This window comes from Salminus brasiliensis, chromosome 1 (genome assembly GCF_030463535.1).
Source record: "Salminus brasiliensis chromosome 1, fSalBra1.hap2, whole genome shotgun sequence".
Classification (NCBI taxonomy): Eukaryota; Metazoa; Chordata; class Actinopteri; order Characiformes; family Bryconidae; genus Salminus; species Salminus brasiliensis.
This window is the reverse complement of record NC_132878.1, coordinates 20,656,014-20,800,192: the sequence shown is the minus strand read 5'-3', so window position 1 is coordinate 20,800,192 and position 144,179 is coordinate 20,656,014. Positions and strand designations below refer to the sequence as shown.

The 144,179-nt window shown below is 40.2% G+C and overlaps 3 protein-coding genes across 6 annotated transcripts; 2 read left to right on the top strand and 1 right to left on the bottom strand.

The window, feature by feature from the left end:
* Window positions 1-49,971: 49,971 nt before the first annotated feature.
* lhx1b (LIM homeobox 1b) lies at window positions 49,972-59,039 on the top strand. Of its 2 annotated transcripts, none has more exons than XM_072693586.1 (5): window positions 49,972-50,528; window positions 54,477-54,703; window positions 56,311-56,585; window positions 57,989-58,154; window positions 58,538-59,039. In XM_072693586.1, exons 1-5 carry the CDS (start codon window positions 50,359-50,361, stop codon window positions 58,909-58,911), a joined length of 1,212 nt encoding a protein of 403 aa, XP_072549687.1. In that variant the 5' UTR covers window positions 49,972-50,358; the 3' UTR covers window positions 58,912-59,039. The 2 variants fall into 2 exon arrangements, with proteins under 2 accessions (XP_072549687.1, XP_072549681.1); XM_072693580.1 differs by having other exon boundaries at window positions 56,308-56,585.
* Window positions 59,040-61,799: 2,760 nt separating this feature from the next.
* Window positions 61,800-78,947, top strand: aatf (apoptosis antagonizing transcription factor). Its single transcript, XM_072674355.1, has 12 exons — window positions 61,800-61,897; window positions 62,897-63,067; window positions 63,159-63,593; window positions 64,059-64,196; window positions 65,735-65,849; window positions 67,031-67,259; window positions 67,619-67,783; window positions 68,281-68,364; window positions 69,491-69,558; window positions 69,640-69,720; window positions 70,029-70,100; window positions 78,670-78,947. The coding sequence occupies exons 1-12, from the start codon at window positions 61,813-61,815 to the stop codon at window positions 78,713-78,715; spliced, it is 1,689 nt and encodes a 562-aa protein (XP_072530456.1). The 5' UTR covers window positions 61,800-61,812; the 3' UTR covers window positions 78,716-78,947.
* An 851-nt stretch (window positions 78,948-79,798) lies between these two features.
* Window positions 79,799-127,071, bottom strand: acaca (acetyl-CoA carboxylase alpha). Of its 3 annotated transcripts, XM_072674345.1 has the most exons (55): window positions 126,865-127,071; window positions 124,115-124,364; window positions 119,779-119,911; window positions 119,464-119,602; window positions 118,487-118,596; window positions 118,267-118,348; window positions 118,072-118,170; window positions 117,620-117,726; window positions 117,395-117,505; window positions 117,012-117,221; window positions 116,511-116,681; window positions 115,576-115,737; window positions 115,183-115,346; window positions 114,481-114,631; window positions 114,085-114,188; window positions 113,615-113,842; window positions 113,286-113,436; window positions 113,061-113,195; window positions 112,763-112,909; window positions 112,438-112,626; window positions 111,888-111,988; window positions 111,707-111,795; window positions 111,409-111,533; window positions 111,110-111,223; window positions 110,440-110,553; window positions 109,970-110,059; window positions 108,994-109,112; window positions 106,486-106,509; window positions 105,450-105,575; window positions 104,699-104,842; window positions 104,167-104,269; window positions 103,177-103,284; window positions 102,745-102,801; window positions 102,471-102,515; window positions 102,263-102,304; window positions 100,630-100,845; window positions 100,165-100,320; window positions 99,645-99,869; window positions 97,825-97,980; window positions 96,288-96,434; window positions 95,712-95,981; window positions 95,438-95,535; window positions 95,144-95,264; window positions 93,913-94,023; window positions 92,078-92,221; window positions 91,597-91,717; window positions 90,649-90,745; window positions 89,726-89,822; window positions 89,317-89,452; window positions 88,684-88,861; window positions 88,140-88,252; window positions 86,556-86,710; window positions 85,000-85,170; window positions 83,704-83,840; window positions 79,799-82,197 (listed from the first exon to the last, which is right to left on the bottom strand). In XM_072674345.1, the coding sequence occupies exons 2-55, from the start codon at window positions 124,333-124,335 to the stop codon at window positions 82,071-82,073; spliced, it is 7,191 nt and encodes a 2,396-aa protein (XP_072530446.1). In that variant the 5' UTR covers window positions 124,336-124,364; window positions 126,865-127,071; the 3' UTR covers window positions 79,799-82,070. The 3 variants fall into 3 exon arrangements, with proteins under 3 accessions (XP_072530446.1, XP_072530444.1, XP_072530445.1); XM_072674343.1 differs by lacking the exon at window positions 105,450-105,575; XM_072674344.1 differs by lacking the exon at window positions 105,450-105,575 and having other exon boundaries at window positions 99,666-99,869.
* Between the last annotated feature and the right edge of the window lie 17,108 nt (window positions 127,072-144,179).

Genomic DNA, 144,179 nt, shown 5'->3' with positions numbered 1-144,179 from the left:
GTATTGTTCTTACCTTTTTTAAGGCTGGTCAGTGAAACTCTCAACCTCACCATGTTTTTTCCTCTGTTCTGGGTGTCTGTGCATGAAGGAAACAGCTGGTTGCCATAGTGACTCTGCAGCTGTTTACGGTTTGACTATCAGCACTGTTTTCAGATTGTTATAGCAACTTCACAAGCCTGACTTTTCTATTGCTTGGCATTGTGGACTTTTGGGATGGTGTTGCTTTCCTTCCTTATTGATTTATTTATTTTTTAAAGTTTCATTTCACCCCAAACCACCCATAGTACCTTACCAGTTCCCAACTGTAAATGTTTGGTTAGTAGAACGTTGTGTAAATGTTCTGAACATTACGATTTAGTTCTTAGAATGATGAACTGTTCCTGAAATGGTTTTTTTTTCCTTTAAATGTTTTTAGAACTTTTAGAAATAAACATTAAAGTTTAAATGACACAAAGCATAGACATAGTATTATACTAATTTGTAGGTATGTAAGAGTTTAAGTGTTGTGTAAATAAATAGAGGTTCCTGACATTGGCATTAAAATGTAAAGTGGCATATGTAGCAGATTACAAATCTGGGTCTGATTAGAGCAAATATAAACAGTAGTAAATAAACTAAATATAAATAAATGTTTAAATGTGTAAATTCAGTGTGAAATATGTTTAAATAAATGCTCCATTTATTAAACTAGGAAAACATTTTATGCAACATTTATTGAATAATATTTATCAGTGTGGTCAGTTTTATTAAAAAGTTTTGTTGTATTGTATTTTTAGTGTATTTTTTGTTTTGGGAAGGTTACTTTAGATGTTTCCAGAATGTCAGTTTTTGTCTGGGAATGTTGTATAAGAAACTTTGATGCCAACCATTATTACGTCACACATTTTCAGAACATCTAACTCAGAGTGTCTCTCTCTAAATGCCTTGTTGTCCACCATTTTTGTGGTGCTGTTTTTATTTTTGACTTTTTTCCCTGCATTGTATGTGTGCAGAGAACTGTGGGTAACCGAAGCTGCTGCATCCGCCAAATTGCTCCGAACATAGGCTGCATTTCTGGGTGTCCTTTACTTTGGTACTGCCTTCTAAGATGTAACAGCTAAGAAATGCAGCCTAGGCTTTGAGACGCAGCTAGCGTTTTATCCCAGACTGCTTTTTGAATGAGGCACAATAGGATAAGGAAAAAATCTGACTAATAAATGACTGCTGTAAGCAGAACCCAGCTAATCAACTGCAGTTCTTTATTAGTGTGGGGGCATACAACCCGAGATTAAAACCAGTTCCACTGCACTGAGAAACAGTCCTGCTTGTTAGACCAGATCAATTTCAAGAACAAGAGCGCTTGCTTGGACCACCTCATTAGACTGACAAGCAACATCTAATCACAGATTAGCACTACGTCAGCTAATCATTTTTTAAAAACGAGATGCTGTGATTGTTTTTCAGTGCATCTGGTTGAGACATACATTTACATTTAGCTTCATAAGCAGTTGTTTGTTTCCATTAAACTGATAAAAGCAGTGCACGGAAGTCTGGATCACAGAGCCATTTACATTACACCGTCTGTGTACTTTTCTGACTGAAACTTATTAAAATACAGCAAAAACTTCACAACAGTGCAGACCTCCAACCACACAACATTGGATCTGCAGCTATGTTAGCACCTATTAGCAAGTTACTAACTTAACCTCCTGAGACCTGGGCTTTTGCTTGGTGGGCATTTTTAATTTCTCAGATTTGGGATTAGCAGGACCTAACAAGTATAAAAACTAAACTTAGTCTTTGTACAGGAAGTCTCAGGAGGCCAAAGGGTCAAAGTTGTAAAAAAAAGTATCATGGTGCAGAGAAGCAGAAAATTAATGTCTCCATATGAGGCTGCAGAATCTCAAGAGGTAAAGATTTATTTTTGAGACCAAGAACTCTACTTTTTTACTACATTCTTAAAAAAGTGTTTTGGTTTTTTTTTGGTGAAGGTAATGGTTCTATATAAGATTATAAGAACTCAAAGTGTTTGAATGATTACATGTTTCTTGCCTGGTTAAATTAATCTTCAAATACAAGGAAAACCTTGTTCATTGTTTCAATGTTCTGATCGTAAAGAATCAATCTTACAGAAACAGTTACAAAAACAGCATGTTTCATTCCTAAGGGTCATGTAAAAATGAATAATCCATGTTTTTAGTAAACAAACCCACACAAACATAATAAGAGGACTTCACTTAGAAAGAAAAAGAGCAATGTAAGATATGAACCCTGAAGTTATAAATGTTTTTTTTTTTTGTTGGTATTTTAATAATGCTTGGATTTTGGTTCCAGTCTTTAAACCCTATGGGGTGATTTTAATACAGGCACAGAATATCTAGGCAATCTAGGCAACGTCAAAGTCATTAAGCACACTTTATTACTGTTCCGTTCAGCAAATGTGGAAGTTCTGTTGTGGTTTTGAATAATAACTAAAGGCCATCATTCATATTTCTAGTGTAAAGTACAGTAGTAACTCAACTCAGCCGTAACCCAGAGTTGTGGAGATGGACATGAGCGACAAGCTGCCATGCTGCCCTTTCTTTGTCCGCATCTGATGGTTTTGTTGCATAATAGATGACCTTGTAAGGTAACATTGTTCTCCATGCATGCTGATATCAGCAGAGCATCCCGAAGCAGCGGTGTTGGACACGCGCCTGATAAAGCAGTGACACCCGAAGGCTCGGACAATAGCATTTATATGCATCGTCCCACTTGGCATTTAAAGAGCACAGGCTCTTTGGTGTTGACATGTGCATTGTGGCATTAGGCTAGAAAGCTAGTACCCGAGAGGGGAGATTGATGCACAATGGGACAATGGAATTATATTGTGTTTAGGCTAAATCAAAGCCGCCACTTTGTTGTGCTATCTGCATTAGAGGGTTAAAGGAACACTATGGAGCTTTTCACCTTCACTTCTGTCTGCCTGATTTGTTGGTTTCCATGGACAAAGTGAAAACTAAAGGTCCCATTTCCAGCACCCATGTGCTATCAATAACAGAAAACTGATGATGGTAAAAATGGGCAAGCTGGTCTCAAATGTTCCTGATTCTTTTGGAACTCTTGTTTATGAGGTTATGAATCAGTTTGAAGCAAATATTCTCTTTGTCATCATGTATTAGATTCAGCTTAGTCTGATCACAATTAATCAGTCCGATCACACCTTCTGCACACAATCATACTGCTTCTAATTCAATCTAATACTGAAATCAACACCTAAAAAACAGATATTTTGCACATAACAATTTGTGGAAGTATAAGTGGGAAACAATCACTCTTTTGACATCAACTTTATCACATTTTCACTGCTAAAAATCGGTTCCCATGATGTGAATAGAAAATGATTAAAAGAATAGATATTGTATGTATTTAGAAATCCTCTCAACAAACACCTGCCACCACCTACCTAATTTACATCACCTGCCTAATAATGTGTAGGTCCCCCTGGCCCTGCTAAAATAACAACTTATCCAGAACGCAACGGCATGGGTCGTCTTTAACATTTCTAAGTTCAGCCATGTCACTCCACTGCTGCGTTCTCTTCACTGGCTTCCTGTAGCTGCTTCCTGCATCAGATTCAAAACCTACAAAGGCAAGATCGGACCAACCCCTCCATACTTGATGGCAATGGTCAACAACCGATCTGCACCTAGAGCCCTTCCAGCTTAAAATCCACGGAAGACAAGCGTCTAGGCTGTTTTCTGTCCTGGGGCCGAAGTGGTGGAACGAACTTCCTCTGGTGTCCGAACGGCAGAGTCGCTCGCTGTCTTCAAACGCAGACTGAAGAACCACCTCTTCTGAGAATACTTGGGCGAATAGTAGAGTACTATGGTCACCTTATTGACTTGTGTTTAGTAGTGTCTAAACTTAAAGGTATCTTTGAATTTTTAGCCTATTCACACTGGCTGAGGTTATTTTTGAGTAAATAGCAAAGCACTTTTGTAAGTCGCCGTGGATAAGAGCATCTGCTAAACGCCTTAACTGTAAATGTAATGTAAATGTTGAGGCTTGGACTCTATAAGGTTTATCGGTTGTCCTTTATTGGACCAATTTTGGTAGGTACCAACCACTGCATACCCCACAAGACCTGCCTGATGTTCAGATCGTTCAGATTCTTATTTTCCCTGCCTACCTTCAAGAACTGACTATTCATTTGCTGCCTAATATATCTTACCCCTTAACAGATGACAGCTTATACACACGGTCATGTGTTATTCACTTTACCTCTTAGTGGTTTAAATTTTATGTGTCTGGTAGATGTTTCTAATAAAGTGGCCAGATGCTTATAAAACACTCATAATGCCAACACACAAGTATAACATGATAAATCTATATGAAAACTTGTGCTATTGAATGGAAATATGGTAAGACTAAGCACTTGGTAACACGGTGGTCAGCTAAAATGAAGTCAGAATGTCTCATGGTGTAGCACTTAGGCTTTGCCCTCCACATTTCCAGCTTTGCTCGTTCTCACAGCCAGAAGCTTGTGTGCTGGCAAGGTTTCTATTAACACTATGGCCACAGGCTCTAACGAGCCAACACCAGGTGCTAATTTCCACCCTGCTCTGATGAGGCTGCCCTAATAGAACTCCAGAGGAGCCCATTAGGGCTGAGGGCCAGCTTCCACAAGCTGGGAAAGGAGCACTTTTCTTCCCAATCCCAGAGATGCATTTTAAACCTTGTTTGTGATCTGTGGTGCTGCACTGCTTGTTTGTGCTGGAAATGGTTGTAAATTAATAATTTGTCCAGAAATAAAGTTTACTAATTTTTCTTACTCAGTTTTTCACAGAATGTACACTATATGGACAAAAGTACTGAGACACCTGCTCATGTATTGTTTCTTCCAAAATCAAGAGTATTAAAAAAACCTTATCCTGCTTTTGTTGGAGTAACTGTATCTACTGTCCAGGGAATGCTTTCGACCAAATTTTTAATACATTGCTGTGAGGATTTGATTGCATTTGATTGCGAGGTCAGGATGTTGGATGATCACCACCTCATCTCATCCCCGACTCCCCAACTCATCCCAAAAGTACTGAATGGAGCACCATCCATCATTCCAGAAAGCACAGTTCCACTCCTCCACATCTCAGTGCTGAGGGGCTTTATACCCCTCTAGCCCACGCCTGTGTCATCTGTGTCAACAATGGGTGCGACCTAGTCGCTCAATCCATTCATTAGAAGGGGTGTCCACAAACATTTGGAACGAGTCTTGTCTAGTAATGAGCCTAATATAGTGATGCAAACATATGTGCCATTATTAGCATTGTGCAAACTGCTTGCACACATTATCACATGCTTACTTCAACCCATGTTAAATTGTTAAAAGATTAATGTCATGAAAAACTGATTTTTAATACACATACAGTCTTTGGCCAAATGACGTGTGTGTGTGTGTATGTGTGTGTTTTAATGGGCAGTAGTAAACTCAGCCTATGCATTATTGTAATGTTATTGTATAATTATTGTATACAATGGTTTGCCATTTGCATCCAGGATTATTAAGCGTTTCCCCTGCCTTGTGGAATTCAAGATTTGAAGCTTTCATTTTCATGTGTAGACTGTTGTGTAGGGAGTCAGGGAATTTATTATGCTTGACAATTTGATTTAGTGAACATTCCCTAAGTACAGTGTTCTCCAGGCCTAATTTGCTAAGCATGGCCTGAGACCTTGTTAAAAAATCAGAACCACTGCAAAGCCTGGGGTATCTCAAGCTTTTACACAGGCCACACTGAATATTTTAATTGTATTTTTTTTATATTGTAGCAGAGTGCAAAGAGATTGTCATGGGCAAAGTGCACAATTTGACTGGTGTCTGCACCGTAACACGGCATAACAGCGGTGCCCCACGGGCCATTAATGCCAGAGAGGAACGATGACTCCAGCCAGAGGTACAGAGCAATCGACGTGCCACTGTCGACCAGTTAACCTCTATACTGAGCACCTTCCATCACCTAATACAGTCCATGCCACAAAGTCTCTCTAGTGTCGCCCAAGCCAAGGGTGGTTATTCACACTATTAGGCAAGTGGTCATAAAATTCACATATAACAGTGTATATATACAGTGGCATGTATTGGACACCAACCAAAGTTTTTACTCCAGAAATGTATTGACCTGGTTGTGTAACAGTCAGATATGAATAAAGAAAACATGAGTTGCATATATATCTACAGAGGAGCTTCTATGAACTGAAAGCATCAATATTTCACGTGGTAGCACTGATTGGCCTCTCGACATCAAGGGTTTTGGCCTTCAGTCATAGAGACCTACCACCTTGATCAGCTTTGTTTTCTTTCCTCTTCCACACAACAAAAATGGGCTCGGTAATTCGACGATGTTGAGCCAGTAACACCAATGCAGAGGAAAAAAAAAGAGTCTATGGAGCCAGAAACAAAAGGCCGCTGCTCGACACGATCGCATCCGTGATCTTTCCTCACCCTACTTCTGTGTCATCGGAAAGATTACACCTCATACCCCTGGGCGCAAAGTCATTTTCTCTGCTTTTTGTGTCTTAATGAAAGAAAGAAAGAGCTCTCGTGGCATTTACGTCTCTTTTCACTCGTCCTCATGATCCCATTTGCATGTGGCTGAGGAAGGTCGGCCCAGAATGGCGCGAGCCGGTCTCGGAAGAGACTGTTGCCATGGCAACGTCGGTCCCGGCCGAGATCCCCCCCCCCAAGTCCCCAGGAGGGTGTCAGGAGCTCCCTCCCCCGGGGTCCTCCCCCCACCAACCCTGGCCTGTGAATCAGGATTAACCTGCTACACCCAGCCACAAAGCTAACAATGCTAACACATGTTCCTCCTATCCGCTCATGGCCCATTCAAACCTGCTTTTACTCGCCTTTCTAATAAGGATTAGCCATAATGAGCCATAAGGAGTTAAGCCCAAATGAAGACCTCCTTAAGCGGGCGCCCGTTACATTTTGGGCCTATCGAAGCCCCCCAACCCTTGTTTTTTTGCCTCCCCTGTGTGTTTGAACACAAGGTGTAATCCTCTTCAGAATCAAAGGTGGGCTGGCCGTATGAATACAAATCCAGCACTAGCATTGTGGGACTAGCATTGTGGAGGGCACTCTCAGCCATCTGCTGGCCTGCTTTTTCACCTGCCTCCATGTCTCTCCCTCTCACTCTCTCTTTCCACCCCACCCTTACACTATTGCTTTTCTCTTTCCATCATCCTTGTCCCCTCTCTTGTCTTTCACTTTTTTTACAAAAAAGTGCAATCCTCTTAATCCTCAGAGCTCGTGTTTTTAAAAATGATTTGATATATCTTATTTGAGCTTTAGCATGTTGTCACTATCATATCCTAACCTTTTTTTAACAGTTCTAATTCTAGACACCATTCGAAAATGCCAGGGGCCTTCTATATGGTGTGAGCATATACTGCTGCCCTTTACACTGCAGTCTTAAAAATAAAGGTGCTTCAAAAGGCTCTTTGAGTGATGCCATAAAAAAGAAACACTTTAGGGTTTATAAAGAACCATGTTTGTAACTGAGATGTGTACGTGAAGAACTTTTACATCAAGTGAAGGCTTTTAAAGTTTTTAAAAGGTTCTTCACAATCACAAATGTGGTTCCTTATCGAGAAGTATTCCACATTAACTAGTAGAATCTCATCTAGTTAATAGACATTAAAGGGCAATTTGCTACCTTCTCATATAGCATGATATTGTAAACAACATGAGACAGAAAACAACATAATACCACTACGACGACACGGCTGCACAGTCTCTCCAACTTTAATTACTGAATGCCTAATCTTTAAAAGCACTCAAACATTTGGGATCAGGGCCAAAAGGGGCAGTTGTTTTCAAATCAGGAGTGACAGACCAGCCCGCCTTAAACTGTTCAGTCTGAAACTGTTCTGTTTGAAACCTTCACAGGCCCAAATGCAGAGATACACTGATTCTTCCAAAAATGAAAATAAATAAAAATATAGGGCGAAAAGCTGACAGCAGATCCAGCCAATTAAGGGGTTTCCCTCCACTGGTTTAATGGGAATTCTGAAAATGTGCTGTGAAAAACCTAGATAGCAAGAATCTCCAAATATCTCCAGACTTATTGATACAGGATAAAAGCAAAGAAGTGATGACGTATCTGGAATGAAAATTCACATATTTGGCACTACATCCTTATGGACTGTGTGCCTCAGAGCACGGTTGGCAAGTTTGAACTTGACCAGTTTGGTAAAGGTGCCAGACTTATTTCTATTTCTTTATGTAGAGAGAAATATTCGTAAATTCATGGCAATATAATTCGCAGGAATTCTGTGGGCGACATTGAAGTGTGGCACTGGCTTTAGCGCTCACTGAATGGGAAAATAAATAAGTTCATAAATGTGCCTTAATCAGAATATAATAAATAATAATCTTTATTATATATAAAAAGGAAAACACTTGGTAGGAAGATTATATGGCTTGAGAGGTATTATTTTGGTAGAGAAGGACAGATATGTAGCCTGGAGTCATGGCTTGGTTCTTTAGAAACAGTACAAACCTCAACTATGAACTATGAACTATGGTGTGGCATAGTGGGTCACAACACCCTCTATCACATGGGGCTCAATTCATGGTTCGATTCACTGTCTGGGCAAGCACACCCCAAAGTCCGTGGGCAAGGATCCTAACACTACATTTCCCTACTTGTGTAACATGATTCAAAGAGTAAAGCACTCTGGATAACGTCATACATGTTAGAGCAGTTACTGTCATGCTTTCCAGGAAAACCGCATGTTTCAGACTACCTCTGCTTGCATTGTCTAGTTTTATTCTTCTCTCTGATTCGTTGATCCTCCAGCATTGCTCTATAGATCACATTTCTTTCTCACTTAAACTAGAGGGCCCCTCTCCTCCAATACGCCAATCTACCTCCCTCTCACTGATGTGGTCTGGCAGTTGATGTCCCAAGTGGCCGCCTTCAAGCTGACCTCTATCGCGCTCTCTTTTTAATATCAGCGTTCTTCACGGCCCCCGTCTCCCTCCTCTCCAATTACCTGGTACTTCAGAAGTCATTTAGGCTGCAGCCTGAGATGATTGGAACACTTGTGGCGCCATTACCCTGCTCTTCCCTCTGCTTCTGCCCTCCTCTTATGACCCTGATAGGAAAATGAGATGGAGTCAGACTGCTGGTGTTGTGTCGTGCTTATAGGCATTCAATAGAACACTGATTAGGGTCTGTGCTTAAAGTGTTGTAGACCCATTACATGGCCCTGAATTGACCTTAATTTGTAGGTAGACAGCAAATGTGTAGTTATCAATAACACTTAAAATGATAAGGAATATAAGGAAACTAGACTGTGGTGCATCTGATGGGCCGCGGGTTTTGCATTTATGCTTGGCATTGGTGATGCCCAACTACGTGCCAGGGCCAGGATCTAAAATGGGCACAAAAGGGGGTGCAGTATCTTTAGGAGTGGAACCACAAATTATACTAATGCAGTGGACAAAGTTGAAATTGACTGTATGAAGATGTTACTGTATAAACAGTAAACGGTTGCAAAGCACTAAATAATGCCATTCACTGTGAATCATCCTAGTTTTACAATTGTGTGCATATTTTAAAATCAATCTACATCATGTCAATTATGACAAATAACCTAAATGTATTACAAATATACTTATTTGTTGTTTTAGGCCTCAAACCATGAAAGAGTTGATCTTCATAATTAGAAAAAAGTGATACCACAGCCATACTCCATACTTGGTCTGGAGTCCCAGTGAGCGTAATTGGCCTTTCACTCTCTAGGTGGCCCTCCCCCTCCCCCATTCACTAGCCGGCACGGGGGGCTGTTAGCTGATGTAACTGGCAATAGGTGTTGTCCTCCAATGACATTGTTTAGCATGTCCAATGATATTGTTATTGTGACAGTTTGAAAAGATGCAGTGACTGGCTTCATGTGATTTGTGGGTGCTGGTGACGTTGTGTGATGGGGAAGTCTTAGGTAGTGGGTGGAAACTGTGTAGGAAGACATTAAATAAATAAATAAAGTATCGTTCTAAAGCAAGGGCCACAAATTGACTAAATTTGGTAAACTGACCCAACTGCTAAAGTGCAGAGACCTGAACTCCGCTTGTTACTCCATTTCCAAAGGTTAAAGGAAGTATAATGTATTCTTTTGTGTCCACCTTAGTGTGTAACCCTCAACTAGTCCTCAGCTCAGTGCGTAATCTGCTTCTTTTTGCCCCTTGTGGCAAACCATTCATGTTTGTGATCAATGTCACCAAATTGCCACCACTATAAAGAGAAGCTCCTCTTGTGTCTGCTCATCTTTCTGGAAAGTGTTCAGGACGAGCCGCCCTTTTCAAGCCGCGTAATAATGAGAGTGTCTCGACGTGCTTTAGAAATGGGGTTGCCGTTCTCTTTGTGGTCACAGCCTCTGTCTGCAAAAGCGAGAAAGAAATCAATACTAGCGTGGACGTCAATTGGCCGGTGGTAGACGGTGAGCCATGTGGGCTTCGTTCGCTGTCATTCTGGAGCAAACGTGAAAATCCCCAGCAATCAGATAGCTTCCTCCAGCTGTGGGAGACTGATAGAACTTATCTGGGTTTGAGGCTGAGTGCTAATTTTTGTTCCTGGTTGAGCAGGTGTGTGTGTCTGAAAGAATAGCTTGGGGTATTAGCACAAGCTCCAGAGCTAGTAAGCTGCACAAGCCTGCACGGGGTTTGTTGAGCTGTGTACAGTGGAGAAAAGAAGTATGTGACATGGAACACTGATAACATACTATTTTTAAGCCACAAAGTAAGGAAGCTCATTTTCCAAATAACTGATCGCTAAGTGCCAAAAGTCACAAAGCTCTCAACTGAGTCATTCGCAGCAGTTTAAATAAGTTTAGTACAGTCTGTAATCATGTGACATGGTTAGGAGAATGGTTCACTGAAATAAAGGTTACTTCTTCAGTTTGATGTATATCTGTAAAGCCAGTGTTAATCTCATCAACAAAAGCAGTGTGAAAAATGTGTGTTTATTATTTTGTCACTTGATGTATTATTTATTTTTGACACAGTGTAAAGGGCAGCAAATTATATCAGTAGAAAAAAACAACAAATAATAATGCAAGGTTTTGTTCTGACAGCAATGATATGTAGTGCATACAGTGGTATGCTGTCAACAGCACCTACAGCTGATAAGCTGATTACCAGCAATGGCAGTATATTGTATATTTATTCTCTTGCGAAAACCTTGACTTGGTGAGTATTCACCTAACATTGTTGGGTACCCATTATCGATGCACAAGGGCAACAAAAGCTATCCCATCTGTGTCAAACTGACAGAGGGGCTACTGTAAACCCTATGTCCCTATGTTAACCCATCACCAACCGTTGAAAGCAACTACAACAGGTCCAAAAGTATTGGACCTGGATCTGTGTCTGGACTAAAGGAAGATGGTCGCTTGGTACAATTGGTCTTTTTTTTTTTTTACATCAAGTGGGCAGCCATGAAGAGTGAACTGATTTAGTGGCACATTGAGGACCAGCAGCATATTTACAATAATGTTGAACTGCCCTGTGGCTCCAAAAGAACAATCTTCAGACACCAATCACGTCTTGGCTGATCTGGTAAGAGCAAAGCTGTGCAAATGTGATTTTTCATTGAATCTATAGTTTAGACAAAGTCTTCTACAGTCTACAATCTTTTGATACAGTGATACAGTGGCACCTAGTGTTATCAGCCATAAAGCAAGATGACTCATTTACCTCAATAAATGCCTAAAGCTTAAATGCAAACTTATAAGTTACATACTATGGGCTTCAGCTGTGTCAAGTCATTTCCAGTTAGTGAAAGGAGTGTTGTGTGTTCCTTAAAAAAGCATCCATCCATTTCCTCCTACCTTTTCTTATTAATTCAAAACTGTAAAATATGTAGTACATAATAAACGAATCAATTTAGCGATAGCATCAGCACATGTGTATTAGGTGTCTGAGAGAACCTGGCTTATTGTGTTTGCACTGATCTCCGGTCAGTCTGTATGAGACACTCTTCAGTGCCCCAGTAGTCCACCTCTATCTCCGTCTGTTAGGCTAAAACAACGTGGCCGAAGCCAGTAAGAACCCTGTTTTGAAAGAAAAAAAAAACATTAAAAAGAATTAACATTGGAGATTTTTTTTTTTTTTTTGGAAACACAACTACAGTATTACACGTGAAGGGCATGCAGTTGGATGCAGAATTAGTGATGTTCCTACTGCACAGGAATGTAAACACTGTAAATCTGTGTAATGGCTGAACTGTTTGAGTGACAGACTTGACATAATAAATGAAGTAGATCAATCTTTATAATAATCTTCATAAATGATGCTAATGATGCTAACTATCTAACACAGGTAGTGGCTGATAAACTCTACAAAGAAATATCAGAAAGCGAATGACAACTAATTTTGCAGCAGTACATCATTACAAGCTGAATTATTTGTGTTTATAGGTTCATATATTACTATCAAAAGGACTAAATGTCATAGGAGGCAGCACCAGTCATCAGAGTGAAATGCGAACACCATTGAATCCCTCAGACACAGGGCCTGCTTTGATGCCTGCTTTGACCAAATGCTACCACTATACCAAGAAGAGTTTGTAAAGTTTATGTGGAGCATGATGAGATGATATGATGTCTTAACCGCTTAACCGCTACATCTTGTCTCCTTTAATTGTGTGACATGACATATTAAAACTATGACTAACAAACTAAGTGACTAACACAGAGTAAGTCAGCCCATTGACCCAACTGAACACCAAATATTAAAATGCTTAAACAGAAAAGGGCAAAGCAGGAGAGGCAAGGCCTAAGGGAAGACTACTGCCGTTCCATACAACCCCAACTTCATTCCCTCTTCAATTGTTATCAGCCTAGCACTCTGCTCCCCACTATTCGAGCAACACACTCTGACACGAATTAGCCCCAGATTGACCGATACACACTTGTCCTTTGGGATTCAGGGAGACCTTTTTCCCTTCCCTCCACAATTCCCTTCCTCAAGTGGCAATCTCATTCCCTCTCCCCTCGCAGCAGGTCTGTGTCAGTATTCTCTCTGCCACATGTAGGACGTCCTTTGAATTTTGGCCAGGCTTGCTGTCCACTAGAGAGAATTGCCTTGAAATATACAGGTGAAATATTACTGTTGACTCAGAAGACCATTCGAGGTACAGAGATAATGCAGAGGTTGTGTGATGTTGCTTAGTAGGAGGTACACGTACAGGCTTTAGCTGTTATTTCTGCATAGCCAAAGACAGCATTTCCATGTTAAGGAATAATAGATGGTTTTAGCAGAAACATATACAGCAATAATGTCAGAAACATAAATAAATCTATTTAGAGTGATGTAATCACTCATGCAGTTTTTATTTAAGTGTTTAGTTTACACAGTGCTAAGTTGCAGTGTATTCATTGCACATTAGCTATATTAGCCTCTTTGCTAGAGATGGCTTGATACCACATTTGTTATATGGCAATTCTCGAGTACCAGTCTAAATGAATATAAAAACCTTGTGAATATGGGTTTGAGTATTTATATAGAGCGATCCTTAGTACTGAAGTCCTAAGTGTTGCCCGATAATGATATCACTATGGAAGACTTAAGCATCAGCCAATATTAGTACTGAAATCTTTTTATTGTTGATGCTAAAATTGAAATCCTGAGTACCAGCCGATACTAATATTAAAGTTGTGAGTATCAGTGAATATCCATATTAAAATCAGGAGTTTTAGTTGATAGATGGAATAACTAGAAACCAGGGGGGAGGGCTACCCTTAAGCTCAAGCTGATCAAGCTGTTTAAGCAGCTCAGCTCTTGAGGGTATGTACTTGTTTGAGTCTGATTGTTTAGCTCTATGATCTAAAAGCATAATCAACCTGACCAAGCTAGACCACCAGCATGACCAAGCTAGTCGACCAGCATAACCAGCACATCTAAGCAGGTTGACCAGCATGACCAGCATCACCAAGCTTGACGAACAGCATGACTAGCATGACTAAGCTGGTTGACCAGCATGACCAGCATCACCAAGCTGGACGAACAGCATGACTAGCATGACTAAGCTGGTTGACCACTATGAACAGCGTTACCAAGCTAGATGAGCAGCATAATCAAGAGTCACCAAAATCAATGCAACATACACTATGTTAATCAAGAGCTGGTTAACCAGTTAGCTCACCAGCATAGGGTATGTTTTCACCTGAATAACCTGCTTTCCAACGACGTTGACCATCAAAGACTAACTTAGACCATCCGAAACTGACGAGCCTTTGCAGTCCATTTTTCCTTAAGATATACTTTTTTGAGCTGGGTAATCATATTACAAATATGTGGAGCCATGTGTTAATTAGACCAATTATCAGACCGGTTTAAAATAAACACAGGACATATAGCTTACATACTCTGAATATTCCACTTCCTCCGCACCTTACCCAGGAAGTCCTCCAACCCCGCTGTTGAACCTCATCTTTGTCTTTAGACACCACCCAACACCCCCCCACACACACCACAATCAGCCATAATATCCTATTAATGAACACTCTAAATTCAAAGTCAGCCACTCATTTTGTGGGCAGTTGCAGAGTTAAGGGAAGGAATTGGCCTGTCTTTATTAATACGCAGATGAATGAGAGAAGCCTGTGGCCAAGGGCAGGCCACCACTTTTAACTACCCAGGATTTTATGCATGATTGTGGATCAAGACGTATCGCGGCTCATCTTGCCCCGAAACTCACTGGTTGCTTCTGTCACTTTTCTTAAGCGACATAGTTTAGCAGGGGAGGTCATTTGCATCGGCTGTCACGTTGGGCTATTGGTGGCGTCCTCTTGCTCTCCTTGAGTGCACGTTGTTCTATTATGCCCTGTCAAACGTGGCTGAGATGGACGTATTCATGTGGCCTTTTAATCAGGGGTGATAATGGACAAGTTATAGATAGCACGCCTGCTATTGATTGATAGCTGGTTTGACATCAGGCCTGATGTCTACATATGATGTGGGGGAATGGGCTCACTTCGCTTGTATGTCATCCTGCAACAAATGAAAACTGCACTTTTTTGCAGACTTGTGGAAAGGATGCCCACACCAGCCAATTTACTACTTTAATAGTCCACTATATAGATATACAGTAACACAGCCATTTTTCCCATTTAGAATTGGTCAGTTTCCAATGCCCATTTATTATTTGGATGGTTAATATACAGCAGTGACTCTGGCATGTGAGTGCGGTGCTGCTATGATTGTATCCAGCTAAGAGCGGCTCTATGGTCAGAACCTGACTATTGATGAAAGGACCGAGATATTAGTGGCTATTAGTTAAGGTCACTATGTGCCTGAGTGTGTGCGTGCCCTAATTGGATACTAAGTAGTAATACTAGCTAGTTTGTGTGTAGTATGTAATAGAGATATAATATCCATGATGCATACTCAGAATCTGTCCTTTTTGAATATTGTTTTAGTAAACACCATTATTAATAGTATAATTATTCTTCTTATTATTATAAAGTCCTGTACCAATTGTGGCAGGAGAACTTGCAGTGACGTATGTTGACATAGGAACAGTTCATCAATTCCTGGACAAATTCCTAGTGCAAATGGGTCAGTATGTTCATATTTTGTGTACTAATTTGCCAAACCCGCACCATTAGTATGCAATTAGGACACAGCCTATGTAAATGTAATTATTGACTTAAGGTGTTTCAGCCACACTCGTTGCTAACAGGTGTATAATATCAAGAACATAGGCATGCAGTCTGCATAGACTCACACTGACAGAAAAATGGGAGGTACTGAAGAGCTCAGTAGATGGATTTCCATTTAAATGTTTCACAAAGTTTGAATTTTCCCCAAAGCTGACAAAAAAGAAAATGCAAACATAACCATGTTGCTGTAAGCTGCAGTTTTGTTCTAATTATGGAATGTAATGTTTCTTTACCCAATGATCACATTAAGTTATGTTTAGCACTTTGCTGAATTTGTCTGGCATGCAATTACTGCTTGAAGTATGTGATCTTCTATGGAGATGCTTTGTCAAGCCTCTAATGTAGCCATCTTCAGCTTTTGCTAGTTTGGGGCCTTGTTCCCTTAAGTTTTCTCCTCTGCATATGGATCACATGCTCAACTGAATTGTAATTGAGTGACAAGAACTTAGCAGTATGTTTGGGATCATTATCTTGCTGCAGGATGAAGCACTGCTCCACGTTTTTGAATGCATTTACTGAAACCTGAGCAAACATGTCCTATAACCATGACACCCCACCACTGTGTTTCACAGATGAGGTGGTATGCTTAGGATTATGGGCAGTTCCTCCTCATCTCCACACTCTGCACTGGTCATCAATCTGATACAGGTTAATCTTGGTCACATCTGTTAACAAGATCTTTTGCCAGGATTCTGCAAATTTTTTAAGCACCTTTTTGCAAACTGCAGTCTGGCCAGTGGTTTGCATCTTGCCCCTGTATTTCTGCCCATGAAGTGTTCTGTGGATAGTAGTCTCTGACAAATACACACCTGCCTCCTGTATGCTGTTTCTGATCTGTCGGACATACAGTTCAGGCTTTTCTTTACCAAAGTCAGTGGTTGTTCTGCCATTAGCAGTGGAGAGCTCTTGTCCTACTGTTGAACAATGGCAGCTACAGACTCCAAAGGTGTCTGTCTCCAAAGCCTAGGTATATTGTGCCTGCACTAATGAAGCAATGGAACACACCTGAGTAATCGTAAACACCTGTAAAGCCAAATGTCCCAAACATGACGAGTCCCAGAAATGAGGGACCATGTATTCACCCTTAAATTAAAGTCTGGAATGTGGACTTTAATCACGTCTGATGGTTTTTAAACTGTGGAGCAGAGGGACATGCGTGAATGTGTCTTTGTTCCAAACATCATGAAGGGCACTGTATATATAGCTTTCATATTTAAACCATGGTCAGAACCATTCTGTTGATTCTGAAGGTTAGCCCTGTGTTTCACTAGTTTTCCTACAAAGTCATGTGAATATTATTGTTCTGGAAACGTACAATCACACACACTCAGCCAGGAGACTGTCCCTGCTAGTCTCCCAGGAGAGCAGTGTGTTTGAGGGGGAGAACAGCAGCTTTATCTGCTCCATCTTCGGAACGCCGGATCAGTCCACACACACACACACACACACACACACACACACACACACACACACACGCACAGCATCCTCCTGCCAGTCGGCACAGGCTGGTGACACAATCTGTGTTTGGTGAATGGGCTCTCACTGACACACACACAATCTCTCTCTCTCTGTCAGGAAGGCCCCAGGGATCCCCCGGGCCTACAGCTTATCAATGCAGTGCAAATAGTTTTATTGACATGACAAATGTTACATCTGCATTGCCAGGGAAAAGCTGGACAAACTGTGTATCTATGACGATGAGGCTGGAACATATAACCGCTGTTTAAAGAATAACAAGGATGGGGGAAAAAACACAGCAGAGTGCACCACAGAAAATGTCATGTCTGATATCCAACATTACTAGAACAAACACTTATAAAGTAAACTGCAAAAAATAATTAAAGAAACAGGTCTCTGAAAAAACAGCTCATTCACATCATTTTCCACAAATAACCCCAAATGCAGTGATCAGCTGAGATAGTCAATGAGATGTCAATAATCATCATGGTCTTTTTCCATAAATACACGCCTATCATGCTTTTTTCAACCTGCTCAAACCACATCCAGGTCTTTATTATGACTTCTATTTACTTATATGACTTATTATTACTTATTATTATCAAGTAATGCACAACATTAAATACGGATACAGGGGCGAAGAATTCTCCATTTTCTCTGTTCATTTTATCCGGATTTGTGCACGTTCTCTGAAAGCTTAAAGATACAGATGGAATGGAGCAGGACCACCGGAACCTTGGAGGCGGTGTATCCAATAGTTCAAGCAAAATCATAATCACTGCCGTATGGACATGACGAAGGAGAAACTCTGGCAGAAACTTGAGTTTTTCATATGGTTTGCAGCCGTTTACATCGCTGCCTCTTCCATAATTCTTGTAGTAAGTACATTATCACAACCTCCTCCACCGTTGTCATGTTTGCTGCATACTAGTGGATGTATTGCTTAACATCCATGCCAATGTAAAGAACACATAGAAGTATGTGGGCAGTGACGGTTACAACCTTTGAAACTGACATATTCATTATCATATGTAATATAAATGAGTATTTATTTCATACATAATATAAATTTATATAAATATATAAAAGAGTATTAATGAGCTTTTAGGGTTAGGCAGGGTTAGAATATGACTTACTCTGAACTCACTGCCTCACTATGTAGCATGGGGCAGCCATTTTAGACAACAGATGTTGGGAACTGCTGTATGCTGTGTGGAACGGTCCTTTCAAGTGACACTACAGAACCTGTCCTAGTAAAAAGTAATCCAGTATTACTTTAGTAGTGGTTGGAAGTCGTGCAAACACTGTAATTACGTTTCTGTGTTTATCTGTGTACATCTGTGTTTCTCCTGCTCTGAGGAGAAGTGCTGTTAGTGATCTTTTCTCTCGTTAGGCATCTGTCTGCCTCCCTCTTTGCTGTGTGAGAGCAGAATCACAAGCTAACAGATTGGCTGACACTCGAATGAAGCGCTGCTCTATGATCTGTCTGTTTTCGCCTCTTCAGTGTGAGCGAAATGTAAGGGAGGGGTCGGGCGCCAGCTGCACACCTGCCTTAAAGTGAGACACCCGTCCACACGTGGTGTCTGGAGAGGGGGGATATGTTCTCTGGACTTCTTAATTTTACACTTGATTTTTAAAATTTATTTTCACTAAATATTTATACATTTAGGTGTCAGTTAATGGTCTGCTTTTAGGTGATAGATTTTATGTGTGTATCAGAAAATATGTGATATTTGTTTTGAAAATTATTGAAAATTGTTTTACTATTGACATATAAGCATTCAATCTAAATATGCTAAATATACTTTGACCGGCATGCAGATGCACTAATTACTGATGTAGAAACTTAACCTACTACACCTAAACCTACTTATAACCTAAGGTTAAACTTAACCTAAACCTTACCCCAACCTGAACCATAACCTAAACTTAACTGAACCCTTATCATAATTCTACATTTAGGTTCCGTCCATTAATCCCTTTTTAGACGCTTCATAACGGAGAAAAGCTGAATGCTGTGGCGCTGCTGTTTTCTCATTTCTTCTTCAAACACATGACTTGGGTTGATAAGATAAAATAGTCCTTTATTAGTCCCGCAGTGGGGAAATTCACAATTGTTGTGTGGGTTGTGTGTATTTGGCAAAACAGTGCCACCAGAGGTTGGAAGCCCCTTGTGAATCATAAAATATGTAAATTTGTTTAGAAATTTTATGAGACCTTGTTGCTAGACTTCTTGACAAAAGTTGCCCCCTCCCACTTTTTTTGACCAAATCTTTATCCCTGAAATTAGAAGCTGAAATTAGTCCTGAAATGAAGCGATGTAGGCTAATTGTAGTGTTTTTTGAGAGTAACAAATTACTCTGTATAGAGACAACACTGTTGATAGGATAGGATAGGTTAAGATAAGATTAATTTAATCACTGACAAAAGCTTCAGGTCAGAATCAAATAGACATTTGCTTGGTGCTAGCTCAGTTGCTAGTTGCAGGTTTCTCCTGGGGAAAGATCTTGTAATTTGTGACCCTGTATCGCTGATCAGTTGTGTGGTGTGCAAACCACCACCACATTTTCTCTTCTAATTCTTAATTACAAGATAAGAAGTTTTGCAGTGTGAAGAGTACAACGATCTGATGAGTTGTACAGTGTGAACCTAGCATAAATGGCTTCATGTGTTGAATCATACCATTGTACAAGGAGAACATAAGGAAACAGAAAATGCAGTTGTAAGACTCCAGATGTAACAGTACCCCAGTCTTCCAGGAATCTTTCCTTAGACTTATCAGGCCACAGAACATTCTTCCAAAAGGTTGGGGGGCCATCGCCAGTGTTTTTCCTGGAAAATATAAGACAAGCTTTTATGGTCTTCTCAGTTAGCAGCAGTGTTTACCTCGCAACTCTTAAATGGATAGCAATTTGCTCAGAGTTAAAGCCCCGGGACGAGTCCTTTCCAGACTCACATATTTCAATAACTTTCTTCTCTCTTCTAGACCTTCTTTTGATTGGCACTTTGATATCTAATTCAAATTTAGATAGAAGCTTAACAAAGTGGCTCTGGTCTGAAGGAACTTAATCAAACGACAAAAACATTAGCTTCTGTCTTGCTAAATACCTAATCAAGCACCAGCTTGACTTAGCACCAGCATTCAGGCAGTGTACATGTATGTTTTGGGGATGAGACTTTGGAGAAAACTGTGAAGGGGGGTTTGACAGGTAAGTAGATACACCTCCTTCTCCTTATTGGTTTGATGTTGGGGGTCCATTTCATTTGTTTTCATCATGAAAGCTCTAGCAATAGTTCTACCAGGAGACTCTAATGCAGCCTCACCTTTCTTATATTTTCTCCATATATTACAAAAAAGTCTTCTGACATGAAAACATCCCACCTTTAACTGAACTGCAGCATAATAAAGTGTCATTACCTAAAACAGCAGTGAAGTGGGTTTGAGAGTCAAAGTCGTTGGGAAGAGAGAGTATATAAAAACACCTTTAATCGTTTTTTTTTAAATGTGGGGTTCATTTAATTTCCCATATTTATTTTGGCCACATTTTATCTTTAATGCTTAGGTTTCCACCATTTATATCTGTAAGATATATGGTCATATCTTTACTTGTCCCTTGCCCCTCATCTTTCACTTTCCCAACGCACTCTGATGGTCTGGAATAATTCAATTAATAAATGACCATCCATTTTTGATTAAGGCCTTAATAATCACCAGCCAAGGCCAGATAACTTTCGATAACTGCCCTGTAAAAGATAATTCACTTTTGAAAGTAATTACGCAGCTCTATTAGGGTGCCGGTGATGGACTTCTACCATTCATTTGTAAGCAATTTGTAGAATCTTTAAGAGTAAGTTACTTCAGCTCATGAAGTGAAGCCTCCCATTCACCAGATAAATGTTCGTTTAATTAAGTTGGTATTAACTTCATGTTTCAGTTCATGAATATATTTATGTGAGTGTCTGAACGGACGGTTCTGTTTTGGGAATTCTCGCAATTCCCATCAAAAAGCAAAAAGATTTTTTACCCCATATAATTTTTTTTTTTCATGGTTACATTTCACAAAAGGAATGGGTGAAACAAGCAGGGTAACCTGTTGTTTTAGTTGGTCAAGTAATTTGATGTTTTAATCATATTTTTGATTGCATCTGCAGATAGTAAAGTCTTATAGGCTACGTAATAAAAATGTAAATGTAATGAAGAATGTAATAGGAATTTAAACTAATTACATTTTTTATTTGCTTGCAGAATTTGCCAAAAACTGAACTGTGAGTAACAGAAAATGACACTTTTTATTTTTATTTTTTTAGCTTACTAAGCTTGCTAACATGAACACCTAGGAGTAGGAGTTAACCCTCAGATGTCACAGGTATTGAAAGTGAAATCCTGTCACAAACTCCTCCCCTTATGGGTCTGCTTAGTATTGCATTTGACTGGGCCACACACTCTGTTCGTCAAGCTTCTCTAGGCTCCACCCCTATCCCTCGAAGGACTTCATCAGCACCAGTTTAAAGAGTGGTGCCTCTGGGTTCACTCTGTGAAGTCTTGCTCTATGGTAATGTTGGTCTGGTTTCCAAATGCATCTTGATCTGGCTACATTTGCCTTTTTTGCAAGAATTCAGAAATTCAGAAATCTGCAGCTCCTCTGGTCCACAACCTCCCAAGGTTTCCGCTTCTGACTGTTGCGACTGACTTCCTTGCCCTTCTTGTGGAAGCAAAAACCAGATACAAAGCTCTGGTTCTTACCTACTGGTCCTACATAGGCCTTAATTCCTCATTACCTGTGCAACAGATTGTCATAAGGGTGTCCAATCATCAGTCTTTGATGGTTTACTGTATATATTAAATGATACAGTGGCATGTAGATTCTTGGGCTGTCTTGCATGCATTGCCCTTTTGACATCTATCCATAGATTATTAGATTGTGGATTTTGGCATCGGGCTATTATCCTGCTGTAGAATTCACCTTACGTTCATCTTCATCTTATATATAGACAGTGAAATGTTTGCTTTTTGAATTGGCTGGTTTTTATTTAAGTACTCAGAGGTGCTCAAGGCTCCTGACTGTTGGGTCGTTGTATACAAAGTCAGAGTATTTATAAAGCTTTGAAATTTGCATCACCTGGCCTTCCCTAATGATGACTGTAAAAAAAAGCCATAGCCCTAACAAGTTAAGGCACTTGTGAGTGAAAGTTTGCTCAAAATGTTTTTAACTTTATGCCTTTCATCTTTTACTCACCTAACTATTCGCTGTAACAGACATTTTAACCAGGGGTGCTTTTAAATGCCACTGTATGTTGCAGCTCACAAAAACTTCTAATCCTACATCCTGCTAAGTGTCTCTTCCTCCAATGAGGACAGGCTCTACATGCTGTAACTTCTCTGGCACCAGATTTGAACCAGTGAAAAAAAAAATTTAACCAATTGATTTCTATTCTGCCAACCGAATGACCACTAAGAGGCCTGCAGGATGAGGCCACCTAAATTTTAAGAACTGCATAAAGTTTGGTTTTAGTCGGACTGGTTACAGTAGCCTAAAATGGAATGTGTCTCAAGGTTCTAGCAAATGAGGCCATGAAGCTAACCACGCTACATGTGGTTACAGTGTCTCCTGATTATACCAGCATTTCAAATGCAAGAATGGGGGAGTAGAAGAAATGGTCATGTGAAGAAAAGACGAGGCTTGTGGATGTCAGACGCTGAACATGTCCGTAATTAGGTTATTATGTAACTACATTTAAACAATTATGTCATATAAATCAAATGTATAACAAAACTATATAATATAATGACGTCTGACTTCTAAGGGTTAAAACAATACTGGTGACTTTCAAACAATAGAAATCAACGGACACTGCTGATGGTGTCTGAAAAGCTTTCCATGGGGAACTGCACATGGATGGGAAATGTGTCCCTGGCAGTCCTACTGGAGGCTGGGGGATAGAGGAGGAGGGGGGATTGGTGGGCTGCTGTCCTCTGGCCCTCTCCTGCTGAGTGATGCATTGAGCGGCTTGAATGGGGGGCCACTGAGGCCTGGAGGCAGTGGAGCTGTAGAGGACCCCCGGGCTGATGTGGATTGGCAGGGTTTTGTATTGGCCAGGTTTTCTCACCAACGCACGTCTGGCTTCCAGAGCTGGAGAGGCTGAAGCTGCTGAACAAAGCCCTGACTGGAATGGCTGAGGTCCAGGTAGAGGATCAGCTGTTCCATTAACACCTCCCTTCACCCTCCTCACACCTCGTCCCGGGGCTAGCCTCAGAACCACCCACACTGCAGCGCTCACAGCACAGTTGCCAACGCCAAATAACAGGTGGATCCAACTCCATTGTATTGCATTGCATGAACATTGTAGGGTTTTGATCTGGGAGGCAACCTTATTTAGTCCATTTGTTAATGATCATAGTTGTTAATGATTTATGACGTGGGACCTTTAACCTTTATTTTTTTATTCTATTGAAATGCAGTTACATAATTAATAATATTAGTTACATAATCTGTCAAACAATTGCTAAAATCTATATTTTGAATGGCATACTATACTGTGGTGAGAAAAATCAGATCAAACTACTGATACTCACTGTGCTGTCTTTCTCAGATATGTGATTAAACCATGTAAAATGTGGGAAGTTATGTAATTAATTAATTATTTAATTCATTCATTTATTTTACTATACGCCTCTTGGTCAGGGTTGCAGTGGTTCTGGAGCCCTGGACAAGGTGCCAGTCCATCACAGGGTTCCACACACCCTGAATCACTTATACACTCACACCTAGGGGCAATTTAGCATAGCCAGTTTACCTACCATGTAAATTTTTGGTAGGTGGGGGGAAACTGGAGACATTTTTAAGTTAGTAGATGAATTTAAAAAGAAAATCACCTACAACTCTCTACAACACTCTATACCCACTTTAACTCTGGACTCTAATCCCGCTTACATTCTAGCATCACACCACTGAATCTGGTCACGCATCCAAATCTCGCGGCCAGCAGTTGGTGAGGAAAGCGATTCAGCATGATGAAAATACAGTGTTAAACAGGGCATGACTACTGCAGATATGAAAATGGATTCTGTAGGCTGTTCAGAGGTGGAATTCTGCATTTATCTGACCTGACGTCTACTTACAGTACGAACACCAGGGTGGTACCAAACGAAAGTTCAGCACTTCGGTCAAAATTCCATGCTTTTGTTATAACCAGTGCTAACCTTTCCAAAACTCTTAAGCTCTCAGTAACTGTGTGCGTTTATTAATCAGCGGTTTGCTTGAGTTTAATATGAAATCTCAAAATCTCTCAGCTACTGCCTTGGCTTGAGCAGCAATCCACCTCTTTCAGTAGCTTCTCCCTGACTTCCTGTTTTGACAGGCCCAGAGCGATCTGTGAAAAAGCCTCAAACGTTCGTGTGAAGGTCCTCTGGAAGATTAAGGACCGATAATGGTGGCGGTGTTGACATTCCCTCTCTAACTGTGACCAATTAATGACGGCCGGCTAAAAGAGCATTTCATTAGGTTCTTCGCCCTTGGCCATGGTGCCTTGGCTGCGAGCGCTCGGCAGAAAACAGATTAGGACATTAACTCCTGAGAGGCTGAAGGAGCGGCACAGGCGAGCCCTGGGGGCTCAGGCCCGGCTTCAAAGAGCCCGGTGCTCCATCATCTGCTGCCCGGCCGGGACCATTTATCACAGGCCTGCTTTAAAGGAATAGTTTGGTGAAATATCAGATTTACACGATTTTCCCCTTAGCCCAAATGTGGACATGCACTGGAGCATTATGAGCACTATGGGGCTAATGTTGCTAACAGCACACTGGTTAGCAGTGTGCAACCTGTGTGCCTAAATAACCATGTTAAATTAACTTCTTATGCTCTGTGACTTTTATTACTCACTCTAGTCGGCATTACTAGTCGGCAACTACATGTAAATCCATGCAATCTAGCTGAGTTCTTCCTAGCTTATACCAGTGAGGAGAAAAGCTAGGAACTACCAGAGGTTCAGCAAAGTTTAAGAGAGTTTAACTTTTCAATAGACGTGCATGTGAGGTTTCTGGCGTTGCATGGCAAATGATTATGCATTAAAGTAATTACAAAAATAGATATGTTGCATAGATAAGATCTTTATTAGCAACCAACTCAAAGCCATATCTCAAATTGTATCTGCAATCGTGACTATTTTTCATCTCACTTGTTTTCTATGCTAATGCCAATATTAAAACTGACGCTCTACCCCTAACCAAGGACACTGAATGAGGGGGGGAAGGTAGGATGATTCCAAGGGCCTGTGACTAACAGGGGCCCTAATAAATGTATTAATTGAGCTTTTTGGCTAAATTGTTGTTGTGTTGAGGGATTTTGGGCCCCATGTTTTCCCCTGCCCCCAACCAAAAACTGTCCCTAACAGTCACTGTTTACAAACTGTAGTTTTGTGATGTTGTCATTTTTGGTTTTAGTTGAGTTTAGGATACAAGTAGCCAGTAGGAGAGCAGGATTCCTGTAGTCCAATAAGACTGCAGGATTAAGTAGCCTGCCAGAATGCAGGATTCAGAAAGCCAATTAGAGCACAGGATTGAAGTAGCTGATCAGAGCGCAGGATCTAAATAGTCAGCCCAAAATACAGGAGGGAAAGTACAGTCTACAGAGTGCAGGATTAGAAACAGGCCTATCAGATTGCAGAAGGGAAATGAAAGTAGCTAATCACAGTGTAAAAATAGCACCACAGTATTGCTTTAGAAAAACTTTTTTTATAGAAATAACTTTTTAATTTGTACTAATCTTACCTATATTAAACATTACATATAATATTTACGGTAGTCAGCTGATAAAGTACATCTTAGTGCTAGTGCACAAAAAATTCAGTTCTGCTGTAGGAGTCTGTAACTCCGTCTCTATGATGATAAAATCAAAGGTTTTCCCCTTGTTACATAGTGGTGGGTGGTGACCATCTAAATGCTACAAAAGCATGAAACTAACTAAGCCCCATCTGCAAATGTATTTTTTAAGGGTGCTGAGAGTGGGAGACCAACTGATGAGAGTGGCTAGGCAGCATGTTTAATGAAATTACATGCTTAATTAATTATTATTATTTATTTTTTTTACAGAATTTCTTTTGATTTCCTCTCAGTTTCTTCCACTAATAAAGAAAGAACCGTGGACAGCTTTATTAGTTTGGTGTCTCTTGCTCAGAAAATGCTCTCTAGCTTTTCTGTGGTTTCTCAGATGCTGTAGTGTACATGTGCACAACATGGAAGACCAACCTACAAAACGCTGACTGCACCTCATTCTTGCTCCCTTTGCTCTTGACCCTTGTGATGGTTCTTGGCTCAGTGAGCATGCCTTGCAGAGGTGAGAAGAAAGAGAAAGAGAAGGGAAAGAGAGGGGATTCTATCCTGCTCGTCCTTTTACACACACACACACATACACATGCAGAGAGAGAGAGAGAGAGAGAGAGAGAGAGAGAAAGAGAGGATGAAGAAGAAGGATAGGGACTGATATCACTTGTCATACTGACTGGAGGATGACATAAAAACAGTGTCCAGCGTGCCAGATAAGGCCGGTGATGAATGGCCAGCGGCAGCTCGCGCGACCAGAAGGATTGGTCAGATCTTTGAGAAACGAGAGAAGAAGAAGGAGGCTGAGTTGTGGGGATAGATAGCTGATGTGGAAGTGATGGAAATGACAAAAGCCAGTGAAGTGTGGGGAAATGCATTCCTTTCTGTGTGTACGTGTGTGTGTGTGTGTGTGTGTGTGTGTGTGTGTGTGTGTGTGTGTGTGGACCTGTTTCTTAAAGCAACAGTATGTAACATTTTTACCTTAAAGTAACAGCTTGAAAATCACTGTGATGCTCTACTGACTTGAATAGCGTCTCTATCATTGCTACTCTGGGCTCGGCGCGCTGCTAACTGCACTATGCAACTTGGGTGAAGTGTGCAAGATAATGCTTGTGAAAACTGAGTAACAATGCATAACCCAAATCATATTTGTGTAAAATCCTGTAATATTACTCTACTGCTTCAGTCCACATGCTTCTTTTACTTTCAGTGACGATCCTGTATGTCTCAGCTTGTCCAGAAATGCTTGTGTAAAGCGTGTCCTTTAGTGATGGCTCAAAGCGCAAATTTCTAAGCCCTTCCATTCTAATTTGATTCGAATTGATCTGATTTATCCTTACCCCGAATGTAGTGCTGCAGGATATTTTGACCAGTAATGTTGAGGCTTTGCGTCATTCACCCACACAGCACTTGTTTCAGAAAAACTACCCTAAAAAAAGGTGGCAAACAGGACATGGAGTCTTCAGCTTCTAGGGTCTTCATGTCACCATTGACATGTTACCATTGAACTGTTAGGGCCACCCTATCCACCCAGAGAGAATGGGCCAGTTGTGCTCTCTAGGACTTTCAGTCTGTGTAGGCTGATTGATGACATTTGAATTAATGTGTATATATAATAAGCGGCACTTTATGGTGACATAAAAACAGGAACCGAGGATTATGGACACCAACGTGTTACAGTGTTGGGAGAAGTGATTAGGGGGTCATTTCCATTCTTTATAATAGTGGTCTGTATAGTGCTCATGATTTTCTGTTGCGATCCATGAAGCTCTCACCTCACAATTTAGAAACTTAAAGGTTTTCCCTTATGATACCATAGGATATCTTCAGAGGTATATATATATATATATATATAAAGTACAATAAAATTCACAAGCTATGTCTAATTGATATAGTCTCCTAAAAATGCATGGTTCCCAAGTGACATAATTTAATGTTTGGAATAATCCCTCTCTGGGAAAACAGTAAATAAATTTCTGAGCAAGAAAAACTTTTATCGCTTGCACTCCGGGTGTGTGAGTGTGCTTATACAGGTGCGGGTGTGTTTATGCATATGCATATGTGCGGACGAGTGCGAGCGAGCGTGTGTCTGTGCATGTCGCTGTGAGTTTATGCTAATGTGCGGTGAGAGGGCCAGGCTGGCGGGGAGGAGGCTCTCCTAACGGCTTTTTGAATGAGATGAATGGCTTACAGATGGCCCACTCAATATATTGAAATGGGACATGCAAAGGAGGGGGCGGGGCATGGTCGAGGAGGGGGCCATCCGGACAACTGAGGGCACCTGTCTGTCTGTCTTCAACAGACGTATACAAAAATGTGATTCCCCAAAACAAAATGTGACCTGACCTGCCATAAGAAATAAGGGTACGGCCAAAGATCAGCTAAGATAACAGAAGCATGATGTTGACTTATTAACCCGACAACCTGCCATGTTTAAATACTGTGTCTTCGCTGATTCATAGTGTAATCGGCGCTAACGCTAGTCAGCAGAAACTGTGAAAAGCTGTTATGGTTAAACCTTGATGTTATTAGTGATGAAAAGTTAACCGTTGACAATTTAGCCAAATATCAAATAGGAAAATGGACACTCGGACAATCTGCTGTGTGCAAGCAAGCATCTTTAGCGGTGTAGCAAAATCCATGGAAAATCAGTGGAAATTAGCATGAAAAGCCATCATAAACACAACCTATTCCAGTGCAGGAATATATGCCCCATGTTTGGACAACAGTTAGCAGTCCTGATTTCCAATGTTGGCAATAGTGATTAAGGGGCCATTTCCACTTTTTGTCATATTGGTCTGTACAGTGCTCCTGAATTTCCAGTGTTGGGAGAAATGATTAGGGGGTCATTTTCATTCTTTAATATAGTGATCTGTAGTGATTTTTCTGTTTTGGGAATAGTGATTAGGCACCATTTTAGGTTCCATAATATAGTGCACCTAATTTCCTATGTTGGGAATAATGATTATGGGATCATTTCCATTATTTCTAGCAGTGTTCTGTTTAGTGCTCCTTATTTTTCAGTGTTGGGAACCACTATAGTGCAAGAGTTCAAGAGGTCAAGAGAGGCTTTTATTATAGTTTTAACCATATACAAGTGCACAGTGAAGTGCAATAACACAGAGGACCATGGTGCAACATGATACAGTGCAAAACAACACAAAACAAAGTACAGAAAAACAAAGAACAGTAAAATATTTACAATAAAGAAATACAAAGGAAATAGGCACAGAATAGTGCAGCCCTGACACTGCATTCACTACTGAATGTGAGTGGTAAAAAACAACAGTGCAGAGATATGTAACACATGTGACATATAAGGAATTTTCCAATCAGTTTATAACAGTATATGAACACAGCACATAGGTAGAAGAATACAGTACCTCTGTTAAATACAGTATTTGGCAAAAGTGTACACCCTCCTGGGTGTACAAGGAGGTAGAGTGGGAGGAGGGGACCAGTTTGTACTGGGTCATTTTTGAGTAAGGTTTTACAGTCAGAGATTCAGTCAGTTGCAATTCCCAAAGCAAGCAGTAATGCAGCTGCTCCACATGCTCTACAGTAGCGCTGCAGAACATGCTGAGAATGGAAAGGGGTGATGAGCTTTCCTCAGTCTCAACAGGATGTAGAGATGATGCTGGGCTTTCTTGGCATTGGAGCTGGTGTGGAAGAACTAGATGAGGTTCTCTGCAATGTGATCACCAAGGACAGTGATTACAAGTTCATTTCCATTCCTTTTACTAATATCCTATAGTACTCATGATTTTCCAGTATCAGGGGGCTATTTATGGTCTCTATAACAGGTTTATATAGTGCCTATGATTCAGTTCAGTTCTTCCTAATAGTGTTCTGTATATTGTTCCTTATGTTCCAGTGTTGGGAACAGTGATAGTGATTAGGTTAATGTCCATGCCTTCTAATAGTGTTTCATTTTTCCAATGTTGGAAATAGTTATAGCATTTAGGAGAAAATTTCCTGCATTTGTGTTTGGCATAGTCCTCCTGATTTTCCAATATTGGGAATAATGACTAAAGAGCTCCAATGGTGGGAATATTGCCATTTGGAAGTAATTGTCCAGCTGTTAAGGTGAATCTTCCATGTTTTCGCTGAAAAGGCCATTTCCTAAGGTGAAAGGTCAGTCAGAGGTCAGGACGCAGGACCTGTATGGCTGGGCTGCTCTGGTTGGTGATTAGCCAGTTAGAGTAGAACAGAAGATCCATCCTCAAACTGGGGTGTGGAGGGGGTGGGAACTGCAGCTGATTCACCGTCTGTGTGTGTATTGTTGTCCGAATCAGTGACACGTGCTGCCCTGCCCTATACTCGCCCCACTGTCTCCCCCACCGCCCACTTCTCCCAGTGAGGCCCACAGAGCTCCAGAAGGCACCGAGCAACACTCCACTGTCCCCCTGCTGACCTTCATGACTCACCGGCTGATGCTCAGTCTGTATTCCGCTCTTTCTCTATCTCTCTTTTTCTGTTCTCATTCACTCATTCTCTGCTCATTCTCTTTCTTCTCAATCCTTTTGGCTTGCTTTTATCTCTCCCTCTTACTCATATCCTTATTTTTTTTAAACTCTCTGTTACTCTGTTGCTTTGTCTTGCTCTTTATCTTTCTCTACACACACGTTTATTTCTGAGTGATTTGTAAAATCAGTGTCGCCTGACTTTGTGTACAAATAAGATAGTAGATGCGTATGCACATAAACATGTGCAGACTATGTACATGAAATGTTTAAGAAGCAAATTAACCTATCTACTTATCAGTAGTAATAGTAATAGTGGTAGTAGCAGTGGTAGTAGAAGTAATAGTAGCAGTAAAAGTAGTAGCAAATGACGTAATACCAATAGTAATAGTCATTGTTGCAGTAGTCATCACTGTGGAAGTAGTAGTTGATGTAGACATAATAGGAGTAGTAGCAGAAGTAGTAGAAGTAGTAGAAATAATAACAATATAAGTAATATTGCTAGTAGAAGAAGCAGAAGAACAAGTAGTAGTAGTAGTAGTTGTATACGTAGTGGTAGTCATTGGTAGTAATACCAACAGTAGTAGTTGTCATTGCTGCAGTAGTTGTAAAAGTAGTTGTAAAAGCAGAAATATTAGTAGTGGAAGTAGAAGCAATAGAAGTAATAGCAGTAGTAGTAGTAGTTGTTGCTGCAGTTGTTATAAAAGTAGTGGTAGTCTTCACTGTAGAAGTAGTAGGAGTAGAAGTAGTCATAGAAGTAGTAGTAGATGTAGTAGTAGCAGTAGAAGAAGTAGTTGCAGTAGAAGTAATAGTAGGAGTAGTTGTTGCTGCAGTAGTTGTAAAAGTAACGGTAGTCATTGTAGTAACTGTAGTAGAGGTAGTAGTAGAAGTAGGGGTAGCAGTAGAAGTAGCAGTAATAAAATAAGCAGTAGTAGTACACGTAGCAGTAGTAGCAGAAGTGCTAGTAGTAGCAGTAGAAGTACTAGTAGTGGGAATAGAAGTAGTAGTAGTAAAAAAGTAATAGTAGTAGCAGTGGTAGTAGTAGTAGAAATAGTAGTATTAGGAGTAGAAGAAGCATTATTATTAGCAGCAGCAGTAGAAGTATTATTATTATTATTATTAGTAGTAGTAGTAGTAGTAGTAGTAGTAGTAGTAGCAGTAGTAAAAGCAGTAGATGTGGTAGTAGTAGTTGAAGCAGTTGGTCTAGTAGTGGAAGTAGTAGCAGAAGCATTAGTATTAGCAGTAGCAGTAGTATTAGTAGAAGCAGTAGTAAAAGCAGTAGATGTAGTAGTAGTTGAAGCAGTTGTAGTAGTAGTAGCAGTAGGATTAACATTAGTATTAGCAATAGCAGTAGTATTAGTAGAAGCAGTAGCAGCAGTAGTAAAAGCAGTAGATGTAGTAGTAGTTGAAGCAGTTGTAGTAGTAGCAGCAGTAGTATTAGCATTAGTATTAGCAATAGCAGTAGTATTAGTAGAAGCAGTAGCAGCAGTAGTAAAAACAGTAGATGTAGTAGTAGTTGAAGCAGTTGTAGTAGTAGCAGCAGTAGTATTAGCATTAGTATTAGCAATAGCAGTAGTATTAGTAGAAGCAGTAGCAGCAGTAGTAAAAACAGTAGATGTAGTAGTAGTAGTAGAAGTAGTAGTAGTTGAAGCAGTTGTAGTAGTAGTAGCCAGTAATAGTTCCAGTACCATATAAAGAATTTCATATAAATAAATCAATGCTTTTAATAAAATAAATGATTTACTATAAATGTAATATATATATATATATATATATATATATATATATATTATACTTACAATTGCACCTATTAATAGCATTCAGATATTCGTTGTATTATTATTAGTACAAATAATAATAATACAAGTAGCATTACATTTAACTTGTTCAGTCACTAAACAGCAGCTCTGAATGTGTACAGTCACCTTAGCTTATTTCTGTGAATCTGCTGTAAACTGCAGAGCACTGAGTGGAATAATCCGCTGTCTGTCTGGATGACGTGAGCACATTCCAACTGCCTGATATTCAATCAGCGCAGATCATATTTACTCAAAGTCCACAATCTCCATTCACGGAAGGAGAAATCCCCAATGTGATTATGGAGATGAGGGATTAGTGCGGAGCTGAGTGGAGGCTAATGCATGGTAATGACCCTGACAGGAATAGGCCGGCCCCCTCATTAGCATATCTGAGAGAGCAGACAGGTGTGGCGGGGTAGGATGTAGGCTGGAAGGCCAGCAGTCGCTGATAAGAAGCTGTAGGGCTTTAGCTTGCTGGTGGATGGTGGTGATAATATGGACATGAGATGATCTCTCCTTTCTTTCTCTCTCTCTCTCTTTTCCTCTTTTTGTCTTATCTCCCACGGGCACACATGTACACACACACACACACACACACACACACACACACATACACACAGACACTGGTCTGTGCACACAGAAATCCTGGCTATTTATTCTTGATTTAGTCACTATGCACTACAGCACACACATTTGTTATTATGGTCAGGATAAAGGGAAGTATACATATACAGTGGCAGACAAAAATGTGGGCACTCTTGGTCAATAGTTCTGATGTTAGTGATGTTAAGTTAAAGATGACACACTACTTTAATATGGGGTCGTCTTGCATGCACTGCTCTTATTAGAGTCTATTCACAGATGTACCTTTGGCAATTGTGGGTGATGTTACAGGTAGTATTTGGGTGGTGAGTCATTCTCAGCACTGCAGTGAAACAGACATGATACACTGTCTGATCCACTCATGCCATGTCTGATACACTACTGTGTCTGATCCCCTCTATCTTATGTGCAGTGGAAAGACCACACCATTATGCTAAGGCCGTTTAAGATTCAAAGCAATGGTATCTATGTGTAATATAAGCACTAGTAGTAGCAATAGAAGTAGTAGTAATAAAATAAGCAGTAGCAGAAGTACTAGGAGTAGAGGTACTAGTAGTAGTAATAGAAGTACTATTAGTAGCAGTAGAAGTAGTAGTAATAAAAAAGCAGTAGTGGCAGTAGAAGTACTAGTAGTAGCAATAGAGGCAATGATAAATAAAGTCTATCTTGGTCTGAGCTCTTCCCTTTGCAACTGGGTCCTGGACTTCCTAAAAAACAGGCCACAATCTGTGAGGATCCATAACTTCTCCTCCTCCACCACGATCCTCAGCACTTGCTCCTCTCAGGGTTGTGTGTTGAGCCCCCTCCTGAGCACACTGCTCACATATGACTACTCACCTATCCATCCAGGATGTCATTTTGTAAAGTTTGCGGACGACACAGCGGTGGTCATCACAAACAGCGATGAGTCCGGCTACAGGCAGGAGGAGGAACACCTGGAGGATTGGTGCAGAAAGAACATAAAGAAGACAAAGGAGATGATTGTGGACTTCTGAAGAGGCAGACATGCTCACCTGCCACTGCGCGTCGGAGGATATGCAGTGGAAGTGGTCTTCAGCTACACGTACTTGGGTGTGCACCTATGCAACAACTTCACCTGGAGCAACAACACTTGACGTCTGGTCAGGAAGACACATCAAAGACTCTACTTCCTCAGGAGGCTGAGGCGAGCTAGACATGGGAGCTCAGTCCTCACCCCCTTCTACAGATGTGTGGTGGAGAGCGTCCTGTGCTCCAGCATCAACGCGTGGCATGGAAGCTGCTCTGCTGCAGACAGGAAAGCTCTGCAGAGGGTGGCGAAGGCTGCACAGAGGTTTGTTGGAGTCTCTCCACCACCATGACATCTACACCTCCAGATGCAGGAAGAGGGCCACCTGCATCATGAAGAACCCCACTCACCCAGCACACTCACTTTTTGTCCCGCTCCCCTCAGGCAGGAGGCTGCGGAGCATTAAGTGTAAAACAAACTGACTAAGAAACAGCTTCATTCCAGAAGCTGTAAGACTCTTAAACTCCACCTAGCCAAATACACTGCACTGACACTTTGAGGACACCAAGACACTTTACCCACACTTGGACACTTTATTATGCTACTGCTTCATCTCACATTGTGATTAGATTGCTGCTACTTTTAAAAATATATTTTCCTATTTATGTCTACCCCACTTATATTCTAGATTTATTATCCTCTGTCTGTACTGTGTTGTGTTGTCTGTCCGCACTTGTTTGTTTGTGTTGCACTTGTGTCTTGTATGCACTGTCTAAGTTGCACCATGGTCCTGGAGGAACGTTGTTTCGTTTCACTGTGTACTCTGTATGTAGTTGAAATGACAATAAACCCACTTGACTTGACTTGACTTGACTTGAGATTATTATTATTATTATTATTATTATTATTTATAAAATTTTCTGCTTGCATGTAACTGGAACCTTGAGATCTCAATTTCGTTCCACCCCATGTACCATATGCGATGTGAATGATAATAAAGTCTCCTTGAATCCTTGAATCCTTGTACTAGTAGTAGTACTAGTAGTAGCAGTAGAGGTACTGGTACTAGCAATAGAAGTAGCAGTAATACAAAAACAGTAGTGGCAGTAGAAGTACTTGTAGTAGCAGTAGAAGTACTAGTAGTAGCAGTGGAGGCACTAGTAGTAGCAATGGAATTACTAGTAGTAAAAGTAATGAAAACGCAGTAGTAGCAGTAGAAGTACTAGTAGTGGCAGTAGTAGTGGTAAAAGCAGTAGATGTAGTAGTGCCAGTAGATAGTAGTAGTAGTAGTTGAGTCAGTAGTAGTAGTAGTAGTAGTAGTAGTAGTAGTAGTAGTTGAGTCAGTAGTAGTAGTAGAAGTAGAAGTAATTGAGTCAGTAGTAGTAGTAGTAGTAGAAGTAGTTGAGTCAGTAGTAGTAGTAGTAGTAGAAGTAATTGAGTCAGTAGTAGTAGTAGTAGAAGTAGTTGAGTCAGTAGTAGTAGTAGTAGTAGTAGAAGTAATTGAGTCAGTAGTAGAAGTAGTAGTAGTAGTAGTAGTAGAAGTAATTGAGTCAGTAGTAGTAGTAGTAGTAGAAGTAGTAGTAGTAGTAGTTGAGTCAGTAGTAGTAGTAGAAGTAGAAGTAATTGAGTCAGTAGTAGTAGTAGTAGTAGAAGTAGTTGAGTCAGTAGTAGTAGTAGTAGTAGAAGTAATTGAGTCAGTAGTAGTAGTAGTAGAAGTAGTTGAGTCAGTAGTAGTAGTAGTAGTAGTAGAAGTAATTGAGTCAGTAGTAGAAGTAGTAGTAGTAGTAGTAGTAGAAGTAATTGAGTCAGTAGTAGTAGTAGTAGTAGAAGTAGTAGTTCGGCCAACAAAGTGTGCAGATGGACTACTGTCTGTAATCATAGAACTAAGAAGTGTTCCTATATGGTGAGGGACAATGAGTGTAGAAACAAATGAGGTGGTTTTAATGAAGTGGCCGGTCAGTGTAAGTGTCTACAAATGAAAATGATCGCATGTACACATAGATTTCATTGCTTTGAATCTATGACCTTAGCATAATGTTGTGGTCTTTAACTCTCTCTCTCTCTCTCTCTTAGTCTCTCTCACACACCCACACACACAGACTTGCTTTTTCCTGCACATAATGCATCATTTTATCTGTATCCGACACATTCTGTCAATTTGCAGCACACTCTCTGCTCTCATAAGGCATGCCTGGCTGCCTGGGTGTTTACAGCTGCACAGATGTAATCTCTGTATCGATTAACACAGTGGCCCCAATGCTCCGATCGACTTGCTTTCTGACCATCATCACAATGAATAACTCCACCAGAGCTTTCTTATAGGAGATTCTGTCCTTCATTATGGTCATTGATCAGTGTGTACCTGTGCAGTTATGTCATTATAGACCATTTTACAGACCACCCATGAGATTATGTTATGGGTAGAATTTAGTGGATTAGTCTAATGATTAAGACTAATAAGACTAATTAGTAAGACTAGTAGACTAATGATGTTTATTATAATGTTATACTGTATTGGTATGTACTTTGTTATATTCTTTAACACTTCTTAAGCATATGGATAATAAATTAAAGGAGATGGCTAGAAGTGATCACAAGATATGTTGATAGCAAGACTCCAAAATGCTCCAAGGCTTATATGCTTGATCTGGATGCTTGTTACTGGATCCTTTGAATTTCAAGATCATTCAAGAGTAGAAGAAGTCATAAAAATGGAACCTCACCAAAATACCCCCAGACGAACCAGTAAGCTTTGTAAAGTGTGGTGGGTAACCACCAAATCCACACAGGAAAAGAAATCAAAAGCATAGATGCACATAAATGTAATTGTGTAATTACATGAATTAATAAATTAAGAAAGCAGCTTCAACTGATGGCCTATAAAAAGGTGTCTCATAACCAAGGTGCCACACATGAAGCATGTGTTGATTGGTAAAACCAGTGAGCTCTCTCAAGACCTTCACAATGTTATTGTTGCAAATAACAGTTGTTTCTCCCCGCAAGACTTCAGACAGAGGAGTGAAAAGAATATTGAGAAGGCCATCTGTGGAGAGCTACAGAAAGATCTGGAATCAGCAGGTACAATTGTTTAAAAGAAAACAATAAATAATGCACTCAATCACCACTCACCACACAAGACTCCATTGCTGAGGAAAAAGCATGTTGAAGCATTTAAAGATTGCTCAATAACATTTAGACAAGCCTGTGAAATACTGGGAGAAGAAGTTGAACTCTTTGGATGCCATAATATACTCCATGTTTGGGGGACAAAAGGCACTGCATATCACCCCAAAAACACCATACCACCAGTGAAGTTTGGAGGTGGGAACAGCATATGGCACTGGCACGCTTCATATAATTAAAGGAAGGATGAATGGACAAATGTACAGAGACATTCTTGATACAAATCTGCTGCCATCTACCAGGATGATGTAAGGGGTACATGTTTATACAGTATATGCTTTATGTAACTTTAAATATTTTATAGGAGGGAGGTTTCTAAGCACCTTTCTCTCAGCCCTGCCCACTGTCCTGCTCGGGTTCCTGGGAGCCACTGTATCATTGTATTGCTGATATTGATGGTTAATCAGGCGTGAGCTTGGCCAGCTTGTTCTGAGTGCCTTTGCGAGGTCCCCATCTGGGTGCTGCTCAGGGGGCTGGGTCGAGGGCCTCTGGCACATGTCAGTGAATGAAGGTTGTGAGAGGGGGCAGCGCTGGGGCCAGCTGATACACTCCCAGCTGACTGCGGGAGAAGTTGTGTCTGACTTCCTTGTTTCTGCACAGTCAGTGTTTTTTTTTTTCCCAGATGGACAAGACCATCCTACAGGTAACAATGCAGTGATGAACTGCATATGAGAAGGAAAACACATTCGTAACCTAATACAGTATCTGTTAATGCACAAATGACACGACTGACCCAAATAATCTGAATACTCAAGTATTTGTACTTTACATTTGTACTCATTTCTCTATTTATTATTGGAAACGGTGCATTTTTATAAGCCTGAAAAAATGTAGCCATTACCAGTAGAAGCTTTTAGCTAGAACAGTTTATATTTGGGAAAAGTAAAGTTAAAAGAGCAGCAAAGATGCATAGAGAAAGAAGTGGACCTCAAGGAAAATAAAGAAATAAAAAACAAATTGGTTAAAAATATAAGATATGAACCATATAAAATTATGGCTTTTTCTAAAATTGTTTTTAACATTGGTTTGGAAGATGTGAAATCAGGTACCAGTTTGGAACAACAACAAATATTTGAAGCCTTTGCAATGTTGTTCTCACATTCTTGTTATTTCATTCATCACATAATGCAAAAGCAGCTGATGTTTTCACATTAATAAAAATAATCACAGTCATAATGTCTTTTTTTATATATTAATGCCTCACATAAAAAAATGAAAAACATTGTTAGAGTTGCAAGGCGCAAATCACTACAAAGACTCCTCTCACATTTGCCAAAAGTGTCTAGATGTTCTTTAAAACATTTGGAAAAATGTTTTGTGGACTGACCAGTCAAAGGTGGACATTTTTGAAAGACATGGGTCCTGTTACATTTGTGGCAAAGGTAACACTGCAATCCACCCTATGAACATTATACCAGCAGTCAAACATGGTGGTGGTAGTGTGATGGTCTGGGGCTACTAAAGTTAAGCGCAGTTGGGTTGTGCAGCAGAACAATGAACCGACACACACAAGCTAATCCACCTCTGAATGGCTAAAGATTAAAATTAAGATTCTGGAGTGGCCAAGTCAAAGTCCTGACTCGAACCCCATTCAGATGCTTTGGCAAGACCTCATACAGGCAAATTTCCCCCACAGCAAAATAAAAGACTTGTCACAAGTTATCCCAAACGCTTGATTGTTGCTGCCAAATAACTGGCATAACCAGTTATTAGGTTTAGGGGTGCATGTCTTATACCTCCCATTCTTCCCTGTTGACCTCAGTGGTCTCTGAATGACCTGTCTACATTAATGTCCTGTAGTGTACTGTAGGCCATTTCAGCAGAAGAGGGGGCAACTGATTGACCAGCCCTTCCACACCTGATAGAGAGAGAGAGACAGAAAGAGAGCGTGTTAGGGCTATCTCTTTGGCAAGGGTCGTGGCCTGTGGGGAAATGGAGCTGAGTGCTGGTTCTGTTGCTGTATTGAGGAAGTGGAATGATGCTGTGCCATTCAGTTCCATCTATGGCTCTGGGTGCTCTAATTAGACTCGGTAGAGTGAGCTACTGACTGAGAGGGAATGGTGCAGTGAAAAGTAAAAAGAAATAGAAAAATCTAGCAGATCATTTGAAAGTTAGAAGTGTATTGATTCATTGCAATGTACACTATATGCTATATACACTATACTTAGCAACATATTGAAATTACAAATGAATCAGGTGTATTTCAAGATTTCAAAATTAAAATGTTCCCCCTTATGTCAACTTGCCATGCATTTAGCTCCCACACTCTGCTTTTATGGTGGCATTGTAAAGTTGCTAATCGATGGCACAGGATGCCCTCCCTAAATCCAGTTGGTTTCACTACATGCAGTGTAGTAGCGGTGCTGTGTGACTGTACTACTCAGTATATTACCACTATCAGACTGGACTTGGTATCGTCAGATTCTCAATAGTACAGCATCAGAGTTGAGAGTGTGTGGCTTGAGACACATCTATCTTGTCTCTCTTGTCTGCCGTCACTGCCTTCTGGTTCCATCAACCACGCAGACATACACAGACACACATTAGTACAGATGCACTTGCAATGACTGTTAGCCCGACACAATGCAACTCAGCTGGCTACCACTCCCCACTTGACAAAGGTCTGACCCCCGTACCCTTGTATGGATGTGCGTGTGAGCGTGTGTGTTCAGGTTGCCCCTCCTCCGTGCAGTCTGCCACTCTGTTCCTATTCTCTGCCAACTGCTCGGAGGCAGGGCTCAGCTCCAGGGCCTTCGGTCCACACGCTCAGGTCTGACGGTCAATTAAATTCAGATTGAGGATAAATGATCTGCAAATGATGTCCCAATAAGTGAGTGAGTGAGTGGAGTGTAGTTAGAGACTAGCCGCTCACAGCCGGAGGATGCAGGCGCCTCTGCTGTGGGACGGCCTGAGGAGATCAGGAAAACGAGAGCAATGTGGAACGGTATCTATTGAAGCCATTAGCTAAAAAAAGCTTCCATGTTAAAAAAGGCTGTATGCTAAAGTGTGCATTGTGTCCATATAGGTTAGTAAGTGAGGTAGGTCAATAAAATAGGTTACATCATTGACAAATACTGACAAAACTAATGCAAACTGGTTTCTGTTTTGAAAGTAAAGTAAAAATGCTGCTTCTGCTCTCATAACTCACACTTAGGGGTGGCTGGAAAACCTGCTGGTATTTACGAAAATATTGTCACTGTCTAACCTTGTATCTCCAAAATGGCAAAGAGCAAGAAAAAAAACCTTCTTAGCTTTAAATGGAGGTCAGTGTAAAATACCTAATTCAGTCATTTTGGGGCATTTCCATTGGTCCATTCATTTGTAAGGAACACCTGGCAGATTCACATTGTCAAAAATAACAAAAGCTGTACAAGGTTTTTGTCCAACAGCAACCATATACTGTATTTACATCAAATTTGTTTAGAATTTATCTCAGAATTCTTTTCAGCTTTAACATTTTCATGAAAATTCTTTGTATTGTCTCAATTTTATCACAGATCATTTTTTATGTAGTTGCTTTGACAAATGTCACAAAAGAAGGTTGAGACATTCAATGAACATTCAGTGAATGCACTGTAATGCAATGTGAAAATGACAAAATCCTGCTAAAATTCTTATACTCATTTTTGTTCTTATTAATTCATATACATTTTTGCGTTTCTTGTTGTTTGGAATTTGCACTTTTTAATATTTCTGTATACATAACCATTCCTTTACAGAAACATCAGAACGTTTTCTTTCAAAATGTATCCGTTTTTAGACATCACTACATATATTGACACATCTTTGCTGTCACACAAAACCTTGCATCTCCAAAATGGCAACTTTACAGGAGATGGAAAAACCTTCATCTTTCAGTGGAAGTCAGTGGAAAGAAAGTCATTTAGGATCATTTTTAATAATCAATTCATCACAACATGTTGAAACAATATGAAAAACAACTGTCAGGGTCATATTATGTTGGGAATTCAAAAGCAGTAAAAATGGAGATACAAGGTTTTTGTCCAACAGTGATGACAGATCAGTTTAATAATAAACATTAATTTTAGGTTAAATTTCATTATTTATCTGTGTTTTTCAGTTTAGCCTTGTTCTCCATCACTCACACAACAATTTTAGCCATACAAATAAAGTGTTCTTCTAAGTGACCTGATAAAGAAGTGATATTGTTTAATCCTTCAGATAACAGGTTTTATTAAACATTGATGGTTTGCTGTTTTTTGCAGCTTAATATGTTCACCTTGTTACATAAAATGCAAAATACAAAAAAATGCAATGCCAACTTCCCCCTGTTTTGGGGATCACTCAGCTTACTTTCTTTCTTCAATAACACTGACATACAGAACAAAGGGAATATCCTATGAATTTAATCATTTGCTAAACTGAAAGTAAACTGGATGTAAATGAGCAACTTTGAAAAAGTACATTTACTGTGGTTAAATGCTATTTTTATTGTAGCAACTGATCATGATCTCTTCACATTAAGACAACTGCTGTTGTGTTGTCCAGTTGATCTCAGCATAGCTGTTTATGTACGGAGGTGCATATTACTTTCACAGCAGTTGGATCTCACCCCTCCCTATTTCTACTCCTCATTGCTCGCTAGCAGCTCAACATAGTCGCAACATTTGCAACAATCGCAAGCTGATTCCAAATTTGTTGGCAGAAAGGCTGCTAGAGAGCCTACAAAATAAGGCTACAAGTTCCATCTGTGATAACAGAGGAGCGTTGCAAATATATTTGCATGAAATATTCCTTTTTGATACATTTCCTTTTATCATAAGTTCAGTGTGACAGAAATGACAGAGGAGTATTTAACATGCAAACCCCAAAATTGTTAATACTTTCTAATGTCGTAGGCATATTGGTTTAATGAGAAAACGAGAAATGAGAATATTTTTCAGCTGCATAAACTGTTTGACGAAAATGGGCGGTTTTTCCTTTTTTAATTCTTTTTTTTTATTCTGTTTGTCAATTTATGCCCAATTTATTTTCTCCAAATTTGGAGGGTAAGGACTTAACATCCTCAGATACATGCCAATCCAATAACCGCCTCTTTTTGACCTGCCGCCACCGTGACATTGCCAAACACCGCCAGTCCCCAGCTCCACTGCACAAGCTAACAGTAGATAACTGTGCAAGCCTACATCACTTAAGTGTGAGGGGGTAGAGAGCACCATCTACCCATCCAGAGTGAGCACAGCCAATTGTGCTCTCTCTGACTCCGGCTGCTGATGGCTCCGACCGCTGTGCCACAAGGAGTTTTTTTTCTTTTCAGTGACGAGCACTGCACACTTAGTTAACTAACAGTTACACTAAAAACAACGTTAAAGGCCTTTTCTCTTTAATATCGAGGAGCTGAAGTTGAGGTGTTGCCGTACTGAACATCTTCCTTTGCTTTACTATATCAATACAGTTCTATTGATCCAGTTTTGGTGACAGTTTTTGCTATAGAAAGGACAGCTGGGAAAAAAGCAAACACAGAAAGGGAGAGAGAGCAAATCGCTGCTGTCTAATGAAATTTATTCCATGATTTGAACCCTGTAGTTGCTCTGTACAATGTATAAATAATCCTGAGTAAACAGACCAATAGAAATGCTCTAAATGGCTTAGAATAAACTCTTATTTCACACTGACTTCTGTTCAAAGCTGAGAACATTTTTGCCTTCTCCTGTAAAGTCACTATTTTGGAGAGACATGTTTTTGATTGGACAGCGACTAAATATTGTTCCTGTCATATCTTACAAATGCTAACTGAATCATTCCATGAGATTGGAGCCAAATAATAATGTTTATATATTAAGAATGTTAAGAAAGATGTTAAGGAGATGCAGGGTTTTGTTTTCACAGCTGCGATATGTGATGTGGCCAGCAAATTAGCTTTCAAGTACTACTCACTTTACTTGCACATTTTTCTCATCTCACAATGTGTATGTGTGTGTGTGTGTGTGTGTGTGTGTGTGTGTGTGTGTGTGACCATGCAGGGAGAGAGAGAGAGAGAGAGAGAGAGCAAAAAAAGAAAGAGAGAGTGAAAGGCATGTAACGGCTCTTGTCCCTGAGGGTTTGATGACACTAAAGAGGTACATGGGGGAAGGGGGCGGGAGGTTTCTCCCTCTGCACCATTCTGTCCTTTTACAACCCGACAAAATAGCCTTTTAATTTCACCCAGCGTCTGGGCCGTCTGCGCCACCGCATGCATCAATCTCCATCATCAACATGCTCCAGGCGCTGAGTCCCAAGGGCCCTCTCCTTCTCTTTCCCTCTCTCCTTCTCTCTCTCTCTCTTTCTCACACACACACCCTTGCCACTGGCAGGCCTGGACTCTAAGCACTGTGTATATTCTCAATGTGTTAGTTGATGCTTGTTGTTATTGTTGTTGGCATGCGTTTTTCTTTTCACTGGAATTAGTTTTCCTGTTGCAAGTCGTGTTCTTCATTTACAGCCCTGTGAATTAAGATTAGTCTCACTGCAGTCTGCACTGCACCTTCCTATGTGAAAAGCCATATATTTGGAATTGTTTTCTAATGTATAGTTTTGGAATATGTGCATATAGCCCAGTAAATGTATGTCAAAACATACATGCAAAAATAAATAAATAAACCTACATAGATAAAGTAATATAGTAATGCTCATTATCTGGGCAGTAAGTGTTTATGTACTCAGTACATAACACTAATGTTATATGAATAGACAGACAGTGGTGGCTTTACATCACTGAGTTCATTAAAACACCTCCAAAGCTCTCCTCATGGGAGTCTAGTATTATTATTTATTATTATTTAGTTATCATTCAACACCTGGTTTGGTGAGTCAGTGCTTAATGGCTTGTGCTGGCTGACTGCATCCAGGAAAAAAAGGGGGAGGGAGCTTTGTTCTTCAAACTACTTCCCAAGAGCCGCCTACTTTCTTCAAAATGGGCAAATCTATTTATATTTATGTTTGCCTGCTTCTGTTTTAATGTAAGCTGTTGTTGTTCTTATTGATGAGATGACGGTTTTAAAGAATAGTAAAGAAATTATTGTATGCACAAATAGTTGTCACATAAATATTAAAATGTTTTAATACAATAGTAAAAAGTTTTTTTTATGCATTTTAATCAGCCCAGGTCAAAGTCACTGAAATTAAAGGCAGTCAAAGCCCATGTGCTTTTAAATGCACACCAGAGCTGCTCCAGAGCTCGACAAGAGCAGTGCTGTAAGTTTGCCTCACTAGCCAAGTTAGCTATCTGCAGCCAATTCATCTGCTATTTTGGCAGTTGCTCTTAGAAGACAAGTGCATGACCCAGGACCCAAGATCTTGAACCTCAAAAGCATCTTCTTAATTTTTATTAATACCCAAATACATTACTTACTTGCAATATATTCTCAATTTTTTCAAGTTTTCTAAGAAATGAGAAGACTTTTATTTTGAAGAGATCCGCTGTTTGGGACATTGCACCTTTTGGGGCAAGGGTGTGATGATGTAGGCATTCAGGCAAGTATTGAGCTTCTGTTAGCTCAATAAAGAAGCAAGCGTTTCTTGGATAATGCAGTACATTTGACGTAAAGGGATCATTGTGTAGATTTGATTTGTAACTCCTTAGTAAAGGCTATTCACACTGTAATTTGAGTAGGTATTCACAATTGAATGAATGGGTTTGCTGTCCTGGTTCATGCATGACTTTAGACATTTAACAGCTTGGGGTGCCACCCAAGATTCATGCATGGCAGCTTGACACAGCCGCATCATCGCGTTAAACAAATCCACAGACTATTGGCAGGCCGAGAGAGAGAGAGCTTGTCGATAGGGATTACAACTAAGCCTCTCCTGGTTGCCAGGGCTTCTGCTGGCATGGAGTCCTACTCTCACAGTGAGGCAACAGCAGGAGTGCATGGGGGGCTGCCAATGAGGGAATACTGTACTAAAGCTTATAGGGACTCCATGGGGACTTCCTGCAATGTCTCTCCATCATAAAGATTTCTGATGTTCTGGCTTGGTTTCATTACTGCCAGTGTTTTGCGGTGCTTTGCACTGGAAGGCCATTTTTATTACTGACGCCTTCTGAGAACATCAGCTGATGGAAGAGCAGGCTAACCATGCTTTACAGACAAATGAATTCTTCCATATCAGTTGTGGCTTTATTGACAGTTATGCAAAACATTAGGTTTGCTCTAAAGCAACTTTTCAGATGACTTATTCAGAAGTAGATATGCAAGTCAACCAGTTGGTTGACTTGCCCAGTTATGGTAATTCTAGGTATGAATTTACAAGCATTACAGAACAGTTAATATAATAGATAGATCTAGAAAACAAATAAGATAACTTTGCTAAATAAAACATGGACAAATATTTTAGAGTGTCTTGGACTCCCATCCATGAACAGGTGAGGCATCCTCTTCATTCTTAGGACTATGTATCAAAACCAAATTATGCTCTTTCAGTTGTCTAGCTACTTTTTTTGATAACAGAACAAGGAAATCTTTGTAAATCAACACTATTAAGAATCTTTGCAAATCAACGCTATTAATAGACCCACTAAAAATAAGCCAAATAATGTTAATAGAGATGTATAGAAAGGTTGCTGGATGAAGGCTAAAAAGGACTTGATTCCTACGTCCAATGAAAGACCCAGACACTCTGTATCTCTTTTTTCCAGTCTCTCTCTCTCTCTCTCTCTCTCTCTCTCTCACAGACTCTTTTTCTTTATAATCCATCACCATCCAATACAAGAACTCCTCACCTCACTTTATACTACAGTTTATCAGATGTTACTGACCCACTGATCTAGCTGGGACAGTATGTATACATGGTATTTACATAAATAAATATTGTATTCTAGATATTTGCCCTTAACATTTAGAGGACCTTTGGAAGTGTGTACACAAATTAATTGCTAAAGAAATGCATGATAGACCATAGATGGACTGTTAATTACTTCCTAAACTAAATTACACACACACACACACACACACACACACACACACACACACATACACACACACACACTAACCCTACGCTGAATGGTTTCTTTGGCAAATGATAATCAATTGTGTTTTCCACAAATGAGATTGGTCCCGCTGGGTTGCCATCTCATCTTGTTAAGACCAATTAGCAGCAATTAGCACGTGCTAATGAGATGAAGTGGGGATCCCAAAACAAACAGTGGGAGCTGCTGTTTGATTACTGCATGGCATTAATGCGCTTCGGAAACCATGGCCCTGCTGCTTTCGGCCATGCAGCCGTTCAGTGAGGGCCTGCATGCCTACACTCCAAGCAAAAAAAGGTGTTATATAGTACTAGTTATTTGACATACAGCAATACTGGGGCATTTTTTGTGCTATGTAGAACGATTTTTTTAAAGATTGTGAAAAAAAACAACTCATACTGAGGCTAAGAACCATTTAAGCGTAAGCTCTTTGAGCTGTCATGAATATACACTATATGACACCCCTTCTAATGAATGCATTCAACTACTTTTAACTGCACCCATTGCTGACACAGATTTGCGAATGCACACAGCTTAGTCTAGTCCCTGTAGAGAAGTTCTGCCAATATAATAGGACACTTTGGAGCAGATAAACATGAACTTATTGACACAATGCTTAATGCCAGGTGTGGGTTAGAGGGACATAAAGCCTCCAGTACTAAGCTGTAGAGCGGTGGGGCTGTATTCTCCGGAATGATGGTGCTCCATCCAATACTTTTGGGGTGAGTTAGGAGTTGGGGATTAGTTTTTTTCTTCTTAATGAAGATGCTTGTGCATTTATGGTCAAAACAATAATCTGAGTTCATTTGTTGAAAGACCATGAGATTAATAAAAGAGGTTAATGAAAGCCAAAGGTTCACAGAAGAAACTTTTATTTTTAGTGTATCTAAACAAATGGAATGAAAGTCTGCCAGACACCAAATCTGGCAACCTCACCAAAATATCATCAAACAAACCAGTCAAATCAAGTCAGTAGAGCTGAAGTTCAGTATTTTCATGCAATGTTATTGCAATGTGTAATACATATATGTAGCTGTCTTTGTATTTTACCTATCCAGTGACCTTATAATTCAGAGGCTCCAGTACTAACTGGAGGAAAAATACATATGGGACAAATATATTAGTGCTGAAACATGTTTGTTTAACAGCAGTGATTTTGACAACACAATTGACAATATTTCCCATAGAGGAAAAACTGCCTAGACCTATAGGTTCCTAATATGGGTGTGATGCTGACTACAGCATAAAACGCAACCTCGAGGGTCTACAATGACACTGGCAGCTACCAAAACCTTACATTACCACACTAAAGATTATGTCACAATAATACACACCATTAGCAGCTGTGTAGTATACATAGTAGTTTTTGGTGCAGCCATGGAAATCTCTTTAAGATCAGGGGTCATTATCGATAAAGAATCATGAAAAGCAAGAGCCATTTCACTAAAATGGTTCTTTGCCTGGTTCATCATTTACAAGAACATTGTGTGTATGGTTCTTTAAATAGCAAGTAGCAATACAGTAACACACGTTCCACTGTAGTTAAATAACCCAAATTCTGTTCTCAAACCAGTACTGAGTGCCCCATAGAGTCTAGACTTCTGGCAAGAGACAAAATGTGGACCATATGGGGATCCCTGAGAAACGGTCTGACAGCCACTGACTTAAAAAGCCATTTTTTGTTTGGTGAAATTTTAGTTCCTTCTCTATGATGGAATATCTTTGTTTATGGCTTTTTAATATTAGAATATTTTTAATGGTTTTGCACAGCAGCAACAAAATGAAGAACAAGCATTTCTGTCGAAGAACTAGGTTTTTTTCAATACCATATAGAAACCCCTCACACTACATATCTATGTCTATATCTATCTATCTCTCTCTCTCTATCTATCTATATATATATATATATATATATATATATATATATATATATATATATATATACTGTACTATACTGCACATATACTATAAACATGGAGCAAAATGCCCATGAAAGAGAGAGAGAGAGAGAGAGAGAGAGAGAGAGAGAGAGAGAGAGACAGAGGGAGAGAGAGGGAGAAGGGGGGAGAAGGGGGGAGACTGTAACTCACACCATTTATTTACATCCACTCGAGCATGATGAAGTCCCACCGTCCGTGTGTTATTCTCCGTCTCAGTGCTTTACGCATTAGTCCTGCGCTTCGTTCACACACACACACACACACACACACACACACACACACACACACACACACACGGCGGAAAAGTAAGAAATTGCGACCCGGCAAATAGTCCAGCTATTTGGATATTTCCACCATATCCTGCATTTGCAAATCTATCACAGCCCATTTCTCTCCAAACCAGACTTTATTATACAACAGATGATATCTGAGTGTGTATATATTCCGGCTGCACGTGTTTGTATTCCGTTTTTCCGTCTTATTTTCCGTATTTCATCATTCATTAAATATATGCTGTAAAACAGCTGCCTAATGTGTTGCTTTACTCCCAGTAAACTGGGGACTGTTTAAAATCCCAGCTGAAGTGCGCTAAGGTGCAGGCAGTCTGAACTGAACTGCAGTGTGAAGGTGCATTTGTATTCAGGTTGTGTTATTAAGGCCTTGGTGATATCTGTGAGAAACAGGACTCCCGCTGCTGTGTGTTTTACTCTCTACTGCGGACTGTGCGCTATCTGGTGCTTCCCACAGCCGCACATTTGCGGCGTTTTAACGATAAGATCATCCATTCTGACCCTTATTATACCCATTATTGCGGTGACGTTACTCCATATTATAACCATTACTCTGCATTTAAAATGATCACCCCAGGGTATATTATAATCACTATTCCATATTACACTCATTACTGCATATTATAACCAGCACTGTACTTTCTTTCGTAGCTCTATAATATAATCAATATTTTGTATTATAATAAACAAGTCTGCTTTATCTATCGGTATTCTGTATGAGGCTAATTAGTATGTTCAGCGAGCAAAACACAAACACACACAAGTCCGTTATTTATATACACATTTATATATAAATATATATATATAGTACAACTCTCAGTTATAGTAATTTCGTAAAACATTAAAATAGTTCAACTGAGTGCCAACTGCTCGTTACAGAATAAACAGATTTTAGCATTGAGATTTTAGATTTGAAGATTGTTATGTCATTTATCCATTAAATACACATTTATGATTACATGATGACCAATAATAAATTACGCTGGTAATTGTTCCTCTACAATAATTTGTTGAATCGTTAAAACGCTATTCATCAAAAATTGGGTAAAACGTTAAAAGAAAATCTAGGTTTAACAGCAGCGGTTCGATATTAACAGATCATTATCATCAACATAACTCATAATCAGTTCACACGTACCTGGTCTCTTTATGTTTACTGTATGCTTTTATTAGTTTTTTGTAATCGACAGTGAACATAACGTTACAAAATAGCCAAACGACACCAGAACCCACATTACGCAGCTTGTCCCGACCCCCCGTTTTTTCCAGAAATCGCCGCAGCTCTCAGATGCTAGCTAACTTTACCCACAACCGCGCGAATTACGATATAAAATGCTGCACAAATATAGAAAATATCGAGAAGCCGCAGACACCATGCAGAGTGACCTCCTGTCCTCAGCTCCGGAGCAACTACTACAGAGGAAAATCCGAGTGGTGTTTATTTGTTTCCCCGCCCGTATTCCGGTTAGACCCGCCCCCTTCTCTGGGATTGGCTACGTCCTCCCACCTGCGCCAGTCATCCATTCTAGAATGCTTCGCCCTTGCAGCCAATCCGAGCACTGCTTGCCAGAATACGGGTGGAGAACAGAAATAACAGCTATCTAAGCAGCGCCGCTGTCACCTATACAGCTCTGAGCCGATTGGCACGGGTCCGACATTGCGTCATAGCGTTCACAGATAGGGATTGGCTCGGCTCAGCGCAACAAAACCAAACGCGCGCGCCGGTTGCTGACGCGCTGCACGCCAGGACTGCGAAGCTCGGAGTCGTTCACAATACCGGGAAGATCAGAGTGTTTTTCAGGAGCGGGGTGGAAGGGACCGTTTTCTTCTCTTTTTCGGGAAGTTTTTCAGCAGGCTGGAGCTGAACTGTACGATATGCGGGGTGTTTTCCGTGTCTGTTACGCGCGACACGACTTTCTGCACGAGGCTCTCTGAGCTGGATGTGTTTGCCTTGGCCGTGCTGGTGAGTTCGTTTAGACGGAGGAGGCTCGGAGTGGTGGGCTATGCTGGATCGGATGTTCTCTCCTCGTTCTGGAACTGAACAGCGGGCCGCTTTCTGCTAGGCTGATACCACCGCAACACAGCGGGTCAGTCCGCCTCGCCTGCCTCTCTCTCTCTCTCTCCCTCTCTCTCTTTCTGAAGGGACCGTAGCGCCGGTTCTGCGCTCTCCAACATGATCCAGTGCGCGGGCTGCGAGAGGCCCATCCTGGACAGGTTTCTGCTCAACGTGCTGGACCGAGCCTGGCACGCCAAGTGCGTGCAGTGCTGCGACTGCAAATGCAATTTAACGGAGAAGTGCTTCTCCAGGGAGGGCAGACTCTACTGCAAGACCGACTTCTTCAGGTAGGACCGCCGGACAAAACGGGGGAGGGGCTGTTTTTAGATCGTTTAGATCGAAACTCCATTACAATAAAGATCTACAGTAATAATAACATAGAAATACACAAACCAAAAGCACACCGGCCCTATACACGAGAGAAAATAAATTATACAGCAGTGTAGAAATGCTATAAGCTATAACTCCAAATGACCCATGCTAGTACTGAAATTGGACGTTGATATATTACAGCATTTCCTTAATAAACTAACTCATGCATTGTCTTATAGTTCTTATGCCGAAAACTTTTTCATTGAGCCAGTTAACTGTCACACTGCTCTAGGAATCCTGTAAAGACTCCTGTAGTACTGCTACACATCTTTTTTATAGGGGTTCCAATGGGCAGACCTGCACCATCAAACGGAGGCCTAGTATATCATTTTCAGTCAGTGTGTGAGCAGGTCTTACTGCACTATCAACAAAAAAGGTTCTTTGACTTGTAAAAATAGTGGAACCCATTTGGGTACTTCATCAAATAATTTTTTTAAATGTTCTATAAAAATAACATTTAGCCTACAACACGTTTTCCTGTATTTCCTGTATCCCCCCCATGTGCAATTAAGAGTCTTTTGCTGTAGATAATATTGTTTATTGCTTTTTTAATTCTTATTTATATTGTGTATATAGTGTAAATTATTTATCCAAAACTGAGTGTCCTGCTATCCCTTTCTGCTGCTACACTGTGAATTTCCCCACTGCGGGACTAATAAAGGACTATCTTATCTTATCTTATCTTATCTTATTTCTGTTGTATTTAACAGGTAAAAGAATCAAATAGGTCACTGAGCTGGTTTGGCGCCACAGAATAACTGTATTTAATAACTAATTTAAGAAAATAAACAATGTTTTAAATGTGTACTTTATTTATTTATTTGTCTAATAATTTATCTAGAAACAAAAACATTGCAAACAATGCATGAAATAGAGAGAAGGAAAAACGAATAAACGCAAGATTTCCTGTTGTGCTTAATTTTAGCTGTAATATTAATTTAATATTAGTATTGTTGCTCGTTTTAATATTAAAGCATGTTTAACAGAATATTTCATTTGAGCTGTTGTGTTATTTTATTAATCTCATTTTAGTCTTAATGCCATTTTTTTTAGAACTAATGTATCATTTAACGTTATAATTTAAATGTAACAGGCCTGTAACACACTTCTGTTTTAGGCCTGTCCTATTTGCTGTTTATATGTATTTTAATATGTATATGGCTAATTTTGGCTGTAATGCAATATCTTATTTTTAATATAATACTTAAATGAAACGTTGCTGTCTGATCTTAACGTTAATGTTATCGTTTCGTGTGAAAGACGAGTGATCCAGTGAACAACGGAAATAAAAGTGTTGCCCTCTGTTTAATAAAAAATGACAGAAATGGGAGATTTTATACCTGAATATCCATATTAATAATGGTCAGGACTGTGTAATCAGAAATGTAACCTAAACACGAGCTCGCCCTGAAGCCCCTGAAGGGAGCTCAGTAAATGTCAGTCTGTCCTGGAGGTAGTAGGGGTTTCTGCTCTGAACACTGGGCTGTGTTTGTTCGTGTATTTCCTCTGTCTGCGAGGCGTGGAGGGAGCTGATATCATTAAAGACACTTATCCGCTTGTTCGAGGCTCGGGGCCGAAAGCTCCCTCTTTGTTTACACGGTATGAGTGTCAGGAGGAGCGCGGGACTGGCGCGTGCATGCGCGCGCTCGCCGGTGTGCTCGCCGCGGCGCGAGAGGTGGGAAAGCCGCGATAAGTGGATTAGGAGAGGAGTAAACGGGCTGGAAGCTGCAGACACGCGGCAGACACGCCTTTCTTACCCGTTTCAGCAAAAAGAAAGCGTTTACATAAAAGCTCGTTTTATTCCGCGTCTGCGTTTGAAGGGATTTTTCTTAAACAAATCCATCAAAACAATGGAGCAGTGTTTGTACTGCCAGCGATGATAATGCAGGCGCTGACTGACCGCATATTTTGTGCACATGAATTAAATTATTAATAATAATAACAATACAATAAAAACGCTACACTTTACTGACTGCGTAGCCTACAAAGGTAAACAGTATACCCGAAACTAAAACAAAACTACAACAATACAAAAAAAAAACAAAACAAAACAAAGCAAAACAAGACTTATAATAACAATATTATGGAACAAATAAATTACAATAATTAAAAGATATAATTCAATTTGCACTGTTTTTAAAGGTTGCGCAAAATATATTTACAATTCTATCAACACAGAAACTCAGAAAAGCAGTGTTTAATCACACAGTATTTATTATTATATATTAATAATTATATAACAATTACAAAATTTTAAAAAGGATTATTAGACACTAGATATTTTAAGTCAACACTTTTCCAATTACGTATTGTATGTTAACTCAGCGTGTGTTAATTCAGTACTACAGAATTTCATTAAAAACTGTATGTGTTAATTCACCACTGTACTGATTATTTCCGCACTGTAGGCCAAGTGTTCATTCAGCACTGTTTTTAGTACTGTTTTTAATTCAGTAGTATTTGTGTTAATTCCATTTAATTCAGTACTGTAGAGATTATTTCAGACATTATGTATGTTTAGAGATGATGTAGACATTAATGATGCATTAATGCATTGCTGGAGATTTTAATTCAGTACTATGCACTTTAACTCTATTTAAGTACTGCAAGTTGGTACAGTACTGTAGAGATGAAATCAAAACTAAATGGTATTACAGTATTGTACAGTTTAATTCAATTATTGAGTTAAAGTGGAGATTACTAAAACACTGCAGGAGCAATTCAGTACTATAGTTAATTTAATTCAGTTTAGTTCTGCAGATCATATTTCAGTACTCTAGATTATTTCAACATTGTAAGAGTTAATTCATCATAGCTGTAGGCTCAAATTCAGCACAATGTGGTTTAATGCTGTAGGTGTTTATTTATTATTGTAGAGGTTAGTTAAATGCTACATGTATTAATTCACTGTTGTAGAGCTGATTTCAACACAGGGGTTAATTCAGTACTGTGGAGATTATTTCTGAACAGGAGGAGTTAATTCAGTACTGTAGAGATTATTTCTGAACAGTAGGAGTTAATTCAGTACTGTGGAGATTATTTCTGAACAGGAGGAGTTAATTCAGTACTGTAGAGATTATTTCTGAACAGTAGGAGTTAATTCAGAACTGTGGAGATTATTTCTGAACAGTAGAAGTTTATTCAGTACTGTGGAGATTATTTCTGAACAGTAGGAGTTAATTCAGTACTGTGGAGATTATTTCTGAACAGTAGGAGTTAATTCAGTACTGTAGAGATTATTTCTGAACAGTAGAAGTTAATTCAGTACTGTAGAGATTATTTCTGAACAGTAGGAGTTAATTCAGTACTGTGGAGATTATTTCTGAACAGTAGAAGTTTATTCAGTACTGTGGAGATTATTTCTGAACAGTAGAAGTTTATTCAGTACTGTAGAGATGATAGCAGCTCTAGTGGGCTTAATTCAGTGCTATAGAGTTTAAATCAATGTAACTATCTCTGCTTTTCTTAATTCAACACGGTAGGAGTTTTTCAGTACTGCATAGATAAATGCATTGCTATGTGTGTTAATTCAGTAAGTTTTAATTTAGCATGAATGTGGGTGCATTTAGCCACTATTCAGTATGATATATAACACTGTGGATTCTGGAGTCAAGGCAAGGTAGCCATAACAGTGCTGTGTTAAGGCAGTTCTGTGACATTTTGCAAATAAACAGTGAAATTACTATTATTATTTAACACTCTTGGTCTTAATTAAACACTGTAGAGTATAATTCATTATCTATGTACAGAATATGTTGCTCATTTAATGTATTAATGCACTGCTGGGGGTTTTGCTGAGAAAGCAAAATGTAGAGCCTGTGTAGTTGTGATCTGAAGGCTGACCGCAGAGTGTCTGTGTGCAGGCGCTTCGGCACCAAGTGTGCAGGCTGCTCGCAGGTCATCTCTCCCACTGACCTGGTGCGGAGGGCACGCAGCAAAGTGTTTCACCTCAACTGCTTCACCTGCATCATGTGCAACAAGCAGCTGTCCACAGGAGAGGAGCTCTACATCCTGGAGGAGAGCAAGTTTCTCTGCAAAGAGGATTACTTCAGCAACAACGCCACACTAAAAGACTCCACACACCTCTCAGGTACAACCACAGTTCAGCCTCACATGCTGAGAGCTTTACATGTTCAAGTCTCATGGAGGGCTGGGCTACAGTGCTGCCTGGGCTGGAAGTCTGCATAATTGAGCTGATTGTGGGATGTCTGAGCCAATGTCTGATATTTTTCATGTATAGATCTGCAGACGTGACACAGAGATTTCAAAAATGCCAAAATCCCCCTAGATCAGTGCACTAGCCCAGCATCCCCTTCAATATAAACAAGAGGGGTTCTATATAGTACTTTATGTCACACATTTGACAACAGTGGAAAAACAAACAAATACATTAACAGCAAAAAAAAAAACTGGTATCTGTGGTTGGCAGAATTGCTCCTTATCTTATTTTACAGTTAAATACTATGGTTTATTTACAGTAAAATACAAAGCAAATAAATATGCTACTGTAGCTTGACCAATTACAGATTAGTGCTGTTAAACAGAGAAAAGTGTTATCGGAAAGATCTCGTATGGACGTACACTAAAAACATTTTCTGTGCATTTTATTGCCAGCTTCTGGCATCTGTGGTTGCCAGATTTGTCAGTATAAACATGGTTTTGCACTTTTTACACTTTTTACCCACCATAGTGGCTAGTCTTATACGTCAAGGGTTGATGTAGCCATAAGTATTTATTCTAAGCTTTATTTTAAAGCTAGGTAGTACTTATTCAGCTAAATGTATAAGCTATATTAGTGTTATAATAACAGTAATAACAATAACAGTGTTATAATAACAGTAACAATAACAATGTTAGTGTTATAAGAACAGTTATAACAATAACAGTGTTATAATAACAGTAACAATAACAATGTTAGTGTTATAATAACAGTAATAACAATAACAGTGTTATAATAACAGTAACAATAACAATGTTAGTGTTATAATAACAGTTGTTGTGGTTGTGTTACTATTTACAGTGTATCAATGGTTTCAGAACTGTACTGTATATTCTGAAGATGTTACTTTCACTATTCAACAGTATTTCCCTGTAAATTACATCAACATTATTACCGGGAAGCATTTCCATGGTTCTTTGATTCTATGTAGAAAATTCACATTTACTGACAAACCTTTGAACCGTTTTTAAGACTGTAAAGATTCTGTTCCTCCAGGTGCTATAAATAAAGCATTGGTTTGAAATATCAATTTCCAGTCTTAACTATAGGTTAATCTGTTATTGCTGCTGGATACTGCTGTAAATCCCTTCTGAGCATCTGGATAAATGCGATGTGAAGATCATTCACAGCTTGTTTATTCACAGCTTGGGTATTTGTTTAAAAACACATTGCCTATATTGTTAGCTAAATTATCCAACACCCAGCTTATCTGATCAGTCTTTCATTAAAGTAAAGCAGGTGAGCTGCTGGTGGAATTGAACTAATCCATACAGGTGTCTGGAGTTCATAGAGAAGTCAGCAAGCAAATCTGTGTAATTCTCACTATTGATTTGCATATTATTTCTAATGTAAAATATTATGTATTGTATGGCCTATCTAGTTTGCTGTCATATTAATATTAATAATAATAATAGCTACCTTTATAGCATATTGGGGAGTTACGGGAGTAACGTGTGTTTGTTGTTTTCCTCCAGCAGTGACCGCCTGCAGTGAGCCCAGTCTCTCCCCTGACCCGCAGGACGTCCACGAGGACGGTAAGGACTCGGAGGCCGGTCAGCTGTCCGATAAAGAGACCTGCAGCACGGAGAACGACGAGCAGACCGCGGGCGCCAAGCGGAGAGGCCCGCGCACCACCATCAAAGCCAAACAGCTCGAGACGCTCAAAGCTGCCTTCGCGGCCACGCCCAAGCCCACGCGCCACATCCGAGAGCAGCTCGCGCAGGAGACCGGCCTCAACATGAGGGTCATTCAGGTGGGCGCAGTGAGCGGGATGGCAGGGAATTTTACCAAGACTGGTGGGATGACAGTGATAACCTGTCTGTTTGGATTCGAGCCCTTGTATGTGAAGAGCTCCCGCTGTGCACGTGCGCTCGGTGCAATCTCGTTACTCACGTGGGGATTGATCTGCTGGCATCATGTAGGGTTTAGTAAGAACTATAACACAGTTAAGTGAATGAAACCAGCTCAGCTGCACTGAGTAAATAGACATGATGACATAAATAAAAGAAACGGATATGACGTCAGCTTCTTTAATAAGGGACATCACTATAGGGGCCTTAGAGATTGGATGCTAGAACTATCATGGGTTTTCCTAAACTCACCCATTTTCTGATCTACACACACAGCAGACTACATTCATTTTCAGAAGTGCTCTCCTCCTGTGATAGTTTGTAATAGCAACAGTTTTAAAGTTATTTCATAACATAGTTAAATGATGAGCAGTCTTAAAGCAACACTATGTAGCATTTGTACCTTCGAAGTCATTGTGGTGCTCCACTGGCTTTATAATAAGGAGAACAGCGTCTCTGGTTTTGCTACTCCGGCCTCGAGAGATAACTGCTAACTATGCATTATGTAGCTAACTTTGAGGAAGCGGGCAAGATAATGCATAACACCTTTAAACAAGTAATACTGTGTACAATTTTAATATTACTCTCCTAAGTACACACTTTTCTTTCATGTCATTATAGGATCTGTGTTTCTCAGCTTGTCCAAAAAAAAACAACAAAAAAAAAACAACGTGTCCTTATTAATTACATAACCGGATTGTAGGGAGAGGCAAAAGCCAATTTTCCATATTGTTGCTTTAAAGCAGAGCTCAAGTGTTGTGTGCTAATTTGTGTAGAGTTCTTTTAATAGCTCAGATTATGTGTTTGGGGTAAAAAAAAAAAATTAAATAATAATAATAAAAAAAACGATTTGGCGGAAAATGAATAAAGACTTTTATTTTAAAATGTAAAATTTAATGTGTAGTATTTTTCGTTTTGTCTTTTTAAAGTTAAAACACTTAAAATAAAAATAAATAAATGAAGCTCCACTGATCCAGATATTGTTCCTCTGCACTATGGTAGACATCCTTGAGAATCGTTTCATACAGTTTTCTACTACTGAACGCTTCGTTTTTTAAATGCAGTCATTTTACTATCACGTTAAAACAAATTTCAAGAGCAATAACTATCGTATTTAACTGCAAATTTACCTTTTGTGCGACTTCTAAAGAATAAACCTAGCTAATGTACAGCGGGGATATACAAATGCTGAAATCCTCACTCCGTATAAGCTAATCAGACGGCGGGCTTTTACTGTGGTAGGCTGCGAGTGTGCGGTGAGTGAGCTTTGCTCGTGTTTGGTCTGATCCAGCTGTGCTCTCTGCAGGTGTGGTTCCAGAACCGGCGCTCGAAGGAGCGGCGCATGAAGCAGCTGAGCGCGCTGGGGGGCCGCAGGCACGTGCTCTTCCGCAGCCCGAGGAGGATGAGGGCGCTGGGGGAGCGCATGGAACCCGCCGAGCTCATGACTAACGGACACTTCACTTACTACGGAGGTGAGCTGATTGTGCTAATCCTGTGACTGTTCAGCGCCTGGACTAGGCAGCCGTGAAAATGGCTTAAAACTACGAGACATGAAGGCTCTGGTTTATCTGATAATGTAACTGATTTTGTCTAACACAGTTAGAAGAGCACAGGTTTGGTTACTGGCTTCTCTGTGAACTCCAGCATCTCACCTGATTTACTTTAATAAAGGACTGATTGGATAAGATTATTGCAAAAACCTTGTAGCTGAAACCTTGTAGCTGAATGTAATAAATAATAATAATAATAATACATAATTACTGATGCTTCTATAGCAACTCCAGTCATTTCTTATGATTCAGTAGGACCATCTTGATATGCACTAACCCTCACCCCTGACTGTTTGCCTCCCCAGACTATCAGGGCGAATACTACGGTCCAGGAGGCAACTATGACTACTTCCCCCAGGGTCCTCCGTCTTCGCAGGCTCAGACCCCAGGTGATCTGGGCTACGTCTCCTCGTCTGGCCCTACGGGCACCCCTCTGGGGAGCATGGACCACCACCATTCGGCTCATCACCCGGCCGGTGAGAGCCAGTGTTTCGGGGAGATGGTAACACACCACCCCGGAGACTCCCCCAGTCCGGAGCCCAGCGGCCCCGCCTCCATTCACACCATCTCCACAGACATGGGCGGCCCCTTCACCTCTGTAACCTCACTCAGCACCAACGGATACACCAACCAGCTCTCCCAGCCCTCTTCGGAAATGAGCGAAGGCACTGTATGGTAGCCGACGGACATTACGAACAGTCAGGCCGAAAAAACACAACAAAACGGACTCAGGTTTTAAGATGGCCTGGAAATGTACTTTTTTTTCGGTTGTGATCTTAATATGGATGTTTCAATGAGTTCATCTATGTATTTATCTATTTATTTATTTTGTTCTGTTTTATGTTTATTTATTTAATATATTGAACTATTTATGTCAACAAGTACAAGCAGGCCACTGTATTCCACCACTTTAATTGGTTTATTGCGAATTTATACTTGTGTATTTACGAAATGAATGTCAAAAAGGGGTCCAAGCACCCTGCAGCAGCACTGTTGATTGTCCTGGCATATAATAGAAGACAGCACCACAGTATTTATGTTTGTAATGTATTCGTTTATCATGTATCATAATCAAACGTCACAAAGCTAATTGCCTTTTGAGGTTTTGTTATATTGACGCCTAAATGGAATCTACAAACCGATGAATTATGGACGTAACTGTGCGGTTACTTTTCATTAATAGTTTCACCAACTTTCAGAGATTGTCTTCAAAAATGAAACCTAAAAGAGTTATGAACCCTTTATTTGAAATGAAAAAAAAAACTTGAATTGTAGACAAAGTCTACCTTCAGAGAACAATTTCAGCTGTGACCTGTAGTAGACAAAGAGCAGTCAATTGTTTACGACTATTTTCTTCAGGGGTTTGAATATCAGCATTATTTAAAAAAAAACAACTTCTTGGTGCAGAAGAAGAACGGTTTCTTTTTTTCTCCAGCGAACAACCAAACTTTTGTATTCATTCAGTTTCAATTTGAGTTGTGATTCACTGTGCTAATTTGTATGATATTGTGTTTGCACAAAAAACAATAAAACAAATACACAAGCTGATAAGAATTCAGATGTTTTGCTGCTGCTTTGTTCCATGCATTGAATAACGGCTTTAATTGAATAGTGTGATATAAATTGTGAATATGAATGTAGTGTACTTTGTAGTTTATCTGAAGCTATGATTTATCATTTTTCCCAGAGACATGTTTTCAACATGAGCTGCTAGGCTAACATTGGTGACAAACACTGGACTTAGACTGTTATCAATGTCATTTCTGTAAATACATGCCCAAAATCTAGCCCAAATAGCCACATAAACAAGAAAAAAAGCAAACAATATAGAACTATACACTGACGAAAGTACAATATCTTTGAGGGACTTTTGGAGGTACCTTAAATGGTTTTCAAAAACAACATAAGACGTTCTTTCATTGTTTCAAACTGAAGAACTTCCAAAAGTTCCTCACGGGTCTTATACTTTTAACTGTACTTTCTTATTTAATTAAGCTTAAATTTGAACTACATTATCATCTGCATAACATTTCATATTGTAGTGCTATTTCACTTTTTAGGTTGTACAGTTGCAAGTGCAGGCTTTCAATTGTTTGTAAGGCAGAATGTGTAGAACACACATCTTTATTATTATTTTGGGGTTTCCTAAAACTAATACATGGTAAAAAGCATAAATAGAGGATGACAAAATATACAAAAAACATTTTAGATAATTACCTCAGTGGTGCTAAAAGATACAGCATATCATTTAACTTGCCAAAGATTAAGTCTTTTGATTTCCTGTTAGTGATCATGATTGACTACAGCTGGTAGCGTCTCAGCACCCACCAAAAAAGGATTTGTTTAACAGCACTAAGTTAAAGTAGCATTATGCAAGAATTTGCATTTCTTCGTCCTGGGCTCACCCTACAGTTGGGAAGTGTAATTCACACATTTTACATGCATTTCTGGACAAGCTGAGAAATACAGGACTAGCATGTGTAAGCATGAGGACTGAGGTGGTAGAGTAATATTACGTGAATTTACATGAATCTGATTCGGTTTACACAGCTTTAAGAAGTTCTCACAAGCGTTGTTCTGCCTGTCTCACCAACGTCGCAAATAGCAGCGTGTCGAGCCTGGAGATCCTTATTGCAATTCAATGAAGCATAAACATCACTTCTAAGCTGTTACTTTAAGGGAAAATGCTATGTAATGTTGCTTGAATTGACCAGATTTAGATGATTCTAGATTTACACAGGTCAGGAATATCTCCAGGAGCTTTTCAACAAGTGCAGATGTCAAGATCTTCATTTCCTTCAACTATTGGATGGTATAGCCACTTTGCCAAGGTCAGGTAAAAGAGCCAAACTGTCACCCTCGGCTAAGATGAAACTGGTTTGGATGGTCGGAGGTACTGGCCTGCCATAAACTGGAAGCTGCTGGAACACCAGTGTTACTGTCTGCAGTCAAGGAAGTTTGACTACTTTGCTATTGACTGAGCGACTGCTGTCCCAAAACAATTGACTTCATTCTTAAATAACGTTTGCAGCTGACCACATGGACAAAGACTTGGAGAAGAGTCGTAATGTCAGATGAAACAAAGATAGAGCTGTTTGGCTACAAGGCCCAGAGCTATGATTGAAGGAGTAAAAGTGAAGCAATCTTTGCTTTCACTGCTGCTGTACCTCCAAAATGGTGCCACGGGGACGTCTAATACAGTAAACACATGCAATATGCGAAGTCTGTGAAGTCTAAAACAGTGAGTGGTGCAATGCTGCTCTACAAAATATTACATAACATGATAAATAACATATTACGTATAACATGCTTAGATAACTACCAAACAACTACTAAAAAAATACAAAAAAAACAATAATGTAAAAAGAACCTAACGGAAGTTATATGGTGGTGTTTGTGGTTAATGTCAATTATAACAATGAATGAATAAATAAATAAATAAATAAATAAATAAATAAATAAATAAATAAAGTATGTTTATACTAGACACTATCGAGAGCGAGTAGTGACGTGTGGCAGAGGCGACCTGGCTGGACCCTGCTGGCGCTCACTGATGACGCAGGGAGTCTGAAGCGGCAGCATGGCAGCGTCCATATCCCAGCAGCTGGAGGATTTATTAAACCCTTTACCGACTTTCGCAGACCCCGAAGATGACCAGGATGAAGGTGTGTCACTGGCAGCTTTTCCGCCGATATTTTAGCTGTTGTACTGTCAGTTGATTTGAAACGCTGAGTTGGGAAAGTCGCTGTGATTGGCAGTGCGCGTGTCTGTCTGAGGAGAGCCTTAGCTTTAGCTTTAGCTAACAGGACTGTCAGTCCTCGACGAGTTTTACGTATGATAACTATTCATTTATACACAAAACAGCACAGTACACTTTAGTCCTTCAGAGTGCTTCCAGGAAAAGTTGGAAATGCCTACTGACTGTAATAAAAAATGGTCGCTTGATCGTTGTGTTCTATCTCTAGGCTTCACAACATAGGGAGTAATGGCTCTCTATTCACTATGTAGTGAACTATGTAGGTAATAAGGTAACACGTTTCTCACCCGTATAGGTGAATATATGTTCAGTGTAAACAACAACAACAACAACAAAATAAAAAAACAAACAAATCCGATATAAACCGCTCTATCTTCAACGTTTTGTCCACTGTTTGAGGAGTTGTTGTAGTAGTAGTACTCTCATGATATTCATGTGCACTATCTAGTGAGTGAGGTAGGGAGCCGTTTGAGATTCACCCCACATTTTTTTCTGAAATGGTTGATTTCTATAGATTTCTATATTTTTCTTTATTCATAAAGAAATAAACAAGAGTTCAACAAGTTTCTGATTTAGTGTTGAAGTGTTTTATTAGTTAGCAATTGATGGTTTTATTGATGGCAAGTAGGGTGTCTGATCTTCTCAGAAACATCTGAAACATTAAAAACTTGTACTTAATGGCTGTTTTTATTTGCAAATAAAACAGATTTTAGCACAATATTGATTTTGCACATCAATTCGGACATTGTCAGTTCTGCTTCAACAGTTATGCAGTAGCTTCTATGAATCTAACCAGAACTAAGCATATGCTTTGGGTTCTTCGGGGTCATTGCGACAGACCTCATTTTTCTTTCTTTCGTAATTGAACTTTTTCATGTCTAAACATTTAATGCTGTTGTCTTTACAGAAACCAAAGCTAGAGTCATAGACAAGTTTGATGAGGGTGGTGATGATGATAAGGCTGTACAGTCTAGTGGGCTGCGAAAGCGTGCCCCCACTTTACTGGCAGACACGGACAAACGCTACCATGGCAAGGCAACATCACGTAAACAGCTGCGCAAAGATGCTGAGGGTTCAGGTAAGTTAGAAGACAAATCTGAATCTGTTATGAAATTTAATTTTGTGTATAATTTTTTTGTTTATTGCTAAAATTCTCACATTTTTCTCAGCTGATGAGGATGATGATGACCTTGAAAACGAAGAGCTAGATGAAGATATGGAAGATGAGGAAGAAAGTGGAGATGATGATGATGATGATGATGAGGAAGAAGAGGACGATGAAGAAGTTGAGGGAGGTGACAGTTCACAGATGTCCTCCTTGGCAACCAAGATGAAGGGGGCTGACCTAACCTTCCCTAAAGTGACAGACTTTAGAAAGCTTACAGAGGGCATGGATGACCTGGGAGACAGTGAATATGAGGAGGAAGGTGAGACGGATGAAGGAGACAGTGAGGAGGAAGAGGAAGAAGAAGAAGAAGAAGAAGAGGAGGAGGAGGAGGAGGAGGAGGAGGGAGAGGAAGATGATTCTGGAGGTGTGATGACCTTCTCAAAGCAGAAAGTGGATGAAGAGGTGGAAAAGGGCAGAGCGGTGAAAAGTCAGCTTGGTATGTGTGCCATTATATCTGACAAGGAATTTTGTTTAATATAGTTTTAATATTTAATATTAAAGCAGTGCAGCATTCTCCTGAGATATGATGACACGTAAGCCGCCTAGAAATTATCTACCAGACATGAGTCCATAATTTAAATGAGTAACTTAAGTTTGAATAAGAAGCCAGTTTCAGAATGGTCAAGCTCTGAGTCTTGCGTGTGCTCTCTCAAATCTTCCACACTCAATTAAAAAATCAGAAAAGCTTTTTTTGATGAGCTTTTATGGACTTTCAATAAATACAGTGCAATTTTTTGGACTTGGTTCCTCTCACTTTTTTGTCCTCTCATTCGAGGGAGTTTTTGCTTGCCACTGTTGCCACTAGCTTGCTCAAAAGAGGCTCAGGTTTGGACCCGGATCTCTGTAAAGCTGCATTGTGACACATTTGTTTTCTTCCATTTGTTATCTTCTATCTCCACAGCTCTTTGGGACCTGTTACTTGAAGGGCGAATCAAAATGCAGAAAGCCCTTATAATGGCCAATCAGCTTCCACAGCCTGACATCGTTCCAGAGTTCCGGAGTAAGGGTGGGGCGGAGTATGCCGGAGCTCTGAAGAATAGTGAGTAACGCATGTACTTCTACTTAAATGAGAATTCGGTGTATTACAGTGTTTCTTGTTTGACTCGTCACAGGGTTTGTAGATTAGATTTGGTTTACTCACTCACAATAAGCAGGAAGAAGAGTTGCCACAAGGGGGCGCTGCAATTGCTCAGATAGCTTTTGGTGCTTTGCCTCAATAGCTACATTGCCTTTCAAATGACCTACGACAATGCTTTAATGCTTCACAGTGGGACAAAAACCTCATGTCTTCCTTTTCTTTTTTGTTTGTTTTGATGTTGGACATAACGTGAATCTGGCAGTTGTTCTTTACACGGCAGAGTGGCCCCAGGTCATTTTGCCGCCATGAACGAGTGTTCTTGCATCCCGCGGTATTGTGGATAAATTAATAATGGCACTTTTCTTTATGTTGCGTTTTTCTGGTTTAACTCTTTGAACCATCCATTGTATGAAGCACAGCTATTCGTGTGCTGGATGTCTCTCTGATGAGATCGGGAATTGTAGCGCACTGATTCAGCTTTATATTCTTTTTAAAGGGATTCCTTTAGTTCTCACAGACTACACCTTTACAGTGAGGGAGTACTTATTTTTTGCCTGGTTAATGTGAACTCTGTTCACATGATAAAGAATTATGAATTTGAATTATTGTAAATACTTTTATTGGATTATTACTTTTTTTTTCATTTGGCAACCATTTAACAATTTCCTTCCACATAATTTGCCAACAACTTCTCATATTGTCCTTTTTTTATTTTTAAACACAATGAATGTGTGTGGATATAAAACATATTACACACACACACACACACCCTTATATATTATGTGTGTGTGTTTGTTTAGAACTTTTAATTTACAAAGTGAAAATCAGAATCCCTCAGAATACTTTTCTAATCATGGGCTGCTCTTTCAGGATTCTTTTGGCCGTGGACAATTAATACATTTGCACTCCTCTCCTTTCTTAAGCACAGCACCCTGCTTTCAAAGACTGGCTGCTCCTCATTTGCATATTTATTGCCTGGCTCTTCTCGGCGGCGAATGATTGATGTGGGGCCGTCCTCCTGAATTGTGAGCAGCGCATTGCTATGGGAGAGAGGGCGGGGGCTTTTGCAGAGCTCGTGTACTTTTGATTAGCGTTGAAGATGATGGGATCTGCGTGCCCTCCCCCATCTTTTCCCCTTCTCACACTGTCTCTTGCTCTCATTTTCTTTCTCTCTCTCTCTTTTTCTCTCTCGCTCTATCCATAATAATGGATTACAGGATTGCCTTTTTTTCTGTTTAGGCTTTAAGACGTGAATTAATAACCGCTGACGTTTGGAGCAGCGGCAGCTATGTGGTTTGTTTGTGCAGGTTTTCGAGACTTGTCATATTGTCCAATTGGCAGTCTTGCAGGGAGGCTTTGTAGATAGGATGCTGTTGTCATTTTGGTTTCTTTTGTTTTTGGTTCTGATATGGCAGAATGTGAAGCGTCAAACATTGGCATGTGTTTGTCCTTTGAGGTTAAAGAAACATTGTCTGAACCCTGTCTCTTGTCTTTCCCAGGCCACAAAGCCCTGAAGGCTCTGCAGAGATCTCTCTTGGAGCTGCAGGACCTGCTGCTCTACCAGAACCCTGACACCAGACCGATCTCGCAGGGCAAACCCTGGGGAAGTGACAGGTATGACAAAATCTTATTTTTTATGTCTAGGCTTATTTCCTGCTCTGGTCACAGTGCCACCATTATGGATGGCAGGGTTGCATGATGATACCAGTCATATCGGCTGATAATTGTTTTAAAAATTATGTTTAGATTTGACCGATATTTCGAACTAATATTTGAAGTATTTAGAGAACTACAAATAAATGTTATACATTCTCTGTAATGCTAATCCAGCTAGATTTAGTAGTAATTCTACATTTTCCAAATGTCCCAGATTCATATGTGCAAAAGCACATTGCAAGACCACACATTTTCTGAATATAGCCTTGAAGCCACACAGGACGTAAGGACGTTTCAGAACTACTTGGGAAGAATGTTGACCTCATGAGAGCAATATGTGTTCGCACACCGGAGGACTTTACGAGGGCTTGTAAACTTTTGCTGAGCTTAGAAATGCGTCACTTTGCTTGGACGTTAGCAAAGTGCTTTTTCTTTTTATTCATGAAGCAATAAAATGAAGCTTGTACTGCCCCCTACATTTCCTGTAGTGTATTGCAATCTGTCTTTAAAAAACACTGTCAATACAGAACATGAATGAGTAAATGATGCATTTACTTTTTTGACATAATTAATGTCCACGACTAACTGGCTTTGTCAAACAGTTGTTGCAGTTCAGAAATTATACAGTTGTGGTTGAAGGTTTGCATACATTCACCATAGACTTGAATGTAATGGTAATATCGGACTCTATGATTTCTTTAAGTTATTTTTATTCTGGAGCCGAATAAGTGTACATCTTTGGAAGCCATGAACAAGCTTCTAGCAGAAGTTTGTTCGGATATTTGAGCACTTTTCTTTGCATAATTGGTACAGTTTAATTAAATGTTTTGGTTTCCTGGTACAGACCTGACTTTTCAGCACTTTCTACATGTTTTTGATAGGATTGGGTTCAAGACTTAATGTTGGCATGCTTTATCCATTCAACAAACCAGTTTGTTTTGTTAGAACACCCAGTTTGTCCAAGTTAGCTAGACCTTCATGTCCATGATGAGTGTAGGTAAAGCTCCGACCACAACTTTTTAGAAAAAGATGCTGATATTAAATCATCTTGGCGGTTCGGTGCATTTGCTTAGCATTTCTAAAGCAGGTATGGAAAAATATGAGAAAAGCCTCTCATTCTGAACATGTTCCTCCCATAGCAAAGCTGAAGCTCAAGATGATGAGGAGATCAATAGTGATGAAGCTGGAGATGATGATGAAGAAGAAGTAAGGCACACAGGTCGGAAAGGACCTCCCAAGCGAAAGCTGGACACGACTGATTATCCAGATTTCATGGCCAAGCGCTTTGCGGCCTTCCAGCCCTACCGAGACACCACCCTGCAGAAATGGTACGATAAGACACGGCTCACCATGGGAAAGACCAATAAGGTAAATGCAGGATTTTCTTTAATTAAAAACAACTTGAAAGAATGTCACTCTGTTTTTGATGTAGTAAATCTAATCATTAATAATTGTTGTAAAATACAATGCCTTTTTTATCATGACTAAAAACAGGTCAAATGGATGTAATAAAGTCAAATTTAAACTAAGGAAAAAACTGATTATAGGAATAGGGGAAAAATGTAAAGGAGCTTTCCTTTACATTTTTCCCCTATTCCTATAATCAGTTTTTTCCTTAGTACTAAAAATATAAAATGTAAACTCTTAAGGATTTACATGTTAATGTCTTCTAAAATGCACATTATGCACCATCTTTTCCCTTCTTACACTCCTACGGCTTGTTTCAGGGCTTTGGGGCTTTTGACAGGAATATCCTAACCCAGGTAGAGCAGGTGCTGATGGATAAGGAGCGCTTACTCAAACGCACACAGACTCGCAGATCAGACTACAGAGTGCTGGGCAAACCAGAGCCCACTGCAGCCAACGCACACCCTAACACCACAGATAACGAGGTAAGAGTTCCTTTTAAAGAGACACCCATTAAAAGCTCTATAAGGCATAAACAAAGCTGATGACAAAAATGTTTTAAAAAAATGTCTTTTCAGTTTGTCTTTCTTGGATCAATGTCTATAAAAGTGTGTGTGTGTGTGTGTGTGTGTGTGTGTGTGTGTGTGTGTGTGTGTAAAATAAGTAGAGATTATATCTCACAAATCTAGCCTGTGCGATGTGTTAAGTGTGTTCCTTCTGTAAGGTTTTAGTAATTTGAGCATGATGGCCTACATTTGGGTGCTCATTTTAAGTAAAATGTTTCAATTAAAACAACTGATTTTAACAGATTTTCTTTTTTTTTATATTAAGAAATACTGTTTTGGTATCAGTCATTTAAAATTTCAGTATCAATATTGTAATTTTGTGCCATCTCTATAAAATAAAGGAAAATAAGATGTATAAAAAAAAGTCATTCTTTTTGTAGGTTGTGAATAATCTTATTGCCTGTTCTTCCATTTAGGTACCAGATCTTCCACTCAAAGCCAACGCACATCTCAAAGATCTGGACGAGGAGATCTTCGACGATGATGACTTTTATCACCAGGTACGAGGAGAAGCAGAGGTTCATTCAGTTCATCTGGAGTCTAAAAGAACAGCAGAGACGTTCCGGTGGATGTTATCTCGCTGAAATCACTGTGTCGGAGCAGTGTTAGCCGTGCTGGGGTGATTTAGGGGTTAATGTATGCTCTCTGTGGGGCTGATGGATGAAGGGTCTGTAGAACAGGCCAGTTGACAGGGCTAACAGCTGATTACAACTAAATGCTCTTCTCTGTGGAGGCTGAGAAGTCTGAAATGGCTAAGTGAGGTTGAGTAAAGCGTAATCTTGCCTTGCCTTATGGAACAATACTGGAATCGTATGAGGAAGTATTACTTTTTGTTTAAGTATTTTGAAAAAGTGCGGACTAGGACCTGTCTGATATGAAGTTGTCACTAATATAATGATTTTACTGAGATTTAAAGAGATTTTTGCAAGATCTGGTGAACTCATATGGTGAACTGAGCATTGGCCAATATCCTTGAACAGCTTATGGTTCAGAGGCATTCTTTGTTTTTTGATATTTATCTCTTATCTCTTATATGAAACCTGATATTAGAACATTGTGCGCATTACTATTACATTACAAGCCTCTTACAATTATTTGGCTGTTTAATTTCCAGCATTTAAAATGAGTACGATAATCTGTGTATCCATGATAATGGCGTACTAATATTAATATAAGCTTAGTAGTGGAACTGTATGTTATTTGGTCATGTAGTGTGTGTTATTTATTTAAACTCCTGATGTAATGTGTTGCATGTGACCTGTTGAACCCCTACCCACCTAGGTATTTTTTTTGGAAATGTAGTTTATGTACTGCGTTGCAACAAGCTGCAAGCTGGTATCACCTAGCTACTGTGTTGCGAGAAACACGGCTTCCCTGGGTAATGTGCTATGACCAGCTACCAGTGTACCCTAGATTGCTTGTTGCGACTGTCTTCCTCAGCTAATTTTACGACAAGCAAGCCTTCTTATCCTAACACGGCCCGACAAGGCTAGCTTCTCTAGGCAGATGCCCTGGGGAGATTTTCCAGCATCGACTTGTATTGTTATTAATGTATTCAACTAATTCCAGTGTTGCAGATAGTGTGTGTCTAAATGTCATCACACTCCCTTTGTGAATCTGTTCCAGCTTCTTCGAGAGCTGATTGAGCGCAAGACGAGTGCAACAGACCCTAATGACCAAGTGGCTATGGGCAGGTAAGAGACTGAAAGTGTGCAGGTCTTTATAGCTTCCCTGTTTCTGTTATCTCTCTTCAAAATCACTTTCTCTCTCCTCAGACAGTGGCTGGCAATCCAGAAGCTTCGCAGCAAAATCAAAAAGAAAGTAGACACCAAGGCCAGCAAAGGCAGAAAAATCAGGTAAGCATTTACTTGTTGGTTGGTGTAATAACCAGTGGCGGCGGCATGCTGGTGTGTGTTCCACTGGTAGAAGTGGATCAGTGTCACTGCAGTGCTGAGAATGACCCACCAGCCAAATACTAGCTGCAAAAAAATGGATTACAGTCTGTAATTATAGAATTGTAAAGTGCTCAAGTTCATTCCAGGCCAGGGACGGTCATAACATCCCGATATGACTCTGTGTGTATATGTCAGTATACTTATATATCTGACTCATTTTAATTCCTAAATTCTCATCCAGTTGGGTTTGTTTGTGTTTGTTTCATTAGATTCCACATTCACAGTAAGCTGGTGAATTTTATGGCTCCTATGGACCACAGCACCATGAGTGATGAAGCTCGGTAGGTGGCACCTCATTGATTTCTACAGTTGTATTGTTTTTGTTGTAGTTTTCAGGTCTTTCACTTTTTCAGTCAGGCTTTGACTTTTTTGGAACGGCCCACTGATGCACACTTCTGCGCCTGCGGAAACACTGCGTTTGTTAACTTAGGGGTGTGTTGTAGTGATATAGAGAGGTAATGTTAGAAAGGACAAGGTTGTGTGTGTGTGTGTGTGTGTGTGTGTGTGTGTGTGTGTGTGTGTGTGTGTGTGTGTGTGTGTGTTTAATTAATGGTAGTGTTCTGTCTGTCTCTGTCTTTCTTTAGCGGCTGCCTGTCAGCTAACCCTAATCCCCCCTCAAACAGACTACAGGCAAATCAAACAACCTCTCCCTCTCTCTGTAGATATGCATTCATTAACACACACACTCTCACCCTTGCAGTTGTGAGATTTGGGTTTTAATTTGATTTTGTGAGGCACAAAGAAAGTAATTTAAGTGTTTGTTTTTTTGTCGTTTTACTTTTGTAGTTTTGTTGCTGTCACTTTGTGACAGATGAAACAGAGTAGAATGAAACAAACAGTAAATTGGTCCACACACTCTTTCTGTCCTGACTGCAAGACATGGGGAAAAACATCATTTGAAAAGAAGACTTTAACTTGAATATATTTCTTCATGGTTTGGCACCTCTTTGTCCTGCTCTGACCGAGTATCAATAGCAAAGGACCAACAGTGTGGTCAGAGCTCTCAGGCCTCTCAGGCTGAAGCTGCATTAACTGCTACAGTCAGTACAATATATTAAATATATATCACACATGCACATGAAATGAATATGCTGAATGTCTTCACAGGCACAAAAATAACTTTTTGGAACTGGCAACTTTACAGGAAAAGAGAAACACCTTCTAAACTTTCAGTCAGGGTTATTTCAGAGCATTTCTGTTTCCATACACCATGTAAAGAATAACTCAATTTCACAGTATGTCAAAAAGTAAAAACTGCAGAAATGGAGATACCGTTTTTTTTTTGTTTGTTTGTTTTGTGTGGGCAGTCATGTATTTATTTTTAACCTATGACATTCTTGGGCCTTCACCACTGAAATGCACCACTGCTTTTCAGTTGTATTAAAATGTGGAGGCTAAGAGAGCCATCGCCAAACTTTGATGTAGCATTCCTGCAGCCATGTCTCTGTGTGTGTGTGTAGTCATTAATGGTAAGTTTTAGCCTCCAGCTGAATGAGACAGACTGAAATCTACTGGTATTTAGTGGAATTCATTCCATCATTGTATTTCACAAATGCCCCTGGACCACTAACAAACCCATAGCATCAAAGTTTCACCCCCATGTTTCACAGTTGGTGTCGAGTGCATGAATGGAATGTGTGGCTTCAGTGAGATGTTTGCAAGTTCAGGTGCTGTTTTTTTTTTGTTTTTTTGTGGCTTGCTTTTAGAAAATGACTTTTTGACAATTTAAAATTTTAGGGGTAGTATTTGTTGGGTGAAAAGTCCAACATGATGCACTTTGAAGAAAGGTTTCAGGAATTGCTTATTGCTGTCTGTGCAGAATATTGTTGCTGTCATGTAAAATTCTTGTATCTCCGAAATAGCAGCTTCACACTCAAATATAAAAACCTTATCTTTCAGTGGAAGTCTGCGTAAAAAGATTTTATCCCAAGTTATTTTGGAACATTTCTATCGGTCCATTCATTATATAGTTCAGATTTAAGATGAAAAATGTTTTAATTCTGTTCTGCTTCTTCTTGAACCAGCATTTATTCGGCCTTGCCAAGTAATGACTCAATTCTGTACATGCAAAACGAATCATGGATGTGCAACCAAATCAGTGCATCGCTGCATCAGTACAGCACTGACCCCTGCTGCTGGACATACAGTGGCCGGACAAGGGAGAAACAAGCGAGCTACTACTTTCTGTACTGCACTCTCTTCATCTGTAATTATATCAGAGGGCGATATGAAGGGCTGCTCTGATCTGCTGAGATGCTGCTGGAGAGGGAAGGAGAGCAAGTGAGGGAGAAAGCAGAGGGATGAGGGAGGTAGGCAGCATGAGAGAAGAGTGAAGAGAGGGATTAGGAGAAGAGGATGGATGCTGGAGCTGAGAGGATTTATGAAGAGGCCCAGGTGACTGATAAATCTGGCCTAGTGGTCACGGTCATGGCATACTCATCCACCAGCAGAGAGAGAGAGCAAGGAAGGCATGCAGAGAAAAAGCCTAGCAAGGATATTGCAGTGGAAATATGCACTAAATGCTTATTATATCCATGCCACTAAACACTATATGGACAAAAGTATTGGGACATATGCTCCTTCATTGTTTCTTCTGAAATCAAAGGTTATTTAAAAGAGTTGGTCCTGCTTTCGTTGGAGTAACGGTCTCTACTGTTTAGGAAAGGCTTTCTGCTAGAGTTTTTCTGTGAGGATTTGATTGCCGGTCAAGATGTTGGATAATCACCACCCCACCTCATCCCCAACTCCCCAACTCATCCCAAAAGTATTGGATGGAGCAGCATCATTCCAGAGAACAGTTCCACTGCTCCACAGCTCAATACTGGGGGGCTTTATGCCCCTCTAGCTCATGCCTGGCATTAGGCATGGTGCCGATAGCACATTCTAGAAAGACTAGACAAGCTGTGTGTGCATTTGCACATCTGTGTCAGCAAGGTGATGGATGCATTCATTGCAAGGTGTGTCCACAAACATGTGGCCATATAATTCATGTATATTTTAACACCCAAGAGTCTTACTAGGAATGCCTGGATCCAGTCTAAATGATCAGGCATAGCTTGGTGACTGTGCTGCTCTTCAAAGCCCAGTTAGACAGACAGGTACAAAAGTATGAGAGTTTGGTGTTTTTGACTGTAACATACGGTGTCCAAATGTTTGTGGACTCCTCTTCTAATGAATGCATTCCGCTATTTTAAGTTGGACCCATTTCTGATGTGCCACTGCACACGCATAAATAGCTTGTCTAGTCCCTGTAGAGAAGTACTGCCTATAGAATAGAACTCTCTGGAGTAGATAAACATGAGCCTATTGGCACCGAGCCTATTGGCACCATGCCTAATGTCAGGCGTGAGCTAGAGGGCAGTGGAACAGTCATCTCTAGAACGATAGTGCTTCATCCAATACTTTTGGGAGAAGTTGAAGATGAGGTAGGGTGTTGGTCAACATCCTGACCTCACTAGTGATCTTGTTGCTGAATGCAGTCAAATCCTCACAGCAGTTCTCAAATCCATCTGCAAAGTTTTCCCTGGACAGTAGAGACAGTTACTCCAACAAAAGCAGGATAAAGTCTTTCAATACCCTTGATTTCAGAAGAAACAGTGAAAAAGCAGGTGTCCCAATATTTTTGTCGATATAGTATGAAGAAACGGAACACCAACCTGCCCGTCTACGTTCTTTTGCTCACTCTTACTCCCAACAATTTGAATTCATTTTCTTTAGCTTGCTTTCTGTACCTCCTCTTCTGTTAGCTCTTGCACTCTCTCTCTCCGTTTCTCTTCAGCTCTCTAGCTCTCTCACTCTCTCACTCACGCTCTTTCTCTCATAGCCGTCAATGAAGTACAATAATAATAATAATGATGTATGGCAATTGCCTGAGCTAGGTGACCACTGACCTTTGCAAGAGTGGGATTCCAAGTGACCTTATATATATACACACACACACACACACACACACACACACACACACACACACACACTTCTTCTGCCTCTGCCCCCTCCCCATCATCCGTATCTGAACAGCGGCTGTGTGTCGCCCAACGATACGCATCACTGGCCCCATGAATGTTAATGTGAAAGTATAGGGGAGGGGAGACACACACACACACACACACACACACACACAGAGTCTATAGGTATTCCATAGGGGATTGAGATTATCCCTATGCATTTAACACTGATGGTGAAGATTTGTCTGGATTTTGAGTCAGTAGTCTGGTGTTTACTCCATTAATTCCTTTTTATTTTTGTCATGTGTGTGTGTCACACTATCTTAGCCAACTTTTTCTCTCAATAGCTTTCTTTTTCTTTAGCTCTGTCTGTCTGAACCGCTCATGCTTTTTTCTCCAGCGCTCTTTCTCTCTCCCTTTTGTCGTTCACGCTCTCTTTCTTTACTGCTCGCTCTTCACACCCCCCTCGTTTGCTGTGCTCTGTCAGAATAAGAATGTATGCATTATATGATAATCAGAAGGCTTCTGTAATCCTTGCCACTGCTGGTGCATTTCAAACAGGGATTGAGGATTAAACGCTGTCTGCTAGCCTGGCCCAAGACCCCTCGGGACATTAAGGCCCACCTGTGAGAGAGAGAGAGAAAGCGAGCGAGAGTACGAACACAAGGGTAGAAACAGCAGACTACACACCATTTGTGTTCGCGGTCTGAATGTAGTCTAGAAAGTGTAGTGTGGCTTTTAGCTTCCCTTAGAAACGTAAAAATTCATGGAATTGTGCCTTTCTGACCAGTGCAGACCATCTTGTTCCCAAAAGAAAAATCTATGCTTGGTTGACCTACAGCAGGTAGATGGTGCACTGCCACCTAATGGCTCTGCCTTGAAGAAATTCCAGAGCTGTCCGTCAGTAAGGAAACAATTTGAAGTTTCTATCACTTAACCTCTTAACAGCACGTTCAGGTAGATGCGGAGATGCATAACCCTATAAACCCTATAAGGACTCACAAGCTAGATAGTCCAAACTTCCATTTACATAGAGACCTTCAGTTTCAGCTGCAGTTCACTAACTACACTACCAGTTAAGAACAGTTTCTCTCATACTGATGTTTATCAGGTGTTTAGGATGGGGGGGGGGGGGTATCCTGATTAGGTTATTTTGCCCCCTGATTAAATCCAAGACTGATCTCTGTGTATAAATAATTCAGCCACACAGTTCAGAGATGTGCTGCTAATAAGTACTGAAATAACATCACTTTATTTGTAGTAACCGCATTAGTGTTAGCTACCTCCTGGACTAGACTAGCGGAGTTGGCTGACTAGACGGAGGTGTGAATACTTTTGCATATAGGTGGACAGTGTCTGTCTTCCCTGTGACTGAAATTTAGCCCTAGGTTTACCCTTTGTTAGACTCTGCTAGTAGTGTAAGAGAAGTCTAGGTCTGTAGTGTGTGTGTGTGTGTGTGTGTGTGTGTCAGCAAGTCAGACGGGGGCGATGGGGGTGGTGGTTTAAGATTAGCCTTTAGAGCTGTGGTCAGTCTTATTGTTATTCAGTGCAGCTTGAATTTGAATGATGAAGAGATATCGGGGCAAATCCCAGCTTTCGTTAAATCTGTTTTGCAAATCGGATCAGAAGGCGGAAGGCATTCGGCATTAACTTCCAAGTTTGTTCTAGGGGTATAACGCATTGCAACTGTCTGTGTCTGTATCTGTTTAGCGCACAAAATATCTGTATTGAGATTTGCATTTGCAGCAGAAGTGGACGTGTCCTGAGCCTGAGGATTAACAGGTCCTTTGAGCAGCAGGTCATTACTCCCGCATGATTTGAGAATGCTATAGAGTGATGTGTGAGGAAGCATGGCGAACATTCAAGTTGATATACATTAAAAATGCAGTCTGTTCTTATTGCGTCTCTAGCCGGGATCTGCTGCCTTGTATGGAGGCCAGCGTGGCCTGTACAGAGAGGTGGCTCTGCTGGGGAGTGACAGGGGTGTTGTTTTAATGAATAAATGTTAAACTGTATTTCAGTCAGGGATTATGTGAATAACAGCATCTTTACAGTAGGAAGGCAAAACCTGAACTTTCAGTGGAAGTCTGTGTACAAGGATTTTATTCCAAGTTGTTTTGGAGCATTTCTATTGATCCATTCATCAGGAAATTGTGATTCAGTGTAAAGAGCAGCTGCAAGTTTCACATAAGATCAAGAAGTGAAAGAGTGAAAAATGGAGAGAAAAGTTTTTTTTTTTGCGTGACCGCGGCGATATTCTGCGTGACAGCAACTGGATGCTTCACTGAAACTTCCTTGTGTAGATTTGGCCTGACCCAGTAGTCATGTGGATCCGATCCACTCTGGCGGTGTGTTTACCCAGGCAATTAAGTACAAATCTGGCAAAATCAAGGAAAACTGTATGGGTAAACTACTGGGACTGTTGAATGTACGGTTGCATTTCAAGATGTGTCTGTCTGGCTGGACAGTGAGGCCAAAATATTATATTATGGTGATATTGCTACATATTGGAGAATGGAATGTGGGCAGAATAAAACTCTCTCTTCTCCCTCTTTTCTGATCTGATATTGAAGCCATCTGAGTGTTACCGGTTACCAAAATAGACCCAACTATTAATGTATTATTTTTTTGAATCTTTAGAAGAAAGCCACAGAATAACGCACATAAGTGATTTTTTTTCTTTTTTTTTTCTTCTTTTGTCGATTGATTAATCTTGAAAAAAAAGGGACCACATGACAAGTTCAGCTTATTCATTAAACATTTTTCAGCTCTGCCCTCAAGCCTCCATGATGTGGGGTGGATGGGGGCGGGGGAGGATTCAGTCCTGAAAATGGCCTTTCAAGCGGCATGTGCAGCGTATGATTTACCGGCATTACAAGTGAGGTGTAAAACACTGGGAGTATAACCTAAACGATGAATGTGTTACTGTGTTCCCTTTTAAGGAGGAATGTGAAAAAAGGGCTCTCATCTGGTCAAACCGGGGAAGCATGTAAATGAATAAAGAGAATACAGCATGATGTAGATACTCTATGGTTCAGTATCTAAAAAATAAATAATAATACATTTTTTAATAGGATTGATAGGATTTTCCCCCTCTCATATCTGATCTAGCAATTTCTATTGTTCTCAGCACCACACAGATTCTGAATATCTGATCTGTACCAGGTCAAGATACAGGCTGTGTAACAAGCTCTGATCATCGAGATAAACCACAGTAAAACTCCTCATTGCAGGCTGATTCTGTTGTGGGATTTCTGATGGATTAACTCTCATAAATAATTGCAGTGAAAAATTGGATTGTCTGTTTTATTTATTGTCTGTAGCCTAAAGTGGCAAAATGGGCTGATGAGCTGTCTTGGTACCTGGCTATCGATAAAAACTGATGACGGACATCATCATCAAAGCTTACATAAACGAAACACTAGTCATCACTGGATCTCTATGGGTGTTTTTTCCTCGTCTGAATCTATGATGTGTCTAAAAGAACAAGTTTCCTGATTTCTACCATTTGCCTGATTTTGCCTTAGCAGAATTAATGAACCCACGCCCAGCTTGCATTGTTGCAGCTGAAAAATAATTGCAAACATGCAGTTGTGTATTAATTGTGACAAGCCTACATCAGCGATGACCGATTTTAGTAAATGCTAATCCTGATTTGCATAAAAAGGCTATTAAAAGTTCATTATGATGGACTGAGAAGCTGCTGGCCTAAACGGGATGTCTGTAAATCCACATTTGGCCGTGCTATAGTGCTTAATCCAGTGTTAATAATGATCCACTGCTGTAGAACATGGCCATTTTTTAAAGAATTTGGACACCTGCTCATTCATTGTTTCTTCTAAAGTCTAAGGGTATTAAAAATAGTTGATCTTGCTTTTTTTGGAGTAAGTGCTTTCGACTAGATTTTGGAGCATTGCTGTGAGGATTTGATTGCATCTAGCCAGTAGAGCAATAGTAAGGTAAACTCCCCAACTCCTCGCAAAAGAACATGGTTCTTCTACTCCACAGCTCAATGCTGGGGGGCTTTATATTGCATTGGCCACGCCTGGCATTAGGTATAGTGCTACAGTGCTTATAGTGCTCATCTGCTACAGGGAGTCCTATTCTATCTGCAATACTTCTCTACAGGTACTAGACAAGGGGTAGGGGGGTGTGCGTGTGCGTGCGCGTGCGTGCATCTGTCACCAATGGATGTCACTGAAAGTAGTTGCATTCATTAGAAGTGGTGTCCACAAACATTTGGACATATAGTGTAGCTCCAGAAGCTTTAATTACAAACTGGTAAAAATTACTGGTGAAACTTTGAGTATCGATGATCAACAGTCGCTTTGTTTCATCGCAACTAAGATCAGTATAATTAGAATACAATAGAAATGTATTGCAGGAAATGGAAATGCTTATACATGTTTGCAGTTTCATCATTTTCTACAAGGAATGCAGTCATCAATTTTGGTTTATCAGTTTGTTGCAATTTACATCCATTTGACTTTTAAGACCTCGCCGTAACTTCACTGATAAGGGCAATATCACTAATTTTTTATTCCTTTATATATATATATATATATATATATATATATATATATATATATATATATATATATATATATATATATTATTTATTTATTTATTTATTTATTTATTTACTTTTCATTTAGACGTCTGGACAGCTCTCCCTGTTAGAGATTCATAAACACGCTTCTTCCCCAGTTTAAAATCCACCCCTTTGCTGTGCTGGTCTAATGGTGGTGCAGTTGTGTGTTTCTTCTTATTATTATTTATTTGTTTATTTAATTACATTTAATTTTATTTAAAATATATCCTATTAAGTTTGAGGAGAATCTTTCAAAATTAAGTGTTAACCTTTTTTTTTTTTTTTGTGTGTGTGTGTCCCTTTATGTGTGTTTAGGTCAGAGCTGTATCGATCCCTGTTTGGATCACAGATGGTTCACTGATGCCACCCAGAAGATGAAGACTCAAACACCCAGGACACGTGCGCCAAAATGTGTGCACGCCACCTCGTGTTCACACACATCACCGTGGTCCGAGCTGTCATACCTCTGCTGCAAGCCGGCAGCGTTATTTGGGACTTGGAAAATGACTTTGCTCGTTTCTACTTGATATGGAATTGCCATTCTGTAAGAACACCTTTGTACTTTTGCTGATCTGCTGAACGTCACTTTCGAACCTGTCTTTGTATTAAAAGTGCTGTTTTGTCAGCAAATATGAAGCCTCTAATTCCTCATGGTAAACTGTAGGCCAAGCGGAACTGACAGCTCATGAACAAACCCAAGAAAACGTCTAGATCAGGACTGTGACAGGCTGTGAACGCTGTTCTCCTTGAATGAGGAGAGTTCTCCTGGGGAAGCTTCTGATTCGGGAGAAACCTACTTCTCCGATTACTCCACCCAAATTACTGCAGCAGTAATTGTGATGGGTATTGGGGTGGGTGCAATTCAATTTGCCTTCCGTATTTGTTGGTGGGCCTGTAAGGGAGTAGGGGGCTCTAAGGAACTGTGAGAGCTCAGCAGGCAGGACTGGTTGACTGACTCACTAGTTTTCATTAATAGGTTGAACTTACATCTTTTTTCCCCTCCTACCCCAAACGTGGTTGATTAGCTATATTTGATGATGGAGGCCTGAACACTTGCCATACATCAGGATAAGCTTCTGCAGTAGACCGTAGGTCTGCTTGTGTGGTTTGGGGAAAAAAAAAAAAAAACATGGACACGGACAAAATAACAGAACAAATGTGACTCAAGTTGCCATCTTTGATTTTTAGCTAGGCAACATTTTGAAGTGGCTTTGTTATGCAAGGGCGCATGAGTCGCACAAAAGTGCATTTTAATGGAGGTATTTTAACATTTCAGGTACTGAAACCTCAAGCTGCTGCGAATCAACTACAGAATTTTTTCATGAGATTTTATATTCAGAAAATACAACAGATGGCCAACATCAACAAAGCATTTCTGAAGCCTTTTGTGCAGAAAAAAAAAATTACAGCAGCTTAAAATGAGACGTTAACTTCAGCATAAAGGTTGGTGGCATTTAATCAGTTTATTAGTTGAATGCAAGTTAACAAGCATCCACTCAAATAAAATATTACCATTTATGGAATGAAGAATTTTTTGGGGGTATGTGAATGGTGGGGAATTCAATAAAAAAAAATCAGGTTTTGGGCAGTGGGACAGTGTGTGCTAGCATTGCTGATCAGCTGACTAAATCGCTGAGTAAAGCAGTTCTTCTCTAATCTTACGATTTTAATAGAAAACCATTAGAAAGGACTAGAGCTAAAAGGTCTGACTTGAGGAAACGAGTGCAGGTATCTAGAAAAAAAGAAGCATTTACAAATGAGCAGGTCACACACAAGCTTCATATGGACCCATTTAAGTTAGACTGAATGCTCCCTAAGTGTCTGACTAACCCAGTAGACACTACATGGTAGTTCTCTTCACTAGAAATCCTCTGGTCCAGGATCACTTAAGGACTCAGAGTACAATGAATGTTCTAAAAATATCAGTTAGAAATACTAGTTAAACCAGACTGATCATCATCCTAGTGCTGTTTACTGACTCCAGTATCACTGAGCATCATTACTATTAATTATTTCAGCCTACACAGCTCAAGCTGGCCCCACTATCAATTCACTGGAAGCCTGCAAAGAAGAAAAGCCTTGCAGTCGGGTTTTATTGACTGGTTTTATTCTGTTAGATTGGGAGGAAACTCCAAGTTCGCGACAGTAAACATACACCTCTGTTCAACCAGCCACTGGTCTGTTCAGTAACATGTTACGGGGAGAGTTTGACGGATAAGCCAGATCGGCACTTCAGTCAGGCCCACCACTTCCACCATCAATCCAGGTCAAGGGAAACACCAGATACACGCGTCCCCATTGACCTTTCACACTATTAAGTAATTCCAGCGGTGTTTATCCTCAACACTCTCCAGCAGCATTTTCCACGCTCACAGTGCCTTGCACCGCAACAGTGGACTTAACCAATCCATTCATTACCTCCATCAGCACCAGGACTTACATCACTCACCTCATATCACTAATTACCCCATTCATTCACCCCCCGCCTCCCCTCTTTCTGTATCTAAAGTCTGCAGCTTCAGTTTTATCCACCAAAATGTTTACTGTATTTTATAGCAGAAAAAAAATGATGACTAGTTTTGGTCCTACGTTTCTAGTGTGAAGGTCAGTTTTAGTTTAGCACACCTAGCTAAAGCTTCTATAAAGTTTCTGTATTTTATATTTCTTATAACAATGACGCTCATTAATAAATTAGGGAGTAGTACAAGCTACACTACGAAGAAAAAAAAGTGTCTTTGATTCCCCTTTATTTACAAGAGCTGTTCTTGTATATGAGGAAATATCTAACCAGGCGAAGAACCACATCAACACAGCACATTGAAGGATTCTTTAAGTTGTCATGGTTCTGTTTAGAACCACTGGGCCTTATTCACTAACCGTTCATAAGAAGAAATATCTTCTTAAATCTCACTTATGCAATACAGCACCAATTCAGCCATTTGTTCAGTTTATGAGGATGGGCTCCATCATTGGTGAACGGTGCCCATTGTCTTCAGTAAAGAACCCCTGAGTGTGTTAAGTCAGGAAGTGTAACAAGGGGACAAATTCATCAATACAAAAATGACAACATGAGGCATGAAGGTGCGTCTATAGAATAGCACATGACTGATTGGGGGGTGGGGTAAGGTGCACTCACAGGTGTGTTTATGATTGGGTTATGATTGTAATAAGCTGAAACACTAGTAGATATGGAGGCTAAGGGTTGCTACACATGCTTAGTATCTTTTAAGAACTTTTTTTTTGCTCGTTTGTTCTGATCCAGGATCAGCTGTTTCTGATCTCAGTCATGCAGACAGAAATGGCAGTGTTATGCCAAACAGTGCAGAAAAGCAGCAGCTCTCGATGGGCCATGCTTAGCGCTACAACATAAATAAGGGAAAGCTATTGTTGAGCGGAATGTGTACTTCTACAACATTAACATGAACCGATTGACTTTCACATGGAATTCAGATTGGTCTTGTTTCTTTTACAATTGCACTTGACTGGACGAAGAAACTCAGAGCTTAAGATAAATCACACAAATATCCTGTACAGTGGTTTTCAGCTTGACGTTTTACCACTGAGACGAGTGCCACAAAAACGGCTTTACACAGCTGACGAGTCCAGAATCATAGCCAACACTTCTAAAGTTCTAAGAGTTCATGCAGGCTCCTCTTGTCCAGTTTCCAACGGCTCCGTTAGTAAAGCCCTGTTGGCACGCATGGCACGTGGTGTGGTTAAGAGGACGCAGGGGCGTCCATGGTGGAGAGGATGCGCACCACCTCGGCCCGTTGTGTTGGGGAGATGTGCTGGGTCATGTGGACGATGGAGTCCATGGCAACCTCTGGGTTGGCTTGAACCAGGCTGCGAGAGAGAGACAGAAGAAAGAAACAGAACATCAGACCAGAAGTCAAAAGTTTGTGGACAACTGTTCATGCAGTGTTTCCTTCAGAAATCAAATATCTAAAAAGCATCAGTGAGGTTAGGTACTCATGTTGGACAATTAGTTCTGCCACTCCAGCTCATCTCATAGGGACTGGATGGAGCACCATCATTCCAGAGAACATGGTTCCACTGCTCAATGCTGGGGGCTTTATGCCCCTCCAGCTGGCATGGTGACACTGAATACCTGTCAGCTGTGGGTGCACCTTGACGCAGCAGAATTCACAAAAAAGAAGTGGCGTGTGCAAACCTTTGGGCACAGTATATAGTGTATCCATAATGAAGATATACAAAAAAGGGAGTTGAAATGTTTAACAGGAAGTAAAAAGGAAACAAGCAATATTTTCACCAAACCTTAAAAACGAGCACTTTTATTTCCTGTAAACGTTTATTGAACAGGTTGATGGGTTAATATATGCACAGTGCACTAGTCTACATCATGGGCTGCTATATTAATGTGATTACACATTAATATAGCAATTACCTTTTTATTCTAGTAGAGTATGATATTCTGATACTGTAATAACAATAATAACGGAGAAAACAGTACATACACCCATGAGACGCAACATTACCACCTATATTACGCCTAATTTTAAGGTCCCCCTTGTTCCATGATAACACAATTCAACTCGGAGGTGTCCTGTGGTATCTGGCACCAAGATGCTAGCAGCATATTCTTTAAGTCCTGCAGGTTGTGAGGCGGGGCCTTCATGGATTGCATCCATGAACCACTGGTGTCTATGACCCTGCCGCCGGTTAACCATTGGTTGCCCTTTTTTGGACCACTCTTTGTAAGAAAACCCCTCAAGACCTGCCTGATATTTCAGAGATGTTCTCACTCATATGTCTAGCCTTGGTCTTTGTCAAAGTGCCTCAGATTCTTATGCTTCACTATTTTTCCTGCTTTTAACACGTTGCCTTCAAGAATTGACTGTTTACTTGCTGCCTAATATATCCATGCCTTGACAGATGCCACTGTAGATGAAGATAATCTGTGTATATACATGACTACATGTAGTTTTCATTATTTCTAAAATTTGGTTAGTTAGTTGGTTTTCTTTATGTGGCATTCTAAAACGCTTCCTCCTTCAAAAACGTCAGATGTATGAACAGACAGCACTGCGTTCTGAGAAGGTGCTCAGACCTGAGCCTGTGAAACCAGATCTGTGCATCAAAAAATCTCTCTGGTAAAAAGCCAACCTGTTTGACTAACATGCAGTCAGACAGATTTTTAAAGTTCAGCCGATGTGTATTAACAGGTTTACCACAGCGTTACAAATTTTTCATACATTTTTCAAATCACTAAAAGAAAGAGAGTAACAGACGGCTGGGTAAGGAAAAAAAAAAGAAATGAACAGACACGCTACATTGATGAATGTGGTTTAGAAAGCCAGCAGTGACTGCACAGAAAAATCGAGATTTTACCTGCGGATCTGCTTGAGAATGTGATCCCTGCGGATGTACTTAATGTTCTCGTCAATGACAGACCTGGCACCTTCCTCCTCCGTCAGCTGCCTCTCCAGCCACTCCACCACATCTTCATTGCTGTCCCATAAGTAGGCCTAAAAAAACAAAAACCAGAGAGAGAATTAAACACACTGGTCTTTAAACTGTCATATTCTTCAAACTAAACCATTTTTGAAGAATGTTAGTATTGGAAAAATGCCAAATCACAATCCCCTTCCCAATTCCTAAAAAACAAACAAACAAAAAAACTAAGAAAAAGATTAGAGCTCTACAGATAAAACCAGGCTGATCTGAAACAAAGCCGGACTCAGGAAGATTTGTCGGGCCGTTAATGGTCCCCCATGGAAAAAAGCCTGCACCCTTAGTCGGCGGGAACATTTAACAGCCTTTATTAATCATTTTTAATCCGTTTGCTTTTAATTAAGAAACAGCATGTTGCTCTCCTATCTGCGCATGCCAGGGAGGAGATTAATTGCGGCTTAAGATAGCCGCCTCTGATTGGGTTAATGCATTAGCCGCTCCAGCCATCGTCATCCGCAGATACTCTGGAGCTGCCTCGGGGGCTTGGCAGCGCTCCAGGACCTCTTCATGCATCCCAGTGTGCCTCCCCTGCCCAGGCTTGGCTGGAGTAAAACACAGCTCCTTGTACCGGCTTTGACTATAGGCTGCATGTGAAACTACTGCAGTCTGTTTATGATAAAGGATAATTTGAACCGGTGAACTGAGAGTACAGGTAGGAAAAATATAATACAATCTTAATTTCCACATAAGTCTAAAAGGCTAAATCTGGTGAGCTGCAGGAACACAGCTGTTAAGCAAAATAAAGGGGTGATGGGATGAGGGATGAATCTTTAATCTTTAATCTTTAAACCAATTTAAAAGGTGTGCAGCGAGCATAAGAGGTGACCTGTATTTAATAGTTCAAATGATGTGGAGATTTGGCTTTGTGCTATTTAGGTGTTCATTGAAATCAATAGCAAGACAAATAACCAAACTGTCCTGGTAAATGTAGCCATATGTGTGGCCCAAGCACCCTCTGTGGTTCTACAACTACAAATCCCTTATTGGGATTAAACACCCAATGAAGTTAGCAGATACTAACATATCTGTACTTTACAATAATCAGGCCCATCCACATCAAACCCATCCCTTTAAGATCATACCATCTGGCCTCTACCAGCTTTCATTTCATCATCAGAAAAAATAGCAATTGTGGGTGAAGGATTTCTAAAATAGTGTTTTTCCCCCCCTCACCTTCACAGCGCCTTCAGCCTCCACAAACCAGCGGCGGAGCATGGCCTGCACCTGACCATCGGTCAGCTCGCTGTTGGCATGCTGGATCTTCCTTTTTACCGTGTCCTCCAGAAGGAGGCGCCGTAAACGCCAGTAGAAGAACTGCCGCGATGTTCTCCACTCCAGGACATCCTGTGAATGGATGCAGAGCAAGTATGAGGCCAATTTACAGTAAAGCCTGGACTGCTCTGATTAGGTTCTCCAGCTGCAGTTCCATGTTTTTTAAGAAGGGTTTTAGTTTATTTCTTGGTAAAGTTTCATGTAAACAATGATTCAACTCTTTTTAAGTACATTAACATTTCTAACATAATATTTTGTCTTTTTACATTTTAAAAAATAAGTATCCCTAAAAATGGAACTGGCACTGTATGCCAAATAGAGTGCAGAGGAAAAGCCCTTACTAAGCCCATGTACTGTGTACGCCACCTTGCATCGTAAAATATTTCAAAAATGAAAATACTGGTAATCTCAATAAACATCAATTAATCACTTATAAGCCTGTGTAGTTAGATATGTTGCCTCTTATTTCAAAAGAGACTAAAGTGTAAAGTCACATTATAAGCTTTGAGTCACAGTTATTTGAAAAGCTCTTTTTACGACCTGATGTTACAAAGCAGCTTTTCCGAAATCCAGAAATAAGACAAATAGAAACTAAACAATAACACATATAAGTGAGCAAGCCAAGGTCAAAAGTAGCAAGGAACAACTTTAACAAACTTTAACTAATTTTACTTCTCTAAAAGAGTTCATTATTGATATTAGTGCAAACATGTATAGTTTAGTTATTAAGTGGGGCAGTGGTGGCTCAGCAGTTAGAGCTCTGGGCTGTTGATGACAGGGTTGTGGGTTTGATACCCGGGCTTGGCAAGCTGCCACTGTTGGGCACTTGAGCAAGGCACTCTGCTCCCCGGGCGCTGGAGTTGGCTGCCCACCGCTCTGGGAGTGTGTGTGCTCACTGCCCCTAGTTCACTAGTGTGTGTGTGTGTGTTCACTACCACAGATGGGTGAAATGCGGAGGACACATTTCGCTGTACATAGTACAGTGACAAATATATGCACCTTCTAAACGTAGGCAATATAAATTAGCTTCTGTTTTTAGTCATTATTAGTCTGTAAGCAAAAAAACAAAAAACAATCCAACAATCCTGTTTTAGGAACTTCTGAAGTGTCTAAAAACTATAAGTTGACTTATAGTGAGGGAACAGCAGAGCTTATAGAGAACAATTCCAGTTTAAATGTTATTCGTCCTTCTCAAAAGAGTGTTACTGCTCATGACTTATTACAGTGAATCATTGTGTGAGCTTTTAGGTATGCAGGCAGATTAACTTGGTATAGGGGCCTGTTTAAGATCAGGATCAGATTAATCATTTCTCTTCTTCATTCTTTAAATAAATAAAATAAAAACTGACAATTTTAACTGAAAATGTAACAATTGTGTGGGTTTATTAGGGGCTTTTCCTGTTAGTGTAGGTTTACTTTTCTCAACAGAATGGAAAGTGTGTAAAACAAATGCTCACAGTAATGACTCCTTTCTCCTGCATGCGTCCCGGTGTGTCGTGCAGGTCGGCAAACTGCACTGCCACCTGATGGTAGATGGGAAGCAGGAACTCCTCTCTCTCCTTCAGTTTGGTCTCCAGCTCCTTACGTTCTATTACACACAGCTCCGGGGTGCCTGGATATACACACAGACACGCACAAAGAGGGTACAGTTAATTCAGCCCAATCTTTACAGTCCTATGCCAGGTTTAGTTGGTGATGTTATGTGAATGTCAACATATAGGATGTCTGTGTCAGAAACATTAAAATGTCTCTATTGTTTGTGACGGTTTTACCCCTAAACCCACATTTGTGTGGGTTTATATACGATCATAAATTATTTTACATGACCACGTGCCATCCTCGCCTTTGCCATTCTGCATTTAAGACTGATAGATGTAAACTGATTTAATTGGTGACCCAGTTTAGTTATTCAGAAAGCGGAATTGCAGAACTGCAAATAAATGTGAATGGCTAAACTGCTGATGACTGAATGGGCTTTGTATATGTATGTAATGTGACCTCATGTCATAATTCATTTAAAATGGGCTGTTTGTGGAGTGCAGTTTCCACCATATATGGATAGTGTGGACCGGGGAGTGAAAAGTATGTTTAGAAAAAGCTGTTTAAGAACAGCAAAGAAAAAGATTTGCCTTGCCCTTTAATGGCTGGCGTGAACAGGGATGAGCACGTCAAAAACACTGGACAAGCCTTCTTCTGGACCCCTAGAGTGAGCAGCCCTGGGCTTCTGTTAGCCCTGTAGCTGGCCAAGACATTGATCTGTGGCAGAGTTGATTATTGTGACTGCTAGCGGGTCAATGGGCTGCCCTAGCTGTAGACAGATGACTGAACGGAAGAGATGGAAAAAGATGAGATTGACCTGTATAGAGTATGATTGACAGGGGTATCAGGGGAGAAGGGGCATTATCCATAAACAGGATATGGTTTAGAGGTATTAAACACATGCACTGACAATAGTCAGTTACATGCTGTTAATTATAAATAATATTAAGTTTATATATTTTTTAATCTTTAATTATTTATTTCACACTTGCATTGTTTGTTTGTTTAGTTTAATTTAGTTAGTTCTTCTGCATTTATCACGAGTCTCATGGCAAAATAAAAGTAATGGTTTAACCCAAAATGGCATCATTACCATTTTATTGCACTTTATTTATTAAAATGATCACATCGCAGACACGGGTAGTGTCCATAGCAGTACCTGTGACGGGCTGAAATTGGAATTTTCCATCCCACCTTAAATTGTGCAGCGGTTACGCTCCATGTGTTTACAGTGTGTTGTGACCTCTTATTCAGTAAAATACTGAGCCTGTCTCTGACCTCATCTATCCAGTGTGTCTTGAACACATGCAAATGTTTCTCAATATTTAAGCTCTGGTTGTAGAACATCAAAAACACCTGGGCTTTAACTGTGAGAGCTCAACACCTGTGGTTCATCCAGTCCATTCCACGAACCACATGGTTGACCGCTGCCTTAGTTTAAACACAAATGTACTGTTAGGCAAATAACCATCTTAGTCTGATTTAGAAACTCAGAGACTCACCCAGTCTCTCAGCCAGGCCCATGTAAACGGGATCCACACGTCTCATGGTCTTCACCAGATCCTTCTTACGGAATTTAATCTCCACCGTGCCCTCTGGCTCCAACACTCCACCACTGCGCATCACAGAGTTTGTAGTTAGAGACAATTACTTAACTCATATCTTATTCATTGACAAGAAATAATGTCAGCTTGTTATCAATGAACTAATAGAAACGTTGATAAGTAAAGCCTTTAAATCATTTTGGTTACATTGTTTTGCTTACTATCAAAATACGATTTCAGATGTAGAAGCTTTTCTTATGGGGGGGAGACAATATGCTGTCAGATGGACATATGCAATTGCGAAAGATCCCTCGAACCAATTACACTGTGTTTTAATATACTTCAAATCATACCAGATAAGATCTGTATTAATATAAACTATATCCTTTTTTGTTGTATCATTATCCCTAGCCACACACACACACACACACACACACACACACACACACACACACACACACACACACACACACACACACACACACACACACACAGCTCTTACCGGCTGTCCTTGTCAGCATACATCTCCATGTGGCGTGGGTTAATGGTTGGGTCAATCACTACCCATGAGCCTCCTCGTAGTTCAGCCTGTGGGGGGACGTAGACCAGCACGGGCTGCCTGTACTCCCTCAGCCCATCCACTATGTATGCCCCAAACTTTAGCACCTGGTCATACATGTCTGTGGGTGACAGCTGGGGTTAGTCTTGGCTCATCCAGATTAACACCACATCTAAGCATGACACGGTCAGCGGTAGAATCCAGAACATCTCCTGGAAACTCCGGCTGCATTAGAACGTTTTTCTTCTCGTTTTACTTGTATTACCACAATTGCTTTGACCAGCGGTTTCTAACCCAGGTGCTGGAGTACAAGCTCACACACCAACTTCAGTACAGGAGGTTTTGTTAACTCTAGAAGCCCATCACTAACTACAGAGCTCCAAACTGCCCATAAAATCAACACTGGCACATGAAGGAGGTCGGATGGAATGTTCTATGATTTAATGTTAAAGAGCAACATGCATGCCAAAAGACTGAAAGATTCCAAAAATCAAATAAAAATTGGCCACCCTATATGAATTATTATATAATAAAATTGAAATCGTAATCAGTTAGAACAGTAATTAAATAACTGACCCTTCATCCCTCCAGAAAAGCCTCTCCAGTTGGCGAACACCATGAGCGGAAGGCCCTCCCGGTTCAGGTCTTTAATGGCTTGAGCGGTTTTAAAAGCTGAATCTGGGAACCATACTTGGCCTGCTTGCTGGATGATCTACAGTGGAAAAGACACATATTACAAGCACATTGTGTGTTTCTTAGGGCTGTAAATCTCTGACCAATTTACCTTGATTACAATATTAACAATTTGATGCATTGTGAAATCTCAAATTGTACCATAATGGATAATTGAGAAATCTGAGAAATATAAAGTAAACAGAAAAATCTGACCAAAACAAAGGGAGCGCCTTTTCTATTCTATATTAACATAATTGATTCTAATCATGTCTTAGTCACGATAAGCATGGTGAGTTTGTGTGCGTCTTACCTTGGCCTCAGAGTCCAAATTAGCAGGGTCTGCAGGGATGGACAGCTCAACGGATCTGGTCTCCACAGCAACCACTCCAGTCGGGATCCCGCCCAACCTGCAAACCAAAGATTGGACATGTAATGAACAGAAGCTCAAAGGTCAATTATTTTACTGTTGACCTTTTTTTTTTTTTAAACTTCTGAAATAATTTTGCCTAATTTTGCTTGGGATTGGAAACCACTTAGTCTGTGGGGCGAATTCACAAATGACTAATTTCTCAGTTGATAACGGGCCAATGAGGGTAATTATCAAAACCTCTTTTACTCAGCATGACGCTTTCTTTTTACTTCCACTATAATGTTTACACGTGACCTCAAGGAAAAAAAAAAAAAAACATGCTAATGAGCTCATGCATATTAACAATCAATGCTTAGTTCCTGTCTGAGCATCAAGAGAGACCAAAAAATCTCTGAATCAGGGCTAATGTTTCTACAATAAAAATAAAAGCAGAAAGAGTTCAACAACAAATAAGTAACAGAAAACAGTATTGCTGTGTGGTGTAAAATCAGCCCGAGAAGCAAAGCTTACAATCAGACTAAATCTACTAATAAATGTTGAGGTGCCACAGAAAAAAAGCAATTCAGCCAATACACTTTGAATCACTAAGACCCAGTTAAAATAGGATGGCCTTGATGCAACGACATCAGAGGTAATCTAGTTTAGGGGACATATATCCCTGAAGCTGTAACTGGCCTCATATTTCTGATATACCAGCAGCAATAGCCTATGAATAAACAAGTAATGTGTTCCGCAGGAAAACAAAGCCAGGCCTCCACAGACAGTGGTATGTAGATGAAATAATATGTATGTGTGGCTTCTACATACAACATGATGCTTATGCATGTGTTTATGGTAATTAAGGAATATGCTGTAGAGCTCACCTGGCTCTACCCACTACTACACTCTGAGCCCAAGGCTGCATGATCTCCATGAAGGAGCCTTGATCAAAGAAGCCACTCACCCACGCTCCTTTAGGATCTAGAGAGAGAGAGGGAGAGGAAAAGAGAAAAAGTAAGAAAGTGAGCGAGTGAGAGAGCGAGAAAGAAACAGTAGCAGCATGCAGTGATGGTACCAGTAGGACATGAAGGACAGAGATGCGAAACAGCTGATCTATGCACAACATAATCACAGACAGGGAGTGAGAGAGGGAGCGGTGTTCATTATGCTCCCTGGTATCATCCGTCATCTGGTATTGTCTGGTTTTGTCACTATAGAATATATTAGTTTATGAGTGATCTACTGATTATTTTGATGATTAAATTGAGTAACTACTTTTTCTAAAGGCCAAACAATTGAAATAGGCCGAACGGATCAGTATCACACTATGGCTTTTAAAAACTCAAAAGTACCTAATTGAAAAAGACAAAAGGGAAGCCTTTGAAAATACTATAATTAGACGAAGTGAATCCATTGAAATCAATTACAATTACACCTTAAATACACTTCAGGTACATGTGATCTGTGACTAATGACAGATATATTGATGAGATCCTGCTGATGTAGGTTTCTGCTTTTCTGCGATGTTCAGATGACCTGCTTAACCTTTTCTCCTTTTAAGCTTTTTTCTCTGGCAGAAGTCTGACTTTAAACCTGTATAGATAGACGTTGTGTCTGTGTACTCTGGTGGTAACACACTGATGCCACTTTGTTGTATATTTTGTATATTTTGCTCTACACACATGCTCACAATGTACATGAGGCATTTTTTTTTAAACAGCGGAAAAAAGAAATATACATGTGGACGAGGCCTTATCTCACAGTCCTGCAAAAAACACTACCATACAACAATCACAAATAAGTGTTTTAACAGAGTGTGAGTGTGTTTTTACTCTGGTTGGGTCGTCCTGCCAGCATCCAGCGGGGGTCGTAGGGTGCTTTGGTGGGCACAAACTCCACCGGCCGGTCAATGGGGTCCTTGGCCGCCAGCAGTGGCACGGGACTGGATGTGTTCTGAAACGAAGCGGTTTGTTAATCACTTTCATTAGATCAATACCATTAAGCACTGCAGAGCACTGACCAACCTCTTAAAAAACAGACACTCCGAATAGCCCAAGTTTAGCTCAAATCTTTTTGAATTATTACACACCAGAGGAGACCATTTAACTGACAGTATGTAAACTATTCCATAGCAAATTCTCATAGACCCATAGTGTTTATGCTGTAAAACAATCTGTTTTATTTTATTGAATTGTTTAGAGAATCTGTTAGTAAGTAAAGATACTAGATTCCAGCACGAAGCCACATTTGTTTTATGGTATGTACAGCTGTGTGAAAAGGGAAAAGAAGTCTTAACAGAAGTAAGGTGTTCACCTTGGGCATGTAGGAGAGCCACTGCAGTAGAGTGTAAACGCCTTCAAAGTCATCGCACACTGTAGTGTGTGTGACGCCATTGTTGTGCATGATCTGCACCCCTCCCAGCTGGTTATTAGATGTGTACACTTCGCGGCCCAACACCTGCACAGGAAGAGCACACAAAAAATGCACTACAGATCAACACACAGACTTTTCCTGCAAAGGACTGCAAAGCATGAATGTACATCACTACTTGCAGCCGCAAAAACAGAATATCTGATGGAGGCTCATTAACAAAAGTAAATATGATTAAATAAAAATAAAAACCATAGTATATTCCCAGGTCTGTACTATGACTAGCTTACAGTAGTTTTGTAGTGTGTTCCGAGGCTAAAACACAGGTATTTGTTGCGGAATAATTTGAATTGAATAACAATGCCATCATTTGTCCTCTACTGGCTTCATAAAAGTGCTTGGTCCCTAATGATTGCTGCTTGCAATGTCATTTGAAGACAGATGCTGAACTCTCATAGTGGTAAGTTCAACTTGAGGTTTTACAAAAATTTCAGGTAAAACGAATATTAGCTGGTTGTCTTCGATACCAACAACAAACACTAATGAATCATATTTTTCCCCCCCGCTGAATTCAGAGCTCATAACACATGGCTTACTTTTCATGTTTTGGTAACATCATCAAAATGGCTTACAGGCCTCTAAAATTGAACACTGTATCTGTAGTTGCAGCTGTGCTGTGTATGCGGGAGATTGCTGCCATTGCTTTATTGAGTCAAGCTTATTTTATTTCAATTTAAAGGGCATATTTTTGGCCGTAGCTCAAGCCATCAGACAATTTGTATGCAAGGATGTCTCTTTATATCAGTGTTACTGGACCTTGAAACTGGAAACTGGACCTTAAAGGTGATTACTTAGATGTGTAGGATATAGAGAAACCCTTCAGGCACAAATATGCACATTTGTTCTTCCTCAGTCCGCAAAACATAAGGACACTAGGAATAACTTTCCATACGACTATTTGCTCTATACTACAAACAATAATATTGGTCTTTTTTGATCTGTCTGAATGTCTAATTTGCCTGTCCTTGCTTTCATTCGAGCACATAACTAACACCCACATAACTAACTAAATGTCTCTAAAAACAACTTATTAAATACCCAAACAAATACACTCTCACACAATGTCCAAAAAAAATTCATTCATAACATTTTCTTGGATAACATAGTCCTGGATATTATTATCAAAATGCAGATACTCTAATTGCATGAATTAAGCAGCAATCTATCTGGGTCATAGATGAGAGAGCTTGATGGGAGAAAAAAAAGAAGCTCAACGCTCTGTCACCACACTGCAGACTGAATTTACTGACACAATTAAAACAGGAGCAAATTAAACTGTCCTTATCAGGCGGGCAGCGGCGTAATTTATGCATGTGTGCTCTCTTTCAGAGCAAACAGTTATGAGGCCATTTGTATGAGAAGAGACTTAATGGGGAAATGATTTTGCTATGTCAACTGCTATGCAAGTTGAGCCTAGACCATAACCAATTAGAATACATCTTCTGACACGTTTTACTTCTCGTCGCTAGACTCCAGTATATTAAAATAATAGTTCAGGACAAAAATGGACAACATTTAACCTTCACTATGGCTCTGATGTATTTTTCTCTATTGTTATAGACAACTGTGCGTCAAACGGTGTCTGAAACCACATGCCACAAGCTGGTGTATTTTAGATTAGAGGCAGGTGTGATGAAAGCAGTCTGATGTTGATCTGTGAAGTATATTCTTATATTGCTTGCAAGCTGCATTAGCCTTCAAGCCGGAGTCACATTTACCTTGTTGAGGGCTCCAGCTCCTGTCAGGATGATGTGGGAGTTCTCTACCTGGATGGTCCTCTGGCCAAGACGCACCAGGTAAGCTCCTATTCCGATAGCCCTGCACGTCACCTGCACACAAACACAGACACAATATCACACGCGTTATGACTTAACAGCAAATCAGTGCGACTCAAATCTGAAACGGTGTGTAAATTTTTAGTATGCGATAATAATCTTTAGATCATAATGAGCCATTTATTCAATAAATTGGTTTATTTATACAATTAAAATGTATTCAAGATACAAATGAATTTAAAAGTGAAATAGCTTGTAGCTTACATTGCACATGCACCTCAATTAGTACTTAATTATGTAAGTGCACCATATACATACCATATTTGTTTCATATATAAATCACTATGTCACATTACTCCAGATTATTCTAATTACTTTTTTATTTTACTCTGTCTATTTTACTCTTATATCTCTGGATAAAATGATTTTTTAAAAATCTGCTGATGATATTAATACCCTCTACTATTAATAATCAATCCATCTACACATGGACAAAAGTCCATGCACCATACATTATTAAAACCATTTTAAGTATTTAAACCTGAAAACTATCATAAAAACTGATCACAAACAGACAATGTATTCGTAACTACACTATGTGGGCAAATGTATTGGGACACCTGACTTTTTTATTGCTTCAAAGGACATAAAAAAAAGTTTACCCTGCTTTTGTTAGAGTAACTGTCTCTATTGTCCAGGCTTGTTTATATATTAAATTGTCACATATGGCTTTCTATTAGATTTAAGCATTGCTGGGAGGGTTTGATTGCAATCAGCAACAAAAGCTTTACTGAGGTCAGAATGTTGGATGATCACCACCCCACCTCATTCTCAACTCATCCCAAAAGTATTGGCTAGAGCACCATAATTCCAGAGAAGACCGTTTCACTGCTCCACAGCTCATAGCCGGGGGGCCTCATACCCCTCTAGCCCACGTCTGCCATTAGATGTGTCAGCAATGGGAACAAGTAGCTAAATGCATTCATTAGAAGAGGTGTCCACAAACATTTGGACATATAGTGCATCTATCCCTCTATCTATCTCTAGATCTCTCCATCTAATCAATGTTAAAAAAAGGCTTGTTTAGTGCTTTAATAAGGAGAGATAATTAGAACTAAGAAGCAACTGAAGAGTGCAGAGAACTGAGCTGGCCTGTGCTGTGTTTCTACTGTACCAGGTTCATGGTGATGATCTCTTCATAGGCCAGTGAAGATTCTCCAGCGATCATTCCAGAGCCTCTCAGGTTCTCTACCCCCAATCCCTCCTCCTTACCAATGATGTCTGTGATCTTATACCTGCACACGCACACACACTTGTTACACTCTGAAAACATTGCTTATAAACAGGCACAATAAATTGAGAGGCTGGTGTCTTTATAAATGTAGCAATCACCAATACAGAAAATGTAGCCTTCCTTAACATGCATTGTTTCACGGAGGTCTATTATTTTTTTTTAACAGGACTGCACCTTGATTCTCCCTCATCCTCCACATGTTCACAGTGCACAGAGTTCAGTGCAGACACCTTTTTGTAGTCCTGAGGTGTGAGGTAGAGGTACTTAAATCCCTGCAAGATAAAGGCAAAAAGGCAAATCAACGTATAAACAGTTTATATGTTATAATCTCAGTGTTAAATTACAGGCCCTTGAGTAACTTTTATGAAACGCATATGCATATTTTCAGTCTTTACTTTAATTCATTCATGCTGATTAAAGTTTTGCACAATGACTCTTTTCTTCTTACCTTGTAGGGGTCGACTGGGTCCTGCCAGGCCACGTGGAACATGTGTCTGATCTCCTCAGCCAGTCCGATGCGTGCGCCGCTGTTGGCGGCGATGTAAATGCGTGGGATTCCGCTTTCCCGAGACATTTCTGAAGCCTGCTGGAACAGCACGTCCTCCTGCGGCCCAAATGAGCCGATCTTATGCGTGATGTCGTTACTGATCACAATGATATCACGGCCTGCTGGGTACTCTGGCGTCCGCAAGGTCATCCGCCACGCCACCATACCGATCTGCAATACAAACCACATGCAATAAAACGCTTAGTGTCAGTTTAAGCCTAGCCCTGGACTACCTTATCCTTCTAAATGGGAATCTTCACTCAGCATGTTGTGTACTTCAGGACTAGGCTCAATCCCTGTCTAGGAAACCAACTCTTATTGGTTGTTTGACAATTGCTTTAACACTTTTTGAACAAAATCCAACTATTATTAAAGAACACACAGCATTATAAATGCTTTGGCATAGTGGGAGCCTAGCTAGTGTGTTGTGGGGGGTGCAGTTACCATTATGCATCATGCTTAACACACGGTTCTGACCTCATTGCCCCCAGGCAGGCGGTTCATCTGTACCAGCTGGCCCTGTGGGTCTAGGACCAGCTCTGTGAAGGTCAGCAGCTCAGAGGGCAGCGGGCACTTGGGCAAGTGGGCGTATGCATCCACTGATTGCCACAGCTTCTTCAGGGCCTGCATAGCAAAGACAAATCAAATGGAGTGAGAAAATTAAAATAAACTAATTAACTACAAATGAAAACCATGTCAAAATATGGCCACAAACCAATGTGGGAGGAAGTGACAGTATTATAAGCATTTTCATATTTTAAGAAGGGTAATTTGACTTTATTTGACTGTCTTAGTTAGTGTAATCATAAAACTAATTTATAACTGTATTCAGATTAAGTGTTTCAAATATCTGGAATGAAATCTAAAAAAAAAAAAAATCTTTATTCTATAAATAAATAATATAATATAAATCTCTAATCTACACAAAAGCAACATGTACACAGAGCTTGGCTACATGTGGAAATATCTCAAAGGTATCACATTTACATGGTGTAAGTAGTGCAAAGGTAGATCTTATTATGTTGCAGTCATAATAAGATCTACCTGTTAACAACATCTTAACATGTTTGTTAAAATATTTCAAAATATTGAAAAATACATTTTTTATTTTAACACAACTGATAGATATCTCAAAAATCTTACTGAAAAAAAAAATCTATATTTTTAAATAATTTGTAACATAAGAAATGAAAGGAAAAAAGGAAAAAACAGGACACCTCCACATGTACCAATACTACTACCTAAAATACGTAAAATTAAAAATCAGGTGACAACAACTGTAGGAGCTATCTGTAGGTGTATCTTGTGATGAGATTTCGAGGATTGGAGACTTATTTACTCATTTTGTGGTCTGCTGTTGGACTGAATTTGCTATAACGACCTGACCTGGTCACGTTGGCACTTGTAGATTATTTTGCAGACACTGGAACAGCTGATTCACCCCTTCCATCTACAATCTTCTTTCTGAAGGCCTCAGAAAGCTTTTTGGATCTCATCACGGTAATAACTTTAACCAATCAAGAGCAAACCAAACTAAATGTCAGGGGTTTAAATAAGTAAAATACATTCCCTCTAATGATGTTCTAATCATCTGTAGCTGATGTGCTACACCTGATTCTAATTTTAGACATTTGATGTATTAATAAATGTAAGGGTGGGTCGGCACACTTGTGTTGCACTTGTGTTCTGTATGCACTGTGTCTATGTTACACCATGGTTCTGGAGGAACGTTGTTGCGTTTCACTGTGTACTCTGTATATAGTTGAAATGACAATAAAAACCCACTTGACTTGACAACTGAAATTATTTTCTTTCTGCACATTTCTTTTAATTACAAAAACAAATTAAAATAAATTTTTTACATTGGTTACATAACCTCCCCCTCTCTAAAGGTTTTCATGGGATGTCCTATTTTTTCCCCAAATTACTGTATATCTTATACCCAAAGATAAATCACCAATGCAGCCGAACAATCAAGAACAGATCTCACGCTGGCTCACAAATGAGTGTGTACCTGTCTGAACATTTCAGGGAGGTCATAGACGTAGGTGGTGCCCAGGCTCTGGGCCTGGAAGCGCTTGGACTGCAGCAGGTCTTTAGTGACATAGGGGGTGTTTATCAGCATGCCATGCAGAGGACCCTGCTTATCTCCATAGGCCTGGAACATGATCTAGAAGAGCAGAGGAAAGATGGTGTCTTAAAGTAGGGCAAGGAAATAAACACACAATACCTTCTTAATACACACACACACACATGCACCGTGTGGTCAGGAGAGAATGAGCAAACAATAAACCCCACCCACCCCACCCCACCATACACATGCATGCAGTGAATGAGCTACAGTGATGGCTGAGTCAGAACAGTATGGTTGCAAATGCTTCACACAGTGTGCTTCATGCGCATAGCTCATACATTTCCAAAACACCAAACCAAAAAGAGTCACTCAGTCAGGGCAAAATGAAAAAAAAGCAGGATCCTAAAAATGTAACCAGACAAAACATCAGCATGATGAGGAAGCTCACCTGATCTTCTGTAGAAAAATAAGAAATGAGGATGCACACTATGACATCAGACTGAGTAAGAATCATTTAGGCACAACTACAGCCCTGAACTGAATGGTAACACAGTCAGGCAATGACTTGTAGGATGTACACCATCATTCAAAAGTTTGGAATTTTCAATAATATTTTACTAAAATTAATGTCTATGTTAACAGGACAGTGCACTTTGTTGCTACATAAACAAAAAAATTGGTTTATCACACCACTGTTTTCATTTGTCCCAGGAGCATTTTTTTTTACCTGTTGGCCGTTTCCTTCTCAATCAGTTCTAGTTCTTGTTTATGAATTTTTTTGATGCTTTGTTTAAGGTTTTTCTCAATTTTGCTCTCTATCCACTGCCCTGATTTAACTGAATAGTGGATTTTTTTTATATTTCTTGTGACATTTCTAAGAAGCTATTATATGGCCTACAGAAGAAAAACTATAAATGTGTCTTAAGAAAATATTTAGACAATATTTTAAACTTTCTTAAGAGAGTATGTAAGAAATATTTTTTTTATTAAGAATTACATTGAAAACATTTTTATGAACTTGCTTATATTAAGAGTGTATGTAATTATTCTTAGAAAAACTTTTGTGGGAATTGTAGAATTCTTGGATGTGACTGAGATAGAGAACATAATGTAACCTGGCAACTTAAATATTTATTACACTAATTTAATTAATTAATTATTATTATTGTTGTTATTATTATTTTTTAGTACATATGGAATTGAAAATATATAACTGAACATCTATAAATACCCTTGATGTACAGAATAATGTTCACATAATAATTACATCAATGTTTAATTGATAAATGAATAAACTGGTTATAATAAATAAATAAATAATATAATAATTCATATGACAATAATTATTAGACCTAGTTTTTGCCAAACCTTTAAATAATCAATGCTTAATTGATAAATGAATAAACTGGTTATAATAAATAAATAATATAATATAATATAATATAATAATTCATATGACAAAAATTATTAGACCTATTTTTTCCCCCAAACTTTAAATAATCAATGCTTAATTGATAAATGAATAAACTGGTTATAATAAATAAATAATATAATATAATATAATATAATATAATATAATAATTCATATGACAAAAATTATTAGACCTAGTTTTTTTTCCCCAAACCTTTAAATAATCATCAGTTAATGATCAGCACTTTGTTTAAGCTGGGTCTGTTTCATGGGCCTGTAATGGATCGATGAGGTTTGTTAATGTGTGAGTATGAGGGATTTGAATGAGATGAGAGACGCGTGAGCCCACCTGTCGGTCTTTGGGCCCCACCTGTCCCGTGCGGGAGTCTGTGACCTCCTTGTAGAGGCTGATGTCCAGGTAGTAGCCGCTTTCATTGGTCAAGAATAGACGGATGGGAATCTGCTTGCCCGTGGGGGTCAAGCGAATGTTTATTTTCAGCTCAGCCTGAAGTACACGCAGCTTCCACAGCCGGCTACCGTAACGCATGACCATGGAACGAACTGACTCTTCGATCTGACAGGAAACAAATACACAATCACCACTGAATTACTTTTTTTCTATTCGGTTTCAGATAAATGTATAAAGTGATTGGATTGCTAGTCTGGTTTAACTTCACAGGCTTTTAAATACCTCTTGTTTTAGATTACAATCTACACTACATGTTATTATTTAAATAATGACCACTTGAAAAAGACCCCTTATTAGACATGTGGATATGACAGTGTCAGTCAGAAAGCCATAACTGTTTAAGCTGCTGCAGGAGCAGAACAATGAAGCCATCACTTTGTTAAGGACTGCAGCCTCAAACCTTAGAGGGATCCATGATGACGGTGGGCACAAAGTTGAGGAAGATGTGGTTGCAGTCCGTCCGCACTGTAGTGTTATTAAAGGCCACCTCCAGCTCGTCCATGGCTTCCAACAGCAGGCGTTCAGCCTCATTGTGAAGGTACTCAAACGAGGCCTCCTACAGAGCACCGCATATAAATGTACCACGCACAAATATTTAAACTGAGCTGTTATTAGATATTGGGCTGAAATTATGAACATGGACTAAACAACAACGCAAAAGATTTTTAGATTTATTCTGGGTTTAGGCTTAATCTGGGTCTACAAAACTACACAAGTATGTTGACACCTTAACTTACACTTTTAGCTGTTTTGCTAAAAAACTGTGCAGGGCCCCATAGCCACAATGACTAGATTAAACGTAGACAAGCACTTGCACAGGACATTGCTTTGCTTCGTCATTGCTATGGTCCAGCCATGCGCTTACCTTGGTAACGAGGTCGGAGTGGCGAATGATCGCACGTACGAAGAAGCGGTAGTCCGTCACCTCAGTGCCCACTTCCACGCGAGCTGCCCCCAGGTACAGGTGCATCTTGTGGTTAGCACAGGGAATGGCAGTCAGTGCAAAGTTTCGCATGCGGTTCAGCTCCAGCTGGAAGGCCAGGGCAGGCTCCAAGTGCCGGTAGATGCGATCTTCTATAAACTGGACGCACACAAAAAAGTAATGTCAAATCTAGTTATTATACATGCTCTAGTTGAATGAAAACAAGACCATAGAAAATAAAATAAAAAAAACATCCAAACTTGGGCAGAAGAGGGTGAAATTGGTTATTTTAAATTTGGAGAATGTGAGTCTACAGGAGCAGAAAGTGGCCCCCAGCGCTAATAGCAGGCTAGATTTAGTAAATGTAGGTAATCACTGCTAGCTAATGGATGTCATCTCTCTCAAATGGGCAAAATAATTAAAAAGTTCATTAAAGTAATGAGCTTTGGTGGAACCATTTTAGAAAACTATCAAGAGCTGGGAGAGGAGAAAGAGCCATCATTGATCATGATGGAGGGCCTATCAGAGTGTAGAAGCATGTGAGGAACATGCCACCTTATTCTTATTACTACAGGCGTATTTATTATTACTATTTTAAAAAGAATCATTAGTAGTAGTGAATTGAATTATTATTATTCTTATTATTATTTCTGTTTGAAAAAAGAATAGCTATACAGAGAGAAATCATATAGTATAATGTGTAAAGTTTTTAGAACAAACTCCATTGCTATATCTAAAATGTAAGGCATTATTGGTGTATTGCCACACACCTGTTCCAGACCATTTTAAAAAAGAATTCTGTATTACAGCAAAAATAATTGCGTTGAACAATCCTTTCACAATTCACAGTAAAATGAGAGATTTTAAATTACTCAAAGGTATTCTAAATTATGACAATGTAATCAACATAATCCACTACACCAGTCAAATGTTTATACACTCAAATATTCACCATTATTACAAAAACTACTTTTTAGATTCCTGCATAAAATCCAGAGCCTGTATGGTCAGACCTGGAACAAACTGTCAAATCCTATTTTGGTGAAATTTGCCAGCTGTAATGTTATTGTTAACAGTGATGGCTAATGTGATGTAAAGTAACAGCTTTTTTCTAGATTTCTGTACATTTTCATATTCTATCTCAATCCTCAACACTTGTGGCTGTAGTTAAAAAAGGATGCAGTTCAAGAGAGCCTAACTGGCCTCGCTCTCTCTGGGTCGCCCACCTGCTTTTCCCACCCTACATTACTGAGCATGATACTTGCCAGCATCTATTAGGTGCTGACAGAATTGGCAGCAAGCGTTCTCCTCAAAGAGCACTGTGTCTCCCTCCCATCATGTGTTGATGTTCTGTTTTCTAAACTCTTTACTCTGGTAACTCACAATACTCAAAAGTGCAGCTTGAAACACAACTGCTGTAGCTATAGACAACCAGAAGTCAAAAAATATCCTACAGCTGAACGTCATCTTGACCTACCGGAGTAATTTTCCTCTCTTTTCACTCAACTATTTATTATACTTGTCCAAGTCAATCATTAAGGTTGAACCCTGTAGAAAAAAAAAAGCATAGACTCACTTTGTCTCTTGCACGGAAGGTGAAAAATTTGGGGAACTCCCTCTGTGTGGGGGGAAAAAACAGAATGTTGTCAATTATTCAGTACACGTAAATAGTTTCTTTAACATATCCTAACTATCCTAACTTTCTTTTTTGATTGACAGAATCTGGATGTCAAGCTGGGGCTAGGGGTGAGAGGTCCCATATCTGGAGAGCAGAAAATACTCACGTGGAACCTCTGGTCCACCTCACAGTTGATCTGTTTCCTGAAATCCTGTTAGTAATGGCATCGCGAGTGAAGGGATGGAGAGAAAGAGAGAGACATGCAGTGGAATAGCTACATTTGAGAATTTCAGTTTGAATTAAGATTGAATTTAACATCATGGGCATCATTTGTTTTCTCATTATCGGATCATTTTAGTAAAGGCTGGTCATCAGGCAGAGAATGAATGGCGAGAGAGAGAAAACATGCCAAAACATATCTGATGAAATGGTTATCGCACCTTCTGGGCCACAAGGAAGGTAAGTCTTCTGATGCCGTGTTCAAACAGCATTGATTTCTGTGGAGTGGAGATGGAATTCCGGTAAAAGACTTTTATGTTTATGTGGCAAAGAGAATGATGGTAGAGAACAAAAATACTAAGCCAATACTGCTGTTCAAAAGTCTAAAGATAGTTAGCATGTAGGTCATCAAAGATCATCAAACCTTTGACATATTAAACTGCCTTTGTAACAAAAGAGTCATTAGTTGGCAAAAGAAAACTAAGCAAATCTTGTTCTTCATACCAAGGAACATACGCTGATGAGCATGAAGCAAAATAAAAAGCCCAATATACCCAAAGTATTAGCTGATAAACGCAATGCTATTTTTCTTCATTTAATTGAAAAGTGACAGAGAAATTCAATCACAAAAAAAATGTCAAAATAAGCCTCACCTTCGATTGGGTGAACTCCCGGAACATGGCAGCCAGGCCATCATCATCAATGTCGCTGTCCGTCTTAATAGCTACATTCAGAATGTGGATGGGCTCGTCCTGAATGCTCTATAAACATGGAGTAATAACACTTTACTGAACACAACAGAGCATCTCAGGTTACTGGGCGTTCTTTGGTTTTGGACTAGGTTTGGGAACTAGGCTTTGTTTTAATTTAGTAACATGACATTTAGTTATTCTTTGGTTTAGGAGTGTGATGCTTGGGAATTGGGCATTTTCCGGTTAAGGAATGTGATGTTTGGGCATTCTTTGGTCAATGAACATGATGTTTGGGGATTCTTTGGTTTAGGAACATAATGTTTACAATATGCATTGGGCATTCTTTGGTTAAGAAACGTGATGTTTGATCATTGGTCATTCTTTGGTTAAGGAACATGATGTTTGGGCATTGGGCATTCTTTGGTTAAGAAACGTGATGTTTGATCATTGGGCATTCTTTGGTTAAGGAACATGATGTTCGGGCATTGGTCATTCTTTGGTTAAGGAACATGATGTCTGGGCATTGGGCATTCTTTGGTTAAGGAACATGATGTCTGGGCATTGGTCATTCTTTGGTTAAGGAACATGATGTCTGGGCAGTGGACATTCTTTGGTTAAGGAACATAATGTTTACAATATGCATTGGTCATTCCTTGGTTAAGGAACTTGATGTTTGGTCATTCTTTGGTTAAGGAACATGATGTCTGGGCATTGGTCAGTCTTTGGTTAAGGAACATAATGTCTGGCATTGGTCATTCTTTGATTAAGAAACATGATGTTTGGGCATTGGTCATTCTTTGATTAAGGAACATGATGTTTGGGCCTTGGTCATTCTTTGATTAAGGAACATGATGTTTGGGCATTGGTCATTCTTTGTTTAGACATGATTTAATTTGGGAACATGATGTTTGGGCATTCTTTGCATATTGGGAGAAAATTAGACATTGTCACCTTGTTGTCTTCTTCTCCGTACAGCACAGGATTTCCCCCTTCAGGGAAGGAGGGGCTGGTTGGAGGAGAGTCTGAGAAACAGCTGAGTATGTCTTTAATGTTCCTAAGAGAGAAAACGAAAACTAAAATTAGGACATAGCACTTTTTGTATTCTAGCAAAAATAAAGTCATGCTAGTTTATTTTTTGCTGTTTTGATTTTTATATTTATGTCATGGATCTTAACAGAAAGGAATCTTGGAAGGTACTACATAGAAGACTAAATGATTTACCATGTCAGCATTATTTAAATTTCAATTTGTTACAAATTCTTCCATAAAGTCCATGGACAGAAACTAAGCTTCAAAAACTGCCTGCTTTGAAGGAACTGCTGTGACATCAAGGAAACCAACACTTACATATATTCTCCTATTTTCGTAACGGCCTTGAGTTTCCTAACTATCTCTAACTATAACAACAAAAAAAAAAAAACGGTTTTAGAAAAAGCTTTAAAAAAAAGAGGATCATATTGGTGGTTTACAAACACAAACACACCTAGTGAACTCTTGGAAGGAGCGGAAAGACACCATGGCTCCCATGCGCTGGCAGGGCGGGGTGAAAGAAGTGTCCAGCAGGACATCGCTCACACTGGCCACATGAACCATGCCGTAGTGGTTCAGGTTGGACGAGAAGGACATTCTGAGAGCCCAAACAAAACACACACACACACACACATAAATACGCAGAGTCATTATGCAATATGGCCAGAACAACCACTTGTCTATGGAAAAGTTGAGAGAACAGTATTGTGTCTTCACAAGCTGCTTTAGGAACATCTTATTTTTTTCTTTCTTTTTTTTCTCCACTTGAGTGCGCTTGTAATGAGACAATGGGAACATAAAAACAGAAAAGTAAGTAGACATTAAGCTATAAGTGTTATATGCTCCCAAAATCAAATGTTAAAGATGTAAAGCTTCTTTAAAAGCTTGTAAAATGTTGTCTTAAACACATAACTTGAAAAGAAACTTCAGAAAAACAAGCAAACACTGAGGTTAGCTGAAATGAACATCTGATTACACAAAGCACTTTTAAAATGACGTCTGAGAAGATCCAATCCCAGATTTCTTACCCGTTTGTAGATTACCAGAAATACTTCACCAAATTGCAATACACGAAAGCTAATCATCTCCCAATAACTTGCATTCAGTGTTAGCCCATGTTAGAATGTCTGAATGCAGTGTTTCTTTAAGACCAAGCTAACCCAGGAATTAAAAGAGCGCCAACACAACACCACATCTCACTCTACCTGTCTCCATTCACGGTTAGATCACTGGCCATAGCTGTGCTAGCACTAACCCTGCTAGCATCACTCACAGCACTGTTAGTTTTGCTAGCTGGAGTATTGTTGTCCTGTAGTGGCAGGGATTTTTTCCTGCGAGAACATTTGGCACACAGTCACACTCTGTGGGGAGCGCCTCACAATTAAACACAATAATTAGACACTTAATTCAAACCCAGCATGATGTCTAGACTGTATTACATGGCGCTAAATTAACAGCAGGGCATTCTCGTGCGCGCACACACACACAAATATATATATACAAAAATGATGTGGACAAGAATTTCTAGTGAAACAAACACACACACACACACACACACACACACACACACACACACACACACACACACACACACACACACACTGTGTGAACAGATTAAGAGTGGTGCAATAAGCCACGCTATTACAAATTAGTTTCAGATTTCAGATTCAAATCCCCCTGCTACAGCAGCCTTCATTTTGATGGACGAACAGGTGGGACAAACAACAGCATCGGCAAACCATCACTCAGAAAGAGAAAAACTGTTTCAGACTGGTCAGCAACCGTCAACTGTCTGAGCTGTTAACTGATACTACAAATACACAGATGAGCCAAAACAAAATTACCACTCATAGATGAAGCAAATAGCAGGGATACACACACATGCACACATGTTGGAACCATGTTGAAAATGGACCTTGAAGTCATGAACAAAGGTCTCCTAATCCATTTACCTGTGGGAGTAAGTGGTGCTTTTAGGACCTCAAAGATCTGCTCTAAAGACTTTGTGTCAGGTACCACTGGGCACATTTAGAGAGGTCTGGTCTAGGTAGTTTTTTTGTTTTGGCTCATCAATCTAAATTTAAACACTTGCAATGTGTACAAGTGTACTGACAACAGGTACATTACGTAGTGATTCTCCCAAGAGCAATGTTTGCCAATGCTGGCTACTTCCTCTAGGTCTACGCTACTCAGGAAGGGTGGCTAGACATTGGTTGACAGTAGAAAGAATGCGTACTATACCTGTTTAGAGTGGGGATGTTCCCTCTGCAATCAAATAAAATTGATTACTGATTGGTTAGTGTAAGGCCAAGAGTGACCGCAAGCAGTCTTGAATGCAATGTGCTGTGTGGATATTTGATATGACTGGCAGATAAAGATCACTAATGATTTTTGAAAAATACTAAAGCAACAGCAGTTCTGATAATCAATAAATTAGAAAATGGTATTTTATGCACAATAGAAAAAAAACTGTTTATGTAAAATTAGCATTGTTACAATTTCCAATGCCACACACACACACTTCCTTCAAGAATGCTTCCTTTCTCTCTATCTCTCTCACACATACATGCATGCAACAACTGTATGGCGTCATTCACAATACCCCAAGACGAAATTACAGAATCAGAGCCCTGTTTACACTCTCTCATGAAGAGAGTGAAGGCAAAACACAACACAGGATCAAGAGGTCAAGAGTGAGGCATGCAAATGCAAATGGCAGTGGTTTGAGCTTGAGCTTTGCTTAGCACTGCAGAATTTCAGGTCAAGCACAAATAGAAGCGCTGTATGCCCACTAGGGCTGCATGATTATTAGCACTTTTATAGTCAATAAAATACGACTTTCCATAGTAGATTTTGCGTGGATTTTTTTTACAAAAAGGCTTTAGAAGCTGTAACACGTTAAAGGTGCCATAGAATGGGAAACTGTATAGTGTGGCACAGCTAAATAATGAGACCTTGGTATTTAGAAGTGACAAACCATTGATCTTAAACACCCAAACCCCAAAACTGTTATGTAACTATGTTAACTTGTTAAATTTACATACGCCCAGCCCACTAGCGTAAGCCTTTCAACAAATAAAGTTGACTTTTAATCCGTTGTCTGAGACATCTCCACCAGCCTCTGCTAGTCAGAGGAAAAAGATCTCTCGCTCCCTCGAAAATAAACTGTACCAAAACTGTACCTGCCTCAATTTCTTAAGCTACACTGTGCCGGGAGAACACCAAAACTACAACAACAGCATCTAGTAAAATTCAGAAATCCTTTAAAAAAAAACAAAAAAAAAACAGCTATGCTTTGCTATGCTAGAGGCTCCTGTGAGCAGTCACGGTGACATAAAACCAACCAATCAAAGCAAAGCTCATCAATTTTGTACCGATAATAAAAGAAAAAACAGCATGTTTCATCCTGAGGCAAAAAAATGCTGTAATTAGTTTGGTACTAGTAAATTAAATGAAATTGAATTACTAAACTAATACTATTTAGACATCCTAAAATACAAAGTACTTAAAATACTCAACACATGCATTCTATGGCACCTATTATGGCAAATGTTCTAAATGTAGGCATTAAAAAACAGAAATGGTCTGCAATATTTTGTGAATGTTGATGAAAAAAAAATCTGTCCAAATTGAGTAGAGTTAGCAGGGCTAACGCCAACAGAAGCGATGACTTTGGTATAGGAATATGCGAAAAATCCAAACCCTCAATTTCCCCCTTCCCTTAAACATGGTCAGTCAACCAAGACATGTTTGGTGTCCGGATTTTGCTTCAGTAGGTGTCAGACACCACATACCCTACATGTCCAAATGATTGTGGACACCCCTCCTAATGAATGCATTCAGCTAGTTTGAGTCCCTATAGAGAAGTATTGCCAATACAATAGGACTCTCTAACGCAGATGAACATGAACCTATTGGCATGATGCCTAATACATCCCCCACAGGCTTAAGCTATGGAGCAGTGGAACTGTGTTCTCTGTTATGATGGTGCTCCATCCAATACTTTTGGGATGAGTTGGGGTGGTGATCATCCAACATCCTGAATTCACTAATGCTCTTGTTGCGGAGTGCAATCTTAACCACACAGCAATGCTCCAAAATCTAGTAGAAAGGGCAAACTCTTATTTTAATACCCTTGATTTGGGGAGAAACGAAAAATGAGCAGGTGTCCCAATACTTTTTTTTTTCCATATAATGCAAGTTAAATAAACTTAACCTGCTTAAGAACTTTGAAGAGGTGTGTGTTTGATTAATGATTTAGGTCTCCATAACTGACGTGTAGGAAAACATGTCTTGGAAGATGAAGCTGATTTTTCGCTGAACTATTCCTTGAAGAAGCTGTGCTTGACAGAAGAAAGGCATGGAAGGGACATGGATAAGCAGCCAATCAGAGTTGCATTAAAGTTGCATCAAAGTCCTGAAGCAAAGTGCAACACTAGTCTGAAGTATTTCTGAAAGAGACTTTAGACTTTAGAATGGAATTAAACACCACTCTGAAACACCACTGTAAAACTGTAAAATTTGAACTAAATATGAAGCAGAGTGATGGGAAGAATACAGTGTATGAATTGAATAGATACTGCACAGATCGTAAGAATGAGCGGTTAATGGAGGAGATTCCTGCCCTCCCTGTTACTTAAAATCTTCTTCCATGGTGCCAATGGTGAGGTGGGTGGAATGAGGTGAGGTGAGGTAAGGTAAGGTGGGATATGAGTCGAGCTTTGGGAAGGAAGAATGGTCTTGGGGCACCTGTTGGGATGTGAGGTGGGCAGCATGAACTGGAACTCCACGATGCATGTGTTGTCCTTCAGCTGCCTGTGCTGAACACTGTTGAGCTCGTACGCAATGTAGGCTCTCCGAACGTACACCTGGTCAAAGAGAGGGTTTAACTCCTTCAGATGCAGGCTCTCTCCATTACAAATTAAAAATACAGATGGACGGGAGCACAGTACAGGGCACAGTACAGGGACTCAACACTACTATCTTTTATTTTAACATCATGGAATGTCAGAAAACCTGCGCTCACCTGGTACAGCACAGTTGCTAATAAATTATTGGTCAATTTTTATAGACAATCACCAAATATTTCTTATCTAATAAAACAAATGTATTCTGTGGTAGGCTACATTTAAACTCTTGACCTCTCTCCTTGTGTACGTGTGAGATAGCGCATCCAGTTTGTTAGTATGTGTGTTTGTGTGTGTGACGCACTGCGAAGGAAGAGTAGCATACTGTCGGCTAGCTTGATGAAGACAGTGACACAGTAAGCAATGACACTTTTTTTCATGGCCTTGGCCTTAGTTTCTGCGGAATTCTTTTGGTTATTGACTTCAACAAATATAAAAATTATAAATAAAGCAAAACAAATGACTACCATTTGTGCTCTACTAATGATGAGCAGAGTACTTGGACCCCAATAATTGCCACTTGCAATGTATTTTATAGATGGACCAGATCAGCTCTCCCTCAGCAGACACCCTTCTTCCCAAAACAAACGTAATAAAACAACATGAATAATGTGAACGACATACTAATAATTAAAATACAACAAGTCTGTATATATAAAATCAACAGTTGCGCTTTTTCTTTTCCCGATTGACTGGATAATCAAAATCACAATGGACTTAATAATTGTATATGAAAATAATAATTAGTTGCGGTCTGAATACACAATATACTATATAATAATTTCGGATATACATTGAATAAACAGGTCTTCTCTTACCTCTAGAGCAGCCATTCTCACCACCTGATTACTGTGGTAGAAGAAATTGGGCAGCACGTCAAAGATGGAGGTCTCCGACAGAATCAGTTTCTGGATAGAAATATAACAGGAGGACTATTTTTCACATTTCATTAATCAAGCCTCAAATATCTGCGCACAGAATTAATGAATGACTTATACAAAGTCCTTAATTAAAGGCTGTGACTTTTAAAATTCTGTTGCCATGGCTTGCAAGTTCTAAGAATGGCCAGCAGGTGGCACTTCTGCATAGACCTAAATCCACTTGGCTGAAAGCTTTAGATCCAGAGAGGACATTTATGCAAGACAAATAGACAGTTTCTCCTCCTCCTCAAATACACCAGATTCAATTCAGCAGTTATTTCGCTAGTTTAGTTTGTGTGTTAAAACAGAGAAAGAGGTGAACACTAGCCCTCTATGACCATAAATGGACACCACTGCTTTAAACTCACCTGTAGGTTCTCAATGCAGAACTGGTGTCCATACATATCGATGGCTGAGAGGAAGATAGACTCTACTTGGTTGTGCCGCAGCTCATATGAAGGCAGGTGAGATGCGATCAGCACCTGAAAAGAGCGAAGGTCAGGGATAAGCAAAATCCACAGTAGCACACAAGCCTTACACTACAAGAAACACCATCTTAGCAAGTGAAATCCTGTTAAATCTAATTTAATATTAATGCATTGAAATTTGCCGAGTAGAGGAGAGTATCTTACAGATCTTAATGCTTAGTGGGTGAAGTTCCATTTACTAGCTAACCATCTGGAATACATAACCTTTAAATGAGCTCAAAAATGCAGCAGTTTTACTCTATAAGTCAGAAAGCTTTATACCCTTCGTTTCATGTGTGTGGCAGACTTTTAAGACTTCAAGACGTAGATTTCAAGTAATGTCATCTACTATGACTTTTTGTCTTTTTTAGGGGTTAATTTAACACTTGTAATGTCATTCTGGCATGCTGTGGCGTTTGGAGAAACTCAACGGTGCTGGAACTCGCCCTTATTTAAAAACATGTTTTAATGTGTTAATCATTTTTTGATGCTGCATAAAGTAGCGCAACATATCCAGTGTAAGGCGGGCGTAAACAACAGAAACTGGTCGAGTGTGTTTGTGCAGGCACACCTGACGGGCACGCAGCGCCACTTTGGCATTGGTAGTTTTGCTGAGCTGTGTGAGCTCAGTAAGGATGGCCATGAGCTCATCTGTCAGTGTAGGGTCTCTTCCACACAGCTGATCCTGAAGAGAGAAAGAAAAAGAGAAAAAGAGAGAGAGAGAGAGAGAGAGAGAGAGAGAGAGAGAATAAACAACATGATAAATTTAACTACAGACAATGTTGTTTTTTGGAGTTTGCAGTCAGAAATATGAAGTGTCCACTTTTTCTCGAAATACCTGCATGAATAAGGTTAAACGTGTGTACTCACAATCAGCATGGTGACCAGAGAATTCTTCTTAGTGACCTGAGCGTGGGAGAAGATATAGTTGAGCACGGTGGCCATGTCCCCTTTGTTCTCCTCACGTAGTGCAAATACACACTTGTCATAGTGTCCTGAGGAAGTGCAGACACAGACATACACAAACAGAAATCAAACAGAGCTAACAGTACAGAAAATGCCCACACACATTTTTTACACACACACACACACACACACACACACATATATATAAGCATAATAACAATGAGAGAAAAAAAAGCTGGTTGCGTGAGGACTGAAGTCTCACCATGCTGAAACTGCACTTCCACCTTCAAGTACTGCCTCAACAAGTCCATTACCACTGCTCTCATATGGCCCCGGATGCCACTGCGATACCTTAGGAGATGAGATACGCAGGAGTTAATATAGTGAATAGTGAATATATTTAATACAAATGTATTTAACACAGTATATAGAGGTGTACTGACTTCTGGACAAGCTGTACAATGCTCTGGGTGTTCATGAAAAAGACCTCTCGTTCCGACTTCCTGTTCAGTGTAGCAGCGTGACTGTCCAGAATGTTAGCAATCTTACAATAAACAGAGGGAACAAGAGCATATCAATCACTGAATCACTGTAATAAAATAAACAAATAAACTAAATAAACAATGCATCTTCAGGTAAAGGTAAAAATGCTGCTTACAATTCTATGTATTTATGTACTTTTACTATGAAAACTGATAAAACTGCTTAGAAAACACAAAGCTTTATTTTTAATTTAAGATTTTTTTTTTTAGATTGAACAGACAAAGCATTTTTACAGGGTAGACAGGAAAATAGGATGATCATTAGACAGATCAGTCTGAAGTCAAATTCATGAAAGAAAAGAACAAACTGAACTCATTGGTCCATTTCAGTAAAGAGATTTCGCCATGGTTAACAAAGATGTGCACACAACACCCTCTTGTGGTTGAGAAATGGCTTTACAACATTCACCCTAAGTGAAGAATAAATTATATTCAGTAAATGATCGTGTACCTGTTGGCTGGGGAACTGGCAGAGCACAGAGGTGATGTTACTGGCGTACTGAGCCATCTCTTTCTTAATTGCCTTCTCTACAGCAGGAGGGATTCGGCCAGAAACACTGGTCATGATGTCCTGCAACTCCAGCAGGGGCAGAGAGGGGTCCCGCAAAGTCTTCATCAGACGCTCCACCCACTCTTTCAGCTGAGAGAAGACACAACATATTTTATTGATAATATATTTTATTTTTTTCCCAGTAAATAAAAGCCCTGTTATGGCCAGCATAAGTATATGATAAGGTCATTGCATTGCCAGTCTGTACTAGGACAGAGTATCTTACTTTAGAGCTGAAGAAGGGCTCCGGCAAGCAGAAGCCATTCATGATGTGGACCAGGTGATCCAGGGTGTTGTGGAAGACTCTGTGCAGTTTCTCTCCTCTAAGAGCCACGGCCTGGACACTTGGCAAAGCTCCTGTGTGTAACTCCGCCTGGAGCACACACATATACATACAGTCAGCTGTAACTGATGTTTGTTATAGCCAATTCCCAAACTACAGAGATTTTGTAGACAGTCTTCATAAACTTGTTAAAATATAAATACATAAATAAATAAATAAATAAATAAATAAATATGCCTACCTGCTGGACTCTGCTAGGGTCATCTAGCTGTAGTTTAGCAATGACACAGCCTGGCTCCAGCACCGCTCCTGCTCTCTTTACATAATGGATGCAGCCAGACTCAACTGCAGTCAGCGTCATCACCATCTTCATCACCTGCAATACACACACATACAATCACTGCCAATACTGTTACAATGGAAAAAAGAAGATGCCTGTATTCAGCAATATGCCATGCAGACAAACCTCAATTTCAGCATAACACTGTCCTGCAAACACATGTCCTCCATCCTCAACAGTGTACTGGATGAGTTTTCCAGCAGATGGAGAGCGCAGCAGGGATGGGTCGTTCTCCTTCTCAAAAACGCATGTCTTATTACCGATGGTGATACGGTACCTATAAACACAAGATGCACAGGTAAAAACCTCACAGAAAATCCCTCTTTGAGACTGCCTTTGGTCCCACTTTACTGCATGCATGTACGTATCTATTGTATGTAATGGTATCAATTGTTTATCCTAATTAATTTCTCTCTGGTCGGTTTTGAGGGCTAATGTGGTAACAAGGGTTATACCTGTCCACCTCCTCCTTCATGTAAGTGGTGTAGCTGCTGCCATCATAAGACAGGAGCAGGCCGCCATCACTTAGCCTGTGGACGTCCACTTCTACCGAGGAGTGGTTCATGATGACCACGTAAGAGGTGGGAGACTGACGGGTTACTTTCAGAACGTACTTTGTGCCCTCATAGATCAACTCTACATCCACAGTGTTTAGCAGAGTGTTGGCAGGTAACACCTGACCCCTGAAAAAGGATAAAGAAAGAAATAGATTAAGAAAAAGATAGAAAGAAAGAAGAAAGAAAGACAAAAGTTAAGGAGGGAAAGAAGAAGACGGAAGAAAAGACGGAAGGCATACAAAAAAGAAGGAGGCAAAAAAAAAGAAGTATGGAACCAAGGAAGGAAAGACTGAAAGTTAGGGATGAAAAGATGGACAGAAAGAAAGAATAACTGACGACCAGTCGTAAAGGTGGTATCAGAAGATTACCTCTCTAGAGAATGCAAGAAGTTAGACACACTGTTCCTGAAGTTCATGTCTGCTACGTGCAGAGCTCCACTCACTATCCCCAAAATAGTGTCTGGCCTCTCCGCCTTAAAGAAAGAGCGCGAGAGAGAGAGAGAATTATTACTAATAGTCCGATTATACTGCACATGGAGTATACAGTATTGTACTATATTATATATGGTGTGACCTACTACACACTGTACTGTCTGTGCCATAACATAAGAAATAATTACAAATAAAAATAAAATCAAACTGAAATGATACAAAACTGTTCAACATCTATTCAAAACTAATCTAAACAACTCTCCATGAATCTGTAGAAGTAAGATCATGTAAAATTTTATTTGTGAAAGAGCCGTGCTATGGTAACATCTGCACCTGCATCTTCTCAGAGATGAGTCTGTCCAGCCAGCCAGTGTCGATGCTGTTGTGCTGAAAGCTCTCAGTCTCCAACAGTTTGATTAGATACTCCACTGTGGTCCTGAAGTCCCCTCTGATAGACAGCTCTTTTAGAGCCACCACCATGTTCCTGCAAACAAATCACTCTGTTTATCACTCTCTTTGTAAAAGTTAACAATATTTTTATATTTATATTAAGTCTTATGAACAGACCCACATTGCTCACGTCGAGAAAATGATTATGCTAAGTAAATAAAAAATGTTTATAAGAGATACATTTTCATACTATATGACTGCTTGTTATTGTTGCACCTATACTGATACTGATACTGATCAGTGCAGATAGTTTAACTTAAACACTCTGTGTATTTGTGTTCTCCGCAGTAGAGAATTTCTCTGCACTGCCCTATCCAAAACAAAAATGCCTAAAATATATTAAAATGTATCTACCCAGTTTTAAAAGTAGTTACTGAGAAGTTAGGAAAGTAAGTAACTTAAGTATAAGCAGTCTAACTAAAGAAACTAAACTGTCAGGGATCAATATCAATGTTGGAAGAAAAGCATATCGGTGCATTTCTATCCTTTGTCTTGTTACATGCCTACAGCTTAAAGAAATCCATCCTAAATAAAATTGTTTAACAGATGAAGCTTTGTGCTGCTGGAAGTTGTGTGTGTACTCACGAAATAGCCTCTTCGCGGTTCTCACCCCACGAGAAGCAGTGTCCGAACTGAGAGTCCGCAAACTCGTGCAGCCCGCCTGCAGCTGCCACACTGAAGTAGCCCCACACGTTTTTGTTACTGCGGAAATTCAGCTCCTGCACCGTCCCCGAGCTGGGCTTAAAACCCTGGTACAGAAGACAACAGAGTATAGATAGATTAAAGATTAAACATTAGATTAAACACACACACACACACACACACACACACACACATTTTCACAACTATCCACTCTTTAGTCAATTCTACACATCCAGCTGTTTTCTCATGCAATACATGTTCAAAAAAATATTTGTAGAAACCGTACAAATACTGTCTGTTTAGTGATGAATTTACGAGTACATATCTCTCCTATACCTCATCTGGGTTTTCACTAGTAATACGGGCTGCAATAACATGTCCTCGTGGAGAGGGGGTGGTAGAGAGCCCCTCAAAGTCAATGGCGGAGTCTCCCCATGGCTGCATGCCATACAGCATACGGATGTCCTTGATGCGGTGCAGAGGGATGCCCATGGCAATCTGAAAGACACAAACAGTCACACAGGCTTTAGATAAAAATAAATAAATTAATATATCTGACCTGATGGAGCAAATATGTATCAAAAAAGCAGAGTAAACAGGACTCCTACCAGCCGTGTAAGACCAAGATCATCGAATCTTGCATAATCTCAGATTAATCTGATCATAATACTCCAATACTCCAGTTGTTACACTGGTTCACAGTCAGATACAGAAAATAATTCTATATTATAATTATATTATAATATACATCTCTGCCTGCCTCTGACTGAGAGCCAATGAGAGAACAGCACAATTGGTTAAAATACACACAAGTAAACGAATAGGCAATACTGAGGTGAGCAAAAATAAATGCGGCCATGTTCATATATTGTATGCTAGGTTGATAACGTGATAGGCATAAGTGGGTTTCTCCTCTTATGCCTTTTCCCCTTTATTCACCGCTATATTACGCAATCATTACATTCTCTATGTCTCTAGTGTTTTTAGTAAAAACAGCTACCCTCCCCCCTAGCACACTGGCCCTCTAGCCCACTGTCCTCAACAGCAGCCCGCGTGACCTACATCCAGCACTATACAGCATGTATAAATGTAAAGGGAAAGCTCCCGCTTTGGTGGCTTTGGAAGAGAGGAACTGCTGACATGCTTCACATTTCAAGTTAAAACACAAACACACAGACACACCTTACATACAATAAATTGAATCTTATCTAGGGAAAATTAAACACCCGCTTTTCAAATGCACCTTTAAACACACACACACACACACACACCTGCAGCTGGGCAGCGGGAAGGTTGACGTCAGCCACCATCTCCGTACAGGGGTGTTCCACCTGCAGACGTGGGTTCAGTTCTAGGAAGTAGAAACTGCCGTCCTGACTATACAGATATTCCACTGTGCCTGCGCTCACATAACCCACCATCTTAGCCAGCTTCACCGCACACTGAGAGAAAAACACAAATAAGGGGTATATGGACATACAGTCATACACAGACACAGACAAACACACATTATAATTATATCACAGGCTGCAATTCATTACACAAATTTTAATGACGCTTATTATAAAAATAAGATGTAAATATATATGTTCAAATAAGTTGCTGGGTAATAATGCTAATACTACTTGACACCCTCCCCCACACACAAAAAATAACATTTTAATCTGTCAAATAAATAAAAATGATCTGTCATGTAGTTCTAAGTGATAAAAATGTCTTATGAAATATGTAATGTAATGAAAATTATCAATATAAGAACTTTGGCCATATACCCTCTCCATATTCTCAAACACATCAGAGGTGGCGATGGTGGCAGGGGCCTCTTCTATGATTTTCTGGTGTCGTCGCTGGACGGAGCAGTCTCTGCCGAACAGAGAGATGGCGTTGCCGTACTGATCAGCCAGTATCTGCACCTCCAAGTGGCGTGCATGCTTAGCTAGGCGCATGACGAATATGGGGGAGCCAGGGACCTCCGTTTGCACCTGGGATGTGACAGTAAGTCCGGAACACAAGGTGTACAATGAGTTTTACTACAGCTGCAGTTATACAAACACTGACTTTCTGACTGTGGTGCTGCCATTTCTCACTAACGCTGTTCTGCAGTGTTTCGTAGTAATGCACTGCAATTACATCTGTAATACAGATGCCCACTGACCTGTCTGAAAAGGTTGTGGAAGTCATCTGCGCTGTTGACCTTGCGGATGCCCTTTCCGCCTCCGCCTTCTGAGGCCTTGACCATCACGGGATAGCCCACAGTTTCTGCAGCCTGGCAGGAAGAGCAAAGTGGTGAGATATGCTAGCAGCTAATGGCTAATAGCAAAACACCACAAAGGTGTGAAATAAAAGTGCAGCGTTCGCTGATTGGGAGAATGTTTGTTACCTTTAGACCTGCCTCCGCATCATTTATACAGCCCTGTTCGTAGAGATCGTGTGGAACATTGATGATCCGCTTCTTCTTGTCGTTTTCTGACCACTCAACAGTTAGCCCTGTAGGGGTACACAAACATACAGAATATACACTACTTGTCATTATCTACTCCTTGCATTTTGTGTGATGGTCTTACACTTAATTAAGGGCTAATTAAGGTCAGTGTATTCATGTAAATTTTCAGGGTCTAAATAATATCACATATCCTTATTAATGCACTAATGTGTTTTAATTTACTGCAAGGCATATGACAAGACAAGCATTCCTGACATTGGATTCACATCAGTATCTTTTTTAGCACTTAAGCTAGTTTACCAGGTATATTTCATTCCTTTTATTGCCCTCGCCCTAGTATGTGTCCTGGCATTTGCTTTTTGCATGTAAATGTGCATTGGCAGTCAGACCTGATCCGCTCCACGGCAGAGTGGGGATGCCAGCAGTTTGCGCCACAATAGAAGATGCAATCTTGTCTCCTAGAGCCCACATCGCCTGGCTAGGAGGACCTGAGAAATGAGCAAAGTCAGGAAACAAAGTATTAGCAGCAACATAACAGGCTAATAATAATCCAATCTACATGTGGAAAAGTATTGGAGCCGAACCCATGAAGGCGATGCCATTCTTATGCAGCAGCTCAGGAAGTTTGGGGTTCTCCGATGCATGACCCCAACCAGCCCACACAGCCTGTAGCAGTGGATTGAAGAGATATTTGGATGAATAGATGCCTTGTTACTCACTCCTTCGGTAGGAATACCATTGGAAGTATTTCACAGATTACTGTTAACGTGCCATTATACATATGTGTAACGTATGAGTAGGTACCTGAACTGGAATGCGCTTGGCAATGTCCAAAATGAGCTCCACGTTGGCATAGTTGTTATTATTGGTTCCTCCAGGAACAGGTACATAGTGATCAGCCATTTTGATGTACTCTGTGGACATCACAATTCGAATAATTTACAATTGAAAGGCAATAATCTGTATTCAACATATGCTGTAATATTGTATATATTTAAAATAATACAAAAATCACTTTTAACTTTTTAACTTTAAACAATTAAGAGATAAGATAAAGAAAATGATTAACTTCTGTAATGTGCATTAATATTTTGATGCAGATTTTATTTTTTGTACTGGCTACTGTTTCAAAACTTTCATGGTTAGAACATCTCCATGTTAATTATATACTGTGGAGTTAAAATATTGCTGCTACGTTTAGTAATAATCACTGAGAAATAATCTCTACCTACTACCACTGCTATTCAGTGTAATACCAACTGCTGAATGCATGTATACAATATGTAAAATACATATACAATGTAATATCCACACATAAACATATATTGCTCTTAAACACTTCTCTTTTTACCAATTCCAATATCCATCCTATCCAGTTTGCTCTCACTCCTCTTTTCGTTTGCCTATTTATCTCTTTATATGAACCGTGTGCACAATGCGAAAGGCGTTTTGAAACAATGTAAAATGTAACGTTTTTTTGTATTATACTAGTGACCACAACCTGTCTTTGCAATTAAATTTAATGCAGTTTAAATGATGAGAGGTCAAAAAAGACTATGTCTATTCATCCTTAAAGGCATTTCTCAAGCTTCCACCTCAACGAGCAGAACCCCATTCTCTATTAATTAGGCCAATCGTGGCAGTTCTCAACTGTAAGCTGAAATGCTTCTGGTTTCACCATGTCCTGGTCTACCTTTGTCACAGTTTGCAGGGGGTTATATGCCTGATTTATGAATGCCACAATATTTTCTCCTCTATCATTAGTTATATTGTTTGCTTACCAGCATTGGCCTTCAGGTCCTCGGGGGTGACCATGACGACAAAGCGGATGGCCCGCTCGTTTCGGAACATCTCATAAGCCCAGCGCCGGATAGAGCGCATACACTTGACTGCAGCGATGCCATTGTTGGCAATGAGCACCTAGAATATCCCAATATATAGGTTTTACATCTATAGCTATAGCTATATAATTTTGTACCTAGTATTTTAGGTCCAAAATTAAATAGGCAAAAGTCAGACAACAAACATGCGCTGGATGATTGACTGTTTTTTGGTACAGGGGGAAGTTGTGTCCATGATATGGTTGTAAAACATACCTTCTCAATGACTTTGTTTCCTCCAAAGCGGGTGACAAACTCAGCAGGGGAGGCCACTGTAAAGTCTCTCTGCAAGTCTATGCGCCTGCGATCTCGGCCCTGCTTCACCAAGTGCAAGCCTGACATACTGGGCCTTAAAGAAGAGAGATTCAAAGTAATTTTTTGTAAGACTGGGTATGACATGATACGAGTGTACATTATTTTAAAATGAGCCATTGTCAATATGATCAGTTTAGCTATTATTTTTGCATAGTTTTCCCTGTCTAGTGGCTCAGATGTGAATTCTCCATGCCAGATAACTACAGGGCCACACTGGTCCAAAACACAATGGTGAACAGTCCACTAGGGACTTCAGATGACAAGGCAACCTCCATCATGGTTGGGTCACACTAAACAGGGTTTTTTTTTTCCATAGACTGAAGATTAATTTACTGTAGCATTAATTTACTGTACTCCCGCAGGAGAATTCGATCATCAATACAAAGTGCTATATAGAGGTGTTTAATGACTCCTGTCCAACATTGCTGCTCAATGTGCAGCTCTGAGACAGGAAACCAGTGAGTAAGCTATAGTCTGTATCCTTAAACCAACTTCATGGGAACCATAAAGCAATAAACAACATAGCATAGCACAAATTGGACACCTTAATCATTACACAGCTGCCTCAAACTGCACTGTGTTATAAGGTAACAAGTACTGTTATCTATAAAAATGAAGAAAAAAAAAAAAAAGAAAAGAAAATGACATACACACAGACATAAAACATACTTTTATGCACAGTCTTATACTGATGACAGAAACCACCAAAGCAAGTCTATTTGTGATTACTTAACAACTCAAATGAACTGATGTGGATTGAAGTGCGTGATGATACAGGTATGCTATTGGCGCAATGCTAACATACAATCTTAGCAAAAGTTGTAGCACAACAGGGGGACTTTTCTGCATGCTATAAAATGAACAATATATATATATTTATATTTTTAGATAATAATTTTTTTAGATGTTTTCATTATAGAAAATAGAATAGATGTATATTATATGTGTAAAGCATGTGTGTGTGTGTGTGTGTGTGTGTGTGTGTATAAAGCTTGGTCTTTCAGGCCTCCACTGTTCCAGTTAATTGCTAACAGTCATTTCCTAATTACATTACAAACTGAGAAGATGGCTACCAAGCTAATCTGAGATCTATGTAAAAGTAATGCAAGAGCATGAATCTCCTGTGGTGGCCAACCTTTTCACTGGTGCTTTTTTCCTATTTTCACTCTAACATTATACAAAAACAAAAATTGAACACTAAATTGTTGTGTTGTAAAGCTTGTGTGATTTAAACCATAGACATTTGATGGAATTCTCTGTGTAATTCTTGTTTAAACAACGGCATGACTGCAGCAACTACCCACTCAGTCGGCTGCAGCCAATCCTGATTATGGGATTAACTTGCTCTGCTTTTGGCCAAATGTTTCAGAAATAATGTGAGCTGGAAACAATTTACAGATCATTTTTCACAGCTGTCGTAGAAAAAAACTTTCACTGCAATGACTTACAATCATGATGCAATGCATCCACTTGAACAGAGTTTTAGAGATTAGACACTTTGAAATGAAATGAAGTGTTTAGACAGTATTCTGTATACAAAAAAGATCTAATGCTTATTATGAATTTGAACTAACTGTACCAAAATAATACACATTGGTCACCTCTAAATCACTTTATTATTACAGAAAATAGAACATTGAGCACAACTGCAGACAATACAGGAGCCTGTTGCCTGTATTTCACTTAATAATGAACGTGGCATTGCGGCACGGCTGCTGGTCCAGTGCTCTGGTTGCCGGAGTAGCAAAGACTGGCTTGTTGCAATGTTTCCAGACTATGCCTCTGATTACTACCCCTAAAGTGCTGTTTTCGGGAAAGCACCTTCTAGTGTGGTTAAGAAGCCTGCACCACGTGTGTAGAAAGGAGGGGCAAGTGGAGACAGGGTGTGAAAAGACCAAAATCTTTCCCGTCCTCCAGGAATGTGAGCCAGAGGGGAGGCCCGAGTGCATGTGTGTGTTTGGCTGAAATCCGTATGGCCTGACACTGCGTCGTTACATCATCGCCAGCCCCACTGGCACATGCCTCCCCTACTATGCACGCAATCATGCTTTTTGAAAAAATGAAAACGGCTCAAAAAGTGGCTCCTCCTCCCGACCAATGAGAACGCAGCGCGGCAGAGGGAGGGTCCTATTGTCCCTCAATGGCAGTTTCAGCACCATTTGCTAGTCCCATACGGGTTCTATACAGTACTGAAAAGAAATCTAGAAATCTAGAAATCTAGCTAATCTATGACCTTTACTAAGGTAAAATGTACATGGGTTAAATGTGGAGGCTGAATTCCAGTGTATTCAGGATGTGACTAAAATGTAGACTTTAATTCTGTAACTACGTTTCCGTCTGTGAATGAATGGCTGTAATTCCTAAACGGTTAATGCCATATTTTTGTTAAACCCCTGGAATTGAACTTGTAGTTCCACACTTCACTGAGGTGGCATAGAGAGGCATAATTACAAACATTGCATCACTGTCCAAAAACTTATAGACTAGAGCATGAAGAATACACAATAAATCCACTGTGTCTGTTCTTTGTACTGACACACTGTCTTCTTTTGCTGTACTGCATTCAGCACTGATGAATGTTAGTCAATGGGAGAAGGGCAATGCGCCGCTGCAGCAGCAGCAGCAGCAGCAGCAATCCTGCTCATACAGAAAAGCCCTGTCTGGCAGAGGGCAGAAACACTGAGCCAAACCTTTTCACACACACTAGTGAACCAGAGAGGGGGCCAGTGAGGGAGACTTCACCTCCATGAACCCACTAGCCTCCATTTTACATTAATGCCTCTAGATTTCCTCACAGACATATACACTGTCCGGCATTTATAATGCCTGATGTTATCTAATACCATTTCTTTACAAACTGGAAAAAACAACGTAATGAGCTGTTTTTATTCAAGCATTTCACTTAGAATGGGCTAGACTACCATTTTCCAAACAATCTTTATTTCTTAGATTTAAACATGATGTTTTTGTTTTTGTGCTATTATGGCCCTTATGATGCCCCAAGTTTGTGTCTTGTAGAGTGTGTTTGAGGAAAGCTTGTGTTATCCAATGTGGGTGTGTACGAGGTCCAGTTTTCAAAAAACAAAACAAAAAAAAAAAGTCAAAAATTTTTATTAAATATGTGTTTTAATAACTACATTCAAAATTATATGATATAATGATAATTACATAATTATGGGCCTCTCTTCCATGTTTAGCACCATATTGTTAAGAATATAAGACAATGCCGGGAGAAAAAAATATTCAGGGAGCAGAAGCTGAGGACCCCAGGAGAATTTGTTGGAGCCAATTGTTTTGAATGTTGCTTCACCGGGTCATAATTGATTTGCATAGGTTGAGCAAATCTCAACTCGATTTGTCGCTTGACGCTCACTTGCACTTGCTGCTTGCCACTAAATCATGGCTACAAAGTGTGTACACCCATAGAAATGACTGGGCGCTTGTCATTTTGTTGCCTGCTAGTGTAAAAGCAATCTGAATGGTGAAGCCAAGCAGTGATAGGCCAAATATGTGGATATATTTTGGCCCTTGTGAAACTGTAACAAAGTTCACATTTCACTTAAACAGTTTATTTACAAAACCAAAATGTGGGAAATTCAGTTTTTATCTAATATATGAAACCTATAACGTCTACCTGAAAGCAATGTTAACATTCATCATCTTGTGAGTTCATGTCATAAAGTAAATGTGTAAAAATTTTCATAACATTATCACCTAAGATGATCCTCAGCTGCATAAAAAAGTTATTCTTTTTGAAATACATCTCACAATACATCACAGCACAGAAGGAAAATGTGCCGTGATCCCCAATTAATAGACATTGCACAACCACAAGACAACCACAAATCCAAAATCATAAACATTTATAAAGATTTCATTTTAATTGAATAGTCTTGTCTCTATTGATAATACTGATAACTGCACACTAATAAGTAGCTGATTTAATTAAGAAACAAATGGACCCAACAAAACCACAACTGTAACTTATGACCCCCTATGTCCCCCTATAAGTTCTTCATGTGTGTAGAACTATATATAGATATAAGATTTACATATATCTATAAGGCTATGAGTGTAACTTTGACCACTGTGCCCCATAATACTTGAACCCACCCCAAGTCATTTTAACAGCAATCCTGAAATGCATTTAAAATTCTTATTCTGATTTATTTGTGAATCTAACCCCTATTGTGCAACATGCCACAAAATTACACAAAGATCTAAACCCAGTCCTGACCTCATGTTGTGCAATGGTCCATCGAGGCTTTCGAAGCCCATCTCGTAAGTGCTGTCTGAGCTGATGGAGGACGGCGAGAGGGAGCGCTCTTTCTCCTCCGGGGGCAGCCCCACCTTGCTCAGAGTCTCGTCCTCCGAGTTATCCTCCGACACAGAGCCGATGGTGAAGTGAGAGGCCAGACCGGCCGGAGGCTTGTCTACGGGCGGCTCCTGCTCTGCCATGGCCGGACGACACTGGCAGGCTCCAAACACTGGGAGTGAGAGTGAAAGGGAGAGAGTTTTCCACATGTTATACTTTATACTAATTCGCAGAGTTTAACATTAAGTTGTGCATTTTATTTACATACTGATTCATTCAGCTATTGCTTTAAAAGGGAATTCTAACTATTCTTTTTATTTTTAATTATTTCTTTTAGAATTTTTTATAATTTGCTCAACTTAACATTTTAGGTGGAAACAAAGTCATTCAGAGTGGACTGACATGAAATGCTATGTTGTAGAGCAACTCACAGAGGTGGTGAACGGAATCGAACGTCTGAAGAGCTGAACGCCTCTAAAAGCTGCCTCACAAAGAGCCATTACATGACATGGTGATGAATACATGGCCCAGTGCCTGAGACATGGTTTCACAATAGGTCAACACTATATGCTCTAAAACACATGCAGGGTGGAGGGGTAGCTACATGGAGGGTGTAATAAGGCATAATAGTCCCTAAAAAACACTTTTTACCATTACCAGCATTACATATTAAACTGGCATGAAGATGTGTTGTTAAAAAAAAAAAGCTATATTTGCATTGTAGATATTGTGACCCCTAGTCCCACCTACCACCACCACATCTGTACAGAAATATGAGTTGGTACATTTTTATACAGTGAACCATTTGGCACCAAACACACTCTGAATAACTATGTTTACATTTTAACTAGTGAATTAATTTTTTATATGTATTTTATTATTTTTATCCCATACAAAAAGTGAAATTCCCCTTTAAGGTACTGTAGTAAGTAGTCAGCGAATTAGTTCTTTTTTATTTCTATAGCCCTTTTCTATTTCTATAAAGTATGTGACTTTACGCTGAAGAAGTAATAAAAAAAAGTAAATGAAAATAAAATAAATGACAAAAAAGACGAAAAGCAACAGTCAATATTAAAACCAACTTACACCACACTTTACTGCTGAGGTGGGTAGTAGCTAGTAATCTAGGCAGGCACGTTAGCGTGTGGCAGTGGTGGCTCAGCGGTTAGAGCGCCGGGATATCGATAACAGGGTTGTGGGTTCGATTCCCGGGCTCGGCAAGCTGCCACTGTTGGGTCCTTGAGCAAGGCCCTTTACCCTCTCTGCTCCCCGGGCGCTGGAGTTGGCTGCCCACCGCTCTGGGTGTGTGTGTGTACTCACTGCCCCTAACACATGTGTGTGTGTGAGTGTGTGTTCACTACCAGATGGGTTAAATGCGGAGGACACATTTCGCTGTACAGTCCACACTGTACAGTGACAAATACGTGCACCTTACCTTTACCTTTTAGCACTAGCTATAGCTAGATACTGAAGCATAATTTTGATGGGTTTGTACATTCATATTTTGACCCCTACTTAATTTACAAAGTATCCTTCATTGTTCTCGGTCAAAGTTAACTGTTTAACTTTATTCTTTTCTGCTGTTTTTTGAGGTTTGAGTACTTTGCTTACTCCTCTTACTTTTTACCAGATAACAATCCCAAACAACGTATTTTCTTTATTTAAAAGTCGATTTTACTTTACTTTTAGGAATTCCCAGGTAAATTAACAACACTTTTAACTACCTCAGTGTTGTTTCAGGCTACGCTACCCGCACCACAGAGCGAGGGACCCCCCTCAGCACCGCGAGGCTTCATCAGGACTGATGGGGTGACAGTTCAGGACCCTCTCTGCGTCTCCAGTGAATGGGCTGCACTTGCATGAGAACCGTCTGCTTACTGATCGATAACAATATCCCTCAATAACTCACTGTGCATAGAAACTGCACCGGGCACACCTTAAAACTAGCCTGCTCAACCTGACAAACTAGTCCACACACACACACACACACCAGGAAAACAGAAGCGCGTGTCTCAGGCTAGCTAGAGTGAATGTAGCGCTAACACGTTACTACCAGCTATTAAGACTAGCTAGCTCTGATTTGACGATGGCGATACAATAAGTAGTAGCACTAGTTTATTTAATTAGCGCAAAAAACGCTTAAACGCTTCGCAGCTTAGAAGGCTATCAAGCTAATGACGTCTCTAAGTCCTGATGGAGCACATAAACATGTTAGCTAGCTTTCATGGTCAGTAACAACTAACAACTACTCTGCTTCCGAGGGTCCACTACACTGAAATAAAGCCCATGTGAGTTGGACACTCGATATCAGTAATCTTTTCATTTTTAGTGACGTTTGTCAGTTACATACTGCCGCAGGACTACGGTGCGACTAGCATGCTAACACCGGTAATACGCTTGGTACGTTCCAATAAGCATCTTTGTGCTCTACTTAGGCTACCTAGCTAGTGCGGTGCGCTCCGGCCGCGACTCGTGTACTCTGCCCTATTTCCACGCACTAGCAAGAGAACAACTTATGTTTAGCACACTGTATGCAATAGGTGACCAGTATGACTGTCTTAGCTAAGCACCATGTCTAGAAAACAAGTATGTACATCGTACCAACCGCACTGGACAAGTGTCCTACTTAGGAAACAAGTGCACATATTGGAACGCGACCCTTGTCTACTTACCGTGCAAAAAAAGTCGGCAAGCTATTCTGATGCGCTGATTCCAAAGGATGTATATTTTCTATTTCGTTAATTCTCTCCGAGCATTATCTCGTCCTCCGGCTAGTCTAGTCTTTCATAGCCGGCTGATGAGTGCACTCTGCGGCCTCTTTGACAGCAACATCACGGTGGTGTGATGCCGAACGAGAAGGGGGGTTACTTTTGGCCATCTACCTCTGACCTTGGCCGCTCAGCAACTCACGCCGCACGAAGGAGCCAATCAGATCTCACGCCGCGGGCGTACGGGCGGGCTCAGCTATGCAAATGACGAAGGAAGGTGTGACCAATGAATGGAGGAGTCGCCCGTGTCCACGTGCTCGTCTCCAGTATGGCCTGATCCGAGCGAACATTAAAGGTGCATTGTGCGGGTTAAGAGCCCACATCCTACCGTATGTTTTGCATGTGTTTCTTTACAATCCATTTATGAAACTTTGTACCAAAAATGTGTATAAATGCACTCGTCGATTAATGACTTGAAATAAAACTCTTGCTATTACTGTTGTCATAATGTGAAGGTAAAAGGCAGATCCACCAAAGATTAATTTAATGTAATTAATTAATTAATTTTTGAATATCACCTTTCAAAAATAATCCTAATATTATCGCGACCCTAAGTGGTGCAGGTTTCCTAAAAATGTTATTTATCAATTCTTGTCCCACAAGGGTGTACTTTGGAATAACAGGTTTATCTGGACTGGTTGGAAACAGTCCACAATTTTTATTCAAGGTTTATGGTACAAAATATAAAATAAATATATAAAATGTATTTTTTTCTATTTATATATAATAACTGTATATAGTTATTTTACAGCTGTTTAGCCCTGTCCATTTATGTTGACATTACAGAGGGTGTTTCAGTCCAGAATACTCTTTAAATGAGACACAATCAGAGGTAATTTAAATTCAGTCTTAAAAACACAGTTACAAATTGTCATGAACTGGGTTCACTACACCAAACATCGGGGCATCCATGGTCAAATAACACCTTGTTGTGTTGTTATCTTTTATTTTAAAAGTAATTAAGACAGCCTCTGTAGTTACCCAAACACACAATACAATGTTTTCAACATATCCTAATGCACAGTCACCCAATCTTTCAGAACATAAAAAATCAAAATCATCCGTGTGGCCTGTACAACAGGTTGGGCACCACAAGTGTTGCAAAGGCTTCTTCTGACAAGGTCTCAGACTCTGATTAGCAAATCAGGCCTTTGGCATGTCAGCTGCTGTAACTAGGAACTGTCAGCTGAATCTGCTGAATCAGTCAGCTGTCAGCTGAATTCTCTTACTCTTTAAACTTTGTACTTACATTCATCAAAAACATGGACTGCTCTAAGTAACTGTATAAAACTGTAAAAAAAACAAAAAAACAATTGAATTGGTGGCAACCAGGCAGGAGTCAATCAGATAGTGAAGTGTTTTCAGCTTGTAGTTTCTAAACCTTCATATGACCTGCATGAAGTTTTAGCTGCATCAAGCTGGTGGTGCGCCATTCTACTGTGCAGCATTGCCTGCACAAATACAATCTCAATGAAAGAGCAATGACCAGGAAACCTTAATTGTGGCTTTGTCACAAAACCTTAAACATATGTTACACAATGTCCCGATGCGCTCTGGAAATGATAGCTGTGGACAGGGGCTCTGCCAGGGATTTTGGACCTCATGAAAAGATGTAATAGTTGGCCTCATGACTCAGTTCTACCATTATATTCAATTTATGCACTCTTAAGGGACTATGTCAGTCACAGGCCCTTAGAATCGTCCTAACTTTTTGTGGACTGATAGAAAAATTGCATTTCATAAGAAGAACACCTTGCTAACTGTGAAGCATGAGGGTGGCTCCGTTATGCTGTGGGGTTGTTTTGCTGCCAGTGGCACTGACAAGATTGCAGGGATGGGAAAATGGATTGTACAAAATACCAGCAAATGTCCAGTCATCTGTGGAAGGGCTGAATCTGGAAAGTGAACATGGCTTCTAAAACATGGTAAAGATCAAACATATACTTCAAAACCACCATTGACTACCTGATTAGACACAAACGGAAGCTTCTGGAATGGCCCTTACAGTGCCCTGACCTAAACATAATGGGAAATGTGTGAATAGACCTTAAACAGGCTGTGCATGCGAGACAAACCAAGAATATAGAGGCCCTCTACAAAGAAGAGCGAAAAATACAGACTACAAGAAGAGTAGAGTCTTGGAGACTTATATTGGAGAATATGTGTCCTGCAGTAAGTGCTACTCAAATACCAAGAGAGCTGTTGTACTGAGGGGTGTTGAAAGAAGGGACAGGTATTTTCAGTATTTTACTGATGTCTACTGGATCTGACCCTGATGGACTCAGGACAAAGCTCATTTAAAGAGCAATTTATATACATATTTTAAATATATATATATATATATATATATATATATATATATATATATATATATATATATATATATAATATGTATATAAATTGCTCTTTAAATGAGCTTTGTCCTGAGTCCACCCTAACCTGCCATGTAGACATCAGGGTCAGATCCAACTATTGAGCAAACAGTTTGATTGAGTGTCATGAAATATCAGTCTGTATTTGTGCAACATCAGTTTCAAATTCATGTTCAAAGGTTAGAAATCAGCCAGACATCACCTGTTCCGCAGATAAAACAGCCAGGAGATCAAACAGCAGATTTTCATCACAAAAGCCTCTTAGCACAGACATCATTGCTACACCATAGAGCATCATGTTGAACACTTGCAGCCACTTAATATCAATACTACAATACTTTAGGAAACTCAGACCATATTAATATAGCTCAGACCATATTAAGGATACAGAGAGAGAGATCCTAAAGAAGCACCACAAAACATACTCTTTGAAAGAACCTGAAAAGCTGGTGGAGCCTCAGTAACCTGGACTTGCTCTGGCCACAGGTGTTACACACACGATCAACGACATCTCTCTTCCTTACTACATGACTCAACACGCCTGTAGTGGAACAGCTGAGAGCAGAGGAAGAATGAGATAAGCAGAAATAATAACAGGACTGTATTGTACTATACGTGTATTGCACTTGCTGGGCCATACTTAAAGTCTTAGACGCATCGGCAAGCTGCACCAATTAAAGGTGAGCAACATTAAATACTGCATCAAAACATTGGAACACATTTTTATTAGATTTCAAAACATACATTCCTGAATAAGTTGTAAATGACACAATGCGCTGGCAGAACAGCAGTGAAACATTCAAAACTGCACAGAGAAGACGGCCTGAGCAAGGCTCAACCGTGGGTGTCCACGTGACGCTGCTAGGCTAAAAGCTAACCCTACCCTACCAGACCTTAATACAATGCCTTCAGCTAGTGTCTAGTGATAACTAGACACAGAGAGGACCAACAGAGGACGGCAACACACTCGGATCATTTCAGAAAAGTCTCAATACAATTTTAGAAAGCTATTCTAGACAAGGCTAGGCTTTGCTATGCTTCTGTGGGCTGTTGAGGTGCTGTTTTCAAGTCCACCATGAAAGGTAAATGACCATGTTTTCATGCAAGGCAAAATAAAATAAAATAACAGGGCTGTAAATAGGCTTGCAAAACTGCAATTAAACTGCAATCAACCAAAGTCACATTCACATTGTTACTATTTATATTTATCAGGGAGCAATGTCAAATACTCAATAAATCATTTATAACACCTTTAATTTACGTGATGTCCAACGCACACCAATGGTAATTTGCTTGTAACATGAATGTAGCAATATTAACATTAAATACCACATTTGTAGAGGATCCACTGACCCTGTTGGGGGTTGGGAGGCAAAAACAGCAAGTGCTACACCAAAGGGGCGCCCCAATTGCATACCACAGACTAATACTATAAGCAATTATATTGTATACTGATCTTAACAGTGCGTGATCTTAATATTTACATTTACATTTACGGCATTTAACAGACGCTCTTATCCAGAGCGACTTACAAAGTGCTTTGCTATTTACCCAAGAAGAGCCTTAGCTAGTCAGAATAGACTAATAATTCAAAAGATACCTCTAAGCTTAGACATTACTAAACACAATACAATAAGGCGACCATTAACAGGAAATGATAAAGCATTGCTGTGCTAGCATATGCCATTGCAGGTTATCCTGCCACTGATGCTGCTGCGCTTGCATCAATGTCTTGCATTGCATTGTGGACAATAATGTCCATCGTAATCACACTCAGATATTGACCGGTTTTAAATATGCATCTTGGATATTTGAGTATACTCAACTTCTATTGTGTAGTAGACTCAACTTTTGTCTATACTGCATGCTACATACTCCAAACCTAGTTAGAATTATTCATTAACTCGCAACTGGGACGCACCCTAATTTTGCATGGGTCTGCTTGGTGTGTGAAATGTGAAGTGATGGCTTTCTTCGTCACTTTCATCACACTCACATAGCAGCTACATGCTAAAAAGATTAAATATGAAGTTCATCACATCAAACGAAAGCACATGGAGCTGGCATGCGATCACTCTGGGACTGGTCTTCAAGTCTGTTTAAGGGACTGAGTTCAAATCTATATCAGTTTTGTGGAGATTTCTGAATACAAACCTTGGAAAGCGTACGGTGCTGTATTCAAATGAGATAATACTGCTATATCACCCTACTCTAATGCATCTAGACTAGATTGTGTAGCTGGCAGGTATAGACCCCAGGGCACAGAGTCTACCGAGGGACCAGTTACATGTATTCAGTTAGATGCTACAGACAGAATGTTCCCTGGATTTTGAACCCCTGCTTGAGTAATGTTTCATCAGCATGGACGTTTGTATTTCCAAAGCCCTCAATTTAGTAATATCTGTTTGCACTTTTGTTTGAATAGGGAGAGAGTTGTTAGAATTTTCTCTCTGGAGCCACTGTCTTACAGCAGGTCTTTGGCAGGAGAGTGGATTCAGCAGGAGAGTTTTCCCAGAATGCCAGGGAGAATAATAGACCAACACTGACACCAAGTGACTATTTAGGATACTACAGCTCCCTAGATGCCAGAAGACCTGCCCGAAACCTGCCCAATCAAATAATTATGCCTCTCTTTTTGTACTTTATTATATATATATATATATATATATATATATATATATATATATATATATATATATATATATATATATATAATTTAAAAATAATGTGTAAAAAACTGTATGAATACTTGAATTATTTCATATCTGTCTATCTGTGTTGTATGTTTTGGACAGAGCCGTGACATATAAAACAATGTGAAAATAAATGAGTAGATTTTAATTTCTGAATGGATAGGGCCCAGAAGTAGTGACATCAGTAGCCTGCGCCCCCTGCAGTCCCAAGTCCCAGAATGCAAAGCCTCAGCCTGAGTGGACAAGGCACCAACTTGGAAGAAGGTTAGGAGCTGTAGTGCTGATGAGGTAGTTTACATTAACATTACACTAAAACACATGTGAATAAATGGTATGTTGTAAAGATGCTTTATTAATATACATTTGATATTTTACAGTTCAAATATAGCTATAAATAGTACAAAGCGATTTTACAGTTTAATCATTTGCAGTATTAATCTGAGCAGCCTTGCCGATATTTAGCCAGTTAGCTTATATAACTATATGGTCTGAGATACTGGGACAGCCATGCCCCGAAGGCTAGACACTGGAAGTTTGCTGGTTTCAATCCACTGAACCAACAGGTCACTACTGAAGTGCCCCAGCATCTAGCAACTGCTCCCTGAGTGCCGCCCACACCTCTGGGCTCACTGCATGCTCACTGTTTCAGTGTGTGTGTATGTGTGTGTTGACTGCTTGGATGGTGATAAATCCCAATGTGTGCAGCACAAATGGGAATTAAGTAGTTCTTCTTCTCCAGGAACAGATTGGGATTGCGAACCACTGCTCAATGCATATATTTTAAAAGCCTATTAAAGAAATCCATTACAGAATGTGGAAAATACTACTTAGCTATATAGTTAGTTCAATTTGGCTGACTATGGGCAACTAGATCAACTATTTTATATTTTATATATTATATAATAGAATATTTTATATTCTATATAATCCTTCTGGGGAAATATCTTGGTGTTCTGTAAAGAGCTTGTGTGCATTTTGCATGCAGCTAGAAAGTATTCCTTAAACCAGTGTTTCCCAGTCCTGGTCTACTGCCTTCAGAGGTGCCATACAAACAAACAAACAAACAAAAACCCTATCCAAATAAATCGCACCATCCGGAAAGTGTGAATTTGATTGTGGTTGGATGAGAAGTATAAACGTATACCATTCTGACACCCTATTGGTTTGTAAGCGATCCATCACACCTGCACATGTCATGTCACACCCCAGCATGGACATAGCAGACGTATGTAGCCTAGTATGAAGATGTCTGTGGCAGAGACTCAAGAGAACTCGAGTGAAACGTCCCAGCTAAGCCCCACATTTACATTCCTATAAAGGTTATTGATCACATGCCTCTGAAGTTTTACTTTTGGCACCATTACAATACTTATAGGCAACTATTCATCATATTTCCGCCCCATACAACACATGCTACACATGTTAATGCTCAGTAGTTGTTAGATGGTCCTTTAATATTTGATATTACTAAAATGCATTCATTTTCAATGGGCAGACATGCAGCTGAAACAGGCAGCCTAGTGCATCCCAACATTTTTCAACAATAACATTTTAATAGGACATTTTAATAGAACATTATGGTTTGGGGAGGTTGGGTAGTGCACTATAGGCCCCTATGGCACGGTCTAAGATTTTGGCCTTTGTTTTCCTTACATTATTTTTAGTTTTATTCTTTAAATAGTTTTGAAACCAGTACTTTTACACTTTCACTTGAGTAAAAAGCTTAAGTTGATACTTCAACTTCTATAGAAGTCTTTTAAAACCCTTGTATATTCACTTGTACCTGAATAATGAATGTGAATACTTTTGACTGCCCTTTATATTTTTATGTATGATAAACACCAGTTCGGAAATTGTATTGTGATCATTTGGCTCATTCCAAACACATTACAATTAGTATTTAGTAACTGGTATTAGATTTAACTGTACTGGAATAAACTGGCCTGGCGTTAAATCACTAAGTACAGGACCATCTCTTTCAAACATCTTTAACAATCTGTGAAAAATTCTGACCACTAGGTGTCAGCAAAGTCCACTGCATTAGAAATCATGGCTGTTGGTGATGTACACTGACCTGCCCAACCATTTTTATTGTTCAGTAGGATTTTAGAGCCTGCTGTTACACATTTATTGTGCAAATGTAAACCACATGTCTACCAAAACTAGGCCTGGTCCTATATTTTTAATTAGGCAGCCCGTTAAACCCCCTTCCATCGATAAGCAATTTCTGTTGGCCCTGAAAAAAAAGGAGCATTGTATTTGCCTAGTTTATGATTCTCCCTTTTATGGGACTTTTTTTTTTTTGCAATGGATTGCAATGTAAATTGGCTGAGTGCATCCATTAGGGAACTTGGTAGTTGACTAACATAGTAGAACACCTTTGTCATGGCTGTAGCCCAGTGTTTGCAACCACTGCTGCTCTTGATTCATGATTAGCATTCAAGATGGATTAGGCAGCAGTAACAGTAGGCCTACACTTGGCCCTGGTGTGATTAAGAAAACCCCATCCCACCTCCACCAGGTTTTGGCCTAGAGTTGCTGGAAATCAAACGGCTCATAACACAGTAGGGGAACGCGGGTGCAAGAGTGAAAAGAATCTGTGTTAATGTACTCGACCGTCACACAGTGCAACATATTGCTTACAACCAGCACAATGACTCCAAGGTGACTTCAGTTACACGTTCCAGCCAATCGGCAGACTGTTGCAGTGGGAGCAGAGGGTGCCGGCCCCGCTGTCCAGCGATAAGAAGAGGAGGGGGAAGTGGCCGAGACTCCGGTTTCAGCCCTGTCCTGCAGACGTTGATTGACGTGCCTGAATGCAGCTTTTGATGTGTGGCTCCAGTTTAATTAAAATGCTCGGCTGGCTTCGCAGTGGTGCAAAGAGAGAGAGACAGAGAGAGAGAGCTGGCTGATAAATACTGAATGGAGGGGGAATTACAGACAGGTGCCTTGTGGAACGGTAGCTCTGGGACCTGGATAATGAAGGCTGCTCGTGTGGGTGTTGGTAGAAGGTTTCCTTATGCTTGCCTGAGGTCAGTTTTGAGGTGTCTTGTATACTGATTAACATTCAGGTTTGGAATAAGATGGTGCTGGAACAGAGCAACAGGGCAGCTTGGACACCCTGGTACGGTTACCTGTGCCAGCATGGATGGGGCCCTGTGCCCTCTGAGTAGCAGGCAGTGTGAGATTTCACACGGTCGAAACATGGCACAGACTCTCTGGTGTCAGGGAGGTGGTGTTTGGAGCAACGGAGGAGAGAGAGAGAGCACAGAGCAACTTTCTATCCTCCCAGGCTGATAGTGGGGTGTCAGGCTACCTGGGCGGGCTGGAGAGAGTGTGATAAAGTCATCTTGCCATCCATCCACCTGCTGGCTGCAGCCTCAGCGCCTCGAAACAGAGGCAGATCTCTCTTCACCTCACTGCTACCACCACAGCAGTGCTCTGAAGTGGGGAGCTCTAGCAAAAAGGTGCAGGATCCAGTCTGGGATGTTTGTGATGGAAACCGGCGCTGAGAGTGAGGGGTGCGACCGAGATCAACTATCTGCATTCCAGGTCTATCTCCGTCTCCAAGGCAGGACTGAGCCCAGCTCCGGCATTTCAGGCAATGTGGGGGCCAGGCCTATAGAATGGGCAGGTAATAGATACCCTTATGTCAGCTGTGGCTTGCACCGCCACCGACAACAAGGACCCCCATTCACAACACGTTGCTCCCTCCCCACGACTTTCCATGAATAAGTAATCATTCCATTACAGAGGCAGGCAGGGCACTTGGACCGGACCATTTCATGTGGCAGCCGCGGGTAAAGCGATCCCTCCCCATGTCGTTTGTGGGGAACCGGAGCCGCAAGATGGCACAGCTTCAGCAGAAGCGTAACCCTAGCTGCGCCTCTCGCTCTCTCTGTTTACCTGTCACATTGGGCCCACTGCTTTATCCCGTGTGAGTGGCAGCCTGTTCACCTCCGCTCTATATCGCATCAGAATATTTAATGGCAAACAAGAAGGAGCATGGGGAGTAACCAGAGCTGTGGCTTTCCACCGAGAAATGTGGGCTAAGAAGGCAGCTTGATCCCTGCCTATTGTAGGCCAAGCACACGCCATAGCTTAACATTTGTTTTGGCGGATATAAGCTTTCGCTTTCGCAATGAAGTAAAGAAAGGGAGATAGGGAAAGGAGGACTAAAAGACCTAAAGGTTTGTTACCTGAGGATTTGCGATAGCAGCTTTTACCTTTAGGAAGTTTTGTTAGCATTGTGCTGCAAGGCAAAGGTCTGTTACAGCCCACTAAATAGAAGGGATCAGCAGTCGAAGATAAGGAGCCATAGTAAAATGGCACTTGCTGTTGTACCAAAGTAAAGTGTCAAAAAAGACTCAGTGGCACCTAGATGTGGAAAGGTTTTGATCCATTACAAAGATCTGTACTGAGTTCACGGGTGAATGGAAGGGTTTCTTGTGTGTGCAGGTTACTGTCATTCTGAATGGGGCTCCCTACAAGAGGACCCTGGAGATCTTCCACAGCTAATTCTTTGATACCGTCAATCTAATGACCCTGAGAACCACAAACAACAGTTAATAGCCCTGGTTACATGTTTGTAAATTCCCCTTTTTCAATCATATCTTTCTACGTCTTCAATTCATTGCAAGTCCCCAAAAACTCGATGGCAGAGCAGTAAGGCAGAGCCAAAACCCTTTTTTCAGTCAGTCGGGTTTCAGTGAGTTTCATTACAAATGAAAAAGAAATAAGTGAGGTGGATATTTGCCTAAAACAAAGACTTTCTCACTATGTTTGCGTATTGATGGCTCTATGACACCACCATGTCAACATTCTTCAGTCGCTATTCAAGCCCCCATTAAGTCGTTGTGAATGAGTGCAGTGTCAGCAACGTTGTGGCAAGTATATTGCTTTCACTAGAGCAGCGATAAGACGCGGCAAGGTATCACACACCCAAGAGCACCAGCGCGCTGAGGACAATGGCCGCTGCACTTTCCCCCAAAGATCCACTTTCAGCCTCCCTGTACACTAGGCCTCAAGCGCCGCACTGATAAATACTGCATCCTGCAATGTTCGCCATCAATTATTCACTTTCTTTCCAGCTGCCATTCTCCCGGTACAAAATTCTTCTTGTGTTTGGGTATCTCTTGGTTTCAAGTGTCTGGGCGACAAAGCAACAAAAGAAAAGGAGCGGGATATTGGATGATTTGACAAGAGGCAGAGCTGATTTGTAATCATGTGCAAAGATCTTGATATACTTCCTCAGTTCTAAAGCTGAACAGAGCAGACCATGGGTTAGATGAAGGCTTGTTTATAGCAGCCCCTCAAACTCAGTGTCTATCAGTGGACTGTATGATTGTGTTGACTTTGCATGTGTCTAATTGCAATAAGCCCAGCCATCAACTCACTTCCACAAGAAGTTTCCTGTCGATTGCGAGAGGAACTTGTACTTGACCCCCTCACTGTGTTTCCAAGCCAGTGAAGATGGCTCTGTGATTGTGGCCGAGCCACGCTCAGTGGAGGAGAAAATCCACACAGCAGGGACAAGAAGGGAAGCTTGGCAGAATCCACCAGCTCTTAGATCAATGCCTGTCTCTGGAGAGCTGCCGTCATTTCTGCCCCCTGCAACAACAGGAGAAAACCGCAGTGATTTTATTAAGGGAAGAGGAACTCCACTCCAATTCCAGGCGAAGGGAGGGGAAAGTTGAGAGCTACAGTTGATAGAGGGAGGACAGGGCTTACAGTACCAAAGGTCCATAATTCCCCTGACGGAGGATGTACTGCAGCTGAGGTTTAACTCTTGAGGAAATGAGGGGTTAATGCCCGTGCAATTCAAATTGTAAAGGTGAGACTTCTTCAGCAGGCTCTGAAAATAGATGCATTGAGCAGTGGTTTCCAGTCTTAGTCTTGGAGTGTCCCTAAGTTGAGCATTTTCAGGTTGTCCCATATTAACTCCAACAGGTCACTATTGAGGTGCCCTAACACCTAGCAAGGCACCTAAGCCCCAACTGCTCTATAAGTGCTCCATGAGTGCTAGGGCTGCCCACCCCTCTGGGCATGTATGCTCACTGTTTCAGTGTGTGTATGAGTGTGTTCACTGCATGGATGGGTTCAAATGCTTCCCAATGTGTGCAGCACAAATGGGAATTGAGTGGTTCCTCTTCTCCAGGACTCAACCCAAAGACACAACCATCCATTACTGTATGTGCTATGTCTTCAAATGATCTAAAGAACACCTATTGCTCACTGGTGATGGTTGCTTTGGGTGTTTTTACCCCTTTCCTATCCCCACCCACTTGTCAGAGTAGAAAGAACAGGTCCACTGCTCTCCTCAGAGGTCCATGTTTGGCATGACAGGAGGACCTGAGGGGGGACACCCTGCCATTCCACCTCAGTGAATCTAGGCCAGGACACTCAGACTGCATCACATTTACATTTGACAGCTCTGCCTCATCAAAGACGTGTCCACCACTATGGCCTAAGCTGAATCTGTTTCGAACTCGACCTGGTCATTCTGATAAAATGATTCCCATGGTAGAGAGTACAGTGCGTTTACCTTACAGTGGTTTAGCACAGGCTTCAGAGAGTGGTGTCTAGGAAAAGTGGTAGAGCTTGTACTTTCAGCGACTGAAGGTAAGCTTTGTGACTGAAGGTTACAAAGCTCAGAACTGACTTTACACAATCAAATGCATTGTAACATTAGAAAGTCTTCAGCTGATACTCAAATGAGGCAAAATTTCCTTAACAGAAACAGAAGACCTCAAAGCATGCCTTGATCTTAAAGCCTTGAACAGGTATTAGAAGAACTAATAAAAACAGCCAAAAAAGCATCTCTCTTTTGACATTTCAGCTCACCCCTTTAGCTCGTGTTCTCACGTGCTTTTAAAGGATCCTCGCCAGCGGCCAGGATTGCCTTTTGCACATATGTAAGCTGTCAAACTGAATCGAGTGGCGCTTTCTGATAGGATTCAAATGACATGCTCCCCGGGGCTACTGGCCTTTTCCTTTTGGTGGCGGCCTCTCTCACACCAGTCACGGCCAGCCCCCGGTGCCCAGTGGTGAGATGGATGGACTCCTGTCAGGGAAGCACTGGCCTTTAATGTCCCACAGTTTGACTGCTTGAGCGACGGGCGTTTCTGCCCGACTGCACATTTGGGCTTGGGCATGAGACGCCGGGCGCTGACGCACGTCAAGCTTTATTTGCCACTCCACACCCACAGCGGCGTGGTGATTCGGGACTGGATAGGCATGTGGAATGACATGGATCTAGTGGGGTGTGTGTAAATGATGCTGTGTGGCATATGCCAGCCGTCACCTCTGGTTAATGTGTGAGGATGAATGTCTGAGTTCTGACAGAAGTGGAGAGGTTTTTCATTAAACATGCCAGGAGCTTAGAATAGTGCTATCCAATTACCGTATTTTACAGAGACAACTTTCATGAAGTTTCTTTCGCAGGTTCAACTTTCCATGAACCTTCCAGGTTACAGTTTTGTGGACTGTTGCCAGTACAGTTCAACTGTACTGACCAGTAAGGGATATTGGAAAGGCATATGCATGAAACACATCATGGACAGGAATATTATGGCAATATTATTAAAAAATTTTTTTTTTGTGGGGGGGGGGGGGGGGTCACGATTACGACATGGTCACGATTACATACAGGTTAAATAAAGAATATTAAGTGCTGAAAAGTTGTGTTAAGAAAGTGGGGCTGAATGCTCCAATCTCGCCAAGGCCTCTTAACTTCTTGTTAGTGATCATGATTGACTACAGTTGGGAGCTTTTACATAACATGGGTTTGTTTGACAGCACTGTCCAACACACCATGCACCATGCATGGAGTCCAATGAAGTCCAAGGAGCTCAGTGCAGATCTGAGAAGGATTATTGTAAAGTCAGAATTGTCTCTTGGAGCCATTAGTAACAAACTACAGATTCTAAGATAATCAGTTGATCAGTGAGATGAAAGATGATCAGGAACAAACACAAGAAACTTCAAGACACAGACCATGCCTTCAACACCAGTGTCACTGTCCACAGGGCTAAGATGGCTGCCATCCAAGAAAGAAGGCCTGAGTCCATAATCAACACCTTCAAACTCAACTAAATGTTGCAACTGACCCCATGGAAAAAGGTTATATGGTCAAATGAGGTAAAGATGTTTAGTGGCGTGAAGATGAGGCATTCAACCCCACGAACGCTGTTAAGCATGATGGTGGTAGGGACATGCTCTAGGGCTGTTTTGCTGCCAGTGGAACTGGTACTTTGCAGAAAGTGAATGGAATAATGAAGAATGAGGACTATCTCAGAATTCTTCAGTATGTACTATCTATGGTTGACACAAATGTCTGCTCCAATGACCCCAAATGACCCCAAACACAAAGTGGGCTAAAATTAGGCATTTGGAATGGCAGGACATTCCAAATTCCAACAAACATGATGGAATTATCAGTTCTGTCAAGAACAGTGGTTACATATCTAACCAACATTCTGCTAAAAGCTTGTTGAAGGATAACAAAAGCAACGGGTCAAGGTGCAACTTTTACTTTCTAATAAAGATGTAGGCTGTGCACTCATTCAGCAGGGGCTTCTAGAAACTAGAAATACTACAACATCATTAACATGTTGAATTATGGGAAATGAAAGCAGTATTTTAACGTATATTTATATCATAAGAGCTGTATATCTCAATTTTGACTTTGACGTTTACGTAGAGGTTGTTTACATTGTGTTAATTCGTGATGAATAGACCAATAGAAATGCTCCAAAATGACCGGAATAGAATCTATTTACATTGACGTCCATTGAAAGACAATATTTTTTTTCCCTTCTCCTGTGTAGCTGCCATTTTGAAGATGCAAGGTTTTTGTCCGACTGTGGCAATATGCATATGAGCTGCTTGTAGTTCTGTTTTCCATTCTTGCCTTCTCAGCAACGTCTCGTCTTTAATGAGCTCTGTCCAGCGTGGTCTGCAAAAGTTTCAGAAAGTACTTCTTATAAAACATTTAAAAGCTGTTTTTGATTGCTAGGCCTCCAGTCCTAAAAAACACAATGTACAAGCAGCAGGGCGTCACTGGTTGGTAAAGTTAAATAATGCATTAATAATGTTAACAAAAATCTTGCAGCTAATTTGCCGCATTGACCAAAAAACACACAATTTGGTGTGCAAAGGACATAAGGGCTGTACACGACACCTGCCATGACTGTATGCATTTGAGGACTACCTGTCAGCAGGATCCTTGGGGTGTGCTGTCAGGCCAAATAGCTGTACACTTTTCACCTGTCAGTCTCCAAAATCCACAGTGTCACAGCGCTGATCCGGCATGATGGGCAGAGTTCAAGGACACCATCTTTGTGGCAAAATCTGTCTGCGTTATCTTTCTCCGCAGGCACATCACACAACTATTCCTCAAGATCAGTTCCAGTCGCTTGTGAAATGGCTAAGTAACATGCAACTATCAGGGCTGTGTTTTTTTTTTATTTCAGCAGGACCCAGAAGTAACATAAAAGGTCAAAGTCCAAAGTCTTGCCCTTGTGTCAGTGAACCGCTAATACGATAGGTAGCCCAACATTGCAGTGATGCGTGTCTCTGCATATTTGCATAGAGCCCTTGCAGTTCCTGAGATTCAGGATGACAATGAGTAGCAGTGACAATGACCTGTTTGACATTTGAGAGCCTAATTGACCTTAGCTAAAATCTGAAGAGAACAAACGAAAGGTTTGAGGGAAAGGGGAAAAGGGAAAAGGTTAGTGCAAGGGCTTACTGAGGGATATTATACAAACACACAATGTACGTCCAAATGTTTGTGGACACCGCTTATGATGAATGCATTTAGCTTCTTCAAGGTGCACCCACTGCTGACATAGATGTGCAAATGGATAAACACAGCTTGTCTGGTCCCTGTGGAGAAGTATTGCCAGTAGAATAGGACTCTCTGGAGCAAATAAGCATGGACCTATTGCAAAAATGCCTTATGTCAGATTTGGAATAGTTCTGGAGCAGTGGAACTGTGTTCTCTAGATCGTATTCCATCCAGCGGTTTTGGGATGAGTTGGGAATGAGGAGGGCTGGTGAGTACCCGACATCCTGACCTCACTAATGCTCTCGTCACTGAATGCAATCAAAGTCTCACAGCAATACTTCAAAATCTAGTAGATCTAGTCTTCCCTGAACAGTAGAGACAGTTACTCCAACAAAAGCAGGATAAACTCTTTTCATTAATTGATTTTGGAAGAAACGATGAACGAGCAGGTGTCCCAATACTTTTTTCAATTCCATATAGCAGCTATACCAGCATATTTACTGTACAGTGGTAACAGGTTCATATATGACGTTTGTGCTTCATCAAGTGTTGGAAATGTAGAGTATCTTTGTTGTATCAAGGTATCCAGCAATACACAGAATTTCCATACAGCAAGCACTGTCTGCATGTATATATTTTTTACAGATATCCAGTAAGACCAACAGTGGCTGGATGTTCCAACCAATGACTGTATATATATATATATATATATATATATATATATACACAGTGAGTGTTTCCAGCTCCAGTCACCATAGCCTCTCACTCCTCATACAGGTTGTGGATTCCTGTTGCAGTGGAGGCTCTCATGAAGAACTAGAGCTTTCCACTTTCCGCTGTTGCTTTTGTTACTTTGATGCTCCTTAATTTAGGTCTCTCATGCCCTTGTCTGCCAAAGGTGCTGAAAAATATGCTTTGTGCTTTGATGAGCATCACTGTAACACAATTGGCCGAATAATTGGCCGACATCAGCAAGTCTATTCTGCTGTGTTTAGAGGAAAAGGGACACAGCTGGTATTGCTTTTACACCATTTGGGTCACTTCCAGTTATACACACAGCTCTGTGGTCAGAGCAGGACTGTGCTTGAAAATTGTAACAGCCTGCCAGTGTTTGAAAGCTGATATGAACATTTGTGGTGCAAAGCTTCCTCTAAGGTTGGAAACACTGTGTGTGAGCCTGTATTTAGTAACTATCTTGAAATTTGTAATATTTCGGTGTGTATTTATGCTGGTCCGCAGAACCATAATAAATCTCAGGGCAGCATAGCGGGTGAACGGTAATGGAATAATGTGGAAAACTTTCTTTAGAACATGTGTCACTGAAAAACGTAGTTTGGAATGTCACACAGACAGAAGTTCATACTGACAGTAAATGGTGTCTTTGATTTGAAACTTTTTAATAATATATTTGATATAAAACTAAATATTTGTAATTATGTCTGGGCTTTTTCCATTCTGAAGCATACAAGCCAGTTTTACTGAGGCTACTACATACATTCCTATTTATATATCCCTATTGCAAGATTTTTCTCGTCAAGTACAATTTACATCGCTGCAGCTTGTTACTATGACACTCCTAGCAGCTTTAAAAACATAGCTTTTAGCATAGAGGGTGGGAGAGGGGCGGCTTGCAACCAGGCTCAGTTGCGACAAATACTGTGTTTACATGCTATTGGAATTATTTAACTTTATTATTGAATTACTAAGTTCCAGACTTGCACATGAACACCCCTCAAGTTGGAATTTCTAGTGGGGAATGTGGAGTTGAGTAGACCTTCAACCTTGACCTGGCGGAGAAGGTAGAATCAGTATTGGGTGATTCATACTTCTCTATTGTTAACAGTACAGCTACAGTTTATTATAATTACACATTATTTTAGTAAGTAATCTGCAGTAATCCCTGACTTTACAAGTGGAAAGTAGGACTTTCTGACTAGCAAATGAACGCAGCAAAAGTCTACATAGACAAGTCTGTTCACTCAACGACCATCTTGCCACGCCACCAGGGAGTTATTTCCAGTCACACAAAACCAGGCTCTCATCTCTATGAATGAGGAGAGACCAAAATACTAGAAAATGAAGGTCAAACAACCATTACAAAAACAGATTCAAAAATCATGATAAAGTAATGGCGTAACAAGCAAGCCGACTGACTCTTTTTGTGGAAGTACGGGGCTTAATCCACAAACAGACGCCATGTTGAGCGTTAAGAGAAATCCAATTCCTTTATCAATCAGTGGCCTGTCTCCTCATTTAAAATGTCTCTGCTAACAAGAGCCAGTAGAGAGGATGCTAGCCTCCCGGCCCTGGAGCGAGAGTCGCCACAGAGACTTATACTGGAGACTGAGGTTTAGGGAAGTAGTG

Excerpts from the sequence above, each read along its gene's own strand:
- acaca (XM_072674345.1), bottom strand. The coding sequence starts at position 124,335 with ATGGCAGAGCAGGAGCCGCCCGTAGACAAGCCTCCGGCCGGTCTGGCC. Across the intron at positions 112,627-112,762 it reads AGCCCTTCTTCAGCTCTAAA|CTGAAAGAGTGGGTGGAGCG; the intron begins GTAAGATACTCT and ends GTCTTCTCTCAG. Across the intron at positions 102,802-103,176 it reads GGGAGTTCACCCAATCGAAG|AAATCAATGCTGTTTGAACA; the intron begins GTGAGGCTTATT and ends TCCACTCCACAG.
- aatf (XM_072674355.1), top strand. The coding sequence starts at position 61,813 with ATGGCAGCGTCCATATCCCAGCAGCTGGAGGATTTATTAAACCCTTTA. Across the intron at positions 64,197-65,734 it reads TGCCGGAGCTCTGAAGAATA|GCCACAAAGCCCTGAAGGCT; the intron begins GTGAGTAACGCA and ends TGTCTTTCCCAG. Across the intron at positions 67,784-68,280 it reads CTAACACCACAGATAACGAG|GTACCAGATCTTCCACTCAA; the intron begins GTAAGAGTTCCT and ends TCTTCCATTTAG.
- lhx1b (XM_072693580.1), top strand. The coding sequence starts at position 50,359 with ATGATCCAGTGCGCGGGCTGCGAGAGGCCCATCCTGGACAGGTTTCTG. Across the intron at positions 54,704-56,307 it reads AGACTCCACACACCTCTCAG|CAGTGACCGCCTGCAGTGAG; the intron begins GTACAACCACAG and ends GTTTTCCTCCAG. Across the intron at positions 58,155-58,537 it reads ACACTTCACTTACTACGGAG|ACTATCAGGGCGAATACTAC; the intron begins GTGAGCTGATTG and ends TTGCCTCCCCAG.